Below are 121,896 nucleotides of genomic sequence, written 5' to 3' on the forward strand. Positions count from 1 at the left end.
AGCAAAGTATATGGATAATGCCATAAAATATATTTTTTGCTGATGTGGATGTGTGGTACGGCAATTAAAAGTGGGGAAAGCATGAAGAACAATGTTCATAGAATTCTTTTCAACCCCTCTGCATTTGTGTGTGTGTGTCTGCATTACCTGTGTGTGTGTTATCTTTGACCTGGAAGGGAGAAGGGTTGAGTGGTTTGAATGAAGCAGTACCCAAACATGCCATTAATTTTGAAAGAATAATAAAATGAAACCAAGTGTGATAAATCTAGGAGTCAGCCCAAAAACCTGACAACCAGCAGCTGTTACCTCTCACACCATCCCCCAAATCCTCATGGTCCCCATCAAAGTTCAAAAGCAGGACAGAAAGGGATATCCAAGTTTCCAAGTTTATTAACATTTGATATACTGCTCAAACAAAAATCTAGGTGGTTTACAATATTAAAATCTAATAAAAGTAGGAAGATAACTCCAATATTGACGGAAAAGCAATAAAGAGATAGAAAGAAAAAAACGCATCAAGCTTCATACATACATATAGCAGATCTCAGAAGTTCCAGAGAAGTCACTCCCGTATGAGGCAAATTGAAGGAGGTAAGAAAGGGCCAGTAATCAGGATCTGAAAACATTTGTGAAGAGAACAGCTTTCAGTTGTTTCTTGAAAAGAGAAAGGGACTCTTCCTGCCGGACATTCAGGCGTCAAGTATTCCAGAGTTTAGACCAAGAGACCGTAAACAGTCTATTTCTGATAGTTTGCAGGGCTATCTCCCGAGGAGAGGGAACTACCACAAGGTGCTGTGAAGAGGACCTGAGTCTGAGTAAAAGGGACCAAAAGCTCCAAAAGATATTGCGGACTACCCATAGTGAGAAACTTATAAATAAGATATAAGATCTTGAAACTTATCCAAGAGGTAATAGGAAGCCCAAAATAGAGGTGTCACATTCTCAAACCTCTTGGAACCAGTCAGCAACTTGGCTAAAGTTTGGACTATCTGAAGGATGATCTGAGCGATGCAACCCATTATAAAGGGCATTGAAATAATTCAGCTGTTCCAGACAAGGAGGGCCATAACACCTTTAAAAAAAAGGGTATAAGAAGCCTCCGCAAAATCATGATTTTACCTGGTTGTTATCCGGCAGTAATCAGAACAAATGCCAGAGACATGTCCTAATCCAACCTAGCCACACTATGAAAACATCTTCTGCTCATTAAAGATGGTGTGCTGTTGCCTACTGATTCCTGCTGTTTTTCCTGTCTATTGAAGTATGACTTATCATTCGCAAAGAAGAGTGCTTAGGAGCCTGCCTTCCTGCTCCTGCCTTAGGCCTAGTCTCCCTGTTCCTGCTACAGCTCCTCTGAATCATCCCTGGACAGCACAGCTCCCTGATCTACTCTGCCTCTGTGAGAGTGAAGGAGTCATACTTCATCTATCAGGTCGTAGCTAACTGTTCCAAGTGCAAAGGATTAAGAGTCCTAATCAGTTCAGGACATAGGGTATACAGTGTTCATTATCTTTACCTTGCTTTGACAGGTATATAAACACTCATTCACCATCATTTTGGGTAATTTAGCATAAGCTCATTACCTCAAATTTATACTATTGTCCTGGCTGCCAATATAATAAAATAGCTTTTATATTTTTTTAATAATATTTTAGCCTTGTGTCCAGTTCTTTTCAGTGATTATTTGGGCTTTGTGAGCTTGGAGTTTGCTCTTGGAGGGACATCTAATTATACTCCAGAGTGCAACCTTTCATATTTTGTTACCTGTGCATACGATCCCTCATGACCTGTCCTCAACCTTAGGACAGGTGATTTGTTTAGCCCTACAGATCATGAGGGAGTGAATCAACACCCACACAGCTGAGGCAGAGAAAAGGCCATGGACAAAATAAAGTATACAAAGTTTAATAAAGCTACTCTGAACTACCCGTGTGAGGTCTGAACCCAAAAATTAAGATTTTGACCTAAAATGACACCCGGTAGGGTGGGAAGGAGTGATGTCCCCTGCCACTAACAAAGCGGATTGCTAAGTTGGTGCCCTCAGCCTAGCAAAAAGAACCCCTGATGATTTTTCTGGATTCAGTTTCAACCCACGGGAGCCAAGCCATCCAGCAAGAAGATCCAAATTATGAGATACAGCAGTAATGTCACAAGAAGAAGTACTAACGATGGGGCTTAAAATTTGTATGTCATCTGCATAAACATAAAGCATAAGACCAAGTGACTATGTCAAAAAAAGAAGAGGGGACAGAAATATATTAAAAAGTACAGGAGCTAATAGTGAGCCTTGTGGGACCCCAGAGGGAAGAGAGTAAGGGCGAGATTGGGAGCCCTGCTAGCGAACAGTATTAGTGCAACCATACAAATAAGAAGTGAACCAAGCTAACACTGTATCAGCGAGACCAAGAGCTTCCAGATGGAGAAGCAACAAATCATGACTGAAACTATCAAAAGCCGAAGATAGGTCCAATGAGATGACAGCAGCAGTTTTATCCTGTGCAAAATAATGAAGAAGAAAGGAAGTCAACCCAAGGAGTGCCTTCTCTGTACTATGACTCCTCCTGAACCCAGTTTGATTAGGGTGCAAAACATTAGTGCTACCTTAGTACTGCAGATTGCCCTCTAGTTGTGAGAGGACAATAGATTCTGTCAATTTTCCAAGAAATAGCAAATTAGCAATGGGCCGATAGTTGGCCACTTATGGTCCTTAAATTTAGTGCAGACTACAATTTGTTTACAAGCTTGAGGTACATGACCTGACTCCAGGCTGTCCACCACCATCATGTGGATGAAAGGTAAAAGCTGAGGAGTAAGCTGCTTAACAAGTGTAGTAGGAATAGGATCAAAATGAGCTGTGGTAGTCCTAACTACACTTATAGTCCTTTCCAAAGAGTGAAAGTAGAGAAAGTCCCCACTGGACAATCCTGTGCTAGCTGCAAATGAGGACTCTGAATAGATGGACAGAGACTGGAGGAGGTCTGCAACAGAATTAGTGATGTATGAAACATGGAAATCTTAGAGCAAAAATAGTCTGCAACTGCATGGCAGGAGCATAAGAGCCTGATAGGGGACAATGCAGTGGTCAAGGTGTCAAGCATCCTAAATAGCACAGCCGAATGTGGGGCCCTCAATATTTGCGATGAGAATTCCATATTGGCCTGCTGAACTAACTGTAGAGATAAGCCAAGGACCTATAAACCTGTAGACTGGATAAAGACCAAGTCTTCTGCCACAAGTGTTCCTAATGCCTCAACTGCCATCTCTGAAGAATGATGGAATAACTATACTACGGAAGTCCAAATATGATATGGTGTGAGAGTAGCATAAATAACTGATAGTGATAAATCCCAAAGACAGGTTTTCTCTATAAAAGAAGCAGATTGAAAACTAGCACTATCCAGAGTGAATAGCTTAACAATGTTCTCTGAGGTAAGCTGTGACAAACCGCAACATGGCTTAGAGAAATTCCCATCCTGCGATGCTATTAGGGCCCCATTTAAACAGAAAGAAAGGGAAAAAATGGTCTGACCAAGGAAAAGGATGAGAACAAGAAACAAAAAGTTCAGAAGAATGAGAATGAGGATAAAATAGTAAATCTAGACAATGTCCCTGTACATGTGTAAGGCCTTGAACAAATTGGGCAAGGCCCAGATCACAAGCCACAGTCACAAAATCAGAGACATAAGGAGCCAAGGAATCATTCCAGTGAATATTAAAATCCCATAAAATCAAAGGACAAGACAACATTTTGACACCCCTCAGAGTTTTGCTGCAGCCCTTTAGGGCCTGATTTCATAAGACTGTCTTCCCATTCTGTTCCCATAGGAAAAGATGGCATTAGTAAATTAGACTCCTAATTTGGATTTGACTCACTCCTTTATAGGCATGGAGGAGTAGACTAGTGGTTAGAGCACTAGGCTTGACTATCAGGGATTGCCACTTCAAATCCCACTGGTGATCCTGGGCAAGTTATTTATCTCTCCATTGCCTCTTTTACAAAGTAGATTGTGAGCCCTACAGGGACAGGGAAATACCTAGTATACCTGAATGTAACTCACCTTGAGCTACTACTGAAAGAGGTATGAGTTGAGTGTAGGAGGGCAAAGGGACCAAAGCTATAGAGACCTGTGTCTGATGTCTGAGACTTGTAACCACTTCTGGCTGAAAATAACTGGTTTATCTTTGGAGATAAAACTTTTGAGCAGAGTCCCATGAAATTCCTGCAGCATTTAGAGATTGAGCCCTTGGAATCTACTGATGGAGGCCTGTGGATATAAAAACTCTTTATCTTAATGATGGAGGCTATGATGAACTCTTAATATTTTTGTAACATTTACATGCTGATCTACTTTGTTTATGAAATTTGAACAAACTTTTATGATTAAGAAATGTGCATTTTGTTGGCACATAGCATTCAAGGAAAGGTTTGCAATTGTATTTTAAAATAAACCTTTTCTGAAGCTAAAAATATAGTCTCTTTGTGTTCTGAGTACATGCTTTCAAATCTTGCAGTACAGAATGCTGCATTTCAACAGAGATATATACTTAATTTATTTAATTTATTGCAATTATCACCTTTGGTGATTGGTGGAGAAATTAATATCCTAAAACTTATAAATACAGCGCCTGCTCTTAAATTATAAACAGTAGCGAGTGCTTTAAAGCAATATTCCCCAAGTAAATCATTTCTTGTAATAGTGATACTAGTACCAAAGGCCTCCCAGCACTAGTTGGTCCCATTGCAAGAACCCTGTTGCCAGAAGCTGTGTGCTTGAGTATGGAGTATGTGACAGCCCTTGAAGTGTGTGCCCTTAGTGTCCCTTCAGGTTAGGAGTCCTGACTGGGGTGCAGAGTCTGGAGGAGTTACAGAAATGTTACGAGGACCTGTCCACCCACCAAGCATACCCCTGTTGATGGAGACTGGAATCTTCCTTCTTCAAGCCCCTGGTGTTCCCTTCTATTGACTATTGTAGTCCTGGAAATTGAGTTCTGAGACTGGGACCAGCCAACATTGGAAGGCCTTAAACCAAGTGCCCAACTATCCTAGGATCTACTCTTCAAATAACCAAAATGCACCTCACCCTATCTCCTGAGATCTTTGGGTTAACCAGGAATCATCACTCTGCAGTCTCCAACAGCAAAGCACAACTTTACTGAGCAGCAGCTAGTTAAAGACAGTAAACCAAAACATTATTACCACTAGGAGTCACGTTGCCATAGCTTGATTCTTAGCAGTAGTTCCATGAGACTACCACTGGGGTTGGCTGATGCTATTAGGCTTAAAATAAACACCATAACCAGTGCCTATAGTAAGTGCCCTTTTATAGAATTACCCCCTGATGAGGGCAATTTAAGTGGCAACTGTTCTATAAAGAAAAGCAGGTGCTTACTTTTCTTTATGAAATAGTCTATTAAAGTGTTCTATTACATATTATGTTGACATTGTAAGTAGTACACTACGCCATACTTTGTATTGTCTTTTGAATATTTTCACTGCTGTAATTGTCTATTGCTTATGTTTGATTTATTCTTACTGTACACCAACTTGAGTGAATTCTTTCAAAAAGGCAGTAAATAAATCCTAATAAATAAATAAAAGAGTGCACCTACAATTTAGGCACAAGCACTTACACCAGCCACAGAGCCTAAATCCTGGAGATTTACACATATTATAGTATTCTATAATTTACATGCATAACTGTACATCTCTGCCCATGCCTTGCCCAGATGCCACTATATGTAAGCCTACGTGTGAAATACACACTATGTAAGATATGTAAGTATAAATAGAATAGTGCTTAAGCTGATTTCTGGTATTTACATGTGTATGTGCACACATGGGTATATATTCCGGTATTCTAATCATTTACATATATAGTTGGCATGGAAATATTAACACCTTGTTTATAGAATTACCTCCTTTATGGATAGTGCTACCAAAAAGTCTCTGCAAACACCATGGGCAGAGCAAGGGTATTCCACTTATCTATACATAAATCAGTCATATTCAGGATGGAAGTTATTAAGCTCTATTATGGCCTCAAGTCATATTATTTGCCCCTTAACATGACTTAAAAGGCTCAAATCAGCTTGTGTTGCCCAACTGTGGTGATATTTAGGTCATTGCAGGTTACAGAGTAGTGAGATGCAAATGCATGTAAAGCAGCTCATTATTGTGCATGGGTGCATAAAGAGAGGCAAGACCAGCAGGAAAAAGGAGGTGATAGTGCCATTGTATAAATCTCTGGTGAGGCCCCATTTGGAGTACTGCATGCAGTTCTGGAGACCGCACCTAAGGAAAGATATAAACAGGATGGAGTCGGTCCAGAGGACGGCTACAAAATTAGTAAATGGTCTTGAATGCAAAAATTATAGGGACAGGCTTATGAACCTCAACATGTATATGCTGGAAGAGAGGAGGGAGAGAGGAGACATGATTGAAACCTTTAAATATCTCAAGGGCATTTATGTACAGGAAGAGAGCCTTTTTCAAATGAAGGAGAGCTCTGGAATGAGGGGGCATATGATAAAGTTAAGAGGGAATAGGCTTAGGAGTAACCTAAGGAAGTATTATTTCACAGAAAGGGTGGTGGAGGCGTGGAATAGCCTTCTGGTGGAGGTTGTGGAGTCGAGGACTGTTCCAGAATTTAAAAAGGCATGGGATAAGCATGTGGGATTGCTTAGGAACAGGTAGAATTGGGAGTTACAGAGGATGGGCAGACTGGATGGGTCATTTTGCCTTTATCTGCCGTCATGTTTCTATGTTTCTATGACTTTTTCTTCCAAATAGTTAACTTTAGCTAGAGATTTCTTCTGTTTTCTACAATCTGTCCTTTTTTTTTGGGGGGGGGGGGGGGGGTCACAGAGTTTGCAGAGTTTCCCAAACGAGGGGCATGCTTCTGGCCAGCTTCTAGTCACCCAAAATCTCTGCACGCTTGTGATTGCCTGTGCTTTGATTTTTGCTGGGGCAGCCGCTGGACGTTTTCTTCGCAGATCATGTTCTTCATGCACTTAGAGGCAACCTTGTTCACACAGCATATTGCAATGATGATGTTCATGGTTAGCATTTTTGTCTAGAGCAGCTTCCACTTAGCAGCGTCATCCCTGATGCCAGGAACAATTCTATCTCATTAGATCTCAGGGACTCACATGACTTTATTAGACACTACTGTTAAATATATGTCCTAAGATTAATTTGTGTCCCGCAGCCTGTTATTCAGATTATACCTTTTGTAAGTCACATTTGTTTCTTTAATGCAGTATATCTTCAAAAGCATCCAGGATTTTGTTTGCATCGATTTTTATATGTACCACTGTCAAAGATTAGGGTCTCATGCAACTCATATGCTTCTGCACCAATGCATGCCAAGAGAATGGCAGCGTGTTTCTTCATCAGCTGTTTCTTCAAGTTAGTTTGCAATTTATAATTCCACCACTGGCTCTTGAAATGCTTGTAGCACAATTCCCAGCCAAATTCAGCAGTAGTGGAAGCATAATCCTAGAAGTCTCTACAGTATGAAGCCTTGTTTAGCTTTTGCAGTGACATCAAGCTCAGAGATGCCTATGAGCCAGTTCAAAGAAGGAGAACTTTAACCACTTCTTGTTCTTGAGCTATAGCAGGACATGTTTATCACAGTGGCATAGCTGGGGGGGGGGGGGGCGCCAGGGGAGCGGCCTGTAATAAAAGTGACTTTTAAAGATTGTTTTTCAACTCTGCCTTGACCGACCAGTGCACTCAGGGTCTGCATTTTTAATTAGAAGTAATTCTGTTTAAAAATGATTGTTTAACTTTGATTGTGTGAAAATAAGTTGGAATGCAGAAGATAAGACACAGCTCTAATTAATTTGTTATGTGAAGGGAAAGATGGGGCTTGTTTTCGAGTTCAGATTGGCCACTTGGACTGGGAAACATGTGACCACATTCCCACAGAATGGCTTGTTTCTCAAGCATTCTGTAATTTTCCTTAGCTCTGAACATGAGATCTAAGCCTAATAAAAAGGGGAGTTTCTTTCAGTGAAATTGGGAGTTCATCTGTGAGTAACGTACGAACTGCGCAGAGAATCATGTTTCCTGGTCAAAGAAACTCCTGGCTTTCACTGTGAACAGGGCTCCCCCAGCTGATGATAAGAGCCTGGATGATGTAAGGACCAGTGATGATTGTTTTATTGCTTCTTTTCCTGGCCTAGGAACTCTTAGCATTGCTTAGATGTAGAGACCAGTGATGTAATGATTGTTTATAGATAGGTATTGTTTCTTTTTAGTTATATAGCTCATCATTGTATGTATATAGCTTAATCATTGTATATATCTTAATTATTGTAGATTTTAGAACCTCTAATAAAGGTCTCATTTACCTAATACGAATCCAAAAGAATCCACAGTAAGTATTGAGTAGTCTGTGTCAGTGAAGCAGGCTGTAAATCCATAGCAGTACACGGCCGCTCCCCCAAACTGACTTCTGCCGGTGCCAGCGCCTATTTTTTACTCAATGTGTTGCATTTAAAACGTGCGCCGGTGAAAGTGCGCTCTCACTCCCCCCACATCTTCAACCTGGCTCCGCTTCTGGTTTATCTACTCCTACCCTAGCTAATGTTCAAGCAACTTTCTTTAAACTAGTCCCTTATTTTCTTACTCCTGCACGAAAGACTCCTGAAGAAATTGCAGAGTCATGGAATCGGAGGTAGGGTATTATTATGGATTAAGAACTGGTTGAAAGATAGGAAGCAGAGAGTAGGATTGCGTGGCCAGTATTCTCAGTGGAGGAGGGTAGTTAGTGGGGTCCCGCAGGGGTCTGTGCTGGGTCCGTTGCTTTTTAATGTATTTATAAATGACCTAGAGATGGGAATAACTAGTGAGGTAATTAAATTCGCCGATGACACAAAATTATTCAGGGTCGTCAAGTCGCAGGAGGAATGTGAACGATTACAGGAGGACCTTGCGAGACTGGGAGAATGGGCGTGCAAGTGGCAGATGAAGTTCAATGTTGACAAGTGCAAAGTGATGCATGTGGGTAAGAGGAACCCGAATTATAGCTACGTCTTGCAAGGTTCCACGTTAGGAGTTACGGATCAAGAAAGGGATCTGGGTGTCGTCGTCGATGATACGCTGAAACCTTCTGCTCAGTGTGCTGCTGCGGCTAGGAAAGCGAATAGAATGTTGGGTGTTATTAGGAAGGGTATGGAGTCCAGGTGTGCGGATGTTATAATGCCGTTGTATCGCTCCATGGTGCGACCGCACCTGGAGTATTGTGTTCAGTACTGGTCTCCGTATCTCAAAAAAGATATAGTAGAATTGGAAAAGGTACAGCGAAGGGCAACGAAAATGATAGTGGGGATGGGACGACTTTCCTATGAAGAGAGGCTGAGAAGGCTAGGGCTTTTCAGCTTGGAGAAGAGACGGCTGAGGGGAGATATGATAGAAGTGTATAAAACAATGAGTGGAATGGATCGGGTGGATGTGAAGCGACTGTTCACGCTATCCAAAAATACTAGGACTAGAGGGCATGAGTTGAAGCTACAGTGTGGTAAATTTAAAACGAATCGGAGAAAATTTTTCTTCACCCAACGTGTAATTAGACTCTGGAATTCGTTGCCGGAGAACGTGGTACGGGCGGTTAGCTTGACGGAGTTTAAAAAGGGGTTAGATAGATTCCTAAAGGACAAGTCCATAGACCGCTATTAAATGGACTTGGAAAAATTCCGCATTTTTAGGTATAACTTGTCTGGAATGTTTTTACGTTTGGGGAGCGTGCCAGGTGCCCTTGACCTGGATTGGCCACTGTCGGTGACAGGATGCTGGGCTAGATGGACCTTTGGTCTTTCCCAGTATGGCACTACTTATGTACTTATATATGTATCTTATCTATCTATATATTCCACCTATGCTGTCTATTAAAATGTTCTAGTATGTACTGTGCTGACATTGTAAGTCATGTACTATGCCATACTTTGTATTGTTGTTTAAATATTTTTACTGCTGTTATTGTCTATTGCTTATGTTTGACTTATTCTTGCTGTACACCAACTTGAGTGTCTTCCTTCAAAAAGGCGGTATATAAATCTAATAAATAAACAAACAAACTTTTATCACAGTGGGTTGAGAGTATTTGTTCTACAATTTGATATCTGCACTGCAGATACCAGAATGGAGCTGTCATAAATTTTTTCTTCTTGGACTGGATCATTTGGCAGCTCTGCTTAGGTTAACTGGAGGAAGGAGAACAGAAGACAAAAGCTGGATGGGGGGAGAGAGAGAAGGACATAGGTAGACAGATAGAGCTAGGAGAAATGAGAGAGAGAGGAACTAGGCAAGCATGAAGGTGAGACAGGAAGGATGAAGAGAAATAGATCTGGAAGGGAGTAGATTCAGGAATAATCTAAGTGTAGCGACTGCTAGGATTCTGCCTTTAGATGACAGAGACCTCTAGTGGTTCTACTAATATGTTGTATGGTGACCTGTTTATACCCTTGAAGTTTCCAGAACAGAGGAGGGCTCTCCTGACCGGTGAGATAATGGGAGAAGGAGACCTCTTTTGGAGAGAAATTTTGGCAAACTACACCATTGCACTATAAGGAGCAGCTGGTCAGTCCCAGCAGAGGACGTAGGCACATTAGGACTGTACCCTACATCAGGCTAGCTGTACTGGTACCACATCCAGAACATCTACTGCTTGAAAGAGAAGCAGAAGAACCATTGGTGAAGAAGGGAAGACATTGAGGAACTCAGAAAATAAGTTTGTGTTTATCTAAGAAGTCAAGAAAAGTTCCCCATAAGAAAGGAGTGAGTGTATTTGTATATTCTTTTACTCTGCTGAATGCAGACATTTCAATGCTATAGCTGCCTTCCACTTAATTCATTAAGTAGCATCTACTTCAGAACAAATCCAGAGCTGGAACTTATTTTTATGGAAGTAGAAGTGTGTGGAGAGGAGAGAGAGGATCTGAGTGCCAAAGGCCTCCCAGCATTACTGGTCCGAACCTGGAACCTTAAAAATCCCAAAGAGGTAGAACTGAACCTTTCAATAGTATCTCCCTGAAATTCTTCCCCAGTATACCATACTCTATAAAATCCCAGCACTACAAATGTTTCAACAATTGTTCAAATAGAGATGCATTATTTGTTTATTTATTACATTTGTACCCCCACACTTTCCCACACAGAGCAGGCTCAATGCGGCTTACATAGTAAAAAGTAAATAGAATTACAAAAAATCTTGAAGGAAATTATTACAATTTGTAGTAAACATAGTAGTAGTAGGTATTCTTAGGGGTCCTTTTATAAAGACATGCTAGCAGTTTTAGGGTGCGTTAATCATTAATGTGTGCTAAATGTGAGGGGGGACCACTACACTACGAATGCTGGCTCCTCCCACGACCAAAAGGCTTGGATTTGGTCATTTCTGAGATGGGCGTCCTCGGTTTCCATTATCGCTGAAAACCGGGGATGACCATCTCTAAGGACGACCATCTCTAAGGTCGACCTAAATGTGGAGATTTGGGTGTCCCCGACAGTATTATTGAAACGAAAGATGGACGCCCATCTTGTTTCGATAATACGGGTTTCCCTGACCCTTCGCGAGGACATCCTGCGAGGACGCCCCATTCAATTATGCCCCTCCACGTTATTATGGTATAGTAGCATGATGGAAGGGGCGACGGCATCATCCTATGACCCATTTTGAGTTAACAGCAAGAGTCAAAATTACTTGTGATTCTAGGTATGTTGTATGTTTGACTGAATGTCCATGCAAGTTAATTTATATTGGCAGGACTTCCAGACCTATCAAGCAGTGATTAGGAGAGCATAAGTCCCGGATTTTGAATGATGTGCTGTTGACCCTCTAGTGGCACACTGAAAGGATAAGGACATCTTCCTGCTGGCATAAAATGGTGGATTATTGTCAAGATAGAGATAGGATGGGAGGATGGGAGGGAGGGACGGAGGGAGGGAGGGATAAAGATTGATTATTAAATTATAAAGAACAAAAGTGGATCTATATTATGAATACTATTGCCTCTTTGGGGTTAAATATGTAAATAAACTGGAATTCATTTATCTGAATACATGTTGTGATAAGTAGATGGAGTCACATGACAGGTATTCAAACAGAAGGAGTCCCTAAGGGTGGGGCGTCATTTTGATAGCATTTATAAGAGCAGGCTTAATAAGGAAGGTGCCATTTTGAAAGTTTGGGGGAAGAGTAGCATTTTTTATGATGGGAGTAATGATTAAAATGTGAATAAATTATTCTGTTTTACATACATGTCATATTGATTTATTAATTAAATTTTATTGATGCAGGACTGAGCCCTCAGGAAGCATATTCTGTGAAACATGGCCCATGTTGGCCATAACCAGTCCTTTGAAATAAGTCCATTTTATTCAATCTGAAAAATCCAAATTAAGATTAAAAGTTTAAATAAACAAAATATGACAAGTAAAGAGCCAGTAACGATTTAGGAGAATCACAGAGGTGAGATCCTCGTGTGAAAGGAGTCACCAACTGAGGCTCTGTAGACTAATGCATGCTGCACAAAAGAACATAAAGATCATAATGCTTCTCTATTTGAACAATTGTTGAAATATTTATAGCACAGGGATATTATAGAGTGTTGACTTGAGTACCCCTGCTTAAATATTTAGACTACATTTAAGCCTGGTTTAACATACCACACCAACTGAAGACTATCTCATATTTTGTAAACTATTGAAAACTCACTTGATAAGACCGACCTCTAACAATAGAAATAACTAACCCTCTAACTAAACTTGCAATTATTTATTATTATTTATTATTATTTGTAGCATTTGTATCCCACATTTCCCCACCAATTTGCAGGCTCAATGTGGCTTACATTTGCCGTAATGGCGGTTGCCACTTCCGGGTAACAGAATTACAATTGGTAATGCATACGTGTAACAGATAATGGTATACCTACATACATGGTAACATACAAGTATCATAGCATATTTGGAACAGAGAGGTAATCAGTCAAGTGGTAAGATTCTATTTGTGTCTATGTCATGCAATAACAACTCTGTCCATATTCACATTCTATCCTATGTATTACAAACATGTTATATGAACAGAATTTCATGCTATACTATTAGTAATTTTTGTATAAAGTAAGTGAAAACCTATAGAACAATTCTTAACTCTGGTTCACACAGTTTTATGTTAGGTTTCATTTTTTTTGATCTAGTCAAATTGCATTTGGCTCTTTGCATGAAGTCAGATTCCTCAGCTTGTATCTGAATCTATTCAGCTGTTAAATTTTCTGACCTTCCAACCACAGGACAAACTGCTGGAAAGAACAATCACCTTAGCCAAGAACAAATCTTAATTTCTTCCGTCAGAAGTTAGTCCAGTGTTAACTTTTCTTTGGCCAGCCATTGATAAGATAACTGCTTGAGTCGTACATTTATAACCAGGTTTCATGAAAAATAGAGATTCTCATTGTGCCATGGTTGAACCACTGGACAATCAAAGGTGCCGGTGACAGACATCTCAAGCACACCAAGCAGCTTAGAGCCCATTGTTTGGGATCCATGTATTGCCAAATAGTAATCTCTGATTTTTTGAAGCCCTATATAAGCAATAGGACCTTCACCTAGCAATTGAAACCAGGCTTCATACTCAAGAGAAAACACTGAGACAAACAAGAGTGAAGGTGTAGCCTAATGGTTAGAGCAGCTCCTCCAGTGCCTCAGGTAGAAAAACAGATTCAGATTGTGAGCCTTCCAGGGACAGAAAAATACCTACTGTACCTGGTTGTTGAAGGAAATCATAGGCCTTGTTTTCTACTATTATGAATTGCAGAGTCAGTCAGTGAAGGAATGTGGGGATGTTTGGTAGTCAGTGATACACAGTGAAGGTCGTGGCAAGCATACCTTTTCAACAAGGCATACCGCATCGACCCATTTTCTGAACTTTAACGTATCATTTGAACTGTAACGCATTACCACTGTATCTATTATTCCAAATTTGATCTCTTTATACCTGTTTGCTTAATTCTACTATCACTTATGTTCTTTATGTAATACCGCTTGTATCTTTTACTCTGGAATGGCAATCGCCATGATGGATCAATGTAAGCCACATTGAGCCTGCAAATAGGTGGGAAAATGTGGGATACAAATGCAACAAATACATAAATAAATAAATACAGGAGGAGGTCTGCTCAGAAATTAAATGAAAAGATCACGTAGAAGTTATGTAAGTAATGGTGATGTGTCTTATGTAAAATACCTGGCACAAAGTATAGCCCTAACATATAAGTACAAACTGGTTTGGGGCAGAATTTGTTTTCCTCAAAAGTGTGTGAAAATGTGAGAGGTTGGACATTGATCTCTTCAATCTACCTCCTGACCAACTTTCTTCTAACTATGTATGTCTGTCATTTTATGCACATTCTAAAATAGGTAGTGCTAAAGGGAATCACTCATTAGTGAGGGACAGTTAACAAATGTTATGTTACTAATCAGTATTACCTGTATGCATTAACAGACCATGTATGTATTACCCTGGGTTGTACTTATAGAAATTACAATATTGTAATGCTATGTAAGGTGCAGTACAATGCTTTGTAACTCAGACACAGAATCTGATTGATAAATCCCTGTCTGCAAGTGCTGATACAATAAACTCTTATAATGCTATGGGAACTGAATATTTAATTCACTACCAGTACTGGTGGATGGGAATCTGAAGACTTTAAATTGGACTGTTTTGGATTACCCAGGGATAACAGTTACCAGTTACTGCTTGGCGCTAAGTAAGAAACTGTCTTCTTACTACGGTGCTGTGTATGGCTGGGTTTTCCCTGTGGTCTCTTCAATACCTCGTGATCTCTCACTTTTCTTTCCTCCTGCTAGTACAACATCAATATAGCATGACAGAAACTTTGAAGGTGGTTTATTTAACTGAATAATTTGGCCAAATATTTCAGCTTGCATATTTGTTGCTTCCATCTCACAGCTGGGAATTTTTCTGTTCTTATCTCAGTGTTTCACTCTCAGGGTTGAATTTGAGGATACTTTTCTTTCCAGTTTGAAGGATCCTCGAACCGCCCCCCCCCCCCCCCCCCGGGTGATGTCCCTATTTCCTGGTTTAGGGGTTCCAAGGTCTGTCCCATCAATGTACACAACTGCAATGGCTTGCAGGCAGTATATACAAAAATAATAAATTGTGCATCCTGAAAAAATCCTACTTAGTGAGTGAAATTTTTATTTTTTTTATTTATTTATTTTTTGTTACATTTGTACCCCGTGCTTTCCCACTCATGGCAGGCTCAATGCGGCTTACATGGGGCAATGGAGGGTTAAGTGACTTGCCCAGAGTCACAAGGAGCTGCCTGTGCCTGAAGTGGGAATCGAACTCAGTTCCTCAGGAGTCCCTAACCACTAGGCCACAAATGATAAAGAAGCATTCCCTGGCAGTTAAAGAACATGAACACATGCACTGCACTGTAGGACACATTTTAACATTAAGTTTTCTTCAAGATTTTTTGATCCTATCTGCTTTCAAGTTTCCAATTTCTTACATATTTTTTATGTACTGTTAAAACACCACCTAGCAGAGAGAGCGAGAGAAACTAATGCTATACTGAACCAAATCAGTAGCAACTTTTATTACTCTTATTTTTTTTTAAGATAAGAGAGGAAATTTAATCCCCTGTGCTGAAACCTTAATTTAGAGATTAAAAAAAGAGTTTTATACAGACCAGGGCAATTGATCCTGTATTTTTTAAGCATCAAAACAGAGCTACTCTGATGGTAGCAATTAAGCGAGGTAACCTGATCTGCTGTGTTGTCAACACACCAAAGGGATGAATTAGCCAGGCAGTACCTGTCCCATGGGCTTCCCAACTCTCCAATCATGAAGTCAAGGGATAGTGAGAGAAGTTACAGAGAGTGCATGCAAACAACAAGACACTGTATCCTGAAAGGCAAAATTATACCACTGTCTTTCTTCTCAGCTTGAGGACCCATATGTTCATCTAAAATGAGAAATCAGGTTTAAAAATGGCTACTTATGATCATATTTTCCAAGTAACTATTATGTTTTTAAACCTGACACAGAGTCATCAATCTATTTAAGTCATTGTGAGAGACACTTTTCTTTTATCATTATGAAACCCTTTTACTAAGCCTGTGCTATCTCCAGCATGAGTCCTTCACATACACTAAGGCCATTTTTAGTGCTGCTGGGAAATGGCCAGTTTTTCTATTTCTACAATAATGGCCATGCAATAATTTTCTCATTAGTGAGTGGTCATTACCATGTGAGCACTTACTAACACCTATTTTGTAGGCAGTAAGGGCTCACGCACTAACCAGATGCTAATCGGTTAGTGTGCAGCAATGTAGCTGCGCTAACCAATTAGTGCAGAACACGCCTTCTCTCTGCCCCAGATCTATCCCCAGTGCTAAAATATCTAAACTATTTTTTAGCACGTGGGAAGCATGCTTACATGAAAAACTACCGTGGAACACCTGAGCGTGCCTGCGATAATGCATTTTATTTTATTTATTGTATTTTCAAAAAATTCAAGATATTCTTGAAACAGAAAAATAAGTAGTTTTCAATAGTTAATAATAAAAAGAAGGGGGGGACCCCCCCCCCCCCCAGAAAACTAGAAGAAAAAAATATTATAAGCTACTTATTATACAAGTCCTCAAATACAGGAGGAGCAAGAAATCAAATGATATAGTAGTAATTAAGCAAAGAAGTAAATAAATCCACTAAAGTGCAGACTAACCAATATACATATCAAGAGGGAGAAATCTCAAGCTGGCTGGGCACCAGAGGCCACAGACTCAATAGCCTGACCCTGAGCCACTGTCTTATTACTCAGGAACATCACAAGTTGAGAGGGTTCACCAAGCATATAGGATTCGTTGTCATACTTATTCATATGTTCACATGGTAATTTTAAGAGGAATAGTGCTCCCAGGACCAAAATCCTAGGTCTCATTAGAAGAAATTGCTTGTGACATCTCTGAGTTGCGTTCACCACATCAGGAAAAACACGGATTTTTAAAGTACAGAACATCGTATCTGTATGTCTAAAATATAACTTCAGTAACCAGTCCCGGTCATAGTCCAATATCGTTGTGACCACCAATGTAGATGAATTTGCCACCTCTTTCTTTGAGGACTCCAAAAGGCCATCATATTCAAGCTATCTTCAGAAATTAGAGATAGCTGATCTCTATCACCCTCAATAGATTTTTTCTTATATGTGGGTGGGGGGGGGGGGGGATATATGAAAAAAACCTTAGAAACAGGTGGCATTGATTGACAGGCACATGCAAGATTCCTGTAACATAACATCTAAAAAAAATGTCTTGTGGTGATATACCTGGAGTGCAGGGAAAGTTAATTAGACAGAGGTTCCACCTTCTGACTTGATTTTCTAAGTTCTCACACTTGAATTCCAGAGTTGCATGGCCTTTAGTCAGTTCACTAAATAAGGTATCATTATGTTGAACTCTTGTAGATATTTTTGGAGCTAAGTAAGGCCAGCTGAGCCCAGGCACAGCACAAAAAAGGAAAACAGTATATTTACAACAAGCAAAAGGTGCCTGGTTTACTTTGCAAGCTCAACAAGATTACAACAAAAGTCCTTTACACTTACAAGCTCTTACCATGTTCCAGAAGTGTAGCTACAGGGGGCCATGGGGGCCCAGGACCACCCAGTCAGGTGCACAGGCATATGGCACGGCATCTCTCCCCCCTCCCCCCCCTCCCCCCCCCCCCCCCCCCCCCCCCCCCCCCCGTGCAGCCTGGCATCTGTCTCCCTTTCCTCCACTCACCCACAGTCTGGCATCCATAGGCATCGCTATGGGGGTGCAAATGCCCCTCCCCCATCATAGGCACCCGAACATTAAAAGAGGCTTACCTCCCTAGCCTAACAATGAACTTCTGCACTGCTCTCCCACTGCTACCCTCATTGCCCCTGTTTCTAAAGACTAGCAGCAGTGGAAAATGAACACAAAAGAGCCACAGAACCGCAGCCAGTATACCCATGCTGCCGGCTCTGTTGCTCCCACTTCCCTCTGAAGTCACTTCCTGTTCCAGCAAGCAGAGCATGAGAGCAGTAGAGTTCGCAGCCATATATAGAAGAGATGTGGCTTTGTGACTGATCCTGGAAAACAGCAGCTGCTGGGGTGCCTGGGGAGCTAGGTTAGGAGAAACAAAAGATGTCAGGGGTGGAGAAGAAGGAAAAAAAGACACTGTTTGGAAAGGGAGAGGGAGAAAGAAAGAGTGTATATTGCATGGAGGGGGGAGATAGCAAATATGTTGGATAGAAGAGGACAGAGAGAGAGGGGGGAGACACTGAATGGAGAGAGAGAAAGAGAGAGAGAGAGAGGAGATGGAGGGAGGGAGGGATACAATGGCTGGAAAGGGAGAAAGAGGAGAGATGTTGGATGGAAGGGGAGAGATGGGGAGAAGATGGATGGAAGGGAGGGTATAGAGAGGGGAGTAGCTGGATGGGGAAGACGGGAGAAGCTGGATAGAAGTGAGGATAGAGATACAGGAGAAGCTGACTGGGAGGAAGAGCAAGGGGACATGCTGGATAGAAGGGGGACAGAGAGAAGACGAGACACTGGATGAAATGGGGAGAGTGAGAGGGGGAAACACAGGATTGAAGAGAGCAGATAGAAACACTAGATGGAGGGTGGAGAGAAGAACATGCTGGATGGAAGGGGGGAGAGGACAGAGTTAGTGAAAGACTGGGCAATGGGAGGACTAGGGTGAGGGAAAAGAGATGGAAAGCTGTAGGTAGACACCGTAAAAAAGAGGGAAATTGAAGATTGCACAGTAAAGAATGCTTGAACAGAGGGAGAAAAATAAATAGAAGAAAGCTGAGAGGAAAAGATCAAAGTTGAAGATGCATGTAGTAAAGGACAAGAAGGAGAGGAAAAAATTACAAATGGACACAAAACCCTGGCATGAGAGTTAAGCTAATATAGAAGAGAGCAGAAAGCAGAGACTGGGACCAGTACAATTAGAAAAATTAAATGACTAGACAACAAAGATGGGAAAAAATATTTTATTTTAAGTTTAGTGATTGAATTATGTTGATGTTGAGAGTTTATATCAGTCAGCTTTATTTTGCAATGTACAGGAGGACATGCATTTCTTTCTATTTCTCTGGTGTTGCATGACATGCAGAGTCTGGTTTCTCTGCTTTCAGTTTTTGTCTGCATGTTTTTTGCAGTTCCCTATTTTGTATCAGGTGAGAATCATGTTCTGCATATAAAACTGAGGTGAAGAATTCTTCTGGCATATGGTGTCTGTGTAGGAATCTATAACAGTCCATCTTGTTCCAATTTCCCAGTAGCGGGTATATTGGTGCTTTAGGGCCTGTCTTCATAGGTGGGTAGGGCTATTATGGTTTGGTAAGTTTCCTATATATGTTTTGAGTGCCCTTTTGCAGGGTTTTTTGCTATTTTTCAAAGAGTCTGGCTTGTTTGAAAAAATAAAAATGCTCAGGACTAGTGGGGTCTCCAATTCTTGTAGAGCAGTGCTGGGCACACCCACCAGTTGGGTTTTGGGGATATAAGAACATAAGAGTAGCCATACTAGGTCAGACCAATGGTCCATCTAGCCCAGTATCCTGTTTTCCAAACAGTGGCCAAGCCAGGTCACAAGTACCTGACAGAAACCCAAATCATGGCAACACTCCATACTACAAATCCCAGGCAAGCAGTTGCTTCCCATGTCTGTCTCAATAGCAGATTATGGACTTTTCCTCCAGGAATTTGTTCAAACCTTTTTTAAACCCAGATATGCTAACCTCTGTTACCACATTCTCCGGCAAAGAGTTCCAGAGCTTATCTATTTGTTGAGTGAAAAAATATTTCCTCCTATTTGTTTTTAAAAGTATTTCCATGCCTACTTGGTAAACAAACTTATCGCATGGATCTTCATTGTAGATATCCCAAAAACCCATCTGCCTGGGTGTTCCCCGAAGGTCTATATTTTTACTGAGATTACACCAAAATCAACTTTTTTTTACATGGTGAGTTCCTAGGGAAATGTCCTTTTATGCTTTGCATCCATTCTTAGAGGAGGAGCTATAGGGGTTTCTGTGGATGCAGAATATATGTTTAAATTAACAGCTTGATAGTCCAGTGTGTGGCGTTAGGGGTCGGTATTTTTTAAAGTAGATTTCTTAGGCTACATATTTAAACTGGTACCTCAAAGGTATTTACCTGTTTTATTAATTTAATAAGGTGTTTATATTTTTAAAAAAGCAAAGTTGAAGGATATGCATCATTATAGTAATTATTTTGCAGGTCACTGTGATGTGTGTTGAGATGTTGGCAAAGTTTACGTTACGGGATAATGTGACTACATTTTAAAAAGTCAGTGTTTCCAAAGTTTCCATAAGTGTGTGTGTGTGGGGGGGGGGGGGGGGGGTTTATGTTGATGCAGAACAACTGTTGGGCAGACTGCTTACTCAGAAATCCATCATCAAGCGCACTCTAAGGCATTATTTAGGAGTATACCAAGCACTACTCACACTTGTATGCCTATTGCCCCCACCCCCCCCCCCCCAAGTTCAGACTGGGCCTCAAGCTCCATCTTCCCAGATTCTCTAGCTTTGCTTCTCCTATGTTGGTCTGGGCTTTTATCTGGCGATATCGCCTATAAAGCCCTTCACAGGCCCAGTATTCAATGACAATTATGCATTCACTAGAGGCAGTGAACATATAACTGCCTTATCCAAGTATTTTTTAAAATATACTGATAATAACGGGTAGTTTCAATTGTTAAATGGTCAGATATTATCCATGTATTTGTGGGATGGCTTAGGGCAGTGCTTCTCAGCCCAGTCCTTGGGACACACCCAGCCAACTGGGTTTTCAAAATATACACAAAGAATATGCATTAGACAGATGTACACACCAAGGAAGCAGTGCATGCATCTCTCTCATGCATATTCAATATGACTATCCTGAAACCCCAACTGGATGAGTGTGCTCTGAGCAGCGGCGTACCTACCTTATATGCTACCTGGGGAGGATCAAACCCCCCCGGGAGGAGTGTGCACCCCCCTCCTCCAAGCAAGGGTGTGCACGTAGGCACACAGCTGTCAGCTCTGCCATTCCCTGCCCCCTCTGATATCAACTTCCTGTTCCAGGGCAGGGGATTGGGAGAGCCAACAGTCACGCACCCGTTCTGTGTACCTCCTTGCTGCCAGCACCCTGGGCGGACCGCCCTCACCACCCTCCCTAGATAGGCTAGAGGCTCTGAGGACTGAGTTTAGAAGCATTGGCTTAGGAGAGGAGTTATCTGGATAACAGCAATATTCAGTCACTCCCTCCATAAGTTATATGTCTTGTTTAGCAAAAGCAAAGAATCCAAAAGAATATTTAACATGGAAAATCATAAATAATTAGAATAATTTAAAATACATCTTTTAAAACAATTACATCAAGAGTCCAACATAACCATGTTTTACTCTAAAAGCTGCTTCAGGGTCACATATACTGCAATCACAACACACATAAAAGATTTCCACATATATAAAAACATTTGTGCAATATTTGAATCCTTATCATTTCCAAAAAGGATTTACATTACCCAGTATTGTAGACTGCGGATTGTGCTGACCCAATTCACATTCCATAAATTGTTAGTAAAGCTTTTAAAAAAATGCGAGTTTGCTAAGAATACTATCAAAGTCTTGTAATTTTCTAAATCGACCATCTATGGCTTTTGATACACTACAGCAATCTTTTGGTCACACTCCAAAGAAACATCAAAGGGATGCAATCATTTATCAAAGGGATGTGCACACAACAAAAATATATTTTCAGTCTATATGAACATTTAGAACAATTTTCATATCTTCTTCAGTTTGTTTCACCATGTATTTTAATTTTAAAAAAAATTCATGCATGATAGAACTTTTTAGAACACACAATTTAACCTAGTACAAGTTAACAAGAGTAAAAGCAGTTTAACAGGCACTAAAGTTTTAAAGAACCGCTAACACACTACATGCTAACATGCCTAATTTCTTGGGTTTCCAGTTTCTTTCAATGCTTTATTGTGTTTATCGTTACTAATTTTCTTCACTTGAACAACAAAGATAAAAAGGAGTTTCGACTGAGTAAAGACAGCATCTCTTGTGCATCTACTACATTCAGAATCTGAGTAAGCAACTAGGAACAGAAGCTATTATGTTATCAATCCCAGGTCTTTTGAGTAGCCCTCCTACGTGAGACCTATGTGCATCAATTTTGAACTACCCTCTCGGCTACCATGTGACCCGGGTGGTAATTTCATTTTTTATGCGCATCCACTACTTGTGCTGAAGAATTTTCTGTCACACAGCACTAACCGGGCGGTAATTGGCATTGTACACATGCTGATGATTACTGCCCGATCAACGCTTGAGACCTTACCGCCACCCATTGACTTAGCGGTAAGGTCTCAAGCCCAAAATGGACGCATGTCAATTTTCATTTTGTCACATGTCCATTTTCCGTGAAAAAAAAGGCCTTTTTTGCAGGTGCACTGAAAAATGGACCTGCGTGTATCCAATGCATGTGTTTGCACCAGCTCAGACCATTTTTTGGTACACCTTAGTAAAAAGACCCCTAAGTCCTCTAAGCAGCTTGGGAATATGTGTCAAATAAATCCTGTCTTTTTCAGTTTGCTCTAGAATTCTTGTAACTACATCTGTTCCAGCAAGCTTTTTGAAAGATTGCTTGGAGCTTTTTGATGACTCTTCACCTTCTGCATTAGAAAGTTTAATTTGAAGTGATGATATCTAGTTTATCACCGGAGATCACAACTGTATTCTTTCCTGTTGCTTATGGGGTAGCATTCTTCTTTTCACAACCAAGATGCTATTATGTAGAAGTGTTTGATTTGGAACTTATTTTGCTGTCTCTCACAAGCCTGGGCATGCCCTACATTTTAAATGCAGATTATGATAGAATCAAGCAGGTAAGAAGCAAAGCAAAAGGACTATGTGCTTATCATGTGTTTAATGACAGTCGTACAATGAAGCCAACTCTTCAAAATAATTAGAGGTGCTCAAATCAATGCATATTACCATGGCTGAGAAAGATGTTTAAAAAGTATGAATGGTCAAGGGCACAGTTGACTGCATTTGATTGGAGTAAACTCTTATAGAAACAGAGAAACATGATGACAGATAACGGCCAAATGGCCCATCTAGTCTGCCCATCTTCAGTAACCACTAATTCCTTTTTCCCCAAGAGATCCCATATGCCTGTCGCATGCTTTCTTATATTCATACATAGTCCTTGTCTCCATGACCTCCACCAGGAGGCCATTCCATGCATCCACTACTCTTTCTGTGAAAGACTATTTTCTTATATTACTCCTGACCCTGTTTCCTCTTAATTTCTTCCTATGCCTTCTCATTCCAGAGCTTTCTTTCATTTGAAAAAGGCTCACTTCCTGTACATTACTGTCACAGAGGTATTTAAGCATCTCTAACATTTCTCCTCTCTCCTTCCTTTCTTCCAGAGTATACATGTTGAGGTCTATATGCCTGTCCCTATATGATTTATGGCAGAGACCACTGACCAATTTTGTAGCTGCCCTCTGGAACAACTCCATCCTGTTTATATCTTTTTGTGGTGTGGTGGCCAGAATTGCACACAGTATTCTAAAAAGTGCCTTACCAGAGACTTATACAAGGGCACTATCACTTCTTTTTTTTCCTGCTGGCCATCCCTTTCCCTATGCACCCAAGCATCCTTCTGGCTTTGACTGATACCTTTTCTACCTGCTTGGCCACTTTAAGATCTTCAGATGCAATCACCCCAAGTCCCGCTCTTCTTTCTTACACAGAAATACTTCACCCCTTATACTGTACCATTTCCTTGGATTTTTGTAACCCAAGTGCATGACCTTGCATTTTTTAGCATTAAATCTTAGTTACCAATTAATAGACCATTCTGCAAGCTTCACTAGATCCTTCCTCATGCTATCCACACCCTCAAGGGTGTCTACCCTATTACAAAGTTTGGTATCATCTACAAAGAGACAAACCTTATCATACAGTCCTTCGCAATATCACTCATAAAAATGTTAAAAAGAGACGGCCCAAGGATCAATCCCTGCAGTACACTACTGATAACATCTTTTTCCTTGGAGCAAACTTCATTTACCACTACCCTCTGTTTTCTTCCATTTAAGCAGTTTTTAACCCAATTTGTCATTTTAGTGCCTATATAGAGGACATTCAGTGTATTTATCAGGCATCTGTGCGGAAACGTACCAATGGCTTTGCTAAAATCCAAATTCACCACATCTAGCACCCCTCCTCTCCCACCAGCTGTTTGGTTACCCAGTCAAAGAAATCAATCAGGTTTGTCTGACATGACCTACCTCTAGTGAAACCATGCTGCCTTGGGTCCTGCAGTCCATTTGATTCTAGAAACCTCACAATCCTCCGCTTTAGAAGTGTTTCTATTAGTTTTCTCACCACTGAGGTAAGACTAACAGGTCTGTATTTCCCAACCTCCTCCTTACTTCCACTCTTATGCAGAAGGACTACATCCACCCTTCTCCAGCCCTCCGGAACCACTCCAGATCCTAAAGAGCATTGACGAGGTCAGACAGTGGAGCCGCAAGAACGTCTCCAAGCTCCTTGAGTACCTTCAGATGTATCCTATCAGGCCAAATTACTTTGTCTATTTTTAGTTTAGCTAGCTCCTCACAAACACAGTCTGAGAATCGGTCCTGCTCTACCATACATCCACCCCATTAGCATTTGTTTTCTGTGGTCTTTTTTTCAGCCTTTCATCTGTGAACACAGAACTAAAATAATTGTTAAGCAGTTCAGCTTTATACTTAACTTCTACATATTCCTCCCCTTCACCCTTGAGCCTCACAGTGTTATTGTGGTACTGCCTCCTATCACTTACATGTCTAAGAAATGTCTTGTCCCCCAATTTTACCATATCAGATATCTTTGCTTTCCTGATAGCTTTTCCATCTACTCTTAGCTTTTCTTCCTCTTTCTGAGTCGTCTTGTAATTTATGAAGGATAACCTGTTTTCCCTTACCTTTTCAGCTACTATGTTTGAGAACCAGAGCAGCCTTCTTTTCCTCTTACTTTTATGTATTTTTCTAACATAAAAGTTTGTTGCCTTTAAAATAGCTCCTTTCAGTTTTGCCCACTGATGTTCTACTTCCTTCAGCGGTTCCCATGCAACTAACTCTTCCTTGAGATATTCCCCCATCTTGACAAAGTTAGTTCTTTTGAAATCTAGGACCTTCAATTTTGAATAAGCCCTGTCCTCCTGTGTCATAATATTGAACCACCCCATTTAGTGATCACTAGATGCAAAATGATCTCCAACCATAATATCAGAAACACTCTCCCCATTTGTAAGCACCAGGTCTAGAATAGCTTCATCCCAAGTGGGTTCTATTACCCACTGTTGGAACAATTCTTCCTGTAGAAAATACAAGATCACCTTACTTCAAGATGACCCCTCAACAAGCATGCCCTAATCGACATCTGCCATATTAAAATCATCTATCAGTAGTATTTCCCCTTTGAGAATGTCTTCAATTAAATCTCTGTCCATTTTTTCTGACTGTGAAGGAGGCCAGTATATGTACCAAGACAGCTGTCTCCTCCCCAGCACTATCTAAAATCCTATCTAGGAGACGTATGAGGTCCGCCACCTTCGCACCAGCCAGGCAAGTAACCAGGCGATCCTCATGTCCACCAGCCACCCAGCTATCTGCATACCTAATAATTGAATCACCAATTACAACAGCCATCCTAACCCTTCCCTCCTGGACATAAGCTCCTGGAGACACATCCTTGGTGCAAGAGGATATTGCATCCCCCTGTGGGCTGGTCCTGGCTACAGGATTACTTCCAGCTTCACCATCATTGCAACAATTCTCCTGAAACGCATGATTGAAGGAGAGTAGGCGTTCCATGCACAGATGAGTCACTCTATCATCTGCATGTCCAAGCCTTGGAAGCTCAGCAGTGAGCAGTTTCTCAGCTCCAGGGACACACCTGCACATGGTGCTTCCTGCCCTCAGCCTGAAAATAGTAGAGACCACATGCAGAGTGGGAGATCTAGATATAATCTAGCATCTCTAGACACAGAAGCATACACTTATCAACCCATTGCTGATGTAAAGGGAGTGTTAAAAAATGTTTTAGAAACATGGCGGGCTCATCTGGGGCTCCCAACTGGGTTCTGGGTCTTGCTTGTGGCTCCTAGAAAGAATTGGGTTTCAGAAACCTCACAAATCTGTGTTTTAAAAGCATTTCCATTAACTTACCACAGAGGTCAGACTTACTGACCTGTAGTTCTCATTCTCCTCCTTAATTCTGCTTTTGTGACTCCCCTGTAAGGTGGTGGTTGGCATCTCAGGGGTCCAGAGCAGCACAGTGGGGCAAGTGGCTCAGCACAAGGCAGAGCTGCACAGTGAGGAGAGTGCTAGTTCAAGATTGGCAAGAGGGAGTAGCAGAGTGAGCAGAATTGAAAGAGAAAAGAAACACAGAGACCCTGGCAAGGTCTGAGGGGTTGCTGGGGAAGGTAAATATATGTTATTTATGCTGAAGCTGATGCTGGAATGGTGCAGAAAGTACCCAAGTTTGGACAGTCATGTTGGTGTAGACATGTACGTGCCTGCTGGTTGCCCTAGTAACCAAGTTAAACATTCCATTGACTACTGTTGACTGTGAGTGACGGTTGGGAGAGAAAGTCTGCTGGGACCAGTTGTGTGTGGTGCGACAGGGTGTTAAAAGGAAAACATTTATGTGGATTTTGAATAAGGATTGAATGTTTGTTGGTATGAGAGTGAAATAGTATTTATTAAGCCAAGCAGTGTTTCTAGAGAAGCTGAGAAGTTTGGTGAGTATGTGTAGACAGAGAGAGAGACACAAAGAGCTCAGGCTAGAGTAGATGGCTATTGCTCATTAACTACTACTACTACTATTACTATTTAGCATTTTTATAGCGCTACAAGGCGTATGCAGCGCTGCACAAACATAGAAGAAAGACAGTCCCTGCTCAAAGAGCTTACAATCTAATAGACAAAAGTAAGTAAATCAAATCAATTAATGTGTACAGGAAGGAGGAGAGGAGGGTAGGTGGAGGCGAGTGGTTACAAGTGGTTATGAGTCAAAAGCAATGTTAACAGATATTTCTTCTGGTGAGAATGTGTGAGTATTCTCTAAATAAATCTCTTTTAAATAGTGTATCTCTTAGTACTGTATCAGATAGGTGTCAAATAGAATTGTAATTATTCAGAATAATGTAGCCCTGCTAAGACTACATCTTGGCAAGAAGGGGATACACACATGTAAGTACCAATTTCACTCCTCCTTTCTCATTTTCCACCTCCAGTAAAGTCCACACATATGCTTCCGGATCCCCCCCTCCCCCCAACAAAAAAATACAAGTCAATATTACTTATTTAAAAAATTCAAAAAGTTTGAAAGCTCTTCTAAGAGAGATAACTAGATACCTTCCATATAGATAAAGGTAGAGAATTCCACCAAAGTGGAGATTGATAAGAACATTCCATTAAATGTAGATTTATAAATCACACCTTTGGACTCGGAAATTGTAACAACAAAGACAATCTGCAAGCAGTGGCCAAATTCTGACATAATAAATGGATTAAATTAGCCAAATACATCAGTGAAAAACCATAAATAATTAAAAATGCCATTGAGCATAATTTTAAAATAATTTGTGCTTTTTAACCTAGAGTAAACGACTGAAGTAACAATCTCTAAGCTGTAAAATTAAAGCAAGATCTAATTCTCCTCAACTTCCTCAAAGAATAAAAACGCTGGTTGTCAATTGTTTATTCTGGGGTTCAGATGTTAAATTTTCATAAAAAAATAACCCTAAGGATCTTAAGTTGTTTTTCTAATTGAAATGCACTCCCTTTTATCACTAAAGGTTGATTACAGGAACAGTTTATATAAATTCCTAAAACCAAAATTTTGATTTTATCATTGCATAGTTTTAATTTGAAATTAACTGACCACATAGAAAGAATTTCAAATCCTTCTTCATTTAACCCAGAAATTGGGGCTCTGAACCAAATTGTTTATTTAGAAATAGTGTTTAAACAAAAAAGGTAAAATCAAAGCCACAGTAAAGCAATGCAGAGAGCAACAAAAATAACAGCAAACACTTGAGGAGGGCATTTTCGATATGATGCCTAAGTCGGACTTTGGACGTTTTGTGCTAAATGACCCAGATCCAAATAGCAAATATAACCATTTTCAAGAAAAAAAGAAAAATGTCTATCTTTTTTTTTTTATTTCAAAAATACCATTTCGAGCAAGGTTTTGTGCTTTGTGCATTTATATTTATAGCCCATTTTTGAAAAAAAAACAAAAACACACGAGTTAAAAATGCTCAAAATCAAGCCATTGGGATGTAGGAGGGGCCAGCATTTTTAGCAGACTGGTCCCCTAGACATCCCAATGGGGCATCCTAGGGGGCACTGCTGTGAACTTCATATAAATGCTCCCAGGTACACATCTCACCGTTGCTCCTTTTTCTTGTCTGCTTAGCCCTCCAAAACCCACCCAAAATCCACTAGCCCCAACTGTACACCACTACAATAGCCATTATGGGTGAAGGGGGCACCTATATGTGGGTACAGTGGGGTTCTGGTGAGTCTTGGAGGGTTCACAGTTTCCACAACAAGTGTAATAGGTAGGGGAAATATGGTCCTGGGTCCACCTTTCTACAGTGTACATTACTCCAGGGACCTGCATGCCGCTCTAATGGACCTGACTATAACATCTGAGGCTGTCATAGAGGCTGGTGAGTACTATTTTTATTCACATTTGGGGGGATAGGAGGGGGTCAGTGACCTCTGGGGGAGTAAGGGGGTCATCTCTGAATCCCTCAGTGGTCATCTGGTCATTTAGGGCACCTTTTTGTGTCTTATTTATTAGAAAAACAGGTCTAGACCAGAACATTGGTGTTTTCGCCCTAGATGTTTTGGTTTTGTTCCATTATGGCTTTAAAACATCCAAGTGTTAGACATACCCTAATTCTGCCTTCGAAACGCCACCAACATGCCCCCTTGTGATTTGGATGCACTGCAGCTGAATTGCGTAGATAAATGTCTGCAAAATAGGTTTCAAAAATACTGATTTGGACTTTTTGAGAAGAAATTCATCCAAATGCTGCCTTATGACACTTTTTGGATGTTTTTCTCTTTTGAAAATGACCCCCGTAGTTATTTATTTATTTATTTATTTTATTTTATTTTATTTTATTTTATTTTATTTATTTATTAGGGTTTATTTACCACCTTTTTGAAGGAATTCACTCAAGGCGGTGTACAGTAAGAATAGATCAAACATGAGCAATAGACAATTACAACAGTAAAAATATTCAAAAAAACAATACAAAGTATGGCATTATATACTACTAACAATGTCAACACCATATGTAATAGAACATTATAATTCATAGTGAAGGGTAAAGCAAAGATGTAACATATAGATAGGTTATAAAGTATGAAGTGTTAGAAAGTAAGGTGATAGATTTAAAGAAAGTTGCATGTGAGGTCTGAGAAATGGTTAAATATTACCTCTGCTAAGGTAAGAGTGGATAAACATGTCCTGCTGCAGTATATGCAGCCAGAGTCACTCCTTGTGTGTGTGAGTGAGACTAATGAGTTAGTTACTTCTTCCATTAAAGGCTTGGTTGAAGAGCCAAGCTTTCACCTGCTTCCTGAAGTAGAGATAGTATTGTGTTAAACACAGCCTTTCAGGTAGTGCATTCCACAATGTGGGGGCAACTCCAGAGAAGGCTCACTTGCGGTATCATATTATGTAATGTCTTTTGGAGAGGATGTGGTTAGTGAAAGTCCTTGGGAGGACCTTAGTGTCCTTGGCGGTGTGTGGAGGATCATCCTATTTTTCAGGTACTCAGGGCCATTTCCTTTCAGGGCCTTGAAGATCAGACATTGAGTTTTAAATTTAGCCCTGTATTGTACTGGTAGCCAATGATATTTTTGCAAAAATGGTGTGATATGGTCACGTCGCTTGCAACTTTCTATGAGTCTTGCTGCTGCATTTTGAATCAACTGGAGCTGGTGCAGGCCCTTTGTAGTCAGACCGTTGTATAGTGCATTGCAGTAATCCAGTCTTGATGTTATCATGGCATGTACAACTGGGATAAGATTTACCTTCTCGATGTAAGGAGAGAAGCAGCGTAGCTGTTGCAAATAGTAGAAGCAGCTCTTGAAGGTTGCTTGGATTTGGGGAATCAGAGTAAGTGTTGAATCTAACTGTATTCCAAGGCTCCTGACTTGTGATTTGAGGGGGAGTTCGTACTTCCCAAAGAGGATTTTGATGTCAGGTATGTATCCTCTTGCGATAGGGTTTTACTTGGGTTCAGGCAAAGTTTGTTGTGATTAGCCCATTCTTGAATTGATGTTAGGTAATCAGTTTATTCAAGGCTGTAGTTCAATGGGTATGAGTAGCTGCACATCATCCTCATAGATGTAGAACTGAGTGTCCAATGACCAAATCAGCTCCGCTTGTGGCTTGAGGTAGATATTGTATAGAATAGGTGACAGTATCGATCCTTGTGGTACCCTGCAGGTCAGTGTCCATGGTGGTGATGAGTTGCTACCAAACATTATGGATTGTTGCCTGTCTGATAAGTAGGATCTGAACCAAGCAAGTACTGTTCCATTGATACCTGTTTCTGTCAGTCGTGCTAGCAAGATATCATGATCCACAGTGTCAAAAGCTGCTGAGAAGTCAAACAGTACTAACATCAATGCAAATTCCTTGCCTCGGTTTCTGTGAAGATCATCTAGTAGGGATATGAGGACCGTTTCTGTACCATAACCAGGTCTGAATCCAGATTGACATGGATCAAGCCAGTTATTCTTTTCTAACTAGGCATTAAGTTGAACACAGACTGGTCTATGAGTTTCCCTAGAAACGGGATGTTGGATACTGGCCTGTAACTTTCAAGTTTGTCCTGGTCAAGGTTGTTTTCTTCAGCAGAAGGCGGACCACTGCCCTTTTTAATGCTGCCCATTAGAAAGAGAGGTGTTCACAATTTTTGTGGCGCCCTCTATGAGGCCCATACTTGCCTGCTGCACTATGTTTGATGGGCAGGGATCGAGGGAGCAGGTAGTTGGTCGCAGGTCTCTTAGGAGTTTGTGAAGGCTCTCCTCTGTCATTGGGTTAAAAGTGTCCTATCTGTCTCTGTCAGGAGGGAGTGTTTGTGCACCCCTGGTTGACTGGTTGGGGATTGGGTGGGATTGCCTGTGAATCCTGGTGGAGACTTTTAATTTTGTTGACAAAGTATGCAGCAAAATCATTGCAGTTCAGTTTAGACTGGGCAGGCTGGTTCTGTTGTGGGGGCTGCAGTAGGCTGTTTATTATACTGAACAGCTGCTTGGTTGAATTGGCAGCCTGTGCAATGCATTCAGAGAAATACTGTTTTTTGTTGTTGTTAAGGCTTGGTGGTACTTTGCCATGTGCTTCTTACAGTTTAGTCTGTCTTCATCCAGGTGAGATTTGCGCCATCTCCTTTCCAGTTTTCATTCTTCGCGTTTAAGGATCCAAAGTTCTGGAGAAAACCAAGGTGAGCGTTTGTGAGTGGGGCATAAGACCTTTTTTAGTGGTGCTGTTATCGCTAAGGTCTTGGCTAAGTGTGTATTCCAGATGTCAACTTGTTCTGACATTGTTGTTGTCTTTTCATCCACATGTGGATAGTGCAAGGCCTCTAGGAAATTCACAGCGGTCAGCTTTTTTTTTGTCTCTGATCTCCTTCCAAACTCTGGGAGGTGCCATTTGTTTTAGGTGGTCACTTAGGGAGAATTTAATTAGAAAATGGTCTGACCATGATAGGGGTGTTATTTCAATACTGTTATCCCAGAATTCTGGGATAGCCACCCCTTTGTAGAATACCAGGTCTAGTATGTGACCCTTTTCGTGGGTTGGAGAATTGATCACCTGTGTAAATCCTAGTGCTCTCATCGTGTCCAAGAAGGCAGCTGTGGTAATATCTGGGGTTTTATTGTGTAGATTGAAGTCTCCCATGATCACCAGCCTAGAGTAACTCAGGGTCACTTGAGTAATCAGGTCTAGGAGTTCTTTTTTTGTGAATACTGTTTTGGTTCAGGGTTGGTTTTCTCCCTCATTTGGAAAGACAGTACTTACCCCAATACCAAAAGGTAATAATTTAGAGTTATCACTGGTGGCTAGTTTTAGACCTGTTGCTAGAGTTCCATTTTTATCTAAGCTAACTGAATTTATTGTATCTTCCAAATTAAAAACTTTTCTTTTGAATAATAATATATTATTGTCACCTCAACATGGTTTTCGGAGGTTTTTTAGTACTGAAACTCTTCTTATAGAATTGATTTCCTATGTTAGAAATTATTTGAGCAGAGATATCACGGAGAGAGTAGTGGATGCTTGGAATGCCCTCCCGCGGGAGGTGGTGGAAATGAAAACGGTAACGGAATTCAAACATGCGTGGGATAAGCATAAAGGAATCCTGTGCCGAAGGAATGGATCTTCAGGAGCTTAGTCAAGATCGGGAGGTGGGGCTGGTGGTTGGGAGGCGGGGATAGTGCTGGACAGACTTGTACGGTCTGTGCCAGAGCCGGTGGTTGGGAGGCAGGGCTGGTGGTTGGGAGGTGAGGATAGTGCTGGGCAGACTTATACGGTCTGTGCCCTGAAGAGCACAGGTACAAATCAAAGTAGGGTATACACAAAAAGCAGCAAATATGAGTTATCTTGTTGGGCAGACTGGATGGACCGTGCAGGTCTTTTTCTGCCGTCATGTACTATGTTACTATCCAGCTTATAATTGAAAAGAAAAACGCCTATATTGCAACCCAAATCGGGAGATAGACGTTTATCTCACAAAAACGAATAAAGCGGTATAATCAAAAGCCGAATTTGGACGTTTTCAACTTCACTCCGTCGCGGATGCGGACAAAGTTGATGGGGGCTTGTCGAAGGCGTGGTGAAGGCGGAACTGGGGCGTGGTTATCGGGCGATCAGAGATGGGCGCCTTTCGCCGATAATGGAAGAAAAATATGCATTTTTAGCGAGAATTTAGGGCACTTTTCCTGGACCCTGTTTTTCCACGAATAAGGCCCCAAAAAGTGCCCTAAATGACCAGATGACCACTGGAGGGAATCGGGGATGACCTCCCCTGACTCCACCAGTGGTCACAAATACCCTCCCACTACAAAATATGCCGTTTCACAACTTTTTATTTTCACCCTCAAATGTCATACCCACCTCCCTGGCAGCAGTATGCAGGTCACTGGAGCAGTTATTAGGGGGTGCAGTGGACTTCAGGCAGGTGGACCCAGGCCCATCCCCCCCACCTGTTACACTTGTGCTGGTAAATGGGAGCCCTCCAAACCGCCCCCCAAACCCACTGTACCCACATGTAGGTGCCCCCCTTCACCCCTTACGGCTATAGTAATGGTGTAGACTTGTGGGCGGTGGGTTTTGAGGGGGATTTGGGGGGCTCAACACCCAAGGGAAGGGTGCTATGCACCTGGGAGCTCTTTTACCTTTTTTTTGTTTTTGTAAAAGTGCCCCCTAGGGTGCCCGGTTGGTGTCCTGGCATGTGAGGGGGACCAGTGCACTACGACTCCTGGCCCCTCCCACGAACAAATGCCTTGGATTTATTCATTTTTGAGCTGGGAGCTTTCATTTTCCATTATCACTGAAAAACAAAAACGCCCAGCTCACAAATTGTCGAATAAAACATGGACGTCTATTTTTTTCGAAAATACGGTTTGGTCCGCCCCTTCACAGACCCGTTCTCGGAGATAAACGCCCATGGAGATAGACGTTTTTGTTCAATTATGCCCCTCTATGTTAGATAATCAGATATTACTTCTGCAATTTGATGTGTCTACAGCACTCGACACGGTCAATTATGACATTTTATTATATAGATTATTGGAGACTGATGTGACTGGAACAGTATTGAAATGATTTTAAAGTCTTTTGAAGTTTAGAGATTATGTGGGGTTAAAAAAATGGAGTATTTTTGGAGTCTTGGGTTTCCCCGTGTGAGGTTCCTCAGAGGTCACCGATTTCTCCTTTATTATATAATATCTATATGAGTACTTTGTGTATGATTCAGTTTTTACCAAATGAACACATTTTCTCATATGCTGATGATATATTTCTGCTGATTCCTGTTCATGCACATTTTCATTTGTTTATAGAAAGATTGTCAGCTATTTTCAGGGAGATTCAATGTTGGTCATTAAAAAATAGGTTAAAATTAAATATGGACAAAACAAAATTTTTGTGGTTCAGTATGACGGTAGACAATATTTCATTCTTATTAGATGGTATGACTTTTAATGTGGAAACAGCATCTAGAGTACTTGTTTTGCTGGACTCATCTCTGACTTTTGAACCTCAGGAAAAGTTGGTAGTTAAGAAGTCTTTCTTTAAATTGAAACAATTATGGCTTATATAATCTAATTTTTATCAGAAACATTTTAGAGTGTTGGTTCAGGCAATGATTTTGTCAATGTTAGATTATGGTAATGCATTATATACAGAGCTGCCTTCTAAGCTTCTAAGTAAACTGTGTTTGATTCAGAACATGGCAGCAAAATTGATTTATCATAAATCTAAATTTGATCATGCGTCCCCTTTGCTTTTGGGCTTGCATTGGCTAATGGTCGATGCACGAGTTAAATTTAAATGTGTTGTCTGATTTTCAAAACTTTGGCGATGTTCCTAATAATTTTCCTTTTCTGATTAAGATTCTAGATGGATCTCTTAATAATGGATGTTTGATGTTGTCTTTCCAATTGTTAAAGGTATTTATTATTGGAAAGTTCATGAGGGGTCATATTATTATTATGCAGCTATGCAATGGAATACTTTGCCTTTAAATATTTGCCAGAGTCCTTCTTATGGTACATTTAGAAAGAGGTTGAAAACTTGGCTTTTTTGAAAATATGGTTTAATATCTAGTTTTTGTTACTGTATTTTGTTTCAAGTTTGTAACCTGCTTTGAACTGTAATTGCAGGGATTTTGTGGGATATAAGTCCTTTAGAATAGTATATAGCATAGCAATTACAATAAATACAGTGACCACATGGGGAGTGGCCACCCAACTGTAATTTGGCCCATCTGTTTGTCAATAATTCACCCATATTACTATTTCTACAATAAGCAAGTTTAGGGAAATGTTGGAGGGAATAATGTAATCCCCAATACACTCCTAATAAATTTCCCTATAAAATATACAATCTGAGAATATGGGAGAATACATACTGGTACTAGTTCACTATTGTCTTTTCCACATTTCTCTGCTAAGCTGCCATTTGAAGTTCCTGTTATGTTTATGATGTATGTATTCTATTTTGACTTAGTTTTAGGTATTATTTTCTATATATATTTTGGTATGTTTTTGGTATGTGTATTTAGATATGCGTGTGTTCCTCCTGAAGAAGCACTTAATGCAAAATATGGATCTGTATAGAGGGCAATGGGGATGTTTGAGTGTGGTCTAGAGAAGGAATGAATTGAGAAGGCATTCCTTTTCACTAGTATGTGCTGCAAGTTTGAATGGCCTGAGCCACTGACGGGCTCCGCCATGAATGGATTATATTTTAGCTGAAAACCACAGGTAGAGTGGGTGTATTATAAGTTGCACCCACTTGAGTAATGAACATATAGGGTGTTTGTGGGCCCAATTAAAGATCTGGAATTGGTTTGCAATTGCAAATATATGATAACAAGAAACACCATTGAATACAAGACTGGCTTTTTCTTCTTTTTGATATGCTGCACCTGTTTTTGATGAAAGCTTATTCAATAGTAAGCAGCTAGACCCAGCTAAGATAGTGGCCATGAGCTAGTTCTCTTAATGCACAGCCTTGTGATATGTTTTTTTAAGTGTTATGAATAAAACTTTGGGGGGGAGGGGGTTAAATTTAATATTTGTAGATACCAGTAATACTTTTTGTGGTTCTTAGATACCTGCCACCTGATATTTAGTGCTATGTAACCAGTCAGAATGGATGCTGACCAGTTAAATAGTGCTTAACTGGCTATCTATCAATATTTAGCATGGGATAACCATCTGTCCTCTGCTGAATATCCATGGTTAGCTGCTGGCGGATAACTGGTTAAAATCACATGATATAAGTGGTTGTCCGCTGATTTTTAAACCGGGTTTGGCGGTCATATTTGGCCGCGTCAAATCCTGGTATATCTTTGGGTAGTTTAAAGATAACCTGCTGTGTCTAAATATAAGAATAGCTAGTTATCTTCAAACCAGCTGAAAAAAACCCGGATATTCAATGCCGGTCACAGGAAACAGACTGGCATTGAATATCTGGGCTCAGCACGGACCAGGGGAGACAGCCCGGCTATCTCCCGTGGTCTGCATATCACGGCCCTGGTATTTATATGCGTTATAAATATGCCCTTATTTCTTTATAATTCTAGATTAGCTGACATAACTAGGTGATGTCACAGCATTGTTAATGAGATGTGTGCGGGTTTCTTTCTCATTCCTGGCATTGCATTTATTTATTTGCTGTATTTGTATACCACATTTTCCCACCTATTAAAAGGCAGTTCTGCTAGGTAAGATTCTTGGGCACATTAAGCTTGTAAACTCTTGTTATTGTTTTGTCACAGGTCTAGATGGTGAGCCCTTAGACCACCACCAGGCTCCCAACCAGGAGGTCAGGAGGGTCCTGACAGATGGCAGATGAGTCACTCCTTGACAAGAGAAGCCTAGCAGATGGCTCTGAAAAGAGCCCTTGGGGGCAGGCCCAGCAGAACCAGGACCTAGAGTAACTCTGGAGACTAGGACACCAAAGCTGGGCAAAAGACTGGAATGCTGGGCTGGAGACGAGAACACTGAGGCTGGACTGGAGACGGAGACACTGTGATAGGCTGGAGTCAGGAACGCTGTGGTGGACTGGATGCTGGATGCCATTTTCAGAAGTACTGTTTTAGGGATTATTTAAGATTTGTCTTCTTGAGCTCCAGGTGCTCAAGTAATACTGCGTGTAAAAGGTTGTGGGGTTGCATTTTGACCAGAGTAGAAAGGCTGAAGCACCCCAGAAAGGGACTCCTCTGAGAATCCATGCACTTGGAGGTAAAATCAGGAGAGGGAAACTGACAACTGCCACTGATATACAAAGGAGGGACATTTGCCAGTGAATTCACCAAGAAGTCTGCTAGTATTTAACATACAGAATGGTTCTGTCGTCTCCATCTCAATTTCCATTCCATATTGGGCATATCAACTTTTGAGGCTGAAGATATATCAAAGTGGTTTACATTAACAACTATTAAGAAAAATAAAGAGAAAGAAGGAAAAGGAAGCGATGATAGAGACAGAAAGGAGAGAGAAGTGAGGAATAAACCATCTCCAACTCTTCACTCTGTGAACATGTTTTGTTGAACTGGATCAATCTGGTGTTTTTCTGACCTATCTTTGCCTCCATTTTGTAAATGGCTTACTTTGAGGGACCATCTAATAAAGGTGCTTTTATGAAAATCCCCATTGAACTAGACTTCAGTTCTTTTAAACTGTGGAACAATATAAAAGTTTTCCCCAGTGTAATCAGGAAGTCAGGGTCTTGGGGCTATGGCTTGGGGTTAGTAAGCCATAACATCAATCCTGAGGACCACAGGTTACAAATAAAAAGTTTACAAAATGTTACTCTTCCTTCTACGTTTTCACTGTGAGATGCAAAAAGATGTAATATACAGTACAGTAACCAGTGGAAATAATAATGCAACAGAAAGGAGTGGAGGAAGGGGAGGAAAGTTACAAAGAAAGACAAAGGAAGATGCAGAGCAAGGGATATCTAAAGAGATAAAATTAGGACTTCTTTGATCTCCTTTCCAGGCTTCATTAAGAAAATAGGATACCTATAAGGAATGGTTAATTCTTCAGTTTTGCTGACTGTTTGGCACCACTAGCATACACCCTATAGTAATTAGGCACCATAGACTAATTCATTATGAAGCATTGTCCACATTATAATATTTAGTGATTAATCATAGATGGGTGGTGTCACCCTAGAAGGCTTAATTAGAATTTTCTTGTTAAAAGTTGTTAAATAGTCCTACATTGTTTTTAATTGCATTGAATTCCATGGAGTTTAGCAATCTAGGGATTTTCTTTATTATACAGCTAAAAAGCTCTTCTGAACACTTCTATGCAAGTTTCTAGCTCCAATCCTTGTCTACAACATCCACAGAAAAAAGTGTTTACAAAACATAGGGATCCTTTTTCTAAGGCTCGTTAATGAATTTAGGGGGTCGTTTTACAAAGCCGTGGTAAAAAGTGGCCTGCAGTAGTGTAGGCGCATCTTTTGGGCAAAGGCCATTTTTTTAATGGACCAGGAAATGGGTGTATGTAAAAATAAAAACTAGTGCGCACCTATTTACGGCCTGAGCCTTTACCGCCAGCCACTGACTTAGCGGTAAGGGCTCATTCGCTACCTGTGTGGTAACCATACAGCATGCGCCAACATGGCCGTGCTGTCAATTACCACCAGGAATGCCCCCCGTGGTAGAAGATAGAAAAATACTGTCTACTGTGGGATTCGGCACATGCCAAACTCTAAATTACCACCGGGCACATGCACTACCCCAGTAGTACTGCCGATTTTACGCACACTACTTGCACGTTAGCACTCTCCCCTTTGTAAAAGAGCCCCTAAGTGCATGCTAATGAATTAGTTTGTGTTAAGTGCTATGCAGCTCATAGGAATACAATGGGCTGCGCGGCATTTAGCGCATGCTAATCTTTAGCAGGTGCTAAATCCATTAGCGCACCGTAGTAAAAAGGACCCTATAGAGATCTAGAGTTACTGAAGTGCACAGCTACATCTGTTAGCATGTGCTAATTTGTATCAACGTGTTATTAATGTGTTATTTACTACAGGTTCCATTTTATGTAATTGGACCTATTTACTAAAAATGTATATTAACGGTGCTGGTGTGTGCTAACATGGTAAGGCACTTTAATAAATCTACATGATAGCAGATAAAACCCAGCTAAGTGCTAATGATTAAATAGGTGACAGAGCACATTTTTAAATTACATCATAAGGGAAAGCCAGCAGCTATTCAGGGGTGCATGACTCAGAGCAATGTGTTTTTTAAGAACATGCTAAATTTAAAACGTAAGACTACTCTGATAGGGAATGATTAAGGATTAGGTAGAGGAGTGTGGTTAAAGGTTAATAATAAAAACAATAAATGGAAAATGAGTATGGTTACCCTATTTGCATAGACAAAAAAGAAGACACAAAAAACAAAATGTCGCCCTGCCCCCACCACACCATGACATGGCGCACAGTCGCCTTCTTGCCCCCTCCCCCACCACCACCACCACCACCACCACCACAAGAAAGCCAGATTCTATAAGCAGTGAAAATACTGGTAAAAGTACTCTGCAAAATACAAAATTAGAAAAGATGTACATTTCCAAAAAAGCAAACACCTGTATCATGTCTCCCCTGTCCCTTCTTTGCTCTAGGCTATACATATTCAGGTCTTCCAGTCTCTTCTCATACGTCTTGTGGCGCAGGCCCCATATCATTTTTGTCGCCTTTCTTTGGACCGCTACTAGTCTTTTTATCTCCTTAGCAAAATACAGCCTCCAAAACTGAACACAATACTCCAGGTGGGGCCTCACCAACGACTTGTACAGGGATATCAATACCTCCTTTCTTCTGCTGGTTATACCTCTCACTTTGCACTTTTTTGCATTAAATTTTAATTGCCAAATGTTAGACCATTCTTCTAACTTTTGCAGATCCCTTTTTATGTTTTCCACTCCTTCCAGGGTGTCCACTCTGTTACAAATCTTGCTATAATCCGCAAAAAGGCAAACCTTAACTTTTAATCCTTCAGCAATGTCACTCACAAATATATTGAACACAAGTGGCCCCAGCACCGATCCCTGAGGCACTGCACTACTCACCTTTCCTTCCTCTGAGTGAATTCCTTTGACCACCACCTCTGGTATCTATCAACCAGTTTCTAATCCAATTCACTACTGGATCCTAACTCCAGCATTTCAAGTTTATTTAAGAGTCTTCTATGAGGGATCGTGTCAAAGTTGATTACATCTTGTCACGTCTGTGGTCGTGACCCCCCCCCCCCCCCCCTCAGGCTTACCTTATTTCTGGCAGTCAGCTTCTAAGCTGGCTTTTGTCTGTTCTTCCTGAGTTAGCTTTGTCTCTGTCTCGGTGTGCTGGCTGCTTCCAGCATGGCTCTGATTTCTCCATTGTGCTGCACCTGTGTATGTTGAGCCACTCTGTGCTTCAGTATGCTTTCTGCCTGCTTCTTGGTTTGTGCTCCCCTCGCCCTCTGGTGGCCAGAACCGGTGGCTGCCATAGACTGTCTTGCTGTCCCTACCCGTTCCAGGCTTCAGCCCTGTCCGGTCCGGATCTTCCAGGCTGCCAGACTTGTCTTTCTTGTTTGTGCCTAAACAGCACCCGTAGTTGCCTTGAGATTGCTGCAGCTGAGCCTCAGGTGCTGATGAGCTTTATTAATCACCTAGAAACTTCTGTGTTTGCCTTTGCATCGTCTAAGGTCCCTGGTATGTGGGTGTGCTCTGTGCACTTCTGCCTAGTCCAGTTTTATTCTGAGTTCTTGCCTGGTTCTTGTTTGTTTGTGTGTAGTTAGCTTTGGTTTTATTGTTTAGTTCCTAGTCTTGTTTCTGGTCTGCATTTCCTTGTCTTGTGTCTGTGTTCTTTATTAGTGGCTGCTTGGCAACTTTTAGTCCTGACTTCCTCCTGTCTGTGTTTCTGTCTTAGTGGCTGCCTGGCAGCTTGTAGTCTTGACTCTGTTGTGTGTTTCCTGCTGGTATCCAGTTCCTGCCCAGTCCGGTAAGCCCTGCCGGCCACCTGCACCCAGGGGCTCAACTCCTGGGGAAGGGTGGTCAAGTGCAGGTGAAGCCTTGCTCCAGTTCTGTGTTCCAGTCCAAGTGTTCTTGTCCAGTGTGTTCCTGCTTTGCTTATCCCTGTCTGCAGTCCCTGCTTTGTGTGTGTGTTAGCCCAGTGCTGGTTGGGGTGGTTTTGCCTGCCACTGGCACTCCTTGGCAGTGGCCCAAGGGCTCACAAACCTAGTTGCTGCTTTGAGACCTGACACATCTAGCATACATCCTTTATCCAATTCTCTGGTTACCCAGTCAAAGAATTCAATCAAATTAATTTGTCACGATTTACCTTTGGTAAAACTATGTTGCCTAGGATCTCGTAACTCATTGGATTCCAAGAAATTCACTATCCTTTCCTTCAGGTAGAACTTTCCAGTCCACATCCAGCAAGTTGAAATCACCCAGTAACAGCACTTTCCCTTTTTTTCCCAACTTTTGGACATCTGCAACCAGATATTGTGTTGGATCATGTGTTGGAGGTCTTTAGATAACACTCATGTGGATAGAGGTTCCATCTTCTCTTTTCGAGGCAATCCATATTGCTTCTTCCTTTCCCCAGATCCCCTGCATTCCAGTCGCTTTAATATTGTTTCTGACATACAGAGCTACTCCTCGACCTTTTCAGCCATCTCTGTCCTTCCTAAATAGGTTATAGCCCAGTATGTTTGCATCCCATTCATGGGAATCATTGAACCATGTCTCCATGATAGCGACAACATCTAAATCTGCCTTTGTCATCAGGGCTTGTAGATCACGAGCTTTGCTGCTTAGACTGTGAGCATTTGTGGTCATTGCTTTCCAGCTACTTTTCAGTGGCAGTCTCATTTTATGTATAGTTTTTTGTTTAGTCTCACCTACCGTGGTATTGCTAAGAAGTGAATTGCTAAGATCGTTGTTTTCATTGCTTTCTTTACTACTGTTGTAGCTTGTCTTTTGCTGGGAGTAACTACCTGAATTGATCTGCTACCAACTTCCACCCCCAGCTTCTTGTTTAAATGCCTAGACACATATTGTCTGAATCTCTCACTGAAGATTATTTTTCCTGCCACAGTGAAATGCAGCCCAGATGTTTTTCCATATATTGCCTCATCCTCCTATGCACCTAAAACCTTATTGGTAATACCAGGCTTTGAGCCACTCATTGAAGTTCTCAGTATTTTGTAGTCTTTCCTCTCCCTTTCAATAAGTAGGTAGAACTTCAGAAAAAGCTACAGTCTGTACCAAAGGTTTTAACTCATCCCATAATTCCTTTTTTTTATTATTTAGAAATTTATATACTTTTATTGGTTTTAACTTTTACAAGTATTAAACTTGTTACAAGCAATATAGATATGAGTGAAACACCTAATTCAAGATAAGTCACATTCATAATTACAGAAACAATATTAAATCACCATATCTTCCTTAGACCACAATGAGTGGGGAGGAATGTAAATGATTCAGGGAATCTAAATTAAAGACATTTGCAAAAAGAAAGGCATAGCCCTAACAACCACCATTAATACATTAAACTGGATTCATGACTTGACAAGCTTTTTCACGTTTATAAATTCAATTGAGTCGGAACAAAAAACACATATTTTATACCTAAATATTTTACAACACACTTGCAGGGGTAAGCAAGTAAAAATGTTGCCCCCAAAGACCTGGTTTCCTCTCTCATTTCCAGAAATTGCTTTCTCCTTTCCTGAGTGGTCATAGTCACATCCAGAAATATCCACAATTTTTGACCACAAAATTTTTGCTGAAAATTTTTAAAGTATAATTTTAATACGGCATCAAAGTCTTGCTCAAATACAAAGGATATTAGGAGGGTAGCCCTAACTGCTACCTCAGACAGTGAGTCCTCTAATATCAATGAAATATCCTTCAATTCCTCAACTTTCTCCAAATTTTCAAAAATTCCTTCTCGATCCTTCTTTGTGGGTAAAAAGTAAATCTTATTAATCAGCGGAATATTTTGTGCAGGAAATTTTAAATTCTCCACAAGAAACTTTTTAAACAAATCGTATGGTGGAATTCCTATTGGTTTGGGGAAATTGAGAATTCGAATATTCAATCGTCTATTATAATTCTCAATTTGTTCAATCCTTTGACGCATATTCACATTATCTTTCATCATTGCTGAAACTTTTTCTTTAACATTCACAGTTTCTTCCTGAGAGCGTTTTTCCTGGTCTTTTAAATCCTGTTTCAGCTTTTCCATAGATTTGGACAGCTGATCAACAGTATTTGCAAGTTTTTGTGTCTCTTGAGTTGAGTTGATTATTAAATCTTGCATTTTCTGCATTGATTGCCAAAGCATATCAAGTGTTACCACTCCTGGCGGGTTTCCCCACTTTAGATTACCTTCCACTGCCGTCTCCAATTTCGGGGGGGGGGGGGGACCCTCTCCGCTGGCCACACCGTCTCCGACTTCCGGGTTGTGTAGATCAGCTACCCCCTCCCGAATCGTGGCAGGGCAGAGTGGAGTTGCAGCATTCGGGGGAGACACTGAGATCTCAGCCTCCAATGACGTCTGAGCCCCTGCACCAGCGTCAATTGGGTTTCCTGCTCCCATTTCCAATGGTGGACGCTGAATTGCGAATTCGTCGAGAGTTCGCTGCACCGGAGAGGACGTGCGAGCCTGGGAAGGTAAGGCTCTCACCATCCCTTTTCGTTTAGTATGGGGCATTTTTAAAAGAAGAAAGACAAGTTTTAGCAGAAGAATTTCTCCGCAGCATTCAGCGTGTCGGCGCCATCTTGACTCCTCTCCCCACCTGATCCCCTAACTCCTGAAAAGTTCTCTGTGCTACAAGCAAGGTATTTTTGGCTAGATCATTTGTGATCAACAGAAAACAGAAGAACAAAGTCACTCACAAGGCACAAAAGTAACAAGCACAGCGAAGGTGACACCAAAAGAGAAATTGAATAGATGATGTTATATTAATAATATATAATTTTAATTAAAACATCCAAAGACTCGACACAAATCGAGTTTCGGCCACAATGGCCTGCCTCAGGAGTCTTAAAAATGGATGCCTTCTAGTGCTCTATTTCTCAAATGTCATATGAGAATTTAATATACCTTCAAATATGCAAATATTATCACACTGGTAGAAGTATCACTTGTTCACTCGAAAGTTAAACAAATCATGCGTATGCCCTTCTTCTTCCCATGTCCTGCCCACTTGCAAGCTATACCTTTGGTGCCGTGGTTAGCGCATGAAAAGTACAAAATTAGTGTGAAACCCATTACCACAGATTTATGCTAGCCCCTTTCCTCGCACTAACTGCTTAACATAGTTTAGTAAATGGGCCCTTTAAAGAGTAATTATATAACAGGGCACCTACTGAAGGCTCTGATTATGGCTCTGATTTTGTCCTTTATTAGATTGTAAGCTCTGTCGAGCAGAGACTGTCTCTTACTTGTTCAAGTGTACAGTGCTGCATACGTCTAGTAGTGCTATAGAAATGATTACTAGCAGTGGCGTACCAAGGGGGGGCGGTGGGGGCGGTCCGCCCCGGGTGCACGCCGCTAGGGGTGCCGCAGCGCACGCCTGCTCTGAGTTTGCTGACTTCGCGCGTTCGCTGCAGCTCCCTCTGCCCTGGAACAGATTACTTCCTGTTCCGGGTCAGAGGGAGCTGCAGCGAACGCGCAAAGTCAGGAAACTCTGAGCAGGCGCGCGCTGCGGCACTCCCCCCCCCCAGCGGCGTGCACCTGGGGGGGGTCCGCGCTGCATCATGGGGGGTGCTGCACCCGGGGAGGGTCCGCGCTGCATCGGGGGTGCTGCACCCGGGAGGTGGGGCGCCGCCCCGGGTGTCCACCCCCCTAGGAATGCCACTGATTACTAGTAGTGGTAGTAAAAGTAAGCACCTCTTTTTTAATAGAATATTAGCATGAGTGGTAAAAAATTCATTCTTGTGGTACTATTTTATAAAGATACACAGTTGGCTTCATAAAATAGCATAAAAATAGGTGTCTATTTGACCACCCAATGTGAGCAACCTGTTATAAAATTATCCTCCATGTGTCCTTCAAACCAGTTAATAGATTGATGCTAGTCAAGGGCACCAATCAAGAAGCTGCTATCTTGAATTCTCAAGCGACCCAGCGGCTTAGGAGATCCCCAAGAACAGTCTAGAAAATGGCTGTGGCTAGAGCAGCAAAACACTTTTTTGTTGGGGGGGGGGGGGGGGTTGGGTCTAAGCTCTGCCATTCCCTACACTCAGCCCAAGCCTTTCCCCTTCCCTTTCCTACCATTCCATAGACCAGTATTACCCACCTATAAAACTGGCCTGTGATAAAATAGTATGAGTTAGTTGTAAAATTTCTTAACAGTAGCCCACATTGATTAGTGCGGCCCTTAATGCACATTAATTCATTTATTAACATGCTTTAAATTGATCTAGCATGCACTAAATTTTTTAAGGCACATTAATGGACCAAATGCACATGCCTGCAGTCTATCTTTTATGTACAATTTGCCTTATAACCCCTGCCCTCTGTGCCTTTGTAAGTAGTTAATTCAGCCTTTTGAGTCTGATGATTGGGTGTAGTTCACAGATGTGCTCTGTGTTTTCACTTCTAGCACTGTTATTTCATCACATGGTCCGTGTTTTATCTTCCCTGCATTCTGCCTTTTCTCTTTCTGTGCATCTTTATATGTGGTTAAAGCTCTTTTTTCAAGACGCATCTTAGGTAATGTATTTTGCTCAGGGAAACTGTCCATAAAGATTGTAATATTATAACTGGGCACCTAACCTTTGCAGCAGGCTTGTGTATACGTTACAGCAATTTTCAAAGGAAAAGCATGGATATACTTTATTTTATACATTTATATTCTGCCTTACATCCAAAGCAAATCGCAATAACATACATAAAGTCAACAAAACAAAACAATAATCAAATGTATATGTAAAATAATTACACTGTACCTCAAATATTTAACAATTGCTGTGATTCCTTTGAAAACTTATCCCACAGAACATACACACACGTATTCACACCTGTTCTTTGGTTGATATGTTACATAAATATGCATGCATTCTATAAAGTATACATGTCAGTCTATACTTCACCTCACCCCTGCTCCTGAGATCAAGCTGTCTGAAAGGGATGTGGTTCAATGAACCAACTTTTGTATCGGGGCCTCCCTCCACATCAGCGGACCCCCTTCCCTGTAGTTCCCATCCAGCTAGCCAGTCTCCTTCCCACCCAACCCCACCAGCCTGCCAACATCAGTTGCCTGCCCACCCATATTAGCCAGCTCACCCACTGCCCACCTATCCACCATCAGCCAGCCTCCTCCCCCACCCACCTGAATCAGTTGCCTTCCAGCCAGTCTGCCCACTGGTCTGTATAACCTGACTCTTTCAGGGGTTCAGGAGGTGATGTGATCAGTAGCAATCCCACTCACTCCTGCCCCAGCGGCTGCTTTCAAAATGGTGCTGCAGACCTCTAGCAGTAGTCTTGTGGTACTACTGCTAGGTAGTTCAAGCTGCCATATAAGGACTTTTTTTCCTTATATGGAAGCTTGAACCCCCTAGCATTAGTACCATGAGGGATGAGGTTAGAGACAGAAAAAGTTGAGAGTGTGCCAATGATGTGGGGGGGAGATCAAGCTTGAAGGTGTGCCATGGGTAGGGTAGGGAAGAAATAGATGAGGAGGGAAAGAAAAAGAATGAGAGGTAGGGGTGTATGCCTGGGGGGGAGAATAAGAGGTAGGAGTATATGCCTGGGGGGAGAATGAGAGTGGGTAGTATGTCTGGGGGAGGAAGAATAAAAGGTAGGACTGTGTGCCTGAGGGGCGGTGAATGAGTTGTGAGGGTATTGCATGCAGGAGAAGACTTTGAGGGCAGACAGAATTAGGGATCTTGCTGGGAATTAGAGGGAGAGCAAATTGCAGCTGGAATGAGAGATGGGACTGGGAAGGCTGGAGCCTGAGGAGGGAAAAAAGCAGAATGGGATTTCAGGTTTTATAATGGTGAATTTCTGTGAAAAAAAACCCAATACAAATAAAAAATGAAGAATTTTGCTGAATGTTTAAATACTGTTTGCAGAATTTCCCCAGGAGTAGTGTGTGTGATGATGATGGACTCCTGAACATGATTGAAATAGTCATGTGTAGCTGTTCTGAGAATGGGCTTTGATATCCATAAAGTTGAAAGATTCCGGAGAGCTAGGTTTTCTGTATGGCTGTGAGAGATTCTGTTGGCAGGGTTTCTGTACAAAAGCTTGCATACATTTGCATTATGTGTGTGTTTTATAAACGTGTATAATGTACAAGAGCTTGCATACATGTGTATGCCATATATATGTACAGTGAGAATACATGTGTACAGTGTGTGTGTTGCATACATTTTTATAGTGTACAAAAGCTTGCATATATGTAAACAATATGCGTGTTTCATATACAGTGGAACCCCTTTAAAATGTGTCCCGCAATAATGTGAATCTGCTTATGATGTGATCATGTCTTGGCTCCCCCTTTTTTTTTTTTTACTTACAGTTCCCTACATGAAAACCACTCCATCCAATGTCTAGCTACGCCGGGGTGGAGCCCCTCTTCCCTACATGAAAGCCACTCCACTCAATGTCTATCTATGCTGGGGGAGGGGGCCTGGAAGCCACTCCACTCAATGTCTATCTATGCTGGGGGAGGGGGCCTGGACTCACCTCCAGATGCGCTCTGTCTTTGCCACAGTGAAAACAACCTCGGGTGGACTCTGTATATATGGCTTTGGCCACCCTCAGTGCTGGTGTGAAAACTAGTTCGGGTAGATTCTTTCTACACAGCTTATGCCACTCCCAGTGCTGGTGTGAAAACAACCTCAAGCGGACTCTATATATGCAGCTTAGGCTGCTCCCGGTGCCGATGTGAAAGCAAGTTTGGGTGGACTCTGTCTACAACTTGGGGTGAGCTCTGTCCATGGAGAAACCATCTTGTAAGCAGAAGTCTTTTACTACTCAAGAAAAATTAACTGCACTCAATCAACTGAAGTCTGGTAAGTAGCACACTCAACTGGCCAAAGAGCTTGGCATCAATGAATCAACCTATGAGGATGGAGGAAAGAAGAAGAGCTGTGAAATTTGCTCTGTATTCTGGAAGCAGAAACAGAATTACACAGGAAAAAAAATAAAATTGGCTAGTGATGAAAACTTGGATTCAGCACTATGTCAATAGTTTGTCCAAGCTCGGTCACAGGGAGTCCCTATTTCTGGCCCCATCATTAAAGCGCAGGTGGAAAAATTTGACCGACAGCTAAATGGCCAAGAGTCTATGTTCAAAAACAGTAACGGATGGCTCAACAGATTTAGAAGAGGCATACAATCAGTCAAGCCCTTTTCTCAGGGGAGATCTGATCAGCTGACAAGGATGCAGCGCATTCTTACCCAAGAGAACTTAAACTGCTGGAAGAAGGAGGATACAGTGATGAACAGGTGTACAATTTATTTATTTGCATTTGTTTATTGCATTTGTATCCCACATTTTCCCACCTATTGGTAGGTTCAATGTGGCTTACATGATTATGGAGTAAAAAGGTTACAGATTGTATTCAACAAGGTTACAATTTATGTGAAACAGTAAAGTCTATAGTAGATTTGCAGCAGTTTGTATAGAAGAAGGTTAGAATTTGTATAGACCTATTAGATTAGTCTGTGTCTTGATATTTACAGGGTTAATGGGATTTAATTTAGTTTCAGTAGACATGTTAAGTGTTTGAGGTAAGTTGAGCGATGGAAGCTTGTGCCTTTTCTGTCCCCTGTCATATTTATTGGAGGTGTAATTCGGTAAACTAGATGTTTAGGTTGGTTCACTGGAGATGAACATCCTTAATAGATGGGCCTTCAGATGTTTTTGGAAGATTAGGTAGTTGTCCTTGAGTTTTAGGTCTTTTGGTATTGTGTTCCACTCTTGGTGTAAACATAGGAGAAACTGGAGGCATATGTTGATTTGTATTTACGCCTTTCCAACTTGGGAAGTGGAGGGTGAGGTAAGATCTCACTGATTTATTTGTATTCCAGATTGGTAGGTCTATTAGATTGATCATGTAGCCTGGTGGGAGGCCAAAAATTATTCTATACGTCAGAAATCAGATCTTTAAGGTTATGAGTGCCTTGATCGGTAACCAGTGTAGTTTTTGGAGGAGGGGTTTGGTGCAAATAGAATGTTAGGTATTATTAGGAAAGGAATGGAAAACAAAAATGAGGATGTTATAATGGCTTTGTATCGCCCCATGGTGCGACCGCATCTCGAATATTGTGTTCAATTCTGGTCACCGCATCTCAAAAAAGATATAGTGGAATTAGAAAAGGTGCAGAGAAGGGCAACGAAAATGATAAAGGGGGTGGGACAACTTCCCTATGAGGAAAGGCTAAAGCGGCTACGGCTCTTCAGCTTGGAGAAAAGGCAGCTGAGGGGAGATATGATAGAGGTCTGTAAAATGAGTGGAGTTGAACGGGTAGATGTAAAGTGTCTGTTTACGCTTTCCAAAAATACTAGGACTAGGGGGCATGCGATGAAGCTACCATGTAGTACATTTAAAATGAATCAGAGAAAATTTTTCTTCACTCAACGTGTAATTAAACTCTGGAATTCATTGCCAGAGAATGTGGTAAAGGCGGTTGGTTAGCTTAGCGGAGTTTCAAAAAGGTTTGGACGGCTTCCTAAAGGAAAAGTCCATAGACCATTATTAAATGGACTTTGGGAAAATCCACTATTTCTGGGATAAGCAGTATAAAATGTTTTTTTTACGTTTTTGGGATCTTGCCAGGTATTTGTGACCTGGATTGGCCACTGTTTGAAACAGGATGCTGGGCTTGATGGACATTTGGTCTTTCCCAGTATGGCAATACTTATGTACTTATGTACTTTCAAATCGGGTTTTCCTGAAAATGAGTCTGGTTGCTGTGTTTTGTGCTGTTTGTAATTTCTTTAAGATTTGGTCTTTGCATCCTGCGTAGATTCCATTGCAATAGTCCACATAGGCCAGAATACATCTCTTGGGAAGTACTGTTTTATGTGTTTGAGTTTCCGTATTGTGTGGAACATTTTCTTTGTAGTGGCCTTGGCCTGGTTGTCGAGTGATAGGTCATGGTCTATGGTGATGCCTAGGATTTTCAGGTTATTTGAGATTGGGAGGGATGAACCTAAGGCAAAAGCTTCAAACTCCAGACCAATCAGAGCCCAGAACAACAACATTTGAAAAATAGCTGGCTACATCACTGCAGGCACTTCCCCTTTCTCTGTGTTAACTAAAGAAGGAAAGGTCAACTCTCTGTAGGAAATTGGAGGGTCATGGGATAGGAGGTAGTGTCCTATTGTGGATTAAACACCGGTTAAAAGATAGAAAACAGAGCGTAGGATTAAATGGTCAGTATTCTCAATGGAAAAGGGTAGTGGGGTTTCCCAGGGGTCTGTGCTGGGACCGCTGCTTTTTAACATATTTATAAATGATCTAGAGATGGTAGTAATTAGTGAGGTAATTAAATTTGCTGGTGACACAAAGTTATTCAAAGTTGTTAAATCGCAAGAGGATTGTGAAAAATTACAAGAGGATCTTACGAGACTAGGAGACTGGGTTTCTAAATGGCAGATGACGTTTAATGTGAGCAAATGCAAAGTGATGCATGTGGGAAAGAGGAACCCAAATTATAGTTACGTAATACAAGTTTACACGTTAGGAATCATTGACCAAGAAAGGGATCGAGGCAGCTTCGTTGATTATACTTTGAAACCCCCTGCTCATACTTGCTATCCACTTTTTAGTGCTCATGATTGGATGCCAATTATGAGTAATAGTAAGGTCCAGGAATTCTGACCTGTTTAAGGATTCTGAATACCTACAACCTAAAACAGCCTGCAATCAGAGTACTAACCATATATTTGTTGAGCCCATAACAATGCTTAATCAAAACCACTATTTCTTCCCAAGACCACTGAGATAGATACATTAGATTATCTCCCCATGCACTATGCAACAGATACAACAGAAGCCATAGAAAGACCTGAAAGTGTTTATTAGTATGATCCACCTGAAATTGCTATTACACACATACCTATACTTCATGGGATTTTGTAGATGAACTCATGGATTTGTCACATTCATAAAACATTTCTCACTACAGGTTTGAGTAAGTCTCAAGAGGGGTGACATCAGGATTAAGGCCCAAGGGGTTGGGTAATATAAAGGGAATTCCATACGCCCCAAATAATATATCACCTGAGAATGAAGTTTCCTGTCTTGCACCATACCTTCTAGCAATTTGTAAGACCAAAACTCGCCCTCTCGTTTGATAGCTTGCCACCTTCTGGAATGGATGATGACAAGCTTGACGAGCTTTGTGTCACCCCCCCCCCCCAGATGGGGTGACAAGTGGGGAATGTATAATTATGGTACAGCCAGAGACCCCCCCACTGGAATGGTGGCGGGCCCAGTCATAGAGCTCAGGCTATTACAGGCCTTGGCTGAGTCAGAAATCTGATGGCTGACATAACTGGGAGCTTACTAGAAAAGTATGGCCTAGTTTGTAGCCCGGACTGAGGCCTAAATAAGCTAAATTAGGAAAAGTTAGGTCAATAGATATGGAAACAAAATGGAGGATTTCAGCACAAAATGGAAGCCGTATCTGTTGCAAAGTGGAATTTTCTCTAATGTAAGTTAGAAAAACAAGTTGAGAAATGAGACTTTCCTGTGAGCAGGATTGTGGTCAGCCATGGTGTGAGAAAGGAAAGGTGTAGCTGGATGCAGGGTCTTGCTTAAGATTTGTGGTCAAGCGAGCTAAAGACAAAACCATGTTAGCAAGATAGAAGCTACTCATTAGCATGAGCCAATCAGTGACAACCATGACATTAGCATAGATCCAATCAGGTATATCTACTGTCATATTATCCATATCCTGAGGGCACCTATAAAAATCAGGGTATTTCCTGGTTTACGTTAGAGAGAAAAGGGTTGCCACTCTCTCTCTCCAAGGGAAACCAATGTGTCCAGCAGAATTGACAAATTACCTAATTGCTTTCCCTTGTAAAACCTTTAATTGGTAAGAGAAATTATAAAAGATTAGGAATTAATTAACACCTGTTTTCAGCTGGATTATTATATTCCTATAATTAATTGATTGTACGTGCCTGTTGTCAATCACTTATTTGACTTGTACCTTGGCAAATAAACTCCTCATTCCAAATGATGATTTGTGGACTTCACTTTATGATCAGAGGCTGTAAGTATAAATGCTTTTGCTGTATCAGGCTGTCTTTCACTGCATTGTATAACCTGTGACATAAATCCAGTTTGTCATAAGGCTGGTATATTTTCCTTAGACCTAAATCTCTCTTAGTGGCAATTCCTTTTAGAACTTCACAACTCCTTGATTACCCCAGTACTAGTGCTATTTAGATATGGAGTCAGATTTAAGGTCACTCCAGCCTTCTTGGGGGGCTCGGGACCCCTCAATTCACAACAGATGTTATAATGCCTTTGTATCACTCCATGGTGCGACCACACCTTGAATATTGTGTTCAATTCTGGTCACCGCATCTCAAAAAAGATATAGTGGAATTAGAAAAAGGTACAGGGAAGGGCGACAAAAATGATAAAGGGGATGGGACAATTTCCCTATGAGGAAAGGATGTTGCAGCTAGGACTCTTCAGCATGGAGAAAAGACAGCCGAGGGGAGATATGATAGAGGTCAATAAAATAATGAGTGGAGTGGAATGGTAGATGTGAATTCTTTGTTTACTCTTTCCAAAAATACTAGAACTGGGGGGCATGCAATGAAGCTACAAAGTACTTGGAGAAAATGTTTCTTCACTCAGTGTGTAATTAAACTCTGGAATTCGGTGCCAGAGAATATGATAAAGGCAGTTAGCTTAGTGGGGTTTAAAAAAGGTTTGCACGGCTTCCTAAAGGAAAAGTCCATAGACCATTATTAAAATGGACTTGTGGACAATCTACTGCTTATTTCTAGGATAAGCAGCATAAAATATATTGTACCTTTTGGGGATCTTGCTAGGTATTTGTGACCTGGATTGGCCACTGTTGGAAACAGGATGCTGGGTTTGACGGACCTTTGGTCTGTCCCAGTATGGCAATACTTATGTACTTATGTAAGCAAATTCACATTCTGGCTCACTTTCACCACTGTCCAGCAGCTATGCTCAGACAAAAGAAAATAGGAAGGGTTTAAAATGCCCTTTAATAGTGACTTTCAATTTAAGCTCATAACAGTTCATCCGCTCTCAATAGCTTTGGAAACAATACTGATGGGATACAGCTTATAGAACTGAGTCCTCAGCCCACCTCCCACTTATTAGGTATTCTGCTGACCTGATACCACCCACTGGGCAGTGTTTCAGGAATAATTACCATGAACTTCTGGAAATTACTAAAAACCAACCTGTTCAAAAAGGCATACCCTACCGACCCAACATAAATGCGTGAACCCTGCAACACAATGAAACCAAAGCTCGCAATTGAACCCTGCAACACAACGAAACCAAAGCTCGCAATTGAACCCTGCAACACAACGAAACCAAAGCTCGCAATTGGTCACTACCTAACTCTTCCTCTCTACAATTCCCCAATGTGTCTGTAACACATGAACCTTATTGACCATAACACCATTTTGTATTTGTTCTCTACCGGAATTGGCGAGCGCCTATACGGTACTATGTAAGCCACATTGAGCCTGCAAATAGGTGGGGAAATGTGGGATACAAATGAAACAAATAAATAAAATCCCAACTGCTAACCTGAAGTCCAGTTTACTCTGTAGGGATTTCTATCTCCTCCTCCTCTGGAAGCTGCTCTCCTTCTTCTATGAAGTCCATCTGCACAAGCTGTCTCTCTCCGTTGGTGTCTTCCTGGAGAGTAAGGGCTGGCCCCATCCCTCCCCAACCTCCCTCTGGTTCCATGATCCAAATCTCAGCCGTTCCCCAAGGACTGACTCCTTCCCTCCCAGGCAGGCACTGCAGGTGTGGAGCCCCTCCCTTCCTGAAGACATGCCAGGTTTTCCTCCCTCCTAGGGGTTCTGTGCTTATCCTGGGTAAAAAAAATAGGTCCCAATCCCCCCCCAAGGAAAGGCTTAGTATCTTTGGGGTTTACTCTCTTCGTCATTACAATGTGTACAGTGTGCATGCTGTATACATGTGTGTTGCATACATGTTTAGAGTGTACAAAAGCTTGTATACATGTGCACAATGTGTGTGTTTTATATCTGTGTACAATGTACATACTTCATACATGTATACAGTGTGTGTGTGTGTGTGTGTGTGTGTGTGTGTGTGTGTGTGTGTGTGTGTTGTATACATGTTTAGGGTGTACAAGAGTTGCATACATGTGTACAATGTGTGTGTTTCATATATGTGTACAGTATACATACTGCATACATGTGTACAGTGTGTATGAAAGTGAGAATGTGAACAGAATACAAGAAAGAGGATTAATATCAAGCAGGAGGTAGTTGGGGCTGTTTCTGTTGGATTGCATAGGATGTAGAGCCATGATCTCTGGCAGGAAATGTGGAATTCTGTCTTTAATAGTGGCCTCAGTGACTCTTTCTTTAAAAAGAGCAGTCAGTGTGTTTTTCTATACAGAGAAGGTAGTTTTTCACATTGCCTTCTCATGGCGTGTGATAGAATAAAACAGCACAGATTGTTTTACATCTGTTTCCTGTTACTTATGATTCCCATGAGAGAAAAGAAAAATAAAAGGTGCCAAAATTGTTCCCATTGACTATATTGGGAGTATAAGACTGCAGCAAGACATCTTTTAAAGATAGTCTAACCCAACGTGGGAGAAAATATATTTCAGTCTGATGGCTCTGGGAGGTGAATAAAAAAGCAACCCTTTGGTGTCAGCTCATAGGATAGGAAATACAGAGACAGAGGACATGATTGTAAGGCCCATCTCAGTCCTGGTGCAGCGTCCTGGACCTCAACTGATTTCCTATAAACTTCAGCTGAATTCATGGGCAAGGCTGAGCATCAGGGATGATTCCTTCTCCTACATGCCCTAGATATGTTACCTGTAGCTTCAACAAATATATATTTGAATACCAAGAATATCTCCTCATAGGACAGTTGCAGTTCAACAATGATCCATAATTGCCTTCTGGAGCTCAAACGCACTGGGAGTAAAATGAGCTTTTTTTATCATTTACCTACAAATTCATGAGCAAATTTTCCATTTGGGAGTAATACAGCTTTGCAGAGAGTTTTTACCAGTTTCTGTAATTAACCCTTAATTATGACCCCCTTTCGTCTAGTAAAAGTGTCAGTATCCTACATGCTTGCCCTGGCTCTTTCTGGAGTGAAGAAAGGAGTGCACACAGTACCCAGTACTTTCAGCCTGGTGTTTACTGACTTGCCACTGTCAAAACATATCCAGGAATGCAGAGAACATTACAGCCAGGATTAAGAATGCATGCCACAGGATGTGGCACACAAATGCTGTGAACATAAGAAACCGCACAGCTAATAAAAATAGGATGAAGTAACAGAAGACATCCAGAATCCACTCCAGAAGGCAAAAGTCTTCCATTGGGCTACCAAAGAGGGCCTGCAGCTGGTCACAGGCTCTTACTGATGAGCCCTCTAAAGGCTGGGCCTGAAAAGCAAAGTAAGAAAGGAGTGAAGGCAACCCAGATTCTAAGAGAGTCTATTTAACATAACTTCTTATTCCCAGCAGTACATAAATAAGGATCTAATCACAGCATGATCATGTTAGGACAAAAACAAAAAAAAGGCAAAGATCTGCCACAGAAATAGCAAGCCAAAAGAAAAAAAAGAAAAAAAGCAGATCAAAAAAGACAAGAAGTAGAACAAGAGGGTAACAGAAGAAGTGGTTTATTAAAAGGTTACCCGACGTGACCACGTTTCGCCCTCAGGCTGCGTCAGGGGTACAAAAAACTAATAGGAGTAAAAGCAAAGTGAACCCCTAAAAGCCGTCATACAACCAGGGGCGTAGCCAGACATCAACGGTAGGGGGGGTCCAGAGCCGAGGTGAGGGGGCACATTTTAGCCCCCCCCCCCCCCGCCATTGCCAACACCTCCAACAACTTTCCCCCCCCCCCCCGCCCGCCCGCCGTCGCTTACCACCTTTGCTGGCAGGGGACCCCAACTCCCGCCAGCCGAAGTCTTCTTCCTTCGTTTGGTTTCTGACTGAGTCTGATGTCCTGCACGTGCAGGACGTCAGACTCACAGAAACAGAATGAAAGCCTTAAGTTGCGATCTGCAGAGCTTCGTTCTGTTTCTGTGAGTCTGCTGCAGGACGTCAGACTCAGTCAGGAACCAAACAAAGGAAGAAGACTTCAGCTGGCGCGGGTTGGGGTCCCTGCCAGCAAAGGTAGCAGGCGGCGGGTTGGCAGCAGGAGGGGGGGTTGAGAGGGTCGCCGGCAGGGGGGTCCAGGGCCAAATCTACGGGGGCCCAGGCCCCTGTGGCCTCATAGCAGCTATGCCCCTGCATACAACCACCTTACATAAGTGCTTCCCAAGCTTACTCAGCAGACTTCACAATGCTATATTAACTGGCCGTGTTAACATAGCATTGTGATGTCTGCTGAGTAAGCTTGGGAAGCACTTATGTAAAGTGGTTGTATGACTACTTTTAGGGATTCACTTTGCTTTTTACCCGTATTAGTTTTTTGTACCCCAGACGCAGCCTGAGGGCAAAACGTGGCCACGTCGGGTAACCTTGTAATAAACCACTTCTTTTGTTACCCACTTGTTCTACTTTTTGTCTTTTTTGATCTGCTTTTTTTCTGATCATGTTAGGAGACAATCCAGCCAATATTTAAAACCATTTAACCGATCAGGAATGGTATCTGGCCAGTTAAATGGTACGTAACTGGCTATCCAGTGATATTCAGTGGGAGATAGCTGGCTACCTGTTGCTGCATATTGCTGTTTAGTGCTTAGCAGATAGCCAGTTATATCACACGATATAACCGGTAATCCGCCAATATTTAGTGCATCACAGGCCACCAAAATAGCAGGCCTATCATTGGCCAGTTTCAGCTTAACCAGCCAGTGCTGAATATTGACTTGGCTGGTTAAACTGAAACCAGCCAAAAAAACACCTGGATATTCAATTCTAGTCACCGGAAAAAGCCCAGCACTGAATATCTGGGCTCAGCGCCAACCGTAAGAGGCAGGCCAGATACCTCCAGCAGTCTGAATGTCAGCTCCAATGAGTACAAATCATGAGTTTGACCGTCAAATAGTTTGTAAAAGTTACCAGAAGACTGATAAACTGCTACAGGGATAGCCATGATACTATGGAGTAACAAGAATGACAGGGGCTGGAGGCATCTTATAGAGAACTAACCAGTTTTTTAAGGCATGAGCTTTAGGGTAAGGGTAGTGGATTTGACATACTATTTTTTCTGTGGTTCAGCCAAAACAGTTTACATTTATTATATGCAGGTATTTCTCTGTCCCTAGTAGACTCACAATCTAAGTTTCGTATGGGGGTAATGGAGGGTTAAGGGCTTGCCCAGGGTAACAAAAGCTGTAGTGGGAATCAAGCCCAGTTCCCTACATTCTTAGCCCATTGCACTAACCATTAGGCTACTTCTCCACTCTGATCTTTTAAAGGATGAAAGTCCACTTTGACTTTGTCAGATGCATGAAGTCTAGTTCAGGAGGTGAGTAAATATATTAGGTGTCAGAGTGGATGTTTGTATGTTGGGGAGAATGGCGGTTACAGAGTAAAGAGAAAGCACTGAGAAGTGCAGAGTAGGGTGTTAGAAATGAGTGATAAGAGCAGCATAATTCGGCTGACACATAGGCACTAGGCTGGGGTGAGCAAACTAAGGCCATGACCCAAACTATATTTTGGTCAACATATTATCAACAATTAGAGTGCTTGAGGGGTACAGATGGATATTAGTTGTGTCCCCTCCAAGCAAAAAGCTGTTCTGATGTACCTGAACTGATGACTGCAGAGAGTTAGGGAAACCAATGGCAGAATAGATGTGAAAATCATAGGCAGTGGAATAGGAAGGACCACTGTGGTTATAGTCCAACTGATATTTTCTTGACGGAAAGCAGTTGAGGGCGCCCAAAATCGGCTTTCGATTATGTCGATTTGGGCGACCCTGGGAGAAGGACACCCATCTCCTGATTTGTGTCGAAAGATGGGCGCCCTTCTCTTTCGAAAATGAACCCACTAGTGTACCTTTGTTAAAGAAATATTTAATCATAGTAAATAGCTTTTAGTTAATGAACACACATCAAACAGTGACTGACTTACAGAACAGCAGTAGAAAATAATCTACTTTTCAAAAACTTGCAGATTTGAGTTTGACTGAATCTGAGCCCAAGCATACTTTTCAGAAGAGCAGATATCCTTCAATAACTTTGGCTGGCTTCTGAGATATGTGTGAAAGACTTTGCATGACATATGCTTAAAGTTGTGCTGCACAAACAGCATTTATTTGACAGATTCAGAGGGGCATGATCGAACGCGAACGCCTATCTCCATGGGCGTCTATGTCCGAAAATGGGTACGTGAAGAGGCGGGACAGACCGTATTTTCAAAAAAAAATGGACGTTTTTTAGCTGGGCATTTGGTTTTTTTAGCGATAATGGAAACTAAAAACGCCCAGCTCAAAAACGTCCTAATCCGAGCCATTTGGTCATGGGAGGGGCCTCGATTCATAGTACACTTGCCCCCCTGACATTCCAGGACACCAACTGGGCACCCTAGAGGTCAGTGCAGTGGAATTCAGACAACGCTCCCACATGCATAGCTCCCTTACCACGGGTGCTGAGCACCCAACCCCCCTCGCCCAAAACTCACTACCCACAAATGTGCAACACTACCATAGCTCTTAGGGGTGAAGGGGACACCTACGTACATGTGGGTCCAGTGGGTTTTGCAGACCTCCCATTTACCAGCACAAGTGTTACAGGTAGGGAGGGATGGGCCTGGGTCCACCTGGCTGAAGTGCACTGCGGTACCCACTAAAAGTGCTCCAGGGTACACGCAGGCCTCTAGGACTTGTTGCTGCTATATAACATTGGCACACCAGTTGACACCTGAAGACTAAGCTCTCCGAAAACGTCCTTTATTGGAATAAGCACGCTTATTCACAGTTAATTGCAGATCAGAGGTTGTGCCCCACTGGCAACGAGTCTCCCTGGTACTGAGATTAGCAGTAGGTCAGAGCTGGCAGAATGCTGTACAATGCCCTCTTTCAGCCACATTCAAGGTAAGAACTAAGTTCTGTAACGTGGCTAACACGTGAAAGGGATCTAAAACTGGCTTACAAAAATGGCCACTACCTCATGGACTACCGGAAACAAAACAGGGCACACTCTGACCCAGTAAGCAGGGGGAAAAGCACCATGGGAGTAGAGCCTACCAACTACCAACATCGTGAGCATTTGCCACAAGCTAGTGGAATCACGGAACCCAATACCCTACACCCACCACAATTCATTGCTGATGTGACTCTGCAGTGCGCATAACAGAAAGGATGTCACACTCACCCGAGAGCCACATCAGAACCAGGGAAAGGCTGTCACAGGATAGAACACATTCTGCTGTCTTGGAGGTGGGTATGGCATTTGAGGCTGGCACAGAGGCTGGAAAAAAGTTTTTAAAGTGGGGTTTTTTTGGTGGGAGGGGGTTAGTGACCACTGGGGGAGTCCGGGGAGGTCAACCCCGATTCCCTTCAGTGGTCATCTGGTCAGTTGGGGCACATTTTTGGGACCTGTTCGTGAAACAAAAGGGTCCGAAAAAGTGACCCAAAATTGCGGTAAAAACGCCTTTTTTTCAATTATCAGCTAAAGACGCCCATCTCTCCTCGGCCGATAACCACGCCCCAGTTCCGCCTTCACCACGCCTCCGACACGCCCCCTCAACTTTACCCATTTCCGCGATGGATTGCAGTTGGAAACGCCCATAATCGGCTTTTGTTTATACCGATTTGGGCGCCCACGGGAGAAAGACGCCCATCTCCCGATTTGGGTCGCAATATAGGCGTTTTTCTCTTTCGATTATAAGCAGGTCAACCATCAGGGAAACAGAGAAGAAATCAGCATGCCTTTTTCTAACTTTAGAAACCCGTGAGGGGCATAATCGAACGGGGCGCCCGTGAAGGGGCGGGGAAACCAATATTATCAAAACAAGATGGGTGTCCATCTTTCATTTCGATAATACAGTCGAAGACGCCCAAATCTCAACATTTAGGTCGACCTTAGAGATGGTCAACCTAAATGTTGAGATGGTCGACCTTAGAGATGGTCATCCCCGGTTTTCAGCCATAATGGAAACCGAGGACGCCCATCTCAAAAACGACCAAATGCAAGCCCTTTGTTCATGGGAGGAGCCAGAATTTGTAGTGCACTGGTCACCCTGACATGCCAGGACACCAACCGGGCACCCTAGGGGGCATTGCAGTGGACTTCACAAATTGCTCCCAGGTGCATAGCTCCCTTATCTTGGGTGCTGAGCCCCCCAAAACCCACTCCCCACAACTGTACACCACTACCATAGCCCTAAGGGTTGAAGGGGAGCACCTACATGTAGGTTCAGTGGGTTTCGGGTGGGTTTTGGAGGGCTCACATTTACCACCACAAGTGTAACAGGTAGTGGGGGGTGGGCCTTGGTCCTCCTGCCTGAAGTGCACTGCACCCACTAAAACTGCTCCAGGGACTTGCATACTGCTGTCATGGAGCTGGGTATGACATTTGAGGCTGGCATAGAGGCTGGCAAAAACATTTTAAAAGTTTTTTTTAGGGTGAGAGGGGGTTGGTGACCACTGGGGGGAGTAAGGGGAGGTCATCCCCGATACTATCCAGTGGTCATCTGGTCAGTTTGGGCACCTTTTCACAGCTTGGTCACAAGAAAAAATAGACCAAGTAAAGTTGGCCAAGTGCTCGTCAGGGACACCCTTCTTTTTTCCATTATCGGCCGAGGATGCCCATCTCTTAATCATGCCCCAGTCCCGCCTTCATTACGGTGCCAACACGCCCCAGTGAACTTTGGTCGTCCCAGTGACAGGAAGCAGTCGAGGACGCCCAAAATCGGCTTTCGATTATGCCGATTTGGGCGACCCTGAGAGAAGGATGCCCATCTCCCGATTTGTGTCGGAAGATGGGCGCCCTTCTCTTTCGAAAATAAGCCTGCGTCCAGACTGACTAATAGGCCAGAGCTGGTTTCTCTCATTATGTGAGCAGGTGTGTTGGTCATATGCACGTAAAAGCAGAAGAGGATATTTTCCTAAAATTTAAAAAATCTGAAGGACATATCTGTAGAAGGCCAAAAGCAGGACATGTCCTCTTAAAAGAGGATGTATGGTAACCCTGAAACAGTGATGAGGAGGTCAAGAGAAAGGAATAAATGAGGATGGAGCAAAAAGAGGAAAGAGCAAAAAGAGGAAAGAGCTAGGGAGAAAGAAAGAGCAGAGGGGGAGAGAGAGGTAGAAACCTGCTCTAGCCTACAGACAGCACTACAGCAATTTCCTTCCTGCCAGCCAACATCCTGATAGTGAGATCCACACATTTTAAGACATGAGAAATCTGACGGCTGAAATCTTCCCAGAGGCCTTGTCCTACCCCTATGTAGATAAAAACATGATAGTGTCAGAACAGGTTGATATCTGGAATGCATGCTTAGCAATGGCATTAGAAAAAACAGCCCGTCTAAAGAAGGTCCTTTGTTCCACAAACAAATGTTCTCCATTGTTCTCTCCAGAACTAGGGATCCTTAAGTGTCAAGGATGTCAACTTGAAAGAAAACGGGAAAAAAAATCTCACCTAGATAAAGACAGGCTCAACTGTAAGAAACACATGGCAATGTACCACCAGGCCATTACAGCAGCCAAAAAAAACAATATTTTTCTCAATACATAGAACAAGCTGCAAATTCAACCAAGCAGCTATTTAAAACCCTACTGCAAACCCCACAACATTACCAGCCTTCCCAGTCACAACTAACCAGCAATGACTTTGCCACTTAATTTGCCAACAAAATTAAAGGTCTCCATCAGAACCTACAGACAGTCCCATCAAAGCTCCTACCAGCTAATGAAGAGAACACTCCCTCTTCCCCACCATGCACAGCCATCTGGAACTCATTCAATCAGGTCACAGCGGAAGCTCTTGAAAATATCCTGAAAGGTCTATGGCCTACAACCTGCCCTCTTGATCCCTGCCCAAGAAGGATTGTACAACGATCGAGCACAGGCCTCATTGAAGGGGCCACTAAAATTGTTAACTCCTCTCATATAGAAGGGTAGCTGCCAACAACACTAAAAAGAGCTGTGGTACGCCCTCTATTGAAAAACAGCTCACTGGACCAGAGCACGGAAACTACTGACCAGTCTCTAATATTCCTTTCCTGGTAAAACTTATAGAACGCACAGTCTGCATTCAACTCAGTGACTGACTAATTGAAAGTAATTGGCTAGATCAATGTCAATTTGGCTTCAGATCTGGGTATAGAACAGAGACAGTTCTTGTGTCCCTTCATGATGATCGGTACAGAAACCATGACGGGGGATCTGCCTCAATACTAGTGTTACTCGATTTCTCAGCAGCCTTTGACAGCATGGATCATAATATCATGCTTACAAGACTGGCAGAAACAGGTATCAGTGGCACAGTATTTACTTAGTTCAAATCCTATTTGTCAGACAACAATCAGTTCTGTTCAGCAACAGCACATCATTACCATGGGCACTGGACTGCCTCCCATTTTATTTTATATCTACCACAAGCCTATGCTGATGATGTGCAACTACTTATACCCATTGAAACAGATCTACCCACAGCTCTAACTGCCTGTCTAACCACATCTCAGGAATTGGCAAACAACAACAAACTTTGCCTGAATCCAAATAAAACAGAGATTCTTTGGGCACCAAATACAAGTGGACAAATACCCGACTTCAAAATACCTTTTGGGAAGTATGGACTCCACGGAAACTCCACATTGCTAAGCTAACATCTTCCAATCTTTGTTGGCATTGTCAAACACAAGTTGGCACACTTGTACATATGATTTATGATTGTAAACAAATTAAAATGTTTTGGGAAGATATCTGGGAAATCATATGTTCTATATTTCATACTAATGTCAAACTTAGTATCTCAATAATCATATTCAAATCTTGTTCCCCTGAAATCTGTCTGCCAGAGCAACAACTAGATTTATTCGATATTCTGATTACCATTGGACAATTCATGATCTTAACGAATTGGAAGAATGCTTCAGTGCTTAATGAACACTTTTGGTGAGAGTCAGTTCTGTTATATCACAAAATGGAAATAGCCTCTGCAAGTTTTACTGGACTCTGCAACAAAAAGACATTGACTTGGTCTCCTCTAACGGACTATATTCACTCAACTTGAAAGTAATCCTTAATCAATCTTAATGTCAGAATACTTATTAACTTGAATCACTTCTCCAGCTCTTATTATTATTATTAGTATGTCCCTATTCTATTGCTCCATTTTACTGTTATACCTTGTATGTATATATGTAATTATGAAAACTTTAATAAAATTTCTGGGAAAAAAACCTTTTGGGAAGTATGAACGCCCTCTAAAATCACAGATCAGGAATCTTGGAATACTGCTAGATTCATCACTCACCCTGATCCAACAAATTCAAACAACCTTCAAAAATTGTGTCTATCACCTACGGCAGCTACGAAATCTCTCTCCATATATTGAAAAGACAAGTCTGACCCACAGTAGTCCATGCCATGATAACATCATGACTAGACACTACTGTAATGCCCTGTACAGTGGCCAAACCAAAAAGAGTTTGTACCAGCTCCAGCTAATTCAAAATGCTGCAGCATGACTGATAGAAGGCTGCAAGTGACGTGACCACATCACACCCTTCCTGCAAAAGCTACACTAGCTACCAGTACCTTACAAGGCTAAATTTAAAACTCTATGTTTAATTTTCAAGGTCCTCAGACAAAATGGGCCAGAGTACTTAAAGAGTAAGCTATCCCTTTACACACTTTTGAGATCTCTAAGGTCCTTTCAAGGATTATCACTACCAGGACCCTCGTCAAAAGAAATTGTATGGTGTGATACCTGCCAGTGAGCCTTCTCAGGAGTAGCCCCCATGCTCTGACCAGAGGGGCTACATGTAACTCATGACTAACTTTACTTCAGGAAGCAGGTGAAAGCCTGGCTCTTCTTCCAAGCCTTTAATACATAGGGTGAACCACCCAAGCACTCCTAAAACACTTCTCACACAACCGATCCAACATCCTCCCATCTAAATTCCTCTTTCACCTCAGCTTATGATCAACTGTATTTAAATCATGTACTGACTTTATCATAACCTTACTCTGTAAGCCACATTGAGCCTGCAAAAAGGTGGGATAATGTGGGGTACAAATGCAATAAATAAATAGACTCATTATGCACCTGGACTAGCTTGCTACACACACTGTAACTTAGATCAGTTCCTTATCTCTTGCTTAACTATACAAAGAACTTGCCTTGAGTTTAGCTAACCATCAAATTATCCCAACTGAGTCTGTACCATGCATCTTGTTCCCGTAATACATCTGCTCTTGGTCCCTCAGCTATATGGTAATCTGTATTGTAGAAAATCTTTAGCATCATATCTGTTTGTTGAAAGTTCTAATGCATGCTTATTAGGTATATCATTAGTATTATGCTAACATTGTATTATATCTTTGGTATTTGAATTCAAGTGCTCTTAAATGTGCATATGTTTGATACTGTTTCACGGTAGTTCTATTATTAGGTTTCAATTTACTGTTTTCAAGTTTACCTCATTTATTGTATTTTGATTTTTCTTGGTTATTTTACTATTGTTATGCTGTTAACAAAATTGTAAGTTTTATGTTAAACTGTACCTGCTGTACACTGCCTTGGCTGAATCTTTTCATAAAAGGCGGTTAATAAATCCCAATAAATAAATAAAATAAGTTCTAAAAAAGGATTCATAGGACAAAGCAGGACCAGACTGGATTGGCACTCGAGTCAGGTCATGGAGCATTCGTTGTGAGGAAACTGATCCTCATCTGTTGCCAGTCTGGCCCCTATGTAGTCAGCTATTCCATGACCCTCTCACATTCAGCTCCTGCAAGGTACTCATCCCCCTCTGAATGCTTGGGCTTTGGAAGAGTTTGGCTTCCAAAACCTCTGCATAATCCAACTGAATGTTCATCTTGACAGACAGAATTATATTATTACATATTATTATTAAGAGCATTTCAAAATATTCAATTTTTCCACCCAATACAATGTGAATACATTATTTAAAGTTATTTTCCCAGTGCGAGTTGTGTGTACTTGTCCAGAGACTATCCTGAGAATGCACAGCCAGCCTACAGGAACCCTTTATCTTTGTGCATGGGAAGAGTCTGGTGGAAGAGATTTTGATATTTGAGTCACAAGCACCCACAAATAACTTGTGTACTCACCCTCAGCCCCACCAAATTGGGGGACCAGCTACACATTTCTTAACAGTAAGCTAAAACCCAAAATATTAAAGCATCCTTAGGAAAGGCATATAATGCCACTTTAGTTATGAATCTCAAGGTGTGTCTTACCCACGTTTTGACAGTCCTGGGAAGTCAGAATTTGGATTAATCCAGCAACATCAACTTCCTGGTGAGGGCACTTATCCTCCCCATCATACGTTTAGCAGGTCTCCTAAAAGAAAAGATCCCAAATAACTTCACTGAGCTCAGAAATGCTTGAATCCTTGTAAATCAAAACGGTGAAGAATGTGCCAAACATTTGGCAATCAAGGGAGATGTGGAGGTAGGTTTTAGAAAGGACGTCTGACTCAGAATATGGAGGTCTAAGTCTGTATGCCACATATGGGTGTCCATTTCTCATGTATTTTTGAACAGGATCTGCAAATATACAGTGGTGTACCAAGGGGGGGGGGCGGTCCGCCCCGGGTGCACGGCGCTGGGGGGGTGCCGCACGCCAGCCGGCTTCGCTCGTTCTTTGCTCCCTCTACCCCGGAACAGGTTACTTCCTGTTCCGGGGCAGAGGGAGCATGGAACGAACGAAGCCAACAGGCGCGTGGCACCCCCCCCCCCAACAGGTAAAAACGCACCCGGGGGGTGTCCTTTCGCCGGAGGGGATCGCGCTGCACCCAGGGGGGTGTCCCTTCGCCGGGAGGGGTCACGCTGCAGGGGGTGTCCTTTCGCTGAGGGGGGCGCTGCACCCGGGGGGGCGCGCATCGGAGACCCGCCCCGGGTGTCAGCCACCCTAGGAACGCCACTGCAAATATACAGCCTGTTCTAAAATACATGAGAAATGGACATCCATCTTTTCTGATAAATAATTTTGGCCATATAAAAATGTATACACCCCATATTATTCATTGAGTGGCCCAGAGTTTTTGACAGAAAGCACTTCTATGATTGGTCCTGCTGCCGACCACATAAGTGCTTTTGAGTAACGGCTCACTTATTATTATTTTTTACCTGTTTTAGCATTTTGCGCATACTTAATTGGAAACATGGTTGATAATTATGTGTCTCTATAGTGCAGGCAATATTTTTTTGTACGTTTTTTCTCCCCATGTTCATTTCTTGTAGCAAAGAGTTCTTGATACTTTTCATTGCACAGCACAGGTATGCAAACTGAAAGGAGGGGCAAACCAAACCCAGGAGCTGCAAGCATTGAAGACCTGACTCAGCAGAACCAGCTAATCCTGTTATCTTAATCTTGCATACCTTCACTGCTGATCCAAAGAGAAAAACTGAGGAGCCCTTTTCCTAAGGCACGTAGGTGCCTACATGTGTCCGACGTGTACCAAATTGGAACTACTGCCCGGCTACCACGTGCCTCGGGCGGCTATTCCATTTTGTACGCGTGTCTAAAAGATGCAGTAGAAAATATTTTCTATTTTCTACCGCGTGGCGCTTACCCGGCGGTAATCGGCAGTTGATCCGTGCAGGCCGTTTACCACCCAGTTAGCGCATGAGACCTTACCGCTAAGTCAATGGGTGGCAAGACAAAAATGGACGTGCGCTGATTTTAATTTTGCCACATGTCCATTTTTGTCTACAAAAAAATGTCTTTCTTCCGGGTGCGCTGAAAAAATGACCTGCACGCTTACAAAACACGTGCCGACGCCAGTACAGGCCATTTTTCAGCGCACCTTAGTAAAAGGGCCCATGAGAATCAAACCAAGGCACCGGTTATTAAGTTTTTTTTCATATTTATCACATGAACAGGAATAGAAGTACCTATTATCTGTTATTCAAAATGTTTACACTATTTGGATCACCTTTGGAAGCTTTGTTTCATTTCACCTTTCTCATGTATTACAGTGTGAAACACCATGTCTTCATGCAAAAAAAAAAAAAAAATTAAAAAGGGACAAAATTAAGATAGTTCATAGAATCCCTAAAATGCTACAAAACATATTATTTTAGTGTAATCTTTTGTGTCAGAAATATCTCTTTGACATTCTAGCAATCCTTTTCAACTAAAAATGGATTCACAGTCTTTTAAATGTTAAGTCACTACTGTGCAGAAGCTAAGTACACCTCTCCTTCAGTCAGTGTTTTAAGACCATGGCCATGCATTCACACTTACTCTTCTTTACGTTGCCAGTCTCCCTGGCTTTTTCCTGATTTCCCCTATGAAATGATGAGCATACATCTGTCTCATAGCACAGGTGCGGATCTTGAGAGCATGTTGTCATTGTGACACAAGAAATAGAACATTAAGTCAGGGCTTCAGATGATAGGGAGGTCACACTCTTATGTCATAAACAGAATCCTCAAGATAATTCTGCAGCAAGAAAACGGACTATTGTGTTTTGCTGGGTTTGCTGCCTTGACATATGACCATACATAATCAATTAAGATCACTGTTATGCCATAATTTGCAAAACAGAGTCCATTGTACAATGTTATCTGTCACCATTTACACAACTCTTATATCTAACTAGAATGTCATAAGTATTTATGAATGATGCTTTGCAACAAGGAAATACAATAAGATTGAAAGGGTATACTCCATGGAGAACACACACTGGCTAATATTCTGCCCACTGCAGTCAGCAGTTTTTAAACCACTGATAGCTGTGAGCTGAATTAAGTTCGTATATTCGATGATGAGCCATGTCTAGACACCAACATTGATTCTCCAGGTCAGCGCAGACACTCAGAAGTTACCCAGTCACTGGTTAATATTCCGACCTGTGCCCGGGTAGCTCAGCAGAGACAACAGAGGGCTAACAGAGATGCCAAGTTACTCAGTTCCAGGTTGGACACTTTTTTGGTCAGTCCTGGTTTTGAACTTACATCCCAAACCATCTTGTTTTCCAAATAATGGGCATAAATTTCTGATATTTCTCAAAGCTGCATATGTAAGCTTTTGTCAAATTGAATCATTATTATAAACAATAGTACTTTGTAATTGATACTCATTGTGAAACCTTTTGACTCATTGGTTCCTTGGGCCATGTGACAGCATTTAAATGATAGATCATTATATCCGCCATTTTAAAAAGCATGATTTACAAGATGGAATTTTGTTGTCAGAGGTGATTGCAGACGATAGCGGTGTTTTGATGTAATATTGTAAAATAATTTTGTTTTTTATTAATATAATATTATATGTTTTGTAGGACTGTACCCTGAAGCAGCACATGGTGAAACATGGTCCATGTTGGCGGAGGTTCCATTTGAAATCAAACGGAGTCAAATCTTTCAGTGGTTCCTTCTTTTGAAGGTAAATAATTGTTACATTGAAATATATCAAATGGATTTAAAGCTATTTATTGCTGCAGAGGAGAGAATGAATATGTTTAACTGAGAAAATAATTTTTGAAAAAGATTTTACATATAAAGATTAAAATATAATAAATATTCTACATGACACCTTATTCAATAGACCCATGAGAAGATAGGCAAGCTGTGGTGCTTTGAGTGCCCATTTGAAATGAGTCACCACTGAGGTCTAAGCTGTTGGTCTAAAATCTACATTGTGGGTGTTGGGTGTTGCTGAATTTGACAAAAGCTTACATATGCAGTTTTGACAATATCAGAAATTTAGGCGCATTATTTAGAAAAAAGATATGAATGTAAATGACATCAACAAAAGGCCTTCTCCTGTACTTCCTGTGAGAGAATGTCCCAAAATTACCATTTTCATTTTGTAGATTGAGTGGGGGGGGAAACAGTACTTGGCCTTTCTCCCCTTTGCAGGATCTTGGCACCTAATATGTGCCTTTCAGGATTTGATCAGAGGAGGTTCCTTTTGTAGAAAAGTGATGCAGCTTGCTGCCTTTTGGGGAAAGACAGGCCAAGAAAGGCTTGATCTTAATCAGCAGGCCCTCAATAAAAATCCGAAAGGCATGCATAACTCAAGAGATTATAACAGATTGCAGCAACATGTTTGTGACAGTTACAGTTGCTGAAACTAGGGGCTGATGAAAGAATGGACAAACAAGATGCAAAATACCAGGTGCAGGCCAAAAAGAGAAGTTAGCGGTTAAATGGACGTCAGAAGGCCAGGTGCAGAGGGAAAAACAGGGGCTTTTGGGGAATTTGTGGAACCTGCGGTCAGAGATGCAATAAACGGTCAGAAAATTTAGATGTAAACATGTTTATCCTAAGTGAAGCTAATGATTTTCAATGGTAGAAAAAGAGTATTTAAGATGCTGCTCTGCTCCATAGAAATGGAGAACTCTGTATAGCTTTGATTGGCTTGTCATGCTGTCGGATACCTCCCGTAAGAGAAAATGATTCTATATCTGTACTGATGAAAATCGTATAACTGATTTGTAATTGCTTTTGGGTAAGTTAAATAAAAATACTTTGTTATTCCTTTGATCTCTTGGTCTGTCTTCTGATTAACTGCGGAGCAGGTGCACAGCTCTGTTGAATTAAGGAGTCAGTAAAAGAAAACTTGCAGCCTGGGAATTTCCACTCCTCATTAATAGTGGCTGGACCGCTGTTTCTCAGGGACTGGAAATACCTGAAATTTTGAATACTTTCTACATGGGATATGAAGTCATTGAGGTTTCTAACTTTGGTCCAATCCAAAGAAAAATAAAAGGGAATAACTGGGAGTGATGTCCATGCCTTCCATTAGACTGCAGAATCCAACCAAGAGTCTGGAGATTTTCCCCAGGAGGAATTCCTGTCACCCAGATCCAGTGAGAGCCCAGTGGTATGGAACTGGAACCTCAATGAAGGGAAGGAATCTGTCTAGTTCTAACAGAGTGGAAGTCTACTGAAAGAAGTCTCCTTCAAAAGTCACGGAAGCAAAGAGGAGGAAAGTGTAAAGTGGAGAACCAGCAGAGTTTGAAGTGCATGAGAGGGGTGTATGTGTGCTTAAAAGTGTGTAGAAATACCTCTGGGAAAAGGATAAGAACTAGCTAAAACCACTAAGAGAAATATTTGTCTTAGGAAGGTGTAGGATTTGTAAGTATTGTTTGGGAATTGACTGCAACGAATGTACTGTATATCTACAGTTGATCATAAATCAGAACGGTTTACAATGACTAAGAGGGGCATTTTCGAAAGAAACGTCTAATTTTGGATTTGGACATCTTTGTAAAACATCCAAATCTGGAGGCGGGAAAAATCTTATTTTCAAAAAAAGATGAATGTCCATCTTTCATTTTGAAAATACCGTCAAAGACGTCCAAATCCAAGGACGTCCTCAAATTTGGACTTCCTCAAATTTGGACGACCTTGGATTTCGATGTCCTTGGATTTGGATGTCTTTCACTTTCAGCGATTTTCGAAACCAAAGACGTCCAAGCCATTTGGATGTGGGAGGAGCCAGCATTTGTAGTGCATTGGTCCCCCTGACATGCCAGGACACCAATAGGGTACCCTAGGGGGCACTACAATGGACTTCATAAAATGCTCCCAGGTACATAGCTCCCTTACCTTGTATGCTGAGCCCCCCCAAAACCCATGAGCCACAACTGTACACCACTACCATAGCCCTTACGGGTGAAGGGGGGCACCTATATGTGGGTACAGAGGGTTTGTAGTGGGTTTTGGAGGGCTTGCTGTTTCCTCCACAAATGTAACAGGTAGGGGGGGTATAGGCCTGGGTCCACCTGTATGAAGTGCAGTGCAGTACCCACTAAAACTGCTCCAGAGACCTGCATGCACTGTCATGGACCTGAGTATGACAACTGAGACTGGCATAGGAGCTGGCACGAAATATTTTTGAGGGTGGGAGGGGGTTAGTGACCACTGGGGGAGTAACGGGAGGTCATGCCCGATTCCCTCCGGTGGTCATCTGGTCATTTCGGGCACCTTTTTGTGCCTTATTCGTAAAAAAAACATGTCCAGGTGAAAACGTCCAAGTTTTACTTTAGGATGTCCTTGCTTTTTTCAATTATGGCTCAAAGACGTCCAAGTCTTAGGCACGCCCAAGTCCCACCTTCGCTACGCCTCCACCACGCCCCCTTGAAATTTGGAGGTCCTTGCGATGGACTGCAGTTGGAGACGTCCAAAATCGGGTTTCGATTATACTGACTTGGATGTCCCTGGGAGATGGACGTCCATGTTCTGATTTATGTTGAAAGATGGACATCCATCTCTTTCGAAAACAAGCCTGTAAGTACCATACATAAAAATAATACCTAAAGGAAATCCATAAGATGATAGGAAAGTGAAAAACAAGCAGTACATTCAAATTAACAAAAACATACAATCCTAAAATTAAAAAATAAAAATTACAACGGATTGTCCACAAAACATGTCAACATTCCTACATAGATCAACATTTCTACATTGCAGGATGTCCACCAGGTCTCACATTTTGCTGAAAGTTGCATCATAGGGAGCCAAATGCTAACTGAAAGAAGTACATTTTCAGCATAGTACAAAATAGTGCATATGATTTTTCCAATTGTATAGATTGTGGGAGTGAATTCCATAGAGCCAGAGAAAGAAAGTAAAAGGCCGATGTGCACGTAGATTCCCATCTGGCTATGGCAGGGAATGGCAGAACCAGTCTATTGTCAGTGAGTGATCGGAGAGTATATGTCAGAGTATAAGGAATGGTTAGAGCTGCCAAGAAGAAAGGAGTCAAGGTGTATAAAGCTTTATGTATCAAAATTAACACCTTGAATTTAATTCTATGTTCAACCGGAAAACCAATGTAAACACTGAAGTAGAGGGGAAGCCCTGTCATACTTGGAGGCCCAACAGATGACACAAGCTGCTGTAGTCTGAAAAGTCTGTAATCTTTTAAGTTTGTTTTGGTGATACCAGTGTAGGCCATATTGCAGTAGTCAAAATGTGTGTTAATTAAGGTATAGGATAGGCAACAAAGAGATTCTTGATCAATCAAGTTTCTGACAGATCTGAGCTGATGCAGAAAGAAAAAACTTGTCTTTATGACAGAGGATATCTGAGGGGCAAAAGAGAATGCAGAGTCAGTAGTAATCCCTAAATACTTAAACAAAGGCACTGTGATGATTTGTGTATCAAAGAGTATTGGATTCAGGGAAGGTAGAGTTAAAAGGTCTGAGATCCACATGACCACCATTTTGTCTGGATTTAGAACAAGACGGTGCTCCTTCAGCCATCTTGCAACTTCCAAAAGACAGAGCAGCTTTAGATCAATTGAGTATGGATCTGTGTAATGTATCAAAAGAAAATCAACTGCGTAGGAATATGAACTAATTCCAAAAGATTGGATGAGCAGTGGCAAAGGGCTAATGTATAAATTAAATAGTGAAGGAAAAAAGACTGAACCTGGGGGGACACACAAAAGGGAAAATGAGAAGAAGATGTAGAAGAGGGTTGAGAAACCTTGAAAGTGTGACCTGAAAAAAGAAAGGAACCAGTTGAAGTCATAAACGCTGGCATTACAGATTGTGGTCAATTAAGTCAAAAGCTGCACATAAGTCCAGGGATACAACTAATGCAATTTTGTTATGTGGAATTTCAATTACACCTCTGTGTGTGCTGTGGAGGTATTCCAGAAGATCTCCACCTTACAGAAAGGGTACCAAGGCTAGCCACTGAGGACTTAGTCTACATAGAGTCTTAGAGCTAGAGTCTCTCCTCCCCATCCCCTGATGCCCTTTGGACTCTAAACAATTCTTTTCTGTAGCACCAGAAATCTGCCTTTCCCAACAGGGTTTCACCAGGGACTCAGCAACATGCATATATGTAATAATGACCACGCAGAATTTCATGCTGTGCAGCTCACATGCTATCCATTCTCAAAAATGGGAGTTACAGTAACTGGCCAGCAGCAAGGTATAATAACAAACAATTCAGCGGTACCCTGTTATTTTTAAAGTAAAGCCCTCGTGTTATGCTAAAATACGATATGATGGGTACCATTTGTAATATCACTAGCATCATCATTTTCCATAAGTATTCCTTATTCAATCTGGTCTCTAGTAAGCTATTGCACTCGCAACAATTTGGTTTCCAGTTTCCATCCAGGACACAGTACCAAGACCATCCTAGCTGCCCTCTTACATGATGTACACTCTGCATTTGAGAATGGTAAAATTGCATTAGTAGTCTCTCTTTATCTGTCCTTGGCCTTTGACCTTATGGATCATGATCTTTTGCTGTCCAAGGTAGAGACTATTGGCATTACTGGAACAGTGCTTCACTGGTTCTCAGGACTTTTTCAGTATCACTTGTCGCATCCACCTCTTCCTCATTTCGCCTTCACTGTGAAGTTCCTCAAGAGTCTGTGTTGGTGCCCTTATTTTTTAATATCTTTTTGAGCCCCCTTACCTTCTTAGTTCAGGATCATGGGACAAGCACATACAGATGACATTCTATTGATCTCTTATGTTGATTCTCCTTCTCCAAATCTTGCCTCGATGCAATCCTGTCTAGAAGCTGTGGAATTATGGCTGAGTAATAATTATCTTGTCCTTAATCACTCAAAATCTTTGGCGTCTTGGCTCATTGATCTTCCATTCAGTCCTTCTTTCACTCCTGCAATTTGTGGGACGTCCATTGCTCTTGTGGAGCACTTCAGATATCTGGGTATTTACTTGGACCATCATCTTTCTTTTGACATACAGATATCATCTGTGGTGAAGAAATGCTTCTTCATCCTTCAGCAGTTCAGGGCTGCTCATTGTTATTTGGTTCTCCCCTCTCAGAAGACTTTGCTGTACACATTAGTGACTTCACAACTGGATTACTGCAACATTATCTATTTTGCTGCCCCTTTGTATCTATTGAGATGCCTGCAGACTGTGCAAAATACTGCTTTAGACTTCTGTGTAATGCTAGGAAACATGACCATATTATTCCCTCATTGATCTAACATCACTGGCTCCCTTTCTCTTATCGGGTCCAATTTAAAATCATCACACTGACTCATAAAATGTTGGTATAGTGGCATTCCATCTTATGTCTACTCATTGATCACCCTCCATGTTCCGGTTAGGACTCTGTTCATTGCATGACAGCCATCTGTTTTTCCCACCAGTATCTTGAGCTCATCTGGATTCCACTAAGGAATATAACTTTTATTATATTACTCATACCCTATGAATTCACTTCTGTGGGCGCTTCATTCCCAGGTTTAAATCTGCCCTTAAAATTTATCCATTTTGATAGGACTTTCCTTCCCCAGCTGGTGATGAGCAACCCTCCAGGGCATGAGATCTGTTATTGCTGTTATTGCTGTTCTCTCTCACTATTTCTTTCTTGTACAATAATGGCATCCTTTTCCTTGTAATGTTTGTATTGTAAACCACTTTGCTACGTGTGATGTGGAAAGGCAGTATATCAAGTTCAATAAACCATATACCATTGCACAGATGGCCTGATGTAAAAAAGTGTGTGAGGCTTTGCACACAGCTTAGCTCTGCTCCTATGCACAATCTTGTGCACTACTCAGGGCACTACATGTTCAAACGAGTTACCTTGTGTGCTAACAATATTATTAAAGTTTATTTATTTTTTATTTTAGTATTTATATACTGTCTTGACCTAAGTGGTTTACAATTTTATTTTTCAGGTACTGTCACTGTCCTTAATGGATTCACAAGCTAGTAGTAGATTGCCAAAACCTGTCATTTCTTTCTCTATAACATCAGCAAAATCCGTCCCTTCATCTCTGAGCACTCTACCAGAACCCTTATCCACACTCTTATCACCTCTTGTCTTGATTATTGTAACCTGCTTCTTACCGGCCTCCCTCTTAGCCATCTCTCTCCTCTTCAATCAGTCCAAAACTTTGCTGCGCGACTCATTTTCCGCCAGTCGCTATGCTCACATTAGCCCTCTCCTTAAGTCACTTCACTGGCTCCTTATCCGTTTTTGCATTTAGTTCAAACTTCTCTTATTGACCTATAAGTGCATTCACTCTACCGCTCCCCAGTACCTCTCCACTCTTGTCTCTCCCTATGCCCCCCCCTCAGGTACTCCGTTCTGATGATAAATCTCTCTTATCTGTTCCCTTCTCCTCTACTGCTAATTCCAGACTCCGTTCCTTTTATCTTCCTGCACCTCACGCCTGGAATAAACTTCCCGAGCCTGTACATCTAGCCCCCTCTTTGGCCGTTTTCAAGTCCAAACTTAAAGCCCACCTCTTTACCACTGCTTTTGACTCCTAACCCCTACCCTTAATTGTTCTGTCTCCTCTTTTATCTAGATTGTAAGCTCTTTGAGCAGGGACTGTCTTTTTGTGTATGATGTGCAGCGCTGCGTATGCCTTGTATACTGTACCTGGGACAATGGATGTTATAATGCCTTTGTATCACTCCATGGTGTGACCGCACCTCGAATATTGTGTTCAATTCTGGTCGCCGCATCTCAAAAAAGATATAGTGGAATTAGAAAAGGTGCAGAGAAGGGCGATGAAAATGATAAAGGGGATGGGATTTCTTCCCTATGAGGAAAGGCTAAAGCGGCTAGGGCTCTTCAGCTTGGAGAAAAGACGACTGAGGGGAGATATGATAGAGGTCTATAAAACAATGAGTGGAGTGGAACGGATAGACTGTTTACTCTTTCCAAAAATACTAGGGCTAGGGGGCATGCAATGAAGCTACAAAGTAGTAAATTTAAAATGAATCATAGAAACATTTTCTTCACTCAATGTGTAATTAAATTCTGGAATTCGTTGCCAGAGAATGTGGTAAAGGTGGTTAGCTTAGCGGGGTTTAAAAAAGGTTTAGCCGGCTTCCTAAAGGAAAAATCAAAGACCATTATTAAAATGTACTTGGGGAAAATCCACTCCCTATTTCTAGGATGATACATAACCAGATAGCGGTGGAACATATAATACTCAGTGCTGTTAATTTGTGAAGGGGACGTCTCTTACAGTCACTTAGGCAATTTTTATCACCAAAAAGGTAAGCCTGTGCTTCGTGACAATTTTTAATCATTGACTACCCCCAGCCTCCCGTAGTGCAAAAATCATCAATTCAAAATATATCCAGTCAAAATATATCCAGTCACGAAGCACAGGCTCATCTTTTTGGTGATAAAAATTGCCTAAGTGACTGTATGAGACGTCCCCTTCACAAATTAACAGCACTGAGTTTTATATGTTCCACCGCTATCCGGTTGTGTGTTATCCATTTTGTATAGGTGGAACATTGCCATTTATTGTTTGACAGTTATTTCTAGGATAAGCAGCATAAAATCTATTGTACTGTTTTGGGATCTTGCCAGGTATTTGTGATCTGGATTGGCCACTGTTGAAAGCAGGATGATGGGCTTGATGGACCTTTGGTCTGTCCCAGTATGGCAATACTTATGTACTTATATATAAGTATTTATATATTATGTTAGGCAGCAGTGGGGATTGAACCCCATTCCCGCCACCCACTACACTAACCATTAGGCCAATTCTCCACTTGTACAAGCTGGATTCTATATAGATCAGCACAATTTGGGTGCCCAAAATTGGGCACAGATCCCAGATCCACGCACAAACTAATTAGTTAATGGGCTGCTAACAGTCAATAATTGGTGTTAATTGTCAGTAATTTGGATTTACAGAGAGATATGCCCTGCACCCTATTTTATAGTGTGTAACTCAAAAGGGGGCATGGGCAGGTCAGGGGCATTCCCAGAAATTAGGCATGATGTTATAGAATAAGGTAAAAGAAATTTGAAAAAGAGGGAGAAACAATCTTTGCACAAAGCACAAGCAGCACACAAACAGCAAAGGTGACAACTAAAGTCGCAAAACAATGGTGTGGTGCGGAACTTTATTAATTGGAATCAATGACTCAACATGAGCTATGTTTCAGCCACAGGGCCTGCCTCAAGAGTCAATACCAAAAGAATTACACAATGGTCTAATCCTGTGTGCTGGGAATTAATAACTTCACCAGCATCTCCCATCAAAAGATATTCTGCCTCAAGTAGCGCTGCAAACCAGCTCAATTGTAAAGCAGAAAAAGGATAGAATAGGGTAATTTGTGTGCCCATACGGCCTTTATCTGCCATCATGTTTCTATGTTTCTAGAGGTAGATCGACTTAATGAAGTGCCTGAGACAAAGAGTCGTTTACAGGCAGTGCAAGTGATGGGAGAGATTTTATGATAGTAACATGTTGCTCCATAATAAAATATAAGGCACATAACACCCTTCCTGCAAAAGCTACACTGGCTACCAGTACCTTACAGGACTAAATTTAAAACTCTCTGTTTGATTTTCAGGGTCCAGAGTACTTAAAGAATAAGTTAGCCCTTCACAAACCTCTGAGACCTCTAAGGTCCTCTCAAGGAGCATCACTGCAAAATATGATACCCGCCAGTGAGCCTTCTCAGGAGTAGCCCCCACACTCTGAAACTTACTCCCAGTGGGGCTACATTTAACCTGAGACTATCTCTGCTTTAAGAAACATGTGAAAGCCTGGCTCCCAAGCCTTTAATACATATGCCCCCAGATTCTATATAGTTGTGTGTGAAAATCCAGTCATATTTTGAATTTGTGTAAGCAACTTAATTAGTTAACAAACCAATTAGTGCCCATAATTGCCCCTTAACACCAATTATTGACATTAATTGGCATTAATTAGAATTTACATGCAGAATTGTCTAAGCGTATTCTATAATGTGATGTGCATAAATTCTAAGTCGCATAGTTGAAAAGGGGCATAGCCATGGGAGTTTCTAAAATCTATGTACATGGTTGTAGAATATACCTGATCTGCGTGTAATTTAGGCATCAGCATTTACACCATGTTTTATTTGGCATAACTGCCTGCAACAAAACTTAGTCACGCAGACGGCACTCAGCATATTCTGTAAACTGCACAGAAATTTTGGCACAGATTCTTTAGGCATGATATATAGAATTAAGTCCATGGTGACCAGTTCCTTATAACCTGTTTAACTGTACAAAGAACTTAGCCACCTATCTATTTATCCCAACTGATTCTGTACCACACATCTTGTCCCCATCTATGTATCTGCATTTGGCCCTCCCCAGCTATATGGAAAGCTGAAGGACCCTGGTTGACTGCCAAAGATATATCTGTGAATGGAGTGGATATAGCGCCGTTCACGGAAGAAAGTGTTTATAAATGGCTAGAAAATCTGAAAGTGGATAAAGCTATGGGGCCAGATGGGATACATCCCAGGATACTGAGGGATCTCAAAGAAGTCCTGGTGGGACCTCTGAAGGATTTATTTAGTAGATCTTTAGAGATGGGAGAGGTTCTGTGGGCTTGGAGATGAGCTGATGTGGTCCCTCTTCACAAAAGCAGAGACAGGGAAGAAGTGGGACACTACAGGCTTGGAAGCCTCATGGTGGTGGTAGGAAAAATAATGGAATTGCTGCTGAAGGAAAGGATAGTTGACTCTCTAGAAGCCAACAGGTTACAGGATTCAAGGCAACATGACTTCACCAAAGGAAAATCCTGCCAAACAAATCTGATTGACTTCTTCCACTGGATGACCAAAGAACTGGATGAAGGACGTGTGATAGATGTGATCTACTTGGATTTCAGCAAAGCCTTTGATACAGTCCCTTACAGAAGACTCATGAATAAGCTGAGAAGGCTGAACTTAGGACCCAAAGTGGTGAACTAGATTGGAAACTGGTTGACGAAACTGGTTGACCGACAGGCAGCAGAGGGTGGTGGTAAATGGAATAAGCTCAGAGGAACAGAAGGTGAGCAGTGAAGTGCTTCAGGGGTCAGTGCTGGGGACGATTCTGTTTAATATATTTGTGAGAGACATTGCTGAAGGGTTAGAAGGGAAAGTTTGCGTTTTTGTGGATAGCACGAAGATAGCCAATACAGTGGATACCCTGGAGGGAGTAGAAACCATGAGAAGAGATCTCCCAATGTTAGAAGAACGGTTGAGGGTCTGGCAGTTAAAATTTAATCAGAAAATCTCACAAAAATTTTTGTTATATATATATAGTACATGTGCTGATACACTGAAAGAGAAAAACAACCAAGCATTCACAAAAAAAGTGGACGAAAAAAGCCTAAATAAAGCCACCCAGCCAACCAAAGTTTTAAAGCTTAGGCACGACTCACCATCACAGATCTGAAAAAATCTCCACTCTATCAAGGTGCCAAGAATAGCTTTTCAAAACTCAGACAGAGTAACAAACGCATGTATACATCCACAGGAAATTAGAATAGTAGTTACTGTTTAAACAAAATAGTGAAGTATTGGTAGTATAATTATAATCCACTTATCTCAGCTATCTTCTTCTCAAGTGTAGAGCTATACCAATATGTCTAAGGATCCGAAATACCTAGCACCCGGCAGTACTTCTTACACCTAGCGCGCCATCATTTCTGGCTCTACAAAAATTTATTTATTTTTGTAGTGCTGGAGTGTGCCTGGCAGTAATTGGACAGTTAAAATCTTAATCCTAATAGGGGATATATATATAATAGGAGGTACCTAAAACATTAACAACAAACAGTACTCCTGTTCTATAAATTACAAAATCTTTATTAGTGAAAACAAACCAGTGCATTAAAAACATTACCAAATAGTATCCCTGCAACTCACTCACACTACCATCCACACCAGGCTTATACCCTGATCACATATGTAAATCCCACACAGAACATTGAACAAAAACCCTAAATTGCAGTTTCTTCAGCCTCTGTGTATCACCAGAGCACAATCTCAAAAAAGATCAGTCAGTGAGCCCTAAAAAAACACAAGGGCACACAAAACCCAGTTCTTAATAATCACAGCAGATATTGAACGTTACTGATCTTTGTATCCAACAAGTTCTTAAGTGAAGGTTAACGTGGGAGCCCTTACCGCCATCTCAATGGGTGCTTTACTTGCCACAAGGCTATTTCCTGCAGGAAGGTGAGACTTCCCTTTTACCAGCTACGGTAAAAGGGGGCCTCAACACACGTTTAAAACACGCGTTGGCCCCCTTTTGCCGCAGATTGGTAAAAGGTGACCTTGGTGTGCTATATAGAATTCAGGGGTAAGTAAATTGTGCACCTAAATTAGAGAATGGAGTTGAGCACCCAGCTAAGACTTACATGCACAATTTTACATTCACCTGCATAAGTGCTGGTATTCTATAAATTTAAATGTGTATATGGGGTTGGATTTACTAAATGGTACTGAAAATGCGGCGCCAAAAAACATTAGTGCTAAACAATATTCTATAGGATGGGCACCCTTTAATAGCATGTAGCGCCGGGATCCGTGCTCAACTTTGGATGCAAGGATTTACACCAACAGAAATAAAGTATAAATCCCTGCACACAAGTTATTCTATAACACTGTGCACATTTTAAGGGAATGCCCCTGACCCATCAATGTACCTCTCATCGTTACACTCCCTTTGCAGATTCACACCGAAACACTCAGGTGCTATTCTATAAATGGGAGAGTAAGTGTGTTTTCACATGGATCTGCTGTTTCTGCCCCATTTCGGTGCCTTGCATCTGTTAGAACACTTTTCCGCACCAAAATCTCAATATGGAAGTAGCGTCTAACATTCGGCACCTTATATAGAATTCCCCCGATTGTACTTAAATGTAGACAACCCTGTTATAGAACGAGAGGGTATTTGATGAGTGCATGCAATTTAAAAATCATGTACATTAATAATGAAAAGGCAAAACAAAACATTTCTGAAAATGACACAAAATTAACGAAAAGTGAAAGAAAACAAGACATTTTCCTATGCACACCCCTAGGGTCTATCCTTTCCACCAGCTAGTAAATTTGATGTGGGAAGAAGATGAGAGGAAAGGGGTAGCTTAAAAATGCAGATAGTGCCAGGCAGGCTACAAATCCTCGTGTCACTACACATTTCATCAAGCATTTAGAGCTTTCCTGGTGCTAAAGCTTCATTGTTATATAATGGAATATAACTGTCTGTTATTGCAGGATTAGAGCTTTTAATGTGATGTAGTGACACACTTTCTAGTCTTAAGTGTACAGAAGAAGTACACAGCTTGTGTCACCCTCTGTGACAAGTAAACAACAGACTGAACAATCGATGTATTAAAATGTGCACAACTGTAAAACTGGTGCTTTTCATACTAAAACACCTAACAGCGCACATACAGAAAAACAAACATACTGTAAATAAATCTCAATTTGGACAACTAATCAGTTAAGCTCAAAAATTCAGTGAACAAAAGTGATATCACTAAAATGACAGATGTAACACCCGCATGCTATTTTTAACAGAAACAAATCGTTTACCATCAATTCGTAGTAACAACAAAAGCATTTGGAGCTCTTCCACCTATCTCTTTCCAACTAGCTGACAAGCCTGGCACTGCTAATATTAGAAAACCTGTCTCTGAAAACCCAAGCAAAATAACTACCCCCTCTCAAAAAAAATTTAAGCATAAAATAATATTCAGAAATGTAATTTCCAAAGATTATAGAAAATGGAAACTCCTTCAGTTGTTTGCAAAAGCATATGTAATCTATAATCATCCCAATATGCTTAGACAGTGCACTCCACTTTTGAACTCTAATGGCTAATCGTACACCATTTGGAGGCGTATTTTCAAAGCATCTAGACTTACAAAGTTACATATGTCCCTGTTTACTAAGGAGCATTAGTGTTTTTAGTGTTCGCTAAGCATTGGTGTGTGCTAACCATGCAGATGCCCATAATATTCCTATGAATGTCTACACAATTAAAACAGACAGGCAGAGCTGCCTCCCCAGCCTGAACTACACCTTCACTGCCCACCGGGCCCGCTCCTTCTACCCTCCCATCTACCATGGCCCTACAGCATAGTATTGCTCCCTTCCTCCTGTTACAGCTCTGTCGGGCTCGCGCTAATAAACTACCATGGGAGACACATGAGAACCAGAGCAGGAAGCACTAGTGGCGCTTCAGAGAGCTGGGTCCCATGCATCTCCCATGCTAATTTATTAGTGTGGGCCCAGTATAGGTGCATGGGAGAGAGGGAGTGAGACTGTGCTGCAGGTCCACAGTGAATAGAAGGGGGGAGAGACAGAATGAGAGAGAGAGAAATTAGTTAAAACTGGATGGGTGGGGAGGGAGAGACAGAGAGTGACAGAGATGGGGCAATACTGGATAAAAAGGGGAAGAGACAGAGGTTACGAGCTGGAGGGAGAGAGAAATTGGGCAAGACTGGATAGGAGGGTAGGGAGAGATGAGGAGAAAGAGAGAGATGGAGCAACACTGGATAAAGAGGAGAGAGCCAGAGGCTATGGGCTGGAGAGAGTGAGAGAAATTGGCAAGACTGGATAGATGGGGACATAGGAGTCAACTTTTCAAAATGATTGGAGATGCTAAACCCAACAGAAATTACCCCTCCCTGGACACAGTCAAAGGTTTTACTCAAGGATAACACTCTCATCCTTCCTGTCTCATCAGCTCGTAACCTTGGGGTCATCTTCGACTCCTCCCTCTCCTTCTCTGCACATATTCAGCAGACTGCTAAAACCTGTCGTTCCTTTCTCTATAATATCACCAAAATTTGCCCTTTCCTTTCTGAGCTCACTACAAGAACCCTCATCCACACTCTTATCACCTCTGGCTTAGACTATTGCAACTTGCTTCTCACAGGTCTCCCACTTAGCCATCTTTCTCCTCAATCTGTTCAAAATTCTGCTGCATGACTAATATTCCGCCAGTGTCGTTATGCTCATATTAGCCTTCTCCTCAAGTCACTTCACTGGCTTCCTATCCATTTCCGCATACAGTTAAAACTCCTCTTATTGACCTATAAGTGCATTCACTCTCAGTACCTCTCCACTCTCATCTCTCCTTACATTCCTCCCTGGGAACTCCGTTCACTGGGTAAATCTCTCTTATCTGCACCCTTCTCCTCTACTGCTAACTCCAGACTCCATTCCTTTTATCTTGCTGCACCATGTGCCTGGAATAGACTTCCTGAGTCGATACGTCAAGCTCCATCTCTGGCCGTCTTCAAATCTAAGCTAAAAGCCCACCTTTTTGATGCTGCTTTTAACTCCTAACCCTTATTCACTTGTTCAGAACCCTTATTTTATCATCCTCACTTTAATATTCCCTTATCTCTTGTTTGTCCTGTTTGTCTGTCCTAATTAGATTGTAAGCTCTGTCGAGCAGGGACTGTCTCTTCATGTTCAAATGTGCGTCTCGTAGCACTATAGAAATGATAAGTAGTAGTAGTAATAATATTGGGAGTACCAAAGCACCCACAAAGCTAGAACAGATCAGTGTTGGAGTTGGTTGTAGTGGAAGAGGTAAAGAAGAGAGACAAAGAGAAAAAAATGACACATAGGACAGGAGACCTTTGGAAGGAGAGTTAGAAGACAGGAAAGCAGTAACCAGAGACTGGGACCAACACAATTAGAAAAATTAAGTGGCCAGAGATCAAGGTTGAAAAAATAATTTTGGGGTCCTTTTACTAAGGTGCTCTGAAAAATGGACTGCGCTAGTGTGGGCTTGTGTTTTGGGTGTGCGCAGATCCACTTTTCAGCGCACCTGTAAAAAAGGTCTTTTTTATTTTTGCCAAAAATGGACATGCGACAAAATAAAAATTGGTGTGCGTCCATTTTGGGTCTGAGACCTTACTGCCAGCCATTGACTTAGTGGTAAGGTCTCTTGCATTAACTGTGCGGTAATCGCCTACAAGCATCAAGTTGGAGTTACCGCCTGATTTTCGCCACGCACCAGGGTGTAATGACATCTGGCTTATGATTTGAAAATAATCCACTACTATATATGTAATTGGTTGTTTCACCAGTATGGATGAATATTCATTTAATTAATATTGCTGCTGTGAGGTTTGGGGTTTTTTTGCCAGTCCTGCCTTATTAAAAAATTGCATTCTGAGTGAAATATCTATTTTTGTTGTCTAGTTCCCTTTTTTTACCCTTCCACCTTTGTATTGTTATATTCATACATCACTGAACACTTTAATGAGTGGCTCAGGTTATGAGCATTTTCGTTTAAAATACCTCTGGTTAATGGAAGCTATGGGCTCCTTTTACTAAGCGGCGGTAAGCCCAAAGCAGGTTTACCGCTCGCTATAACAGAAGTACCACCAGGCTACCACAGCAGCCCAGCGGTACTTCCCACCCCTACCGTGCCGTCATTTCCGGCACTACAAAAATGTATTTATTTTTGTAGCACCAAACTGTACCTGGCGGTAATCGAGCAGTGCCACATGCTGCCTGGTTACTGCCAGGTTAGAGTAGGAGCCCTTACCACCACCTCAATGAGTGGCGGTAAGGGCTCCCCCCCAAAGTGGCCGCACAGCAAGTGCTTTACTTGCCACCCGGCCATTTCCTGCAGGAAAGCAAGACCTTCCCTTTTTCCAGCTGCTTTAAAAGGGGACCACGGCGCATGTGTAAAACACACGCCGACACCAGTGCCAGCCCCCTTTTGCCACAGCTTGGCAAAAGGGGCCCTATGTTCATCAAATCAGTGCTGGTCTATTCCAGGAAGAATATCCAGGACTCTCATTAGACTGACTTTGATGAACAGTGAATAAAATTACCTGCATCTTTATTTTTACCTCAAAATGCCTGAGCAAGTTCCTGATTAGCTGAGCTTATAGTACTGTTTCGTACATTGTCAGGAATTGTTTTAGCTAATGTAAAGGTCCTTTTCACTTCTTTAGTCTGGTTCCCATATTTGGGATTGTACTCGTTTCCCAAAATGTCTGTAGACCAATCACTGAACTAGTTCACAGACATCCTTAAGTTTCTTAATTTTGAAATGAATGTGAGATGGTTTAAAAACTGATATCTCCTGGGATGTTTTGTTTGTTTTTCTTTAAGAGATACAGATTGCATGCAAATTGCATTTCAAACAAGTATAACAGAACTGCAAAGCCCAATGTTAACTGCTACTACAGCGTCATTTTATTTGACTTTGCATATGAGCAAAGATTATTTTCAGAGTGCATCAGACCAGAATTGCTACTAATATTCTGCACTCAAGACATTACTCTGTGAATAGAAACAAGGCATAGGAGAACTCAAATATATGTGCATTGAACATTTTCAGACCCTTTATTACATTTTTATTTCTTAAAAGAAAATCTGACTTTTGAAAGTTTATTGCTGTCTTGTATGTGCTAGACAGATTATTCAGGGGCAATGGGCATTATTGCATCCATCAACCTAAGGAGCCTTTTTACCAAGCTGCAGTAGAAGGGGCCCTGCGCTGGCCATTTTTGCTGTGCACCAGGGCTCCTTTTACCACAGTGGGTAAAAAGCCCGAATAAAGAAATGGCCGTGCGGGAAGTTCACACTTGTGGCCATTTCGGAGGGAGCCCTTACCTCTTCCCATTGAGGTGGTGGTAAAGGCTTCCATGCTAACCCGGCTGTAACCGAGCAGTGCAAAGTGCTACCTGATTACTGCCAGGTAACCCCCTGCAGAAATATTTTTCAAATATTTCCGCTAGTGCCGCAAACACTGGGGGAACTACCGCCTGCACACGTGTTGGGCTAGTGGTAGTTCTGGATTGCCGCATGGCAACCCTTTAGTAAAAGGTTCTGAGCCAGGGGCGTAGCTATGTGGGGCCACGAGGGCCTGGGCCCCTGTTGATTTGGTCCTGGACCCCCCTGCCGACGACTCTCTTGACCCTCCCTCCCACTGCCAACCCTCCCTCGCCGTCGCTGTGGGCTACCTTTGCTGGCGGGGGACCCCAGATCAAGGCTTCGTTCTGTTTCAGTGAGTTTGATGTCCTGCACGTACAATGTGCAGGACGTCAGAAACAGAACGAAGCCTTCCACGGGAAGCAAGAGGACCTCGGCTGGCGGCGACGACGGCAGCGGCAGGGGAGGGTTGGCAGCGGGAGGGTTGGCAGTGGGAGGGAGGGTCGGGAGTGTTGTCGGCAGGGGGGGCAAAGTTGGTGGTGGCAGTGATGGCGGTGGCGGCGGCGGCAGGGGGAGGTCGGCCGGCAATGGTGGGAGGGTCGTCGGTGCCAGGGGGGGCTAAAATGTGCCCCCTCACTGGGCTCTGGACCCCTCTCCTGCCAAAGTCTGACTACGCCCCTGCTCTGAGCCAGCCTCTTTCGTCTCTCCTTTGCTCTGCCATCTAGGCTTATGGTAAACAATCCTGTATCCCAACACCTGAATCTAGCCCTAAGGGTACTCTCAATTGATTAGAAGCTGTGGAAGATAACATGATATGTGGGAGACAGAAAGAAGCACAGTTATGGGAGAATAAATTGTGGGAGACACGGTGAGGATAATTTTATAATGAGTGTCCTATGTGTCAAGGGTCAAAAGAAAAAGCCTATCGGCGTCCTATTTTATAAAAATAAATAGAAGCCTGTGTGGTTTTATAAAGTAGTAGCATAAATCCTGAAGAAACAGTGCCTTTAAAATTGAGATCACTGACATTTACATCTCCTAAGAAGCAGGCATAAATGTTATCACATTTAGGGTCCTTTTTCAAAGCTGTGGTAAAAAGTGGCCTGCAGTAGTGTGGAGACGTGACATTGCCGCATGCTGAGGCCACTTATTACCACAGACGGAATTTTCATTATTGAAATGGAAGTCGGGAAGCAAGATGGCCGCCGAGTAGGTTGGAAGAGAAGGACGCTCCCTCTATATTTTGCCTTTGTACTTAATTCCTGCAAAAAATGCCGAAAAGGAAAGGCAAGTCGAAGGGACCTCCCCTCCCGAAACCTGCTCCTTCCTTACCTGGGCAAACGTCCATCTCTTCCTTTTTGATTTCTACCCCGAAACGGGACGAATCCGCTGCTGGGGCAGGGAAGAGCCCCAGCTTGGAGAGCGAGTTATCGCTTAGCCCCCTGGGACCTCTAACTCCTCCACTGCCACAACCAGACGGGAAGGCAGTTCCGGGGCCTGTGGAAACAATAGCCTCGAAGGGGCGGTGCACCCCGTCGTTGGAAGAGGGTATTGGGAACAGCATGCAGAGAGAGGAGGCAGAGCTGCATAGTTCAGGCACAACATCGGATGAAACAGCGGCTGAACTGAATTCAAATGTGGATTTGAGAGAAGAAGTTTCCTTGTGTGCTTTGGCAATTCAGCCACTGGAGAGGCCAGCTGAAATTTTGCTAAGCTCAATCTGGACTGCTCTCAAATCTCTGCACAAGGTGTGTACATCCTTTATAACTGTTTCTTTAAATAATGCATCTCAGATTAAGACTTTGAAAGAGAAAATTGAAGGAATTTCATCTAAACAAACAGCAATTGAAATAGAAGTGGAAAAAATTTCCAAACAACAAGCTCATATTGCTGGTGACCGGTTGGTTTTACAGTACACCGAAAGATCGAGAACTTAGAAAATGCATCCAAGAATTTAAACCTTCGATTACTAAATTTTCCTCAGTCTCAATATATGACACCTAGAAATATGTATGTGAAATTCTTAACTGAAATATATAATTATTCAGAACAAGTCTTGCCTCCATTACAGAGTATATATTATTTGAGACAGAAAATGAAGCAACAACAAAGAAATGTGGAACAGCAAGGTGAAGGAGAAGATATTATGAATGTTACAGATTTATTGGAAAATTCAATGGATAATATTGAAACTCGATCAACTCTGGTGGTATCATTTGTGGTATCATTTGTGTTTTTGCAGGACAAAGATTCTTTGTTGAAATTATACTTAAAAAAAATACAGCCAGAGTTTAAAGGTGGAAAAATATCTATATTTCCGGACATATCTAAATGGTCGCAAATTAGAAGGAACAAATTCTTGGAAATGAAGAAAGAATCCATGGAGAAAAAAGCAACTTTTCAGTTGAGATTTCCGTGTAAATGTTTGCTTTTTTTCAAAGAAAAGAAATATATTTTCTATGAACCTGAACAGCTGCGAGAATTTCTTTGTGCAGAGTATTGAAGAGCAGTCATAGGTCAAGAGGTTCATTTTGTAAGATAGGGGTTAATCCCTACTCGATTATTCTTTTTGATTTTTCTTATATATAAGCCATCTTCCAATGGCACTTATAATTTTTGCTTCCATCCGTCATATTGTGGACTATAATCCAATATAAAGATATTATCTTTAGTGGACAATGTATATTTTGTCTATTTAAAATATTTTTTGTGACTATTGGTGTGGATATGTTGGTATATCTGTTCAAAGTTTACTCTTTGTAAAAATTAAAATAAAAAAAAATGGAAGTTATAAATGGCCATGTACTAATAAAAATGTTTGTGCGCAGCAATTTACTGCCTGAGCCCTTACCGCCACCTATTTAGCAGGCGGTAAGGGCTCACATGCTAACACAGCGGTAATCAGACAGCATGTGACGATGGCCAATTACCACCAGGCACATGTACACCACGTCCCCATGCTAGAAAATAGAAAAATATTTTCTGGCGTGAGAAACGCCATGTTGGAAATAGAAAAACTACCGCAGGGCACCTGGGCCTGTTCCACAGTAGTGCTGTTTTGCCACACGCTACCCATGCGGTAGCCCTACCACAGCTTTATAAAATGGATCCTTAGAGTGGGAAAATTTCCTGAAACCACTGTATTACTGAATAAATTACATTGGCTTAAAGTCGAATCATGTACTAATTTTAAGATAGCCTGTTTGGTTTTTATGGATTATGTTCTGAAAATATAACACAAATAATAGACCTCATTTGAGAAGCGCTGAAAGACTAAATTTAGATTTTCCTTCAATGGGAAATATAAGATATGGGCCCATTTGGGTACATTCATTTATTTAGCAGAGTGCTAAAATTTGGAATGGAATTCCTGTGCAGATTTGCCAATTACTACTACTACTATTTAACATTTCTAAAGCGCTACCAGGGTTACGCAGCGCTGTACAATTCAAACATAGAAGGACAGTTCCTGCTCAAGGAGCTTACAATCTAAAAGACAGGTGTACAATCTGTAGACAAGTGTCCAGTCAAAGACAAGTGTAGAGTCCGAATAATAGGGCATACTATATTTCACGGAAGGTTAGGTGCCGAAAGCAGCATATACAATTACCATTGTATATTCTCTTTAGAAAGGCGTTTAAAACATACATGTTGTAATTTCCTACTGGGTTGAGTTGTGGGATCCATTCTGATTTCTAAATATTGTATAATTGTACAATGCTTTTATTTCTGTAAGTTCCTTCTAATGTGAAATTTTTCTTTTATGTAATCTACCTTGTATTCTAATGGTTAGAGGTGGAATATAAGCACTACAATACAATACAATCACATAAATTACACATATATGCAGGTATCCTGTAAAATATGCTTGTAAATCGCAACTCTACCTTTGCTGTGGCCACACTCCTCCCTTGAATGTGTCTACTCCAAAGTAATTTACAAGCTTGCACTGCATATACTTTAGTGTGTGAAATAATTTTGTAAGAGGCCTTGTACATATGTATTCTTGCACATATACGTGAAAAATAGAATTATAAAATTATCTGTTATGTTTTGGAATGGGCAGCCTAAAACATTTTTTTATTTTTATGTTTTTACTTTTTCTTTATTGATTTTTCTTTTTGCATACTAGAGTCATTAATTTCAGAAATGTTTATTAAAGTTCAGGTTTTGTTATATAGAACTACCCATGTTACGAGAAAGATTAGAGAGCTTTAAAAGTAGAATGATAATGGAAAAAAACAAAATTTATAAATCAATTGGTTCGGTTGGTGATATGCAAACCTAGGTCATGTTTTTGTCATAATGCTGACTAAAAAAATTTTGCTTCATTTTGTTTCCTGTTATCATTTGAGACATTGCTCATTTTGTTTTATTTTGGTTAGTCTTCATTTTCATTTCAGAGGCACTGGAGAATATTTCTGATATTGGTCTTATAACTAATTTTTATTGTAATTCCCGGATCATTGGTCTGGTTAGCTTGATCATGTGATGCACATAGAACTATTTTTGGTTATTGCGGAATAGAAAAGTTGTGTAACATAACATAACATCTGGCGCATGAGGGAGTACCTCAGGGCCCCACGTAACACTGACATTGCATCCCTATAAGAGCACTGTCCTGGATCAAGGCCTGAGTATGCAACTACCCTCATCCCCCATATCCACGACAATGTGTTGCAGACGCAGCCAAATCCAAACCTATGAGCTGACATGGAAAGGAAGGGGGAGGGTGAAGGGATGTTAGTCAGCACCCTCCTGTGACCCCAAAAGTGTCCAGTATGTCACACATACTTACCCAGCACATTACAGCAGCTATGGCAGGATAAAGAAAACAAGGACCAGAAAGACTCACAGTAGGAATCAAGCCCATGCCCCCTGCAGTCAGGGGCCACAGCCCCAACCCCTGGGCCACACAAGTACCTGACAAAGGAGTGTGCAATGAGGACAGTACAATGACCACAGAGGGCTGTGAGAGCACAAGTTGCCACTCAAATGCCTCACATGGCCCAGACCTCTCACTGATTGTATATAGCATTGTGATGTCCAAAGTAAGGTATGCTACCCTGTGAAACATCCCCAAAGCCCAAGATGGGGGCCCTTCAAACCTCTTCATGATAGTGGCACACAAGCTCACCCTTAAGGAAACCACCCATGTGTACCACTCCCCCCTCCCCCGCTCACCCCAGGAGCATGCCCATGAGTCATGGATAATGTGCAGCCTTTGCCATCTGGGAGGGCCCCAAGCCAGCTAGCCTGATTACATCACTGATAGATGCCCCCCCCCCAAACCTAGGCTTCCTACCTTACACTATATAGACTGCCTTACTCAGGAGGAGAGGGGGCAGCACAGGTGGCCAGAAGGTTATGAGCATCAAACTGGGTCCCCTGCCATCTCCCAGCCAGCTGTAAACCACATAGGCACAGGGAGGCATACACACCCACATCCCTGACAAGAGCTTCAACAATAGCCCCAGCCATGCAACAGCACAGTGACTCCAGCAGGACCAGGACCCATCTTGCATGCTTTTAAGGAGACAACCCTCTCAGTGGACAAACAGATATCACATCAGTGGCTTCAGGGTTCACTGCTATATCATCTCATTAGTGGCACAGATCAGAGATGTCCCCCACATAACAACCAGCAGCCCCCAGCTGTCCCTGTCCCTTCCTACTGAGAGTCAGCTGCACAACTATGCAAGCCATATATAGGATGTGATGATTTCAATTGCAAACATTTTAAACACCCAGGTCATCTTCCAGCTGGCATATAGCCTGCCCCAGATCAGCCAGCTCAAGAGCAGCCAGCCCCGGACCAGCCAGCTTCACAGCATCCATCCTCAGTCCAGCCTGCAGCTGAGAGGGCCTGGGAGGAGGTGGTCATGGACCCTGGCTCCTAGGAGGTGCCCCTCACCACACAAGAGGGCCACAGCCAGCAGGGAGATGTTGAGAAGGAAGATTCCTGGAGGTACATGCCTGCACTGGAGGGGGAAGATGGTATGGACCCCACCCCCTCCAGGCAGCACGCCCTGGCACAGCTGCCACTACAACCACTACTGTCACCAAGCCCAGCTCCTGCTGTAGATCATGGGCCTGTGCAGAGACATGCAGCAGGAGCTGGTAGCCATACTAAACATGTAGGCACAAATCCTCCACAAACTGAGGAACCTCCATGAGAAGCAGTGGTAGCCCGAATGAAGGCCATGGACCGATTTTTGTTTACATTAACATTGTTTGCATTTTTATTTATTTCACAAATACAGTGTTCAAAGTTATTTAAATACATTCTTCCTCCACTCTCTGAAATATATGTACATTCCTTGATTTGCAAGGCTGACAACTCCTATAGTTGAAACAATCCTAAGCAAGCCCTGGGAAAGGGAAACTAGAATGAAGGGGACACATTCAGAGCAGCTCCTCCTTAATTTCAAGTGCTCTTCTAGATGGCTGTCCAATGAAGAAGGATCCAATGTGCCCTGTATCACAAGAAGGCCCAGTGCAACTCAAATCTGCCATCCCTTGGATGCCACACCACACCCCAAAGCAGGGGCGTAGCTAGACTTCGGCGGGAGGGGGGTCCAGAGCCCGAGGTGAGGGGACACATTTTACCCCCCCCCCCCCCCGGCGGTGCTGACCCCCCCCCCCCCCCCCACACCGCTGCCAACTTTGACGACCCCTGCCGACGACCCTCTCCCGCCGCCAACTCTTCCCTGCTGTCACCGTGGGCTACCTTTGCTGGCAGGGGACCCCTATCCCCGCCAGCCAAGGAGGTCCTTCCCGCGAAGGCTTCGTTCTGTTTCTGACGTCCTACACGTTGTGGGGGAGAGCATCAGCATCATTCTCTTCTTCTGCCTGCTCCTGCTGCTGTATGTCCTCTGGCAGGGGCTATCTTTGTTGCAGTGCAAAGTTGTACAACATGCAGCAGGCCATGAGTATCTTGGTGACCTTTTTTTTGATCTGTAGAGGAGCTCTCTTCCAAAATGGTACAGACCAGTGGCATAGCTATGTGGGGCCACAGGGGCCTGGGCCCCCATAGATTTGGCCCTGGACCCCCCCTGCCGATGACCCTCTTGACCCTCCCTCCCGCCGCCTACCCGCCGTCGCCTACCTTTTCTGGCGGGGGACCCCAGCCCCCACCAGCCGAAGTCTTCTTCTTCCAGTGCAAGGCTTTGTTCTGTTTCTGAGTCTAGAATTCATTGCCAGAGAATGTGGTAAAGGCGGTTAGCTTATCGGAGTTTTAAAAAAGGTTTGGACGGCTTCATAAAGGAAAAGTCCATAGACCATTGTTAAATTGGACTTGTGGAAAATCCACTATTTCTGAGATAAGCAGTATAAAATGTTTTGTACTTTTTTGGGATCTTGCCAGGTATTTGTGACCTCGATTGGCCACTGTTGGAAACAGGATGGTGAGCTTGATGGACCTTTGGTCTGTCCCAGTATGGCAATACTTATGTACTTATGTATGTACTTATATAAATGGTGCTTCGACTTAGGTGCCATTTATAGAATAGTGCATAGCACCAGGATCCGCACCCAACTTTTAGGTACAAGGATCAACTGAAACCTGGTGTAAATCCCCACACGTAAGTTAGGTGTGGATCCCCTGAATTCCATAATACTGTGCGCATCTTTAGTGAATGCCCCAATGTGCCCATATCCCTACCATGGCTATGCCCCCTTTTCAATTACATGCCAAAAAATTTACATGTGCATCTTTATAGACTAGCACATAGCCAGATGTACACATAAATCCAAATTGTTGCCAATTAACATCAATAATTGCTAATGCCCAATTATTGGCACTAGTAGGCTTGTTAATTAAATTGCACATGCAAATTGGGCACACACCCATGTATGCATGCGCAGGTTTACGCACCATTTATAGAATTTGGGGGTATAGGGCACAATGAAAAAGCACGAAATGGTATATTTTTTTCTGCTCGTTTGTATTTGTTAATGGCCTGCAATGACATAGGATATAGTTGTAATGTCTATTTGTTTTAATGATGCTTGTGATCATGATTACGTTTGTTTTATTGTAACCCGCTCAGACGTTACAATGTGAGGGCTATAAATTTTGTTAAATAAATAAATATTTCCCTTGTCTTTGCAAATGACAGCCCATCCCTAATGTAGAGTCTGAGGAAAGGAGCTCTTCTGTAGAATGAGCGTACTGTACTCCTTTACTGTAATATTAAGTACTGAGGTAAAATACTCAAGGAAACTGTTCCAGGGCTTCCAGATCTGTCCTGGGAACCTCACGGCCCATCGAATTTTAAGGATTTCCACAATGAACATGTCTGAGATAAATCTAAGTGTACTGTAAAGACTCAGCCTACTCAAATTTATCTCATGCATATTTACTGTACATATTCTGAGAATCTGGCTAGTGTGGGTTCTCCAGGATGGGTACGGGAAGGTTGCTTTAAGACCAAAACACTTAGCTTGTGCTTCTGAAACTCAGTCCCCTATCATCTTCTCATTTGTTCCAAATTTGGCAAAGAATATTCTTTCAGCTTTGATGGAAACATGACTCACTTCATGAGACAATAGCAATATCTCCTCATTATTTTTCCAGCACTTTTCTCATTCTCTTTGGAATAACTTTGTTTTATAACTTGTGGCTGATAAAGTTCAATGATGTTGATCTTATCTTCTGGTTTTACTTTTCAACTTGTATCTTCCAATTATCTCACCTGTGCTCCAGCCTCTTACAAACAAACCTTGTCATCACTAACTCACACCCTCCATGGGGGATTAAGTATTTAATGACATACCTGATACTTGTTTTTGTAGCTCTAAAGAAATTATAATTACTAAAGCATCCACTGGCGCATTTAATTACTGTGCAACTACCTACCACTTATGTACCAAAGACTTAATTATGATAATTTGATCCCTTACTGGGTAGACACAACTTTAGCCTCTAACAGGACATGGCCAGGGTGTTCAATTTTCAGTGTATTGTAACATATATGGAAGGCTTCTCCGAAATAGCACTTGGAGACACTCATGTGCCCACATTGTAGACACAGAACTGTCAATAAGTCCAAAAAAGCTTGCAAGTGCTCTGGAGCAGAAGAATCAGAAACATGTACATGTTTTAAAAGGAAGACTATTTTTTTCTCAAACTGGGACCAAGTGATTTTCTAGAAAGTATTAGCAAACTAAAAATCTCTTTCCCAGTTTTCACATGTTAGGTGCCAGTTCAGAATGTAATGTATGTATCTAACACAGAGACATGTTGTTTACTGAATTCATTGTTATTTCACATCTGCAAAAGCCCATTGCAATATCATAACACCTAAAAGGAGCCTGTTGTATAAAGTAATGTAGGTGCCTACTTTCCATTATAAAATAGTAGCCTAACTGGGTTCATACACGCTTATTATTTAGGCATGAAGGCTTATGCCAGCCATAGAACTGGTGTGTTAGCACCTAAATACTATAAATATGCATGTAAATTATAGTATTTTATCATTTATATGTGTAAGTGTGAGCCTGCATTCATGCTCTGCCAATGTCTGTGTCCCTTTGTAATAAAGTACTATATAAGTTAAGTGGGTATTTACAGAATAGCATAGACAGAATGAAGGCATTTAGATGCATGTGTGCACATGCTTTCACTATTAGTAAAGAAATGTGCACTGCTTGAAAATAGTGTGCCCGCTTTCCAAAAAGGTGTGTAATGGTTTGCACATGCAAGCACTATTAGTAAAGAAATGTCCACTATTTTAAAAGAGTGTGCCCTCTTTTCAAGAGTGTGTAATGGTTCATGAATGCATGCACCATTAGTAAATAAATGTGCACTGTGAAAATACTGCGCTCTCTTTGCAAACAGTGCGCACTATTATTGGCAGACAAAAAAGACAAAATGGTGTGTTTTTTTCTGCTTGTTTCCATTTGTTAATGGCATGAAGTGACAGTCATTCCTAATGTAGAATCTGTGGAAAGGAACACAGCAGCTAAAAGAACTTTTCTGTAGAATGAGCATACTGTATTATTGTACACCTTTACTCTAGCATTAAGTACTGAGTTAAAATACTCAGATGCACACATAAATGCCATTATTCTAAACATATGTCCAATTCCTAATCCATATGTGATATGGGCATATAAATAGTAACAATAGAATTGCCCCCTAATTCATAAGTGAGATCGAATACACTGCTATGTTAGTACATTTATGCTGAAAGCAAAAAAAAAACAAAAAAACAATGGGGTTGATATTCAAAGCAATTTAAATGGCCAGAAACGGCTCCTGGCTAGTTAAATCACTTGTTCGGGGCTCACTGGTTAGTGTGCTAAAAATGTCCAGTGATTGCCTTACACAAAGCCAGCTATTTTGGAGGGGGGGACAGTTAAGTACCGATATTTAGCACTTAACCGGCCAAGGTATCTGCAAAACAGGACCGCATAAAAGTCAGTCCTATCTTTATGCATTGCCCGATAGCCAGTTGTGCTGAATATTGCAGCACTGGCTATGGTATAACTGGCTCCATAAACCTGGAGATTCAATGCCAGAACCTGGACATGGCCTGGCATTGAATTTCAGGCATAACATAGGTAGTGCTCATCAAAATGCCGAGTGTCACCAGCTACATATAGACCCAAAAAGCATGTTTTCTGTTAGCTAGATTTTATATACAGGGTTAAACACAATTTCAGAAATGCTGTCATTACTGTTGAGGAAGAAGGAAGGGAATTTTGGCACAGGGTAAGGTTGCCAACTATCTGGTTTTCCTAGAAAGATTTTTACGCTGGTTTGTGTGGTTTTCAGTTACAAAAGAAATCTACACAACACAAATCTGGTTGTCAACCCTAACTGCGGAACAACTAGCAGCAGCTGGTACAGATTGCTAATTGCACCATGTAACTTGGCCTGCCAGGCTACTCACATTCATGTGCTTTTGCTTGAGTAGAAGAGCAGGGGAAAAGTGAAGCGGTATTGGGAGATGAGTGATCAGGTAACTCCCATTGTTCAGAAGCTACATTGGTTGCCTGTGGAACAAGGCATTCTATTTAAAGGTCCTACCTATGGTTTTCAAATGTTTCCAGGGCTTTGTTCCCAAATAGTGCTACGTTTGAATTGATTTATTCACTTTGTATACCACCGTTCATAACATGGCATTAAAAAGCTTCACAATAAACACAATACAATTCACTCAAATAATACACAATAAAAGCTTCAATAAAAACCATAAAGGGGATGGGATTTATATACTGCCTTTTTGTGGTTTTTCCAACTACATTCAAAGTGGTTTACATATTATATACAGGTACTCATTTGTACCTGGGACAATGGAAGGTTAAGTGACTTGCCCAGACTCACAAGGAGCTGCAATGGGAATTGAACCTAGTTCCCCAGGATCAAAGTCCACTGCACTAACCAGTAGGCTACTCCTCCACTCCAACAATTAGACCATTATTTTAGAAGCCCTATTTGCAATTTACATGTGACAAACAGTGGCATCTACCAGTGGCGCACCAAGGGTGGGGAGGTGGGTGTGGTCCAGCCCAGGTGTAGGTAGTAAGGGGGCGCACTGAGCAGTCACACTACTGTTGACTCTGCCGGTCCCCTGCCCCCTCGGATGTCAGCTTCCTGTTCTGGGGCAGGGGGCCAGCGGGGCCAGCAGAGCCGACAGCCACATGACTGCTCTGTGCACCCCTTTATTGCTGGGAAGGAGGTGGGGGGTGACGCACCTGGAGGAGATGGGTGCTTCACCCCAGGTGGCAATCAAGCTAGGTGCACCACTGGCACCTACACAGCTATATCAAATAAATGTTGAAAACCCAATTTTAGAAAGCCAGGATTTGCACATGTGCATCTCCAATATGTGCATATGGAAAGGACCAAAAAAAGGTGTATTTCCCATTTCAGGAGGGGTTGTCATTGTGATGAACATCAGGATTTACAGCTCTCCCAGGTATGTATAGGTTTTGTAAAAGTGCATGTTTTGGGCAGCACGCTTCAGGAAGGATTAGAAAAGGCCATCCCCTAAATCCCCCCGTGTTTTCCCTAAAATCTATTGTGCCCAATGATTGCAATTTCTGTACTTAATCAAAAGTGTTTAGACGTGTAGGTTTCAGATGTCTATGTGTCAGCACTTACATGTCCAGGTTCTGAAATACCAGCTTAGACATGTGAGTACAAATACTTCCATGTGTGAGTAATCTTGTTGCCTCCATTGATATTTTAGACATTGACAACTGAAAAATGGATGCTCCTATCAAACAGAACTGGTGCATACATGTGCATTCCTACAAGTATTTGAGAAAAGGCTCTATGTAGCCAGAATTTGACACATCCCAACCTGAATGCCTCAATTCCAATTTCTATATTCTATCTGAAACAGGTCTGTAACTATTAAAATTCTAAATTAAACTGCACAAAAATGATCAATGTACCTGACAATGCACCAAAACCAAGATGGGCATAATCAAACAGGGCGCCCAAGTTTTCCTGAGGACGTCCTCGCAGGACGTCCCGGCGAAGGGGTAGGGAAACCCGTATTATCGAAACAAGATGGGCATCCATCTTTTGTTTCGATAATACGATCGGGGACGCCCAAATCTCAACATTTAGATCGACCTTAGAGATGGTCGTCCTTAGAGATGGTCATCCCCGGTTTTCGGCGATAATGGAAACCGAGGACGCCCATCTCAGAAACGACCAAATCCAAGCCCTTTGGTTGTGGGAGGAGCCAGCATTCGCAGTGCACTGCTCCCCTTCACATGCCAGGACACCAACTGGGCACCCTAGGGGGCACTGCAGTGGACTTCAGAAAAAGCTCCCAGGTGCATTACTCCCTTACCTTGTGGGCTAAGCCCCCCAAAACCCACTACCCACAACTGTACAACACTACCATAGCCCTAAGGGGTGAAGGGGGCACCTACATGTGGGTACAGTAGGTTTCTGGTGGGTTTTGAAGGGCTCACATTTACCACCACAAGTGTAACAGGTAGGGGGGGATGGGCATGGGTCTGCCTGCCTGAAGTGTACTGCACCCACTAAAACTATTCCAGGGACCTGCATACTGCTGTCAGGGAGCTGGGTATGAAATTTGAGGCTGGCATACAGGCTGTAAAAAATATTTTAAAGGTTTTTTTAGGGTGGGAGGGGAGTAGTGACCACTGGGGGAGTAAGGGGAGGTCATTCCCGATTCCCTCCGGTGGTCATCTGGTCAGTTCGGGCACCTTTTTGAGACTTGGTCGCAAGAAAAAATGGACCAAGTAAAGCCGGCCAAGTGCTCGTCAGGGATGCCCTTCTTTTTTCCATTATCGGCCGAGGATGCCCATGTATTAAGCACGCCCCAGTCCCGCCTTCGCTATGCTTCCGACATGCCCCCAGGAACTTTGGTCGTCCCTGTGACGGAAAGCAGTTGAGGACGCCCAAAATCGTCTTTTGATTATGCCAATTTGGGCGACCCTGGGAGGACATCCATCTCCCGATTTGTGTCGAAAGATGGGTGCCCTTCTCTTTCGAAAATGAGCCCAATAGTAAATCAAGCAAATTCCTTTCTCCCCCTCTCCCCCCCCCCCCCCCATAATGTAATGCTAAAGGAGCCACCATCCTCACCCGTGATACAGGATGTCATGCTCTAAACCTCTTATTCCCTGATCCCTCAAGATCAAGAGACTATTGTGTAATTGTGTCTCAAATTCCCTGTTCCCCACCTCCATCCACTGCATCTTCCAATTCAATTTTTTTTCTCAGTTTGATTTATAAACAACAAATAACAAAATATAAGATGCTGAAAATAAATAACATTATAAGATGATGGAGAAACAAAACCAATATAAACTAATAGTAGATGGGGACAGAAAGAGCACTACTTCCTCCTGTATGACTAATATCAACTTCAAAATGTCACAAGTTGACTTCTCTATCTCTCTCTCTCTCTCCTTTGCCCAGTGGCGTACCAAGGGGGGGCAGTGGGGGCGGTCTGCCCCGGGTGCACGCCGCTGGGGGGTGTCACGCACCTGTCCGCTATGTTCGTTCTGTGCTCCCTCTGCCCCGGAACAGGTTACTTCCTGTTCCGGAGCAGAGGGAGCATGGAAACGAACAAACTGGACAGGCGCGCAGCACTCCCCCCCCCCCCCCCCCAGCGGCGTGCACCCGGGGGGGGTTCTTTCGCCGGAGGGTGTCCTTTCGCCGGGGGGGGGTGCTGCACACAGGGCCCCCTAGGAACGCCACTGCCTTTGCCCTGCATGCAGACATCACTGGAAGGGTTAAGCGATGGGGCATCCAGAAGAGGGAAGGAAATGGGACTGAGAGGGATTTAGGAATCATCCTCTTCATTTTGGGAAATGGGGACAGAATTAAAGAGAACATTAGAGTACAACAGCCCCTTAAACTTGAAGGATCAATGTTTGGAATGTGATCGGGTCATGGTGACTTCTTCAGCAATGCATTGCAGTGGGGTGGGTGGCTATTGACACACAGGAGTTCAGAGATGACATCTTTTGGGACAAAGGCCAAAGGCAAGCTGGGATTAAATGTTAGTGAGTCAGCTCCACACACATGCTAACCTTTAACTCCCACTCTGTGAAAATGTTTAATTTTAATTTTTAGTGTAATCCCCTGTTAAATTTCCTCTCAAATGCACAGGTCTGCGTAAATGCTGGGAGGAAGATATCCAGCAACCTATCTCAGATAAGTCATGGAAACAGATGTGGGGTTCCCTATTTAACTGTTCCAGATCTTCATCAACGTTGCAATCTTTGTACTTCTTTATGCATATATCTTTGTAGATGCCTCTTAAATTACATGTAATAGATTCTTCTAATTCCAACTTGTATTGGTCTTGTCGTTCTCAACAAGGCAATCTTAAACATCTTATATTTGATTGTATATGTATCCAAAAATATTGGAAAGATATATGGTCATTAATAGTGGATATTTTTTTATCTTCCTGGTTCAAGAACTTACAAATATGTGATACTTAAAGACCATTGCTTTAAAAATATATTAATGAATGCAGCATTATTAATAGTATGATTTCCTTAGCTTTGAAAGTGATTTTTTGGCATGAATGGTGGAGTTTACTGCTTCAAACGTATAAGTATGAAACATATCTTGCTAAAAAAAATCATTTTCTTTTGCCTTGCATGAGAAAAAGTGGCTTCCACTTGAATCTTATTTTAACAATGTTTAGTGTAAAATATTGAATATATTTAGCTGATGCATCTCGTGTAACCTTTGGCTTATGCATGCAATGTATTTTGTTGTATATCCTCCTTTTTCCCCCACATCCCTTAATCTACTTTGTACAGTGTTTTCTTGTTATATGGCTGATAATTCTTGTCCTATCTTTATATTGAAAATCAATAAAAAGATTAAAACTAAAATAAACATTTATCTACTGGTTCCTTTGATTCCTGACTCATGTTTATATTGTAACCCCCCTAAGGGATTAAAATATTTTTTTTTCAGTGAACAGTTTTTTCCTCACCTTTCCCATTCTGAATTTTCAACACATTAGAATTATCACCCAAAATTTCAAAAATCCTATAGGGTTGTGTTTCCCAAATGTCCTGTAATTTATGTCTCCCGAGGAACCTCTGTTTCCGAAGCAACACCCAATCTCTCCCGTGGAGAAGTTCAGGTCCGGATTTCTTATCGTACTGTCTTCTCATTTTTAAGTTTTGCTGCTCAGGTGACTTTCTGGCCAATTCATGTGAAAATTCCAACTTTCTCGATGAGATTGTACCCAATTTTCCAAGTTTTTAACATTTCCAATATCCCTCCAGTCTTCGTCTTCAGTCACAAGCAACCATTGAGGAAGAAGTGTCTCTCTACCCAGGAAGAGGAGTGCGGGTGTGAAACCAGTTGAATGATGTATTGAGCTGTTATATATCTGATTTAATTCAGGGAGAAACGTTGTCCAACATTATACCTGAATTCTGTAGAAAGTTTCTTCTTTTTCAGGTTTAATATGTGATTAGTCTGTAACCCGCTTTAAACCACCATTTGGTTTGGGATTTAACGGGATCATATCATACACTATGTCAGTGGTCTTCATCATAAACAGTATGGGGACAGACGTAAAAATCTCAATGAACTCTGGAATGAGGAGGCACAGGATGAAGGTGAAAAAGGACAGACTCAGAAGTAACCTGAAGAAATACTTCTTCACTGAAAGGGTGGTGAATTCTTGGAATGGCAGACTTGATGGTCTTTGTTGGCCTACATTTTTCCTTTGCCAAGGGAAATCTGCCTAGTAGCAGAGGATCCAGCTCCAGCTCTGCACAAGCTGCTCTCTCTGCTCACTGCTCTGTAAGCAGCCTCAATGGGTGCTAGATTTTGGCACTTGACAAGTATTGGCACATGGTTATGATATATATTTTTTTTAACCCCTTAGGGGGGGTTACATTATCCCCTAAAAGTGTACATGGTTAATTTCCCTTTCCTCCTCATTAATGTATACCATTAATGTAAAAATGTGTAAATATGCCACAGCTGTTTGCATTTCTTTCTAGACCCTCAGCAATGTTGCTTGTGGGTAAGGAAGCATGCTGAAAAGAGTCTAGATACTGCCTATGCATATCTGCTGGTTCATACCAGGCGGGTTGCTAATGCGATACAACATACTTTTATTTTGGGCAGCTCTATGCTGCTTGTTAAAAGGGTGTAGTCTTCAGGGTCAGGGGGGTTTATGGGGCTGCTGTCGATGCCAGTTCTCAGGAACAGACAGGGAAATGTTTTGGGGAGCCTAATTATAGGCCACATCCATACAGGGCCGGTCTTAGGCAGAGGCGACCGAGGCGGCGGCATAGGGCCCCGCGCTTATGGGGGCCCCGCGCGGCGGGCCTCAACTCTGCCTCTCCGACCCCCGCTCGCTGCTCGGACCGCAACCATCAATGATCTGATCCCGCTGCTCATTCGTCGCTCCAGTTTTGTAGAACCAGGACAACTCTGGAAACTCTGCACTGCTTAAAAAAAAGCAAGCAGAAAAAAATGGAGCAGCCTAATGGTTAGTGCTGCCAGCAGCAGCCTGAGAATCAGGGGAACCTACTCCTGCCATAATTCTGTGCCAAATAATTTGAAATTATGTTCAAAACATTTGCAAATTCTACAAAATTCTGCACATTTTTTAAACAATATTTTTGCCATCCACCTTTGTTCCCAGTCCCCCCTCTCCCTGTACTCATCCATCTTACATGTCCCCCCCCTCCATGTACAGATACCATCCATATTTATTTTTTCAAGTCCTCCTTCCCTTCCTGCCTGCACCCACCCTTTATCCACCTTACAGTCCCCCTCCTTCCTCCATGTACACAGATACCATTCATCTTTTTCCAGTCCCCCCAACCCCTGCACTCACTGGTCCAGCACTGGAGGAGTGCACATTGGGAGTACCTCTTAGGACAGAAAAGAACCCCACTCTTCCCTGCCCACTGCTACTGCTCTGGCTGCCAGTGTCTGCTTCTTCAGAATGTCCACCGAGTCTTCCTGCAGCAGCCTCACAAGATTGGCGCTTGAAGTCTCAGTGGGCATTTTGAAGAAGTGGTGGTACCAGCAAGCAGCAGCAGCAGTGGGCAGGAAAGAGTACTACTACTACTACTTATCATTTCTATAGTGCTACTAGACGTACGCAGCGCTGTACACTTGAACATGAAGAGACAGTCCCTGCTCGACAGAGCTTACAATCTAATTAGGACAGACAAACAGGACAAACGATAAAGAGTAGGCCCGAAGAGGCCACTAGACCACCAGGGTGTGTTAGGCCCAGGGAGGGCCCACTGAGGCTCAGGGGGGAGGGGAACAGGGGTGCCGGCCGGCCTTTACCACAGTCCCCATTCTTGCAGTACTCTACTGCACTGCGGAAATGGGGACTACAGTAAAGATTCTGTGCAAAAAAAGTAAATTCTATGTGACTTGGAAATTCTGTGTTGCGTAGTCATGCAGAATTCTGGCAGGAGTAGGAACCAGGTTTGATTCCCACTACAGTTCCTTGGACTCTGGGCAAGCCACTCTAACCCTCCATTGCTCCAGGTACCAATGAAGCTACCTGCATATAATGGTACCTATTTACAAAGGCACGCTAGCATTTTTAACATGTGCTAACCACGTAGACATCCATAGGAATATTATGGACATTTACAGTGTTAGCACATTCTAAAAACCCTAGTGTGCCTTTGTATACAGCCCAGTATATAAACTGTTTTGATTGTAACCACAGAAAGACAGTATATCAAATTCCATCCCCTAGGAGCTAGGGTGGGGGCGGAACTAGGATGGAGCGGGGCTACGGTGGGGCCCCACCAAATTGGTCTGCATAGGGCCCCGCACTTGCTAAGACTGGCCCTGCATCCATAGATGTGGCTCTCTACCTGGCCAAAGCAGGACAACAATATACCTATGCTCTTTGACCAATGACACCTGTGATGTGACCCCAGTTCCTGCCCCCAGCATGGAGCTGGACTTAGGGGCCAGCATGCCAGGTGTTTGTCAATGCGTCTGTCATGGACCATGCAGCCCCATCAACCCTAGCTTCCCATCAGAACAGATCTCAGGTGGTTGCATTGTTATTGTGGAAAGGTCAGAGATTTAACCCCCTGGGGACAGATGTCTACAGAGTTCAGTGGTAAGGTAGGTGGCCACCCTGGCCCATCCTGTTACCTACATTGCTGTTCCTGTGACCTGGTTCATCTCCTTATGTGCAGGTCACTGTACCTACATTAAAGGATCCTACTTTTACTGCTTGCACCTTCCAAACCTTACCATAATCCCCCTGGAAGGACATTGCCTATACTCCTGGGTATAGTTATGTGAAGGTGGATCCCATCCCCAGCATGGGCTAGAGGCAAGATATTAGGCTGCCAGGTGCTGGTCCAGGAATCTGTCTTCAGACAGGTGTCCTGCCCATCTCACCAACTCAGGGCCCAGTCTGCCCCCAGGACCTAGAATGGCAATATGTGGCCTCTTGACAGTGGTCAGAAAAGGTCAAACTCCATATGGCCTACAGCCATGAGCTGACAGAATGGAGTGGAAGGGGAGACTGCAGGCATATGTTTTCTCTGCATGAATTCCAATGGTCTCACTAGAAGTTAGAACATAGCATTATTACCAGGTAGACCTTTCACACCAAGGTCTGCAACAGCATCAGCTGATAGTTCTTCACTTTCCAGTGTGGGCTGCACTTCTGCTGGAGCTGGAATTCCATCTCCCAGAACTTCCTCAGCTGCTAACATTTGTGGCCCAGTACCCGCAGGGATATGCTCTTCTAATGACGTAGGAGAACCAGTGCTATTCGCCGCTGTCTCTGCTGCTCTACCCCGCATACTGGGTGGTGCTGGAAGGGGTGTAAGGCTTTGTGGGCTGAGCAAAGTCTTGCCCTTCATGCCAGAGCTCCTCACTGCCCCAACTGCAGAAATGCCCAGCGATGTAGGCTTGGTGAAAACAGTAATCTTGGCCTGTCTATCAGTCGGCATACCAGAGGGTAATTTTCCCCTTCCTCTTAGACATTTCAAGATAGAGATAGAGGCAAAGTTACTAGGAATGACTGGAAGCAGCAACACCACTCTCCTGTTCAGATTGCCATCCTGGCCACACACCCCAGAATGCCCATGTTATTAAAGCAAAACTCCCACTTACCAAAATAGAATTTACTAGTGTGGGTTTTCCACATTAAAAACATAGCACACATATATGAATAGAATCCTAAATTTACTCTGTTATTGTTCTATTCCGACCTCTCTTTTCCATTTTTATCTTGTATTCCTCAGCAGCTCTCTATCTTCTATTTCTGCTTCCACTTGACTTTGTTAAACCTCCAATCTGTTTCTTTGCAATCCTCTTTGGAGCTCTTGTCAGTGCACTTGATCTCTTTCCAGCCTTTCTTCTTCCCTCTTCATACAACTTCTTCCTTCTTATTGTCTCCTTTCCAACAATCTTCTCCTCTCCTTGACCAACTCCCTCTTCTTGTTTCTATCTAGATTTGCATTTTCTTTTTTTTCTTCATTGTTCCTGCTCTTTCCCATTCCTACTGTTTCTGATGTTAGAGTTTTTCAAATCCAAGCTCTAGGAGCCATTAACATACTATTCCCCCTGTTTACAAAGCTGCACTAGCGGCTGCCGTGCGGTAATGCCGACACAACCCATTCAAAGTGAACGAGCTGTGTTGGCATTATTGCACCAGCAGCCACTAACACGGCTTTGTAAACAGGGGCCTATATACACAAAATAGACTATAGGGTCCAGGGCATGCTAAAACAGAGTTTAGAATGGGGTGGAGAGTAAATCAAACAAGGAAAATCACAGCGAGTGAGATAGACAGAGATCTGGAAGGAAGGAGTGTAGAATGGAAGACCCAGCATTTTTGGTATATTTGCTTGTATTGCGTATAAAATAGAAACATAACAAAGAAATCTGCTTATTAGAGATGCTGGTAAAAAAAATAAAAATAAAAAAAAAGACTTTCAAATTATGTAAATAACATGGAAAGGTCTGTCCTAATGTTCTGCTATTTTCAGTTATGCGGAAAGATTTGGGTAGTGAAAGAGTTAGATCCTACACTAAGCCTGCCTGCTTGCTATCACCCTCATTGCTATATTTTACAAGCTCATGCTCTTGGAAAACGATAAGGTGGCAGGTTCTCTATTTTATTAAATGAAACCAAACAAAATGACAGTTTCATTAACAGATGATGCAGCATTTTGATCCTAACACTTGTAACCCGTAATCCTTCTGAACTGCAACAACCACATATGTTATGATAATTGCAAGGGAGATTAAGGGAAATGACACTAGTTTCAGAACACATTAGCAGTAACTTGCTCTGCTTTTATTCAGTCACTGTTTTCATAGGGAAACATAGGAGGGGCACCCTGGATTATTCAAGGCGAACTGAGGCCTACCCTCTGTTTCTTAGGTGAAAACATCTGAGCAATAAAAGAGTCTAGCAGAAATTCAATTACCTGAACCTATGAAAGATGTATGGTGTTTTGTTCTTGTTTTTTAATTTTATGTTTATTAGTTTAAATTTTTTACCAAGTACAAAACCTGAATAAGGTAATACAGGAATAACACCAATATAAAGTATTATTTTGATTTAGATAAACATTTTTACCTTCTTTAGACCACAAAAGAGCTTTTTGGGGAGGAGGTACATTTTCAGGAGAGAAATTAAAAAATAAGAAATAAAGAATATTAGAACAATTTAGCATAGCACAATCACCTGTTACTACTATAACACAATCTCTCTTCATTTGACATTAAACTTTAATTACTTTAATATTTTCTTTTGATTTATGAAAGCTATTAATTGTTCAGGTTGAAAAAAAAACATATTTTAGACCTTGGAATTTTATCCCACATTTACATGGCTAGTTCAAGTAAAAAGAAGGTCCTAGGTCCAAAGTGTCTTTTCTTAAAGCCAAAAAAGATTTTCTTCTTTCCTGTGTCTGCCTAGTAACATCAGGGTACATCCATATCTTTTTCCCATAAAACAAGGATTGTGACTTCTTAAAAAACATATGTTTCACTGCTTCCATATCTTGTTCAAATGTGAACGAAACAACCAAAGTCTGCCTTTCAGTATCCTCGGTTATTGAAGATTCTAAAATCTCCGTTAAGTTAAGCATATTTTCTTTTAAATCTTTTTGTGAAGATAATTGTTGGGATGAATCCAAAATTTCTCCTTCTTGATTCTTTTTAGTTGGAATATAATATATTCGGTTTATTGGAGGAATATGATCAGAAGAATAATTCAAAATTTTCACCAAATATTTTTTAAAGATATCAAGAGGAGTATAAGCAAAACTTTTAGGAAAATTTAAAAGACGTAAGTTCAGTCTTCAATTGTAATTTTCTATTTGCTCCATTTTTCTATGAATTATGCTTTTATCTTTTATCGCTGCTAGAGAAAAATCTTGTAACTTTCTTACATCAGTCTCTATTTCAGATATTTGACTTGAAGAATCTGTTTTAAATGTTTCAAATGATTTTGATAGTGAATCAACTGTAGTTACTAGGCTAGAGATTTCTTGCGTAGAATTAGTTAGTTTAATGTCAAGTCTTTGGAGAGCTTGCTAAATGCTCTCCAAAGTAACCGGCTCCTTAGATGGCAAAGATCTAAATAAAGCCTGGGAGTCCAAAAATCCCAGACCTCCGCTCGCATTTCCCCCTACAGTGCTTCTTACCTGAGGCCTTTCTTCACCATCTTCTGAGTTTGAAGACCTCAACTGCAACAGGGAAGCTACGGGTGGAGGCGGTGGATTGATTTCCGGGGCTGAAAGCATGACATCTAGCCCCTGGACGAAGGGTTCTCTTCCTCCTAAGTCAGCGGGGTTGCTCCCGGATTTTTGTCCAGGCGTCTTCACCATGAACCTCTAATGCTCGGCTGTGACGGTGAAGAGGTTCTGATCGTCGAGGCTCCGGTCTTAACCAAGCCTTTTCTTTTGGTATGAGGCATATTAGTTAGCAGGAAAAAATGTTTGCAGCTAAACAGAGAAGCTCTCAAGCATGTGGAGTATGTGCCACCATCTTAACTCCTCCCTGTAAAAGCCAGACTTTTCCGATGTATGGTGTAACATCAGTGCTGAAAATGCTGGCACCTTTCTTCAACTGGATCACCAACCAGTGGTGTACTGAATGGCAATATATTTACTCCCATTCATGTGGGGAGTAATGAGTACCAACACTGAGGCTAATTCACTAAAAAATGTTACATGTGGATGGTTACAATAGCCAACATCCAGACTTCATTCATGTTGCAACAGGCTTTTTCACCTGATTTTAAATCTGATGATATACAGATGATATGCAGAGTCATTTGTTGGAGGAGAGCATTAATTTATTCTCTATTGAACACATTAGCCCCTTTCTCAGAAAACCCATGCAATATAAAAACATACCAATAAAACTGTCATATCTTATACCAAGCTTATCCAACCTACGGCCTGAGGGCCAGAACCCGGCCCACCAAGTGCTGGCTGTATTCAGAATGGTAGCTGGATAAGTACTGAGGTGAAGGTAAGGCAGCCATTTTGCTATTCTAGTTTTATCTGGGTACTTATCTGGTTAGTAGACTAAGAATCACTGTTAGCCGGATAAGTGAAAAATCTGCCCAGGCTCTACCCCCAGATGCCCAAAGAGTATCCAGATAGTTGTAAGGTAGTCTGTTTGGATTTTCAGCGGCATTATTTGGATAACGCCTCTGAAAATCTGGTATGGGTCCAGTGAGCAGGGTTTATCTGGGTAGAAACTATTCCTACCCAAATAAATCCCGCTGACAATTGACCTTAAAACACTTATCTCCTTTTCTTTCTCTGCAAACAAGGTGACTGAACAATAAAGTATCCAGCTATAAGTTACATATGTTACAATTAGAAACATCAATGCATTTATAAAAGAATGTCACACCATTCTTCCACAAAGTGCAGATACCCATGGTTCCCCACAATAGACACTAGGAGAGTAATTCAGGGTCAGTACAAGGGTATCTAATGCCCTAAACAAAGCTTCAGCCATGCCCCCCCTCCATTTCTGCTTCTGCCTCTGCCATACTCCCCCTCTATGTCTAGTATATCCCCTTCCCCTCCCTACTCCCCTCCCTACCCCAGATAGCCAGCATCCACCTTTCTCTCAAGATGGTCAGCATTCTCTCTTTCCCTTCCTACCCACTCTAGGTCACCAGCATCTTCTCTTTCCTTCCCTCTTCCCCACTCTCCCAGGTCCAGCATCTCCCCTTTCTCTCCCTATCCCCACCCTCGAGTCAAACATCTCATCTTCCTTTTCCTCCAACCACGTGGTCAACATCTGCTTCCCCTTCCCTCCCTCATGCTGCCACTGTTACCCTACCTCTTCCAGAGCTGCTCAAAAAATACTTTTGCACTGGCACAAGGTCTTCCAATAGAAGCTTACACTCAAGTGTTCTCATGTTCTGCCCTCCTCCCCCCCCCCCCATCAGTAAATGCATCAGGGGAGGGCAGGATGCAGGACCAGCCAAAAGTATCTAATGCACTAGGTGAACCATTAGTCATTGGCCCCAACTCAACCCACACCACCTGTAGTCCAGCATCTCCCCTTCTCTACTTTATGTATCCCAACTCTTTAGCATCTCCCCTCCCCACCCCCCTCCAGCTGTCCATAATCTCTCTCCTTCCCTTACGTTCTCCAGGTGTCCAGCATCTTTCTCCTCCCCTTACTCCCCCTCACCAAGTATCCAGCATCATTCTCCTTCCCTTCTTCCCTCCTCTCCTCCCCCCTTCCATTGCCACTGCCATCCCTACTACCTTACCTCTGTGGGAGCCCAAAGGATATACAGGTTTCAGGGGCAACAGCACAGCAACCCTTAAAAGACACTGTCAGCAGCAAGTCTATGAACATCTGCACACACACATGTGCACACACTCAAGGCCAGTCATGTCCCACCCACTTCAGTGTTGAAGAGGATGAGATACAGCAGGCCTTGAGCATGCATTTGTGTGCGTGGAAATGTTCAAAAGCCTACCATTATCAGCAGCAGATTTAAAAGGCTTCCTTGCCACTTTCTTTGTCGGTTGTGCCAGCACTGGGCTGCTGCCCCCAAAGCCTGTCACCCTAGGCAGATGCCTGCTCCACCTAATGTTAGATCCAGTTCTGTGCTCCATTTTTTCTTGACTCCATTTGCCTACTTCCAAATGGTGTGCAAGTTAGCCTGAAAGGTAGGTATTATATGTCAGATCTGAAGGAAAAAGTAAGAGAATTACTCCATTCTGGGACAGGAGGTGAAAAGAGAGCTACGTAGACTTGGAAATTCCACTGCTTATCCCTCGGCATAAAGAGCATGGAATTTACCTTCTTTATTGAATCCTGCCATGAAAGTTCGAGTGAGGTTTGATGGCAGCTTCAGAGGTTGGGAAGTAAGACCAAGGCTGGACAGAGATCTACGGCCTAAGTCCTGTAAACGGCAAAAAACAGATCAGAATCGAGGTTGGAGTGGGAATTGACGGCAACTCCAGTACTTGGAAAATAAGATCGGTGCTGGACAGACTTCCATGATCTGTGCCCCAAAATTGGCAGGAACAGATGGAGATAAAATACACCAATACTTAATCATGAAGTGAAACCTGTGCAGAGTGCCAGATTCAACTCTGGCCACTTTGATGGGCAGACTGGATGGGCCGTGCAGGTCTTTATCTGCCAACATTTACTACGTGTCCCTAGACTGGGCAGTTTTGGAAAGAGGATACTGGGCTTGATGGGTTTTTGATCTAACCCAGAAAGGTGATATGAGTTCACAATCCCTGTGTCCTTGGTCAATATGGTTCTTCTAAAAGCAGTGAGAGAAGGCAGGAATAGGGACAGAAAAGATCATGCAAGAGGTTACAAGTATCTGGCTACTATGGCTCAGAAGAGTAATGGTATCTGACTATTCATCCCTCTATAACCAACCTGTAGTGTAAGAACAGCAATAGATTAACCACACAGTCTGTTAATGCCTGGAAAAATCACAGAAAGTGTTGATTTTTCAGTTCAGCTGCAGTAAAAGGGGACCTGCAGTGGCATTGGCACATGAATTTGCCGCTCACCGAGGCCCCCTTTTACTACAGTGGGTAGCCCCAAAAAGGAAATGGCCCTGTGCTAATCACAGGGATTGTCGAATGGCCATTTCCAGGGGGAGCCCTTACCACCACCTATTTAAGTGGTGGTAAGCACTCCTGCGCCAACCTGGCAGTAACCAGGCAGCATGCAGCGCTTTCTGATTACTGCTGGGCTACAAAAATTAAAAAATATTTTTGCTGCACTGGAAATGGTGTACGCTGGGGGTTGGAACTACCACCGGGCTCCTGCAGTAGCCCAGCAGTAGTCCCAATTTGGCAGGCAACAAAGCGGCAGTCGCTCTGCCTCTGAATGCATACAGTGGTCTTTCACTAAATTAACAATGTAAATGACAGCAAATACTTTCGTCCTTTGAGCAAATAATGTTAGGTTTAATTTTTGAAGTCCTCAAATATGTGCTCATGTATCTCCTCTTACATCTCTCTCTCTCTCTCTCTCTCTCTCTCTCTCTCTCTCTCTCTCTCTTTCTAAAATTCTTTCTTCTCCAGGTCTACCCTGCTATGCTCTTGCCCTGTAGAAATGCTTTTAGGAGATGGAACAGGGGTCCCCACTGACTAGTCACTTGTCTTCTGCTGCTCTGGAGTCTGGAAAGAAATGAAACCTGTGTGCTATGTGCAATGTGTGGTGTGGAGCAGTGTTTGAGAAGCCTCTGTGATGTATGAGACCTATATGTAGTATGAATAGGTGTTTGCACATTGTGTAGTAGTTGTGTGAGTCATACAAAAAATATCTACTATAATAAAACTCACCCTCAACGTTCTGAAGACAACGTTCTGAAGTCACTCAGTCACTCACTGAAGGGTTCATGGATTCATGGTGGTGAAGCCACAACACTGACCATGTCTCTCTGCCCCGCCCTCGCATGACAGACCAATCAGAAAAAACACCCTCAACATTCTGAAACACAAAGGACCATCACAACACCGTTCCCAGGCAACACTAGGCAACGTAAGACGGACCAATCAGAGGAAACTACGTGACAATAAGGGAGGAGCATTCCCCAGCAGAATGGCTCATTATCTGTGCAGCATGGAGAGCAAAGAACCACCGCTGAACGAGAGAAGAATATTCTTGCTGTGGGTATGTGCAAAAATAGACCGGGGGGGGGGGGGGGGGAGAGAAATTTATAAATGCCTAATGCCAGTACTGAAGAGTGCCAGAGGGCCTATAGCACAGACTATATTTGGGATCGCTAGACATGGAGTCAGAGGAGCCGGAAAACAACGTGCCCGTCACCATCTGGGACATGGGCGAACAGGACAAGCTGCGGCCCAGCTGGAAGGATTACCCGCGACCCAGCCAGCAGCAAACAGCGACCAAGGAAGGGGGAGGAGTACTCCTTCCCTGCCTAGGAATCGCTGGAGACTGGCTGCCAAACTAACGAAACAACCGCACACCGACGCACCACCTCCATCATTCGAAAGGCAGCCACTCTTTCTTCAACAGAAATGCAAACTAATAATACAAAACAAACAAAGAATACATGGTTTCTCAGGCGGCTGCAGGTAACTCCCCACCCCCTTCCTCTTCCCCTTTTGCCGAAGCAGACAAGGACGTGCCCAACCATCCCCAGCCTCAGGCAAGCTGTCTCCCACCTCGGGGATTCCCCGAGCACCCGGAAAAAGACGGCGCTAATTCCTGCTGCGCATAAATGTTCCAGCATTCCCCTGCAGCCGGCCTGAAATGGACCAAACATACCGGATCACCCCCCGACGGCCCGAGACCGTGCTCTTCTCCCTTCCGCCAACTTAAAAAAACCATCCCCGTCCTCAGGCAAGCCGTCACCCACCTCCAGGATGCCCAGAACCCCAGCCCAATGGAAAAAGATGGCGCTGCTTCCAACAGCACATTTCTCTTCCAGCGTTCCCTGAAACGGCAAAAAAATACCAACAGACAAAGAACGTGCTCCTCTACCTTCCGCCCATCTAAAACAACACTGTTGCCTCAGCACAACACAAAAAAAAAAAAACCTGGAAAAAAAAACACCACTCAGCAAAGGCTGACCCCCCTACAACCACATTTACATTTCACCAACAGAAAGACCCCCTCCACAAACCTCCTTGACAGACAAAACCACACACACACACAATACAACAGAAACACACCCTCAAAGCCACACACCAATCCAACCCACTTTGCCAGCACAGCACATCCCCCAACCCCCAAGCAAAAAACAAAAACAAAAAAAGACACACATCAACAACCTGCACACACACCGCACCCTCTCACACTCACACACACACACAAAATAACTCTGTGACACATACACATACACACACACAAAAAAAAGCTACATGCTAGCGCCCGTTTCCTTGGTTTCGGAAACGGGCCTTTTTTACTAGTTATACATAAAGTGATATTTTTTATCGAACTAACAATAATTTCTTGACAAGTTTTCAGAAGCTAACGCTATTCTGACCTGAGGAAGTGAATGTTAGTTCCTGAGGGTTAGTCAACAAAGAGTAATACTAGAAGGAGCTGCTTATATTAAACAGCAAGAAGGCACGTAAATATTCTACTCATTTATAGACAGAAGTGGCCACTTACATGCATAAATGAATTCATAGTGGAAGAGATCAGCATGCACATTCCTAAATCTTCACTTCCCCAGCTGTAAAGGTCTAAAAAATAGATTAATACATGCGTCCAGCTTTTCATACTTGAGTTCGCAAATGTGGAATGCTCTACCACTTAACCTGAAAATAATTCACGACATAATTAACTTCCGCAAAGCACTGAAAACACATCTCTCTAACATGATATACCATAAAGACTCATGATTGAACCATAATTCACCATTATTTATTTAACAATTGGAGCATTTTCTCCCTATACTGTATTGGTTAATTTTATTATGTCATTCATGTTCAATATGTGATACCTATTGTATGTTTTTCCCTTTGTTACTTGACTGTTCACTTTATCATCCATGTTATATATCTATTATCAATTGTATCTTTACTCTGAAATGGCATAAGTCATGACAGAAAATTGTAAGCCACATTGAGCCTTCAAATAGGTGGGAAAATGTGGAATATAAATGCAATAAATAAATAAATAAATAAGAGTATGCATGAGGTTTTGATGGCTTCTCAGTGGAGGAGGGTAGTTAGTGGGGTCCCGCAGGGGTCTGTGCTGGGTCCGTTGCTTTTTAATGTATTTATAAATGACCTAGAGATGGGAATAACTAGTGAGGTAATTAAATTCGCCGATGACACAAAATTATTCAGGGTCGTCAAGTCGCAGGAGGAATGTGAACGATTACAGGAGGACCTTGCGAGACTGGGAGATTGGGCGTGCAAGTGGCAGATGAAGTTCAATGTTGACAAGTGCAAAGTGATGCATGTGGGTAAGAGGAACCCGAATTATAGCTACGTCTTGCAAGGTTCCGCGTTAGGAGTTACGGATCAAGAAAGGGATCTGGGTGTCGTCGTCGATGATACGCTGAAACCTTCTGCTCAGTGTGCTGCTGCGGCTAGGAAAGCGAATAGAATGTTGGGTGTTATTAGGAAGGGTATGGAGTCCAGGTGTGCGGATGTTATAATGCCGTTGTATCGCTCCATGGTGCGACCGCACCTGGAGTATTGTGTTCAGTACTGGTCTCCGTATCTCAAAAAAGATATAGTAGAATTGGAAAAGGTACAGCGAAGGGTGACGAAAATGATAGTGGGGATGGGACGACTTTCCTATGAAGAGAGGCTGAGAAGGCTAGGGCTTTTCAGCTTGGAGAAGAGACGGCTGAGGGGAGATATGATAGAAGTGTATAAAATAATGAGTGGAATGGATCGGGTGGATGTGAAGCGACTGTTCACGCTATCCAAAAATACTAGGACTAGAGGGCATGAGTTGAAGCTACAGTGTGGTAAATTTAAAACGAATTTTTCTTCACCCAACGTGTAATTAGACTCTGGAATTCGTTGCCAGAGAACGTGGTACGGGCGGTTAGCTTGACGGAGTTTAAAAAGGGGTTAGATAGATTCCTAAAGGACAAGTCCATAGACCGCTATTAAATGGACTTGGAAAAATTCCGCATTTTTAGGTATAACTTGTCTGGAATGTTTTTACGTTTGGGGAGCGTGCCAGGTGCCCTTGACCTGGATTGGCCACTGTCGGTGACAGGATGCTGGGCTAGATGGACCTTTGGTCTTTCCCAGTATGGCACTACTTATGTACTTATGTACTTATGTATTTTGCCAGTGGACACATGTGCATAGGCACAGTATGGACCTGGATGGAGTATGTAAATTATAGTATTCCATAATTTATGCATGTTTTGGACCTCTGGTCGACATCTAGTCCAAGTATTTATACCAGTCAGCGCTGTTGTATGTTACTATGCCTTAAATGCACTAGTATTCTATAAAGAAAAGTTGCACTTACTTATCCTCTTACCCTGAGTGCCCTGTTCTAGAATTACCCTCCAAATGTATTAGTCCAATAAAATGTATCACCTTTCATTTATTATTTTTCTATGCATTATGGGAGTAGTTTTATAAAGGTTTTCCTCAGTGTAAAACCTGTTTACACACCAAAAAAGTGTTTTTATGAAATTACACAATTGTATGTGTGCATAAAAAATAAACTCACGGAAAGTGTGTACCAACTTACACAATCCTCATTCCCAGGGGCATAATTTGGGCACAGTGGAGACAGAGTTGCAAAGAGCATGTGTATTTGACAAAATTCATGAGTACCTGCTGAGAGTAAACACCCAAATTAACATCAGCTTTAGAGAAGGTATAAATTCCGCATTTCCATGCTATTGAGCTTTATTCTTGGCACCTATTTTCAAAAAGCACATAGAGGGGCATAATTGAACGCGAACGCCCATCCCCATGGGCGTCTATGTCCAAGAACGGGTACGTGAAGGGGCGGGACAGACCGTATTTTAGAAAAAAATGGGCGCCCATCTTTTTTTCAATAATATGGTTTGTGCCGGGCAAATGCATCGGATATGTGCGAATTTGAGCTAGGCGGTTTCATTTTTCAGCGATAATGGAGAACGAAGGCGCCCAGCTCAAAAACGAACAAATCCAAGGCATTGGGTCATGGGAGGGGCCAGGATTCGTAGTGCACTGGTCCCCCTCACATGCCAGGACACCAACCGGGCACCCTAGGGGGCACTTGTAACAAGTAAAAAAAAAAAGTAAAATACCTCCCAAGTCCATAGCTCCCTTCCTTTGGGTGCTGAGCCCCTCAAATCCCCCCCCCCCCCAAACCCACTGCTCACAACTCTACACCATTACCATAGCCCTTATAGATGAAGGAGGGCACCTAGATGTGGGTACAGTGGATTTTGGGGGCGGTTTGGAGGGCTCCCATTTACCACCACAAGTATAACAGGTAGGGGGGTGGACCTGGGTCCATCTGGCTGACGTCCACTGCACCCACTAACACAACTGCTCCAGGGACCTGCATACTGCCGTGATGGAGCTGGGTATGGCATTTGAGGCTGGCATATAGGCTGGAAAAAAAAGTTGTTAAAGTTGGGGGTTTTTTGGTGGGAGGGGGTTAGTGACCACTTGGGGAGTCAGGGGTGGTCATCCCCGATTCCCTCCGGTGGTCATCTGGTCATTTAGGGTACTTTTTTGGGACTTGTTCGTGAAAAAAAAGGTCCAAAAAAGTGACCTAAATTCTCGCTAAAAATTACCATTTTTTTCGATTATCGGCCGAAGGCGCCCATCTCTGCTCGGCCGATAAACACGCCCCAGTCCCGACTTCACCATGCCTCTGACAAACCCCCATCAACTTTGTTCATTCCCACGATGGAGTGCAGTTGCAGGCGCCTAAAATCGGCTTTCGATTATACCGATTTGGGCGCCTTTGCGAGATGGGCGCCCATCTCCCGATTTGGGTCGAAATATGGGCACCCATCACTTTCGAAAATAAGGCCGATAGTCACCTATGCTGCCTTTATAAACTCCTCCCTCCTCATCCAATAGCTTGGCATCATTTGCACACTTAAATTATAAAATGGTAGCACTTACTAGGTTAAGTGCACACTTATAAACCTCAGTGCTAGGTGTGCACTCAGTGCTATTCAATAAATTGCACACGCAACTTGCTTACGACTAGATTCATACATGGCATCCAAACATCAGCGCTGAAAAACTTAAATGCTGAGCACTGTTCTATAAATCCACATCCTTTATAGAATAGCACTAACCCCCAGATTCTATATATCGCACCTTAATCGAAGCGTATTCTAGAACAATGTGCGTAACTTAATTGGTTAGCTAATGAGTGTTGTTAATTGATTGTTAATTGATTGTTAACAAGCAATTATGAGCACTAATTGGCATTAATTAAGATTTACATGCACAACTCGCCATGTGTATTCTATAATGAACAAACCTGCCAATATAAACACCCCAGACTACACCCTTCCTGTTTCAGAAAGCCTGAAAATTTTCAGTCACAATCGACCGAAACCTCACGCTAGAAAGCCAAGCGAAAACTACTACAAAGAAAATGTTCCAATCAATGTGGAAACTCAAACGAGTAAAACCTTTCTTCCCGAGGGAAATCAATGATATTAAAGCACTTAGCCTTCCAAAGTTCCATAGAAACCTATGGAACTTTGGAAGGCTAAGTGCTTTGAAAATATGTAAGTCACCTAGATTACTGTAATGCAATCTATGCCGGCTGCAAAGAGCAAATCATTAAGAAACTCCAAACTGCGCAAAACACCGCAGCCAGACTCATATTTGGTAAAACGAGATTCGAAAGCGCCAAACCCCTACGAGAAAAACTGCAGTGGCTCCCAATCAAAGAACGAATAGCATTCAAAATCTGCACCCTAGTCCATAAAATTATTCATGGGGAGACCTTGGTATATATGGCAGACCTCATAGACTTACCAACCAGAAAAACAAAAAGGACAACACGCACATACCTAAATCTTCACTACCCAAGCTGCAAAGGACTAAAATAGAAATCAACCTATGCATCCAGTTTCTCCTACGTAAGCACGCAACTCTGGAATGCACTACCAAACACCATGAAAATAATGCATGACCTAACAAACTTCCGGAAATCATTAAAGACCAACTTGTTCAAAAAGGCATACCATAACGATCCAACTTAAACACCAGAACCATGCAACACAACGAAACCTATACTAGAACTGGACAAACCTCACCTCTTCTCCTTGATTACCTAATTTACTCTGTCACTCATGAACTCTAACGCAATATCACTCTGCATTTCTCATACCGGAATTAGTGCTCGCCATCACGGTACTATTTAAGCCACATTGAGCCTGCAAATAGGTGGGAAAATGTGGGATACAAATGCAACAAATAAATAAATAATGTGGTGCGTGTAAATTACAAGCCACATAGTTGAAAAATGGGCATGGTTATGGGCGTGGAATGAACAGGTCATGGGCATTTCTAAAATCTATGCACATTACATAAGTACATAAGTAATGCCATACTGGGAAAAGACCAAAGGCCCATCGAGCCCAGCATCCTGTCCCTGACAGCGGCCAATCCAGGTCAAGGGCACCTGGCAAGCTTCCCAAATGTACAAACATTTTATACATGTTATTCCCGAAATTGTGGATTTTTCCCCAAGTCCATTTAGTAGCGGTCTATGGACTTGTCCTTTAGGAAACCGTCCAACCCCCATTCAGTGCCTAATTTAGGCATCGGGATTTATGCCAAGTAAAATATGGCCTCAATGGACAAGATCAAATTCGGTCGCTTAAACATATGCTCAGCATGTTCTATATACCACACAGAAATTTAAGCCTATTCTATAAAATTTAGGCATAGTTTAGAGAATATGCCTACGCGTATTTCTTTAACCATGCAGATTTTTCAGGCACCATGTATAGAATCTAGCCCTAAGTGCATAAACACCACCTAACTTTAGGCGCTGGCAATTATGCCTGCTGACAGTAGGTGTACATGCCAGTGCCTAAGTTAGGTGCTAATTGAGTCTATTCTGTAACATATAAATTCTGGAAACACCCCTGGATCTCCCCCAAAAATGTACCTGTCCACACCCCCTTGAAATTACACACTATAGAAGTTCCGCTCACAGCGTTTTAGAATACAAGGCTACTAAGAATGCTGGCTCCTCCTACATCCCAATGGCTTGATTTTGTGCATTTTTTTTTCAAAATGGACCAAAAGATAAATGCACAAAGTACAAAAACATCTAGCAAGTGGCCATTTTTGTGGAAAAAAAAAAGATGTTTTGATGTTTCAAAAATCACTATTTTCGCTATTTGGATTCTGGACGTTTTGAGCAAAGCATCCACAGTCGGACTTAGACGTCATATCAAAAATGCCCCTCCATGTCTGATTTTGTAACAGGATGCTTATGTGAGAAACACAAATTCTATAATGACATATGCATGCAAAAATTCCATTATGGAATCCTTGAATAGGTCAGCTAATGTGCCTGCATTTAGGCATGCCCTCTTAATCCATGTCCATGGCAGGTGTAAATGTGTGTGCCTAGATGTAGCACATTAGTGTGTCACTTACAATATTCTGTAAGTTACATGTGTTTGCCATAGCAGCTACCGATAATCCAAATGCCAATGTATTACAATGAGCTCATCAGAATTAAAATGAGCATTCCATGCAATGCACAGAAAGAAGCACCTTTAATGTGCAAAATTTTCCAGCAGGTCTGAAGCGTCAGCGTGTGACTCAATCTCTCTACCTACCCTTTTCCCAGGTGGTTTCTTTCTCTTCCCCTTGCTGGAAAGACTCCAATCCCTTTCTCCACTCTGAGTACCCATCTGAGCTCCCCCACCCTCCCCAATCCCTTTCTCCCCTCTGAGCTCACCCTCTCCCATCTGAGCCCCCCCCCCGACCCGGTCCCATCCCCCCTCCATCGAGAGCCAACAGAGCCCTCTTCTCCTGCCACCACCCTGCCTTTTTTTTTTTAAATCCATGCAGCGGCGCAGGCAGTGCCTCGCGTCTGCCCTGCGTGTGCTGTGAAAGGAGAGAATCACCTCGCTGGCATCGGGCCTTCCCTCACTGTGTCCTGCCCTCGAGGAAATAGGAAGTTACCTCAGAAGAGGGCGGGACACAGCGAGGGAAGGCCCGACGCCAGCGAGGCAATTCTCTCCTTTCATAGCACACGCAGGGCAGACGCGAGGCGTTGCCTGCGCCGCTGCATGGATTTTTTTTTAAAAGGCAGGGTGGTGGCAGGAGACGAGAGCTGTCGGCGCTCGACGGATCACCCCCCCACCCGCTGACACCTGGGGCAGACTGCCCCCACCACCCCGCCCTTGCTATGCCACTGCCCTAGGGTGCCCAGTTGGTATCCTGGCATGTCAGGGGGACCATTGGACTACGAATGCTGGCTCCTCCCATGACCAAAGGGCTTGGATTTGGTCGTTTCTGAGATGGGCATCCTCGGTTGCCATTATCGCCGAAAATCGGGGAAGACCATCTCTAAGGACAACCATCTCTAAGGTCAACCTAAATGAGGAGATTTGGGCGTCCCCAACCATATTATCGAAATGAAAGATGGCCGCCCATCTTGTTTCGATAATATGGGTTTCCCCACCCCTTCGCAGGGACGTCCTGCGAGGACGCCCTCAGGAAAACTTGGGCGCCCCGTTCGATTATGCCCCTCCACGTAACTCTAGATGGCCCCGTGAGCTTCAGGGTGGATGACTTTAGGATATTTTGTGAACTGGTTTGAGGCCAGTGCTGGTACTAGCAAAGCCTGAAGGCTGTCCAACACTTTATTCCATTCTCTTAGCACACCTCTATCAGTCAATACAGCGGTTCATTTGTTATGGGAAACGTATATTTTGTATGTTAATACCCTCCTTGAGACTACGCTTTTTCCTAGAAGATGAAGGTGAAAGAAAACTCACACTAAAATAATTAAGAGCTTTATTCAGACATCAAATTAAAAGAATCACAATGCAGAATTAATAGTACAGAAAATGAATTTGGAGAAAGAAAGGAAACATTTCTGAGCAGTAAGGCACATATTAACTTTCAGCTAAACGTAAATGGCATTTCTATTCCTAACAGTGCTACCGAGAGACAGAAGTTCCCCCAGACTTGTTTGTTCTGTTATTTGAAAAGTCAATAGTGAGAACTTACCAAAGGTCTTTTCTCTCTCTGATAAGGCACAACTTGGGCTTCAAGTGAATGGTGGATTATGGACAGGCAGGCTGCACTGTGTTTGTCTACTGTCCCAGACAACAGCGGTCTGTTAGTATGACTTCCCCCTAAACTGCTGACCAATGCTTCAGGTTCAAGTCTTTTATAACAAATTGACAATGGGAGGCTCCACCCATGTTCCATGTGTCCTAGAGCACTTGCTGATGTGGCAGGGGGAGTGAGGTCTACTCAGACACCTTGGCATATTCACCATTGGTGCTTTACAAGTGTCACCATCATAGAGCCCTCATATGTCAGCTCATCTCATTAGCTTATCAGGGTCACAATAAGCTGTGTATCCTCAGACACCTTCCCTCATGGATAATGTCAGCTTGTCCCAAAAATTTCCTTGCATGTGTAAACAGGTCCTGGTTGTTCTTGAATATGTGAACTTATTCTTGGTCCAACTTAAACATCGTAACTTGAAAAGTACCAAGCAAAGGTGAATTGTATAGAATCAGCTCAGGCTTGTGTCATTCTAAGCTCTCACTGTAGGCCATTTTAGAGAGAGAAAAGTTTCCCTGACTCCCATTTTAAATCCAGTTTTACCTAAGGTTC

At 42.3% G+C, this 121,896-nt stretch overlaps 1 long non-coding RNA gene across 1 annotated transcript; it reads right to left on the minus strand.

Annotated features, from left to right (window-relative positions):
* Positions 1-55,361: 55,361 nt before the first annotated feature.
* On the minus strand, positions 55,362-121,401 carry LOC115462550. The gene is made up of 3 exons (XR_003940890.1): positions 121,279-121,401; positions 65,504-65,606; positions 55,362-55,554 (listed from the first exon to the last, which is right to left on the minus strand). It is a non-coding gene; the product is annotated as an uncharacterized LOC115462550 (long non-coding RNA).
* Between the last annotated feature and the right edge of the window lie 495 nt (positions 121,402-121,896).

Source organism: Microcaecilia unicolor, chromosome 2, assembly GCF_901765095.1.
Source record: "Microcaecilia unicolor chromosome 2, aMicUni1.1, whole genome shotgun sequence".
NCBI lineage: Eukaryota > Metazoa > Chordata > Amphibia > Gymnophiona > Siphonopidae > Microcaecilia > Microcaecilia unicolor.